Below are 127703 nucleotides of genomic sequence, written 5' to 3' on the forward strand. Positions count from 1 at the left end.
TTTCAGGAAGCTAAATATCTTCATAACTACTTGCAGAACATTTTCAATAACAATACTAATGAAGTTATAGCATTTTTATTAAAGTAACTTTTACCTGCAAGCCCTTAAACACCTTCCTTCTGCCAACAGCTACACTTGCTTGCTATGAAGTCAACTTGACAACTGGTATAAGAATCCTCCATTCAAGCTGCCACCAAGGAGGAAGACAAAAAGCAGATGGCATATTTCATAACCTTGCTAATCCCCTCATACATATCAGACATAGGATGACATTCATCTGCCCTATTTTTATGCAGCCAAACTTTAGACATCTGAATCTGAACTAGTCAACCTCAGCCAATGTAATAGTTGGTGTGGAGTAATTGCGGCATGAAGCTGGTTTCAAATTTTGTGTGACTCACCCTTCAAGGCTCCAAATTTCTCTCCATTGGTTGTTCAGGTTTAGTGTGGATAAATCCCAGTATGGAGAGATATGAAAAAAAAAAAAAAAAAAAAAAAAACACAAAAACAACACAAAAAATAAAAGAAAGTGAAAAGCCAAATACAGGATGTTTAGCATCTTCTGTTCCTCCATACCAAAACCCCCAATAAAAGCAAAGATTCCAGCTTCACCTCTATTCTTGTAACAGAACAAAGGGGAGCTGATATCACAATTTAATTGAACCTCATATACAAGAGCAGTACATGCATAACACATAACCCTCACCCCAATGAAGAGATTCCCCCTGAGTGGGTCAGGTCTTTTTGATACATACATTGAAAGCTACCATAGTAAAACTTATTGTCCAGATGCTGCCATCCTCCTTTCTGACACAGAAGTCGCACCGTGGTCCATCTGATGCCTGCAAGATACAAACCCCTTGGAGGACTTGGTCCAAAGGAAGTGCTCATACTTTGATAAATATCTATGACGTTTAGCAGAAAAGACTGCTGCCTTCTAGAGGGTGACAAGTGGTCATAATATATCAAACTGTAGTCTTTGGGTTTGTCAATGGAAAAGCAAGAGAGCTGGTTTCAGTTCCCAACCCGACTCAGAAGATTAAGTGCAGTCCAAGCATGAAGATAAAAAGAAAGAAAAGAAATAATTTCTCTGTCCCTTCACATCAGGTGTAGCTGTGCAGGAAAAAGAAGGGAAGGTTTACCTGGAGCAGGAAAAATGAGGCAGAGGCTGCAGCCTAATATTTAGAGGATTCGCCTTAAAATCTGCAATAGGGATTTGTCTTCCTTTGGCTTCTGTGGCAAGCAGTTCATCAGAGTAAGCTCATCAGGTTTGTATCATATGACCAAAAATAGATTTAGGACACAGAAAAGTTCTGACAGATAGCAACCAAAGCTGATATGTCTTCTTTCAACCATGTTTTCGGTCTCTCTGACTGTCCATCCACCTGTTAGATGTTGAATCATTCGTTTTTCATGGAAAGTAACTTCTTCTTCTCTTTCAAAACTCTCAAATCAGATGAGACCAACCAGATGCCCCATAGAATCATAGCTTCCCATGGCCAATGTCTTACTGTCAATTGGTGGCACCACTATTTATATGGAAGTCTGCATTATTATTGTTCTTCTTGTTGTTATTTTTGAAGGCTTTGGCTTTTTTTCCATGAGCCTTTGCCAGGTTGCTCAATACAGTCACTGGCATCAGACTGAAGGTATTAAGCTTTTCCCACTACGAACACTGAATTAGAAATTAGAAAGCTCTACACTTCAGACCTGCCATTTTTCTGCCTTTTGCTTCATAATGAAATATTTAATCTTCTGGAGTTTGGTAGGAGTGGAATTTGGGGTAGGAGGGGCAAGAAAGGAGACTATGGAATTGTATTGCTTTCCCTATTGTGGCTCCTTTCTTATTTTTAACCTGTGTTGTTGTTGCAGTTCTGAAAGAGAAAGGAAGACACAGTGAGCAAGCAGTGAGAGAGAAAGGAAGGGAAAGAAGAGAAATATTTCTATTTTGATGTTGATCAACTGACATGCAGATGAAAGGGAGACAAAGAGAGAGGAACGCATTAACAATCCTCTATTTAAACCCTCACTTACAAGTGAAAATGTGTTGGCTCCTTCTAAATCCCTACGGAGATTTTGAGACGTTGAAGCCAGCAGACACTTCGTGATAATCTAACCTGACCTTTCTTAACTCAGTCTAGAAACTGTACCCAGTGATTCCTGGAATGGAAGGAATTATCCCCACTATGTGAGTACATTTCTAAGATGAAGCTTAATAAACTGATTATAGGTATCATATTGCTGTGATAGCAGAGCACTGGATGTCATGGACCAGTTCCTGTGTTCCTCTGGAGGAATGTTACCAATGACTTGTGGTTGAGCTAATGCACATTTATCCCTTCTTCCTGCAACTGCTACTAATTCTGACATTGCTGACAGAGCTGCTTCGTCCTAGCATGCATAAGGAGATTCATAGTTGTATGAATCATAGCACAGAGGGAGAACTATATTGCAAAAATGTTTCAGTTCATTCCTGAACTGATTGGGTCAAGATGGACTGGTTTTTCTGCTGTCAGAGTTAAAGCTGAAACCACAGAGTGCTAGCACTTCGTGTTGCAGACCCTTCAGACACTGTGCTGCCATGCCTTGCCTAGCAGAGGATTTGCATTGCTGGCAGTTCTGGTGCATTTTTGCCTCATGATCCAAATATATGGGTAATCTGACATATCCTGAAAGGACATCGACTTGCAAGCCACCAGGGTGTGTCAGAAGATGTATAACCCTCATCCCACATAGCAGCTTTACAGTTGGAGAAGAGGAAATCATCGGTCTTGTTTATTCCACCCCTTGATCCCTGACAACCAAGACAATTCTGTAACACTACGACAGCTCCACTTTCCATGAAGACGTTGTCTTCTGATGTTCTGAGGTTTCATTCAGAGGGGTAGGGGGAATTTCAGACTTTCCACCAGAACAGCTTCAGAATGTCAAATCCTAGGTCAAATACCAGCTCTGCTGCATTAGAAAGGGAAGGGTAATGCAGCCTGGATGTGGTGGTTTCATGGTACATATGTTCTACAGATGACTTGCGTATGTACAGAATCTGACTCATCGTGCATGGGTTGAACTGGAATTAAAAGGACGGGTTCTGGTTCTTTCACATTGAGGTGAAGTCTGCACATCTTGTCATCCACATTTTCTTTTTCTTCCCTTGCTGGAAGTTGAAAGATAGAACATAGTTAGATGGTCCTACAAAGATTGGATGCAGTTAGAAAATGTAGCTCTTAATACCTGGGCAACAAAAGCAACAAATATATTTAACTTGGGACTGCCTGAGGAAACTGTCCCAAATGTTGGAATTAGGACACTTGCTGGTTGAGAAATGCCACTAGCATCATACTTCTGGCAACAATGGTCCACCATGGGAAAACAAAGGCTGCTATTCGTGTTCTCATCTTCAGAGAATTTAGTGGTCCAAAGATAACTCATAGATTTGCAAAATGGAATGGAATGGAATACCATGAAAATACAATTATCTGGAAATGATCTAAGAATCTTCCGTGGTGGCTATGGTCACCAACTGAAGAACTTAGGAAGATAAGTTTCTCTTTCACAGGATGCAGGAAGCATTTTTGGGATGGCCTTTCCCAAGGTATTTTTGCTTCTGCATTTCCTTTCACAGTCTATATAACAAGGCCACATCCTGCAAACAATGGACATGGAGCAGGAAGGTGGAATCTGACACTGGGACTTCTGAACTCAACACTAAAATTGTTCGTGTCCCACCCCTGTGCTAATAGAAACTCACTGCAACTGCTGCCAGTGAGAACATTCAGACATTTGAGAACAGGAATAACATGGAGGTTGGGACTGGAACAGATGATGCCTGGGAGTGAGGAACCTGTAACCAAGTCCTCCATGGGGGCACAGACACTTCCTAGGACAAGAAGAGTTTCTACACTATTCATTTTGGCTTTGAATGAAGTATGAAGTTCTGCAACAGTGCCTGTTCTTGAGGGAGGGAGAAATAAGCTTCGGTGGATTCCAGAGGATTCCTTTGGATTTCAGAGCTGAGGGCTTGAACTGAATGTTTCTGAACATCAGCAAGAAAAAGCAACTCATAGCAGAGCTATGGGAGGAATGAGATCTCACCATTACCTAAAGTTCATTCCCTGACAACACAAACCAGGTGTGCCATGGGTTGGTTGCCATATACAAGTCTTGCCTTAGCGATGCAGCAGACACATCTGGAAGGCTTATAATTACATCTGGTTCTTAAGGGTGCACTGTAAGGCCTCTCCGAGGTCTCACTTCACGCCTAGCAAAATGTGGCTGTTACAATTGGGTGGTCTCTGGCCACAGGTGCACTTCTAATTAAAATGTGATGTGAAAAATTAGGGGAAAGAATGGTAACAGGGAGCAAGGGGCTTGATAAAGAGTCATTTTTTACAGCAGACTTGCAGAATTAAGGCAAGTTAAGAGTTTGGAGCAGGTGGTGTTCATAGAAATTGAGTTATTTGGGCTCCTTGCTAAAGTACAATATCGTATTATCATAGCATCACAAGGTTGGAAAGGACCTACAAGATCATCTAGTCCATTTCTAGTTCCATTTTCATCTAGATGAAAAACTTCCTTTAGTAGTTTTCTTGGTTACTTCTCACTCAACTGATTCTGTTAGTCCTATTACAAAGCACAGGATACAAGATAATTAATAACAGTTACATCAGAGAGATCACTTCAAATTTACCCCCTTAATTAAATGTGTTTCCTGATCATTTTGTTTGGTATGCTCAGGGATCTTCTTCAGCATGTGTCTCCACATCTCAATGCATGGTACAGACTATCCCCAGTAATTTTACAGAAAAAAAGGTCTTGGAATATACCTTACACATCTCACTGCAGGAGGCTGATTTAGTTGGCACAACATAGACACTTCATGTTGTTCTGGCTATGGCATATCATCCCAACCAACACATAATCTTCACTCCAGATGCTGTAGATCTCCTAGTGATCCTATGCCATATCTAATACACTTCAGGACAGCTCAGTAGATGTGAAACACCTGTATGTGAGCTGCTGAACAGAGAGACATGACTACACAATTTTTTTTTGATACTTTAGTTAAGATGTAACATGTATCACCATTAACCACTAATATTTTGTCTTCATCACGTCCTGGAAATGTGAATACTGTTGGTACAAGCATCGATTTCCTTTGCTACTATATCTCAATTATTTGCAATTGCATGCCAGACACTCATTTTTCTGCATACCACGTTGCCTCCACTGTTTGAGCAGAGAAATACTACTGCACTGCCATTTCTAATACTGGATATTAATGGATATTAATCTGTAATCATTTACATCTTAGCTAGTCATTCTTGGCTTTTTTTCTTAATCTTTGGAAAGAAATAAGCATCTCCAGAAAGGAGGAAACGCCCTTTAGAGATGTGTCCTCCAATCCATAGACTATCAAATGAACCTACAGCACAGCTAAAATGAATCACAAAGTCAGAAAAGATGAATCTCACACTGAATCTCATTGATTTGCTTTCCTACCACTTAAAAGTTTCTTTCCAGGATTGAAAGCTGCCAGTCTCACCTTGGATAGAGAAGAAAAAATATGTAGAAATTAATGGCATTTTTTGAGTAAAAAGAAGAATTTCAAATACAGACAAAAGGTAATGTGATTTTTGTGTTACTTTTGAGAAGTGCTATTGTATGTTTGCTATTACATGCTGGGCCTCAAATTGCAACAGGGGAGATTCAGGTTGGATGTTAGGAAAAATTTCTTCTCCAAAAGAGTGGTCAGGAGCTGGAATGGGCTGCCAGGGAGGTGTTGGAGTTACCATCCCTTGAGGTGGTTAAGGTACATTTAGATGTTGTACTGAGGGACATAGTTCAGTCCCTTAGGGAGGAAAAGACAGTTAAATGTATTGCATTTATTATTATTAGAACAGGATATACCATATGTTTAAATAATTGCAATGTTTTATCATCCTCTCTAAATATACTCATCCCCTAAGCCAAAAGTAATCCCTCGTGATGCTACCTGTCCAGCTATTGTTCGAGCAAAGACTGGATCCTCTCCTGAGCTTCAGGTCACTCTTGGGAGTAAAGATGGAGAGGGATTTATCTGGGAAAGGTAAGAGGGAAGAGCAGTACCTTAAGCATTTCCCTGACTGATGTGCAGTATAGAGTCTGAGGTGTTCACTGGTCTGTCCATCTAGGCTCATGTAAGCTTGTGTAAGTCACTTAATAAATGCAGTTTGTCAGCGGATCTACGATTTGAATGGGGTTGACCCTCCACAAGTGCATCAATGTGTGGACATACTGCTGTAGAGAATTCATTCAGGTGTCAAGGGGTTGTGATCAATCAATCACTCTTTTGGCCACCACCTCTCTTCTCTGTCCCTCAGGGGGAAACGTTCTCGGCCTTATTCTTTCCAGTCGTCATTTATTTCTTTTGAAAGAACAAGCCTTCTTTGTTTGGAGCTCCTATGAGTTGCACTGGATGGGAGGGGTGAGGGGATTCTCTCACAGGGTCTCTGAGGCAAACCCACAGCTGATTCCTGAGTACACCACGTACCACGGTGTCACAAAGATACCACAAACAGAGAAAAGTCATGCAGCCATGTGTTATGGGAGCTGGCCCCATATTCATGCCAAGATTCTGGATTTCCTGGCGCTCTAAAGATCTTTGGACCATGGGGATTATACATTGCACAAGGTATCAGATGCCAAACACTGACTTTTAAAAAAGCACATGGGAAACAAGTCAAAATGACCTCTTCAAAAAGAAGAAGAAAAAAAAAAAAAAAAAAGGATTATATAATTATATAGATAAGTTTTAAACAATAACAGAGCAGGAAACTATGCCTTATTAGACATTTACCCAGCTTATCTGCCTGCTGGCATTCCTCAAGTGCACTTGAACACATGCTGGGCCACCTAGGTCTGAGATCCTCTCTGATTTCACAAACCAAGCAAGGTCAGCCCAGAGCAGAGGTTGGATAAGATTCCTCTTAGTGAAACCCCCACCGTCCATCAAAAAATGTTTCTATTCCTTCAATTGGCAATGAACTTCTTTTTCCGCCAAAGATTACTGTGGTGCTGGGAGCAGCTGGAGGTGTTCCTCTGGGCAATGGGTCAAATCCATGGCCTTCTGACTGCCTGTCTGTTAAAGACTCAGTACATTTTGGACAATACTGGAAGTATTCAAAACAAATGGCTTGGCCAGAGTTATTTTCAACTTACCTACCACCACTCTACAATGCCCTTAATAAACTGCATGCTACACCTTGTATCCATCTCACTGTTCCCTCTGCCAGGGATGAGACACAGCATCAAGATTATGTCCTGGCCATCAGAAGCCTTGCACTCCTTCAGCACAATAGTAATGCTATCAAACTCCACAGCAGATCTTCAACATGACACTTGTGGAAACTTCCACACAGGCATTATAGAACTTAAGTAGCATTCAGTTGGCTTAAATTCACCTAGGTATAAGCGTCTATGCTGTAGAAATCTCTCTGATGTTGCAACATCCAGCTCTCTACAGATCCCAATGGAAAAAAAAGTCTTGTTAAGACATGTTCCATATAACTGAATAATTATATTCACTTTAAGATGAATAAAATGTCTGAAAGTGTTTGAAAGAATTCAATAAACGCATTGGTTTTGGGGGTCAGTAAATCATATCACTTTTTGCGTACTGCAAGGAGCCCTGAAAATAGTTTTATTTTCTCTTCAGCAATGGCATTAGGCTTTGGTTGATTAATGCTTTTAATCAGCACAAAGGAATCCATCTTATTCACCCTATTCCATGCTATTCTTTGTCTCCAAGTTCACAAGAAGGACTCACCATCCCCAAAATACGTTTTTTCCAGAACATGAAAAAGAAATTAACTACTCATTTTAGTTTCATGCAAGGAAAATTCAGGCTTGGTGAGATCAGAAATAAAAATAACTGTAAACAAGTCACCTGCCCTTTCTGGCTCCATTTGCCTAATGAGTTCCTACACACGGGCTTTCTTTTGCTCTCAGAGGAATCCTGAATGGCAAACATGTCTATAGTGTCCCCTTTGACACTCTCAGGAATTTGTATTCATCAAGCTGGAAAGCTGCACTGCTCACAGCTTTTCTCAGCCAGTTCTCAGCTCTTTCTGCAATCTCCTATGCTGTCCCCATCTGGATTTCACCCTCTCCCAGCCATTCATAAATGTCTTTATCATAGGGGTGCCTTGCCACTGTCAGAAGGGTTAAAATCTCCACTCTGCTTGTCCCAAAGAATAGCATCTGATGCTGGAAGCAGAAGTAATCTTGTCTCCTGCTTCTCAGCTGCAGTTTTTGTAAAGACCATAAATTATAGAGTATCTATAGTTTGATTTCCCTTTTATTTCCCCCCTAGTTTTGTTGTTTGTTTGTTTGGGTTTTTTCTAAGTTATTTCTAAGTAAGTTAATTCTCCACCTAATCAGTTTTCTGAAATGTTCTTATCTTTACTCTGTTGTCTGCAATTAGCAGCATAATATGAAGAGAATCTTTAGTTGAAAAAAGATACATTTGCAGGTACCTTGATACGGTTCAGCCCATCCTGTAGTTGATTTGTATTCCAGGCTATGGATTTGTTATTTTGTTCAAGGCAGAATCTACACTAAATTCAAACAGAACTTGGAGAGCTGAAAACATTTTGCAAACAAGATCCAAAATACTTTTTGAAGAAGGTGATCTCCTCAGCTAGGCGCTCTTTAATATCTCATGCTTGACATCTTGTTTTTATGTCTTCCTTGGAATAACTCTGGCTGTGAAGTTTAGAGTTTAATTGGAGCATCACTACCAGGAACTGTCAAGTTTATGAAGTCAGCTCAAACTATCCTATTATGTGCATAACTCATACTGAACTACTACATAGTGCTGTAGACTTAAGAAACACAAAATCAAGGTCCAGATTCTACTTTACTCATGGACACAACCAGGAATCCCATTAAATTGGTGCAGAGAAATTCAATAAGGCATAGCATGAATGACATCTTTGGCTGCAGTTGGATTAGAAAAACAATGATGATGTTTGCAAAGACCTGAATTGTTACAACAGCAGCAAATGAATGAAGAGCTGCTATAGCAGTACTGTATTATTTTATGCAAGACCCTGCATCCTTGATAGTCTTCAGGGAAGGGCAGGGATTTGGGACAGGGAGGGGATGTGGGAAGCCAGATGAAAAATTTTATTAGGTGATTATTAAACTATTCAGCAGAGCCAAGCACAGCTCAAAGCTGCCAGATTGTCTTATTCAAAACCAAAATTGGAATAATGAGAGGGGCTGCAATCATGGGGTATCTAATGGCTGGTTTGCTATCTGTGCTGGCTTTACCAGCCTTGTGACAAGCTTTACCACCTTCATCAGCAGTGGCAGAGAAACCTACTCCAAGGGCAATACTCTGTCAGCTCACTTCAGTGCCCTTCATAGATTCCTATAAAGGCTACCTGAGACTGCATCCTCTTCTACTGAATGAAGAGAAGATGGCACAATTTTTTAATCACCTATCTATGGAGCCTAATTCTTTTGTTTTAACTTCTTAATTCCATAGGTCTACCTGGTAGTCTTGAGAGTGTGAGGTCTGAATTTTTCATCACTGTCATCACCTGGAACATCACCATCAACTATAATAGATAATACAATAGATGAGGAGGATATAATCCGTTCTTTAGGCATGGTGTACAGAAGACTGCCATGGAAGTTTTCTCCTAGAGAGCTGAAGTGAATGCTTCCACTGTCCTTCAGTCCTTAGGAGAGGTAGTCAGGATGTTGTTTGAGGCATCATTTATAAACAAGAGTTCACAATGTCTGCACTTAGACCCATCAGCAATGGCAAATAGTGTATGGATATTGAGTAGGAGATTCAGATCTTGATTCAGCAGAGTGTTTTATCACAGATTTTGAATCTAACTGACCGAGACATAAACTTGTCCTTTGCAGTGGTTTGTCAAAAACAGTCTTGGGACAGGAAGGTGTGTTGTGACTTAGCAGTAGCTCAGTTCAGCAAAAATATACTAAGGCACAAATAGGTTTGATGGTCCTGCACCATCCACTTCTGCGCACCATATGAATTTGATTGAGATATTCATCAACAGGAACAGATCTCTCTTCTCAAAAATTTTGGCACAGTGTTCTCTTTCTTTGCCACCACCAATCTTATTGTCCTGCACATTGCAAACTGTCTTTTTTTTTTTTTTTCTCTTTTAAATAAGCCAGTCAATATATTTCTGCATACAACCCATCTCTTCCATTTTAGCTGAGCCTTTTCTTTCTTGCAGGATGCTTTGTTGACTCCTAGTTTTCATTTGCCTCCACCTCCATGTCTTCCCATTAATGTGCTTTATACTGAGAAGGTTGCTGTCACCATTCTAGGCTGGCACAGGGGAGGCAGTTCTGGACTTCCATGACCTATGATGTTGTCCCATCTGAACACAAGTGTTCTGTGGGATGTATTAGCTGGCCTTAGGATCTGGAAGCAGATTTCCATGCCTAGAACTAGCGGTTCTGGTAATTCTCCAAGAGACGAAAGGGAGGAATATATAGCGCTGAGCGGAAAGGCAGTGCTGTTCTTAAAGAACAGTGTGAGGCTGACATAATGTTCTGTGCTATGATATTCCCAGTAGGAACATATGACTTTGGGTCACAGGTTTGCGGGTAGCCATCTTGTTAACGTAATGGCAGCTTGGAGCAATCCAGCGTCCGTTTTTCCACTGCGTGTGCATATATGTGCATCCATGTGGTTTCGGCTGCAAGTACAGCATCAATAGGGCTGGTGTTGCCTTTTATAAAATCCATGCTCCGTCTTGGTCCTTTCCCAGTAAACTATTGGCTCACCATTAGCAGATCTGGTAAGCTCTCCTGCACAATTTATAGCTGGACAACTGTGTGGGGTGGATGGAGAAAGAGACCTCAGGGCGTCAGCACTTGCAAATCCCACAGCAAGTTCCTATCTACTCCCACTCCTGCAAGAACACCATGGCAACTAGCTCAAACTGTGCAAGTTGGCTGCAAAGTATTTTTCTGCCGTCAGTAACACAATACTTTTCCTTTCTTCAGACACCCAATATACACTCGTACCCCTCAAACACGCAATACCAGCTCCCAATGTGATAAGCAACTAATTTGGCTAAAGTTCCTTTAGAAGCTAAAGCTGTTGTTGGTCTTGGATGAGATGTAAAATGTGGCTCTACCCTAACAGACCATTCATGCAAAACATCACTACCTCGCTTCTTGTATGTTAAGATCCAAGTGATGTAAGATCAGCTTGAGCCCACAAGGCCTGTTGACCTGCCTACTATGCCCAATAAATGTTTTCTGCATTGAAGGCAATTCCTCTGTCGATCTTTAGAGCAGGAAAAGGTTGGTGTAGGCAAGTGGTTTGACTATACCCTCTGAGCCCTTTTTCTAAAACAACATAATGCTGCAGACCCAATTCCATTGCCATTCCAATCCCCTTTCTCACCACAGGCTAAAAAGAAAGTGCCAAGTATGCTGTGACTCAGTAAAATACATCAGGAGTTGCTAATTTCTTTTCCAGTGCTCTTACTCCATATTCTTCATGCAAATGCTGGGTTCCTATTCATTTTAGAATTTAAGGTGTTTGGTCTCAAACAAATATTCACACACCAGTGTAGATTCAGAGCCTGCTAATGCTCAGGCCATCTGTTTTCTCCACCAAGAGGCCATTGTGGTCTTGGTGGTTGGCATGCCCTCCTTCAGACATATTCTTTCTAATCTTTTGCATTCCCTCAGTTCGCGTCATAACTTGTAGTAATGAAGGACAGACAGCTGATAAAATAGTCTCAAAAATGAGATGTTTCTAAAGACAACAGAAGTAGACAGATTATGAAAAAAGTGAATAAATGAGGCATGGCAGAGTAGAATGATTTCTTTAAGGACACCTAGTCTCTGTTGTTTCTTCTTACTCTTGATGATTTGCTATTCCTGATGTTTTTTGGGGAATTAAAGGGGAAAAAATAAACAACATCAGAGCAAATACTAAGTGCCTGGTGCAGAGATGTTCAGGGATTGAACAGGGAAGGGATGATGTTGATGAATTTAGGAGGCTGAAAGTCTTTGATTTAGGGTAATGGAAAGGAAGAAGAGATGGACAATGTCAGTTACAGAGAGTAAGCTATAAAGTCAAGGGGAACAGCAAGGAATCAGAGAATCATGAAATGGCTTGAGTTGGAAAGGATCTAAAAGATCATTTAGTTCCAACCCCCTGCCATGGGCATAGCTGCCAACAACTAAATCAAGTGCAAGACTGGGTCGCCCAGGACTCCATCCAAGGACATAGGAAAGAAAAGGGATAAACAGGACAAATCAGCACCACAGGTGGAGAAGTTATGGTCCCTGAGTAGCAATGGGGTGTATCCAGATTAAACAAAAACAAAATCATAAATGATAAAAGTTGTGTCAGCTGCAAAAAGTTGGCAATAACGAGTGCCTGCATGGTGTGGTGCTTGCTTGCACAAGAAAAGCTGCTTATCACACTGCTTATCACTGACTCAGCCCTCAGATTTGAGTCCCTCAGTCCTAGCAGCCTTTCTGCTGTAGGGATGACATTCCCAGGATATTCTTTTCCCCACTCCAGATCATTGATTCACCATTTTGAAAGTAAAATTGGTGCACCTGGCCCAGATTAGGAAGTTCCTGCATGAGTAGACTCAGTTAGTTCTTCACCACCAAAGTCTTAAAAGAATCAAGACAAACAGGAGAAGGAAATACAAGAGGCTGGAGTGCAACATTCCTGAACTAGGTGTCCTGGTATAATATTGGAAGGTCTATACCACACAGAATGATTTTCTCAGCGTCCCACTCCCTGACTTATACATGAAAGACACCTGCATTTCTGTTTGCTTAGAATAAGTAAGCTGAGTTCCTGTCTTGGACATAACTTCTGCAGTTCCAAGGGGCAGCATCTGATTGACTGTGCTCAGAGACAGCACCCTGTTTTCTGCTCACAACAGGCACCCAGCAAAGGCATCTCACTGCTCTCCTCCTTGTGCTTTCGCTCATTCTTGTTCATTCCTCTCAGATAAAGTAACATTTATTTAAGACTGGAAAATCTTACTTTATGAACCTTTTACTTCATGGCTTGGGCTTGGCTCAGCTGAAAAATTATAGGCCATATCCTCACGTAGTATAAAATGGGAATGGGGCCATTTTCCACCAGAGGAGAATCCAGGCTCTCCTGGCGAGAACGATGCCTCTCAGATAGACCAGAGAGGGTTAACAGGTTGTCATGCTTCACTTTTAACATCATCTCCAACAAAAGGAGAACACAGGACACAAGAAAGGGAGCAAGAGAATTTCTGAGGGAGCATAAATATAATTGCAGTCACAAGCTGATATTTTCCATGGTTTGCAGCAGAGACATTCACAAGCCTCAGACATCAATAAATGAACCTTTAACTTGCCTCCTAGCTCTGTTATCCGTTCCACACAGTGCTTTAATTACTTGGTGCCTAAGAAGCATTTTGGACATTGAAGTCTGTCACCCCTTAAGCTGTCTGCCCGACTCTTCATTTCATGAACAAGATATACACAACCTCTCTCAGCCAATGGCAGGCCGGTCACACAAGTATTATGTTTTTCCTCTCGCTGTCTACTGTTTCACCACTGTAGGAATTACACAGCCAAGAGCACAGTAGGAATAATGGCTCTATTCATTTCCCCCTGGGACTAATTCTTACAGATGGCAAGCACTGCAATGGGGCAAATTAGCTTCTTATTTCATTTGGAGGCTTAAAGTTATAAGCTCATTTTGTTGTAGTTTATGGAGCAGGAGGATGGTGCAACCCTGTACGTTGCTACTAGGAAGAAAGGAGGCAAATCCTGTACCAGTGGAGGCCTAGGGATAGGAAGGGGGATGCTTGGAGGACCCTGTCACTGCTGAATCCATCCCCATCATGAGCTCAAGTCTGCAGCCAGAAAAAAGCTCCTGGCTGCCTGGGCTCCTGGTCAGGTGCTGTTATGAACAGGGGGCTTAGTGCTGCAAGTCAGGATCACGGCTGCAGTAGTTTGGGAAATCAGGATTGGGGCTTTTGTGAGTGCTTCTGGGGAGAAGTTTTAGGGGGGGTAAAAAAAGAAAAAGAATGAAAAAAAAAAGCATAATTCCAATAAACAGACTTGACTGCTGTGAAATTACTTGGAAAAAGTGCTACAGATGAAAAATTTGGAGATCCTTGTTTACCTGAAAAGAAAGACAGACATACACATGAATGTCTTCTTTCACAGTCATTTTCCTCTTGAGACACATAAGAGAAGAGCAGTTTCAAACCCAACAGAAGATCCTTGCAAAGGGAAGGACACCTTTTTTCCTTTGGTAATCACCGTGTGGTTGTGATTATCCACTCAACTATTGCCAGGTGCACGACTGTGCCTTCACCAAATGGCATTTCCAGACAAGGCCGAGCCTTCGTGTATATAACCATTGGTCTAATTTTCCAAGTTAAAAAAAAAATAAATAGAGGGATATATCCTCAACTTGAGTGAATCAGCATCTCTAGAGATTTCGGTTTATTCCAGTCACTAATCTGTCCCATAATGTACCTTTTTTATGGGAACTTCCATGGTCAAAGTCTCTTCTCGTAAGTTGTTATGGATCACAAGCATGAATAGAGCATGTTGGATGAGATTCTATTTGCTTGCAAAACCTCTTTATTTGTGTCTTGGACAGAAATTGCCAGTAAAAGGAGTATTGTTCATCTGAGTTGTTACTGAGGAGTTCTCCTGTAAATTCTAGCTAAAATCAGAATCATAGAATGGCCTGGGTTGAAAAGGCCCACAATGTTCATTTAGTTTCAAACTCCTGCTATGTGCAGGGTCACCAACCACCAGACCAGGCTGCCCAGAGCCACATCCAGCTTGAATATAAAATGCTGAGATTCTATAGTGTCTTTGGAGATCATATTGGATGTTTAAACTCTCCTTAAGGAGATTTGAGTTTAGCCTTACATCAGGCAGTTTGTAAGCAGTGACTTGAATGTTATCAAATACATGGCAGACTTGAGCTGCAACTTACATCTCCTTTTTAGTCTTTATCAGAACTGAAAGGAGCTCCGTGAATTTTCAGTCATTCAGCTGAAGTTTCACTTCATCAATTGCTGAAGCTGGAATACATGTGGTTACATTAATTCCTTTACTTCTAGAGGCCTATCAACAACTTTATTCTGATATCTTGGTTTCTTATCTATCTTATCTCTTTACCTTTCCAAAGAGTCACCTCTGCTCTCACTTATTTTGTATTCATTTTTCCTTTGTCTATCGCTACTTAATTATCTTCCCTTTTCTATTTTTATCCTCTCCTTAAGTAGTATAAGAACCAAAGATCGTCTCCCCCAACCTTCAGCCTTTACTTCTCCATCTGAACTATCTCCCTCAACTGTTTTCAAAGTGTTGGAGAGAAGAAAGTGCTTCCAGGTCATTATTCAGATGATGATGTATTTTTAGGGCTGAATTGCACTCTAGGTGCTACTTGCTATATTGACTGTTCATTATAAGATACCTATATCTTATAAGGTATAAGATACCTTGGCATATCTGCCTCAGACATGCCCATCTACATTATAAATTATAAATCTTCACTTCCTCACAGGCATCCTTATGTGCCGTTCTCAATCTTTTTCTCACTGTCATTCTCACTGTCCTTCATTGAGCTCAAATCCTTATTTGATTTTCCTCAGCATGAAAACAGGGATATGCCTTCATTAAACAATGCAGAAGAAGTCCATCTAGGCAGAAAGCCATGTTTAGTTAAACATCTTGCTTCTAGGCCCTTAAGTAGACGAGGACTTCTATATGACCCAAACCTGTATGATTCTGATCCTTCTCCATACCCTTTGAACTTGCTCTGTAGATTCTCTCTGGGTAATGTTGTAGCATTAAGTAAAATCTTATTTCCTGTTGCACATTGTATGTGTAGAATAATTGCTAGCCCTTTTCTCTACTACTTCTTGCTGCTGAGAGTTAGAACTCAGCTCACAGGTTTGATATCAGTGGTATTTACATAAGACTTTTATTATGCACACATGGCAGAAGTGCACATTCTTCAGTCATGCAGTGTAATTCCCACTCAGCTGTTAATGAGGCCTTGATGGTCACCGTAAGCAGGAAAGCAGCATCTGCATCTAGATTGTTTATAGGCCTGCATGAAAATATGACCTTTTGTTTCCTAAAGTAGTTCATAATAGTTAAAGAGAAAAAAAAAATAAAAATCAATGACAATAATATCAAAATAACCTGAAAGGTATTTCTTTGGGAAAGAGGATATAACTACTTGGATTAAAATCAGAACTTTTCAGAAGTAAGAAATCAACTTAATATAATCATTTAAAATGTTATTACTTTTACAACACATCAAAAACCTTCAAGATAAAAAGTCACGGCAGTGTGAAAAAATGTTAGTTCTCTTTTCTGAGAAGATTAAGACAGAACAACACTTCCAACCTACTAAATGCTACATTTGCATATGCACAGATTCACACATATGTTTGCATACTGCAGCCTGTTAAAAGCCATAGTTTGGGGTGGGTTTTTTTGGTGTTTTTTGTTTTGTTTTGTTTTTTTGGAGGATTTTTTCTCTTTTTTGCCAAAAGTTTTATTTATGAGGGAGGGAAAAAAAAAAAAAGTGGTATTTTCAACACAGAAACAATCTGTTCATAAAGCTTCCAGACACAAGTGGGTGCACTGATGGAGCAGCAAATCTGATAGCTCTGTAAAGCCACTACACCATAAGGTAATGTTCTCAATGGCTTAAACTATCCCCAGAACTAAAGTTGCTGTTGAGTAACTATGGAGGATTAAAGCAATGTGTCAGACAACTGCTTCACCATAGCTTTTCTGTGCAGATCCATCACCAGCACCTTGGCTTTATAGAAAAGGGATCCCACCTGTTCCCTGGGCACATGTTTTTCTTGGCTCTGTCATAAACATGGGACACATTTTTTGAGCAATACTGAGCTGTAAGTCTTTGAATTGCTTCTTTCCCTGCTGTGGCAGGTTTGGAGCCGCAGTGCACAGCAACGTCCCTCTCCAATGCCTCTCTCCATTGCAGGAGAATCACATTCAATTTCTTTCTAGACAGGAAAAAAAAAAAAGAATTAAGAAAAAAAAAAACAAAAAAATCCTACTCGATTGTATTGAATCACAAAACCAACATCATGCCGCGGTGGAAATTCCTTCTTCACCCGCGTGCCTCCCCCCTGGCTCCCTGTCTTCAGTTGGAGCCAGTGGTTACTGGAACCACAAAGCCCTCCGTTTTGGCGGGCCAAGTCTTCGCCTGGGTCCACCACCACTCATTCCCGAGCCCTTAAGGGGAAAGCCCAGACTAGCAAAGCCGTGCAAATACACTGATGAAAGCCCATGTCAGCAATGTATGCACACAGACCTCCCTCCCGTGCTGGATTAATGATTTCTGTGGCAGACTCACTGCTGGTTTTACAAGCGTAGACTCAAGGCAGGAAAGCGAGGAGGAAGGGAGGGCTGAGCGAGGAGGCATCGAAGTTTAACAACAAAATCGCAGTTGGCTTTGCCACGGTATTTCATTATATAAGTTGAGTGGTAAGACCGTTTCCTACGCCCCTGTGACCAAAAGAATGCAGGGAGCACGCGGCTCGAACCAGCCAGTGAAATGGATAGCCTAGAGAGTCAAGGAGCAAGAGCAGGCTGTCCCAGCCAGGGCAATGCAGAAGTGCAGCCTCACCAGTGAGTAAAAGAGTTGCTCTGGGGTTTTTCTAACTCCAGTCCAGCAAAGTGAACGATTCACTCCAGAGTTTACAAGGGAAAGCCTCAGTAAGGCAGCCAAAAGCAGAGTGCAGTAAGCATGTAAGGAGTTCAATTCAGGATTCCTTATTAAAGGAGTAGAAATGAACAACAATAAAGTAGAAGTCAAGCAGTTGAGAAGCAAAAGGTTCTACATTCCTATAAGCTCCAGACTGAAGGTCTTGTAACGCCATACTGTAGCTACTTCTATTTTCCATATGCATTCCTCTATCACACAGAGGCATACAGACATACCTTTCCTGCCTTTAGAAACTGAGGTCTCTGAATCTAAATTAGCTTCACTATCTATACCTGCCCTGTCTGATATTCCTAAGTTCACCACATTTGCAAATAGCAAGTAATAACAGCACATACTGACAAAGTGATCTACACCTATTTTCCTCCTAATGGCAAGAAAAGAGATATATTGGCAATAACATCTGCAGTAGTATGCACAGCACACATACAGATAACATCCAGCACACTTAGATCAAACTGATTTCAATGACCACCACTGTCACAGAATCATAGAACCCCCAAGGTTGGAAAAGACCTCCAAGATCATCCAGTCCAACCATTCACCGACCACCAACATTTTCCCACTAAACCACGTCCCTCAGTACATCTACATGGTTCTTGAACACTTCCACCTGAACAGCCCATTCCAGCACCTTACTGCTCTTTAGGAGAAGACATTTTTCCTAATGTAAAACCTGAAACTTGTCATCAAACTCCACAGAGGTGCATCTCACTTATAATAGTTGCGGATTGACTTCCAGATATTTCAACATGGGGAATTACAACACCTGTGCCTATTTGTGGACATGCAACCTCACTGAAACAGGACAATCAGCAAAGACAGTAGAGCAAGTCAGTGTTTTTTATTACACTGGAGATACAGAGCTTGTGAAAAAGACAAGTACCGGGAACAAATAAGACAAGCTCCTTGGAAGGTAAGCCCTTCTTTGAGCAAAAGCAGGACCAGTAATTTTGTTTTTGAGTATGAACTTGTATTTCACTCGAGTAGCTGGTTGGCATCTAAAAGGTTGAAAAGAAGTGATTGGAATTATGTCATGAGCCATTAGTGGTTCATGGGTGATGGGGCAGGAGAAAGAGAACAGGGCTTTTGCTCTTAGGGTTAAGTTAGAAGTAACTAAACTGACACATATTTAACTAATTATACTTCTATTGCCATTCTCTTTTATTTGTAAATGCCTCATTTTAAAAAAGAAATTAAAAATGAAAATAGTTCTTACCTAGGATGTAAAAAGTCATTTCTGAAACTTGATGAGGTTTAGATCTTAATATAAACTCTACCTCCATCTCTTGTATCTCAGAGTCACAACAGTATCAATATTCCTTTAGGGAAGTCTAGGTATGTTAACTGAATAAGTGGTAGCCCGGAGTCATGGCTTACAGGTTTCTGAAAATGTTAATATAAATTGAGGCCATATCATTTTATTTTCCTATATATGCTCGTTATCTACAAAAGTGCTTACCTATGCTGGGTTGTTAGGCTTTCTCTTTGCTTTTGTTGCTTTGTTTACAAATGTTCCTAAATGTTTTCATTTGGAACATAGCTGCCATTGCAAACAAAGATAGCTGTGCAGAAAAGATATCACCTGAAACCCAGGACTGTTGAGTATTCACCTTGTTTAGGCATAGAAGACAGAATCTATTTAGACTCCACAGTCCTCTGAACGTGTGGCCCCACCTTTGTTGGGTAAGGAACTATTGACCTGAATGTGTAATGAGGAGCAGTTCTTTTCAAAGTGTTCTCTGGGTTTTATATCCCTCCTAAGCTGACATCAGCTGTTTCCAGCAGAATGTTCTCTCTGAGGCCAAGCAGCATTCCTGACACCATAAACTCACTCTGGCCTACTGAACTCTACCTTTCATCCTGCTTCAGTGTAGCAGATATTACTATGACTGCTTATTCATAGCTAAACCAATAGTATCTTCTGTGCTGGTATTATGAATACCTTTTGCTGAACTCCCTTTAATCTCAAAAGATTTTGAATTCAAAAGAACAGTTGCAATAAGGAAAATGTCTCGAGTGTTTGAGGAGCTCCCAGGAAGGAATGATAATGCACAGATCATGGAAAGACCCTTCAAAGATGGTACTGAGTCCCCAGAAACCCAGTGATATACAATCTTCTGTTGCTACAGAATCTGCACTGTAGGAGCTGCACTACACAGCATCAAATGCAAACAGCCATGCACAGAAAGAAAGGGGGGAGGGGAGGGAAGACAGTTTGTGTGGTCTTCTTCCATTTAAATATGGATAATTGGTTTTTTTGTGATTTTATGTTCTAAAAATTGCTTCACATTCCAGCATATTTCATCCCTCCCAGGAAAGCACACTCAGCCTAGAGTACTTCAGAAGCCTTTATTTTATATTACTGCTACAATTTCATGGAAAATCCCAGCCAACATTAAAGTCATGCTTTGTCAGCTGTCATATGAATGTTAGAGTTAAGTGCACTGCAGTATTTCTGTCCTTCAAGACAGTCCTGGCTTTCCTACAGTTGCTGTCATCCCAAACTGAAATAGGGGACATTACAAACCTTTTCACAGAACATTAATTCTAAAACACTTGCTTGCTTTTACTGGAAACAAAATATTTCATTACTACTGAAAATGCAATATTGCATTTCAGTTCAACAAAGCTAGCTGCAACGCCAGCTTTTAGATCAAGCAAGATTCAACCTTTTCCTTTGTTGGTGCATTCTGAAAATCCTAATCCCTCTCTCTCTCACCTCTGAGTCAAGTTCATGCCCCAGTGATTCATGCACTCACCTGTTTTATTTGGTTTTCAGGTAGAGAAAAGCATTTTGCTTTCAAAAGAAGTGGAATGGGCCAATGGGGAGACCAGTTCCAAGCTGAGGCAGAAGTGTGGCTTAACTTGCTGTCAGAAATGATTTGAAACAGAACTCTTTGTGCCAGCTGATCAAATTGAAATGTTCTGCTTTGGGGTGAGCCACTTCTGGTTGGAAGTTGACATTTTAACCTATTTCCATTAAAATAAATAAATAAATAAATAAATAAAATGCAATTCTTGGAGTAAAGGAAAAAGAAAAAGAAAAAAAAGGGGAGAAGGAGAGAAGAGGAGAGGGAAGGAGAGGAGAGGAGAGGAGAGGAGAGGAGAGGAGAGGAGAGGAGAGGAGAGGAGAGGAGAGGAGAGGAGAGGAGAGGAGAGGAGAGGAGAGGAGAGGAGAGGAGAGGAGAGGAGAGGAGAGGAGAGGAGAGGAGAGGAGAGGAGAGGAGAGGTCACAGTGTTTAAGCCCTGTCTTGAAGCACTTCTAAAACTACTGATAAGTGATGACACAGTGGTGTGGGTAATGCTGGTATCAAAATCAAGAGGACAAAACCAGGTTCCTGGGTCTGACTTTGCTGATGCCACCTGGTTTGGGTTCAGTGCCTGAGCTACTGCAGCACACTGCCAGGCATCTCAGTCACAGTTTGCAGAAATTCAACCAAGCGCATCGTGGTGTGTGCCAGTACACAAGAGCAACCCATGGCCACAGCAGCGCGGTTGTACACTCATCTTCTTGGTCTGCCCTTTGTTCTGAATGACAAAAATCTGAGCTGCACAGTAAGCAGATTTCCTCATTTGATTTATCTTAAGCTGATAACTTATGCCACTTATGCTACAGCATGAAAGTTTAAAAAAGAGATGACCCGGCTGACCTCCGCAGACATGCACCCAACCTCGCTCCCAGTTGGCTCATGTCAAAGTCCTGCCCGTCAAGCACTTGCAGACTTTCAGCCTCCACAATCTCAGTATCGCGGGCAGCAAGAGTTTGTATACAAAGCTGTCACCACCCTCATGAGTGGGTGGATTTTCCAGCTCATCTGTAACCTGAGTGGCACTTCAGCCCTGGGATCTTTCTTCCTAGTGTCAACAGCACGCAGCGCCACGCTATCCCGTTACACATTATCTTCGATCAAGTTGATGGGCAGGAGGGAACAGGGCCAGGAGTAATTGTGACAGGCTGGGTGTTTTTACAGGCACAATGGTTAATGGGCTGGTTAATGTAAAGGATTAGCCTCTTCATCCCCAGGACATATGAGAGGGGAGGCAGGGGGCGACGCTACTCAGTAAACCCCAGTAGGAAACACTGCAATCAGCTTGTAATCAGAGAGAAGCAAATCAGAAAAATCCTCATTAATATCTTCTTGTTGGCACAAGGGCTGGTATTTTGGGGTCCGGATGTTCACAGAGAATACACAGTGCCTGACATGAATGCCAGAACCTTAATACGAAGCATGCTTCAGGAAAAGGATAAGATGACTCAATAGATGCTCTCTGTCTTCAAGGGATGGAAGGGGAAAGCAAGGGAAAGCAAGAAAATTAGGGCTTTTCTCCCAGAAACTGCTCTGAGCGCTCACTCTGTTGGGGAGTTCAGTAATCAGTTGCCCAGAGGTATTGCTGCATTCTGAAGCTGTCTGTGTGTACAGTGGACATTTGCCACATTGCCTATGAGAGCAAAGCTTGTGGAGCTGACCCTAAGGCTCCAGTCTCTCCCTGCTACATTCACCTTACATTACAGCAGCATTATCCAGAGAGTCCATCAACTGCTATCATATCACCACTAAGTGCTTGAGCTTATAGGATTTACGACCATATGCTCGCATGGTTTATGCATTGAGAAGTTGAGAAACCCTTCTTCCAAATTCTTCAGGCAGGCTCAACCCTCCAACCTGACGGCTGGATCAGCTTACAGAGCAAAGACTGTCCTACTGAGACTCTCTCCAGATAAACTGCTAAGCACAAGAAGAAAAGGGATCACAATCAGCAGGAATCTGGGAGGAGTTAGAGCTGGCTTGGGAACATCCCAGTGAGGAAGGTAAATCACAAAGAGTTAGTTAGAAAGCCTGAGCAACAGACAAGACTGTTCCCTGGAGTCATTAACCCAGGGAGATATAAATTTGTCTGGGGTCAAATAGTTTTGAGTCTGCTTTAGCAGACTCGTTTGGGTTTTGCATCAGGCTACTAGAATTCTAATCATGCCCACAAGCCAAACTTCTATCATCTACACCACAAAGTGATGTTTAGCATCTTCCTTGCCACCATGACTTTCAGGTCAAGCTTTTAAAATAAGCTTGTGATTTTTTCCAGCCTCGGGTGACCAATTCCCATTCATTTCAGTTGCACTGCGATGCTTTCACTGTTCCCAGCACTGAACCAACTCCAGAATCCAGTCACTGTGCTCTACACCTTCTGTATGACACTGTCTTTCCTTGAATCTGCAGTTGAGACATACACAAAGATGGGGGTCCCTGCAAAGATCTTCACCTAATAATGATGCAGAGGAAGACGCAAGTTGGCTGGTGAACCAACCCCTCAAAATTAAGTGAGGATTGGGTAATGGAGAATAAAACCTGGTTTAGAAAACATGTGAGGTCCTTAGAGGCCCAGATGACTCTGAGGATGGCAGATATCTGGTCATTACAGAGGTACCTCAGGGAATTACAAAGTAGAGGAGAATTTAATTCATCAAATTCTATTCGTGATCAAAATGCACTGATGTATCCCTGAACTGAGCCACTCCCAGCAGCATCACTGAAAGGGGAAGGCATCTGGAATCACACAAGGCATCAGGTCTTCTCCTTTCTAAAGAGAGATGAGATCTATCCTATTAATCATATTTACAAAAGTTAAAGGTGTAACGTTTTAATTACTATTATTTTTACTCTTATTTTAATCCAATAGAATGACAACCTCTAAGAACCAACCCTTTGTGTCTCCATTGGGGATTCCTTCTCCTGTAAATTCTGTAGAAAATCAGATGATGCGTGGCCACAAAGAAACCCAAATTATCAGAGAGAAATTTTCAGCTCAGGGTATATTTCAGCATTAAAAATTTCTCACTATGTTCACAAATGAGAAAGAGTTGAAAGGAACTGCTTTGCTGTTGTGAAATATGAGTGTCACAGAAAAGTCAAAGGCAATGACTATTGTTCTACTGTCAGATCAGGGGCTGAACAGCTTTCAGAAAGTTAGCCAGGGGCAAAAACCCAAACTTCACCAATAATATATAGTACTGAATAGCCAGTTTCTAAGAGGAACTCATTCATTTTTGGACACTGAATGGGACAGCAGTTGTTTTAGCCCTACCTAAAAGGCAAGTGCATCGTTTTGCAGCATCACTTACAGTTTCAGCATATGCTGCGTTTAAGTCAATAGTGGAAGTAGGTCCCACAAAAAACAAGGTCCTCTCTCAGCAAAGCCCTCCCCAAAACAATGGATTTGGAACCAGTCTGCATCAAAGAGCTGAGAGACAAAGCAAGCATTATCGTGGTCCTCACAGATCAAGGCATTGAGAGATTAAAGGCTTGATTATTATACACACATATATAAATGTATAACTACTCTGGCATTTTAAAGGGACCCTTAAATTCCACTCAATTACAGATAGTTATTGTGCATTGTAATTTAAATCTGTTATGCAGAATGGCCAGCATTGAGAAATAAGACAAAGGGAGTGGTTTAATGCTCTGCACCATTTCACAAGTAAACTGAGGAAATCTGTGGCAAAGCTGTTAGCGGAGACCAAACAACCAAGTTCTGATTGAAGACTTGTATTTTCAGAGATTGTTTTTGGTATTTTTCTTCTGTATGAGTCCCTTAAACAAATATATATGCTAGTAAAGACTAGAGCTGTTTCAGCTGGAAATAGACTTTTTAAATGGCCTCTCTATTGAAGAATAATGTCCCAACTCTCAGTATAAGTGGGGAAAAGAAAACAAATATCTTCAGGAAATAGTTACAGCAAATCTATCACCAATAAAGCACTCAGTAGTTCAAATTAGACACACCTCATTTACAGATCTATGTTGATTTCATCAATGAGGGTAAGAAACAAAAGAGGGAAAAAATCACGTAGCAATTACACACAGTTTTCAGCAACCTTAGCAGTGCTCTGCTTTGCCAAGCAAAACCCACTTCAGTTCTGTGTCAGACCAAAAGCAAAGCTATACTGCATGAATCAAGATTGTGTTTTCATTTACCAAAGAAGCTGGGGGTGAGGGAGGTGAACAGAAAAGAAGGAGAACAGTTAAGAAGTACAGTTAATTAATGTAAGAAGTTGACTGGATCAATCCACATGTTTGTTTCAAGCCACTAAGCTTCGAGCTTCTGCACCTGGACCATTCAGGTTGCTTTCCATGCTAACAAAACAGTAAACCTGATTCAACATAAACAGTGTTCCATACCACAGACAAATGACGTCAATTTAGGATTTATTTATACAAGGCAAAACTAGATTTGAAGTAGCAGATGAGAAAAGGGATGAGAAAGGGTGAAAGAAAAAAAAAAAGGAAAGAAAAAAAAAAAAAGCTGAAATTGAAGCCTTTGTTGAGCACAGAAACTGAAAATGTACTGTATGTTAAGCATATGATTAAGTCAAAACTGTACCTGTTATCTATGAATCAGCTGAGACGTCTGTGTCTAAAAAACCAAAGGCAGTTTACTGTAGAGTATGTAATAAGCAATGTGGCGACTGGAGCATTATCCAACCTTAGGTCTTTAAAGGTGGGTTAGAAATGAGAAATCAATTTTAAATCAGTCCTTCTAGTTAAACGCAGATGGATGCTCAGGTAGAGTTCCCTAAAGGTGCAGGAAGGAGGTAGAGTTCCCTAAAGGTGCAGGAAGGAAAGGAAGTTCATGAGGGCCACATCACTCACCCTCCTAACATACTTCCAAGACTACTTACTGAATATACCCTTTGTGCGTAATTTTTATCTCTTTTGCTTCTAACTTTTATTGCCTCCTTTGCCTTTTGCCTAAGTTACCTAAGGTAATGAGACCAGATTCCAAACAAATTTGTCTTCAGGAACCAGATGGATAAAGAGGTTCAACAAAATAAAAGCAGAAACTCAAAAATTACCCTATACTGGTCAAAATATGAGTCCATGAGGTCTCTTCCTCTCTAAGAGTTGCAGACTCAGAATATTCCAGGGCAAATTGTGGATATACATATACGCATTTGTATGTACTTACCCAGGCTGTATCCACTGAGACACACTCGGAATTATAGATACTGATGGACAGGGGACATTTCTTTCTGAAAACACAGAGTGAGATCTTACAAGGTTCTGGCCTGATTTGCATTTCATGTTGAAATGAAATGGCATATCCTGCAGCGGATGTTCTCTATTTATAAAATAATTGACTTCCTGGGGGGGGGAAGATATTTCATGGTTAAACATAGTAAATTAAAACAAAATAGAATAGAATGAAGATTGTTAAGTGGTTAATTCCCAACCCTTTGTTAGTAATCACCTGAAAATCCACTTCTTTCCAGCTATCCCACGTAGTTGTCTAGACAACCAACACCTGCTCTTAATTAATGACTAATATCCCAGACCAGAAACAGTACTCCCTCCTAACACAGACATGACCTCTGAACATCTCTTTCTAGTAGCAAATGTTCAAAACAGCTGAAGACAGCCAAGCCCCGCTAACGCTGCCCACCTGCTGCTGCAGCTACTGAAGCCTGGACTGCTCCATCGTGATGAATTCCCCAGGGTTTTTGTTCTGTTTCTTTTCTGTGCTGCTGTGTGCAGTGACCTGAACTGGCATGGATTTGGCACTGGCAAACTGACAGAGTTGGAAGGAAAGAGGAAAAAAAACACATATCCAGGGTGTTTGCTATATGTTTTCTTTCCAGAGAAAGGCATCACTCCTGTATTCCAATAGCATGGCGGACAGTAGCTCATCTACTAATCTCCTAGGAGTGATGGGTCTCCCTCCAAAATGCCAGCATAGTCCTTATTTGTAATTCAACCAGACTTCAGCTGCTGCCCAACCATCCAGGAGAATCTTGATAGCCAAAGCCTGGGTGAATCATGCTGTCATACTGGCGGGCAATGCACCACTAATATAAAACACAAAGAGCCTCCAGTTCAGGTTGTTCTTTTATCCCGGTATGGCAAAAAAAGTCCATCTCTGCCTACCAGTTAAACAGAGGAATACAGACCATTGATGTGCATTTACTGAACCACACTTTAAACTGTTGGTACTGATGTCTGAGTGATGTTTATTTCCTAAAGAAAAAGACAGTGGATCTAATGGTGACCTTGCTTCTTGAAAAGAAAAAACAAAAATGGGCCAAATGTTAGACTTCATTGTCACTTGGACATGTTTTGTTTAATGAACTGACCATTTGTTCTCAGTCTAAAACCTTAAATTCAGTTCTGTTTAGTTAGGACTGAATGTTAAGCAGGCACAGCCTTCATGGGGGGAGCTGCCAGTTCCACAAAGCTTTACTTTCATCTACAAATACCTCAAGATTCCACTACAAACAAAATAAAGATTCATAGGGCTGTCATTAGATACTGATATTTGATTGTCCATGCTACTTATTTGTCAATGTTGTCCAGTGTATATGGACCAGTATCAGAAGTGCAGAATAAGAGAGAGAAGATGGGAAGGCAAAAAGAGGGAAGAAGAGAAATTGTGGGATTCTTCCAAGTTCATTCTCGTATTAGAGAAGGGCAAGTGAGGAGTGATGAGGAAATAACACTGAGCAGGCCTCCACCATTTTGCAAAACGTTGCCTGTGATTTCAGGGGAAGGAACTGACAGATTTTTGGAGCCAGCCACGGTGCTGTCATGGGGGTGGGGAGAGAAGCAAGAGGGGGTGAGTGGGAAAGAGCAGAGCTTGTGGAAAGGAGAGAGGCGAGCAACGCTGAGGTCACTGGTGAGGTGTCAGCAGCAGCTCAAGTTCTGCGGTCTCTGGTCGCAGGCACAGCATCAGTTTGGATGCATTCAGAGGAGGAGCACTTCATAAACTCTGCTCTGAACCAGAGAGCAGAAGAGCTGGGAAAATCCAACCATCTCGTCTCCTCCAGGGTGGCTGTAACACTGCGATACCTGACATTTTCCCCCAAACCAGCTTTATGTTACTCAAGTGCCAGAGGTTGCATTAAGGAGGTGTGAACATCATGAGCCTGGAGAGGAGCCAAAGCTCATGAGGGTCAAGAGAGGATTATTTCCATTGACTTCAACTGGACTTTCAGTCTGCTCCATAGGCAGACTGAGACTCTCCCTGCATATGATATGACATGACACGATGAGAGGGACCACCACATGGGCTCACCTGGGGTTCCTCTTTAATGGCAAAGTCACCTGGGAAAATTCCTGTAGGGCACAAAGAAAATGTGTATCCAAGAAGGTTTTCACTGTTGTCTCAGAAGAAAAAGTAGCCGAGAGAATCTCACTGGTAGGAAGATCATGCAAAATTAGAGCTGGAAAGAAAATATGGTGCTTAGAAAAACCTGAGATTGGTTCCATGCTTTGGAGACGTGTTCAGCCATCAAGGACAAAATGCTCAAACCTCTGAGCCATTGCTCCTTAACTTATGAATGCAACAATCCCAACAAGCTTCTAACCCTACAGCGAGGAGAAAGACATTGAAATCAGTGAGGCAGTTCAGTATTGTGATTGAGAAGGAGTTGCCCTGTTAGCTTGGTAGGTCCTCATATGGCTTAACTGCCTCTGCAGATCTCGCCCAACTTGCTGAAATGCATCTTCAGCTTTGCCATCAACCCTCAAATAAATTACCATGGAGAGGTGTTTAGAGACCCCATAGTTAGCGACGTGTTTTGAGAAAAGCACTAAAGAATGATGAAGAGTTGGTTAAATTTTATGTTACAAATATTTTTACAGCTTTAGCCCTATTTTTAGTTAACAAATCATCTATGGACCAATTATAATTTCCTTCACACGTATTAAGTACACATAAGAATTTGCCAAACACACTGGTGCTAACCCCGAGCATTTAAAAAACATGAGTCAGCCCTCTCTCTGCCTTCTACCTCCCATCCCAAGTATATTATCGACTTAAAATTCATCAGACTTTTACAAAAATAAATGTAGGCTCGTTTGCCTTCTCGTACTGGAAATTTTTCCATTTTGACTTGTTAAGGTTTCTTCTGAGGATTATTACTTTATTTTCTTTTTAAAAACAAACCTGAGATTTCCTCGTAATTACTGGCCTTTCAGTGAGTGGGATACATTAAAAAAGATAAATAAATAAACCCTTCACATACAATAAAGTGTGAGACAAAATCTCACACATTGTTTGGATTTGCACATTTTGGTTGTACCCACTTGGTCTTGGTTCATGTATTTGGAATATGCAAATAAGTAAATGCAGCGATTACTGCTTCCTTTTCCCAGATGGGATGACAGTTGGATTAAGGGCATGATCATACCCTCATGAGTGTATGCTGGAGCAATTTGAAGGTTTTCAGCCTTTCCAGATGGAGAGTCATCCCCTTTCCATCTAAGCTGGACAAGGTGATTATAGGCCTTTGTTCATTTGCTTAAATACAGGCATTCAATGCTATTTGAGATGTTTTCAGGTATTCCAGCTGGTCTCCTACATTGGGAGGACCGTGAATCTTATACTAGACCTTTCTGTTATCCACCAGCCTCATGAGGATGTCTCAGCCCCCTGAAAGCTTGGAAGGTACTTAACAACCCTGCTCAGGGAACTGTCTGCTCTTTCTCCATTGTAATGATGTCTAAATATGGGCTATGTCTAAATGAGCTTTTGGTCAAGTCACCACTGTTTAGCTGACTGCAAGGCAACTCAGTAAACCATTCACAGTCCTCTGTCCAGTGTCCCCAGGAAAATGAGGTCACTTGAATGGGGATTTTGCCAAACAATGAACTCTTATTTAAATCTGTGAAACTTCTGCAGCAGAACTACCTTTTCTCTCTTCCATATATTGAAACAGAAGAGATGTGTCTCTTATTTTGTGAAAACATTTCCAAGCCCCTTCAGGCAGATCTGGGAGATTTCCTCTGCTGCTGCCAACACAGTGTTAGAGAATTCTCTCTTGTGTTAGAGAATTACATAAGCTATAACATTCTCAGCAGAAGAACTATGGTGGGGAAAAGTCATATTCTCATGCTTGCAGGACTCATGACTGTTTTGGTTTTGCTCTTTCCATACAATCTTCTTCTCAGAGAAGATTGTAAATGTTTCTGTTCATCTTAACTAATTTAGGAAGATTGCATATTAACATATTAAAATTACGTAACAAATCAGTGTAAGAAGTGATGTAAGAGAATGTGAATGAAAATAATAGACATGCATGCCTATATTTACTTTAGGTATGATGGCAGGAAACATTAGATAAAACTGTTAAATAAAACAAAACAGATAAAATTTGAATTAAATAAACTGAATAATTTCCCCAAAAGTACATATCTCTGGTGAAAACATGGAGTATTTCAGAAATCAGGAAGCCAGGTTGTTCAAAGCAACAAAGATGTGTATGTCTTGTTTTATATTAAACAAGAGAATGTTATTTCAGCAGCAGATATGCCTGCTTATCTAATACAAATTAGATAAGTTAGTAATCTTATCTGAGCATTCTGTGCAGGTAATGAGAAAGTGAGTCTCCATTCCACTGCAGTGTTCCTAAACCTATGCCCATGCTGGACTTTCATTTACAGGCTCCCCAGGGCTTTATTTGCAACTTACTACTGAACTAAATAATTCACAGCCCTAAGAGATTGCTCACTCCTAACATTTTCTTAAAGCAATCTTCAGTTTTGAACATCAGCATTTACTTATTTATTCATTATCAAATATCCATAAAAGACTTACCCACTAGTTTCCATTTTGATGATGGAAGGAAACAAAGCTCTGAGAAATCCTTGTTCCCTTTGCTTTCACCTACTCCAGAAAATCACAGTTTGCAGCTGCACGTACCAGAGGAAATATCCCAGCAACAGCATCCAGCATGGAGAAAAGGAGAGCTAAAGCTTTGCTCGTTTACACCCAACCATGATCCCAGCCTTCTTTACTAGTTTACTAGATCCTTTGGGAAACAGGAGAAGAGAATGGAATAAGTGCTCTTGGATAGCCAGGACCAGTAGGGACTGTTTCTTCTCAGCAGTGGTGATGCAGTGGCACAGGCTGCCCAGGGAGGTGATGGGGTGACCATCCCTGGATGTGTCCCAGAACCGTGGAAATGTTGCATTTGGAGACATGGTCAGTGGGCACAGTGGGGTTGGGTTGGGATTGGACTTGGTGATCTTAGAGATCCAAGGTTTCCAACCTTAATGACTTTATGATTCTATGACTAAGGCCATGCATGAGGTCCAAATATATTGTAGGAAGAGAAGAACCTGAGAGGCAGAGGCAGGTGGGAGTGGGGGTCCCACATCCCAGTCACTCAGAGCTGTTCCAATCTGATTCAATTTACAAGGGTTATGCAGAGGCTTGACGCCAATTTTCAGGTCATAGCAGAGAGATGCATGGATCTGCAGTCTAGCTTTCTGCAAGGCTGATCCTTCAGAAAAGCATGTCTTGTGCTCCTTGCACTTCAGGACTCATTTAATTGAAGAAGGCCACAGAAATGCTCAGCATATATAAGATTGTCTGCAAAGAGCTTCTTCTTGGACCAGGATTCACTTCTGTGCACTGTGGCAGGCACTGAAGTAAATCCCTCCCGGCCTCTGTGGTTTTGTGTGAATCCAGGAAAAAATATAATGCAAGAGAGAGAAGGGGAAAAAAAAAGAAAGTAAAATTTGTCAGATCAGCTTTCTAAACAGCAACTTTCCTTGTGCTTTCCTAGAAACCCTGCACTGCTCTTCCCATCTCTTGCCAAGACGTATAGAATTGGATCAGCATAATTTTCCTTTTTCTCCTACGTGAGCTAATGCCAGTGCTAGTAAGTTGGTTACTGTAACTTAACCCTCTCTTTCAGAGTGCATTTAAAGCACCTGGCTTTGCATTTTGACTTGCAGGGTCTGTAAATCAGCTGCAAAGGGTTGAGGTTAAGAGAGTTTCTGGTGAGAAGAGTGAGGTAAAATGGGTTTAGAAAATACCTGACATTCTCAGAGACAGTAACAGCTGGGAGCCTTCAAATTCTACCTGTCCTGATGCTCAGTTCACAGAAGGACCCATTTGTCTGTTTTTTATTTGTTTTGTCCTTTTTTATTCCTTTTTTTTTTTTTTTTTAAAATTTAATGAAATTGATCCTGGAGGCCAAGGAATGAATGAGAGTCTGGAGGCTCCCTTCACTACAAAGGGAAAACTAGCACAGACTTAAATAATTTTCAGACATCTGCTATGAAGATGAGAGAAATCCCACCCCCATGTCTACTGACTGGGAACAGTGCCCTGCAGACACTTTTAATGGATAACGTGGCTCCTTGCACCCTAACATTCCAGAAATGCTATTTGCTGGGATATTTATCAATTTTCCACATCTAAACAATATCAGAGTGGAAAAAAATAATAATAATAACAAAAAAAAGCTAGGCCAGATGTGAAACATCTTAAAATCCAAAGATTAATAAAATAATTCATCCAGCTTTGACAACATATCAGATTTTAGATTGCCAGTATTGGATGAAATGAGCCCTACGCTTTCATATAATAAAGGAATCATAGAATTGTGAAGGCTGGAAAATACCTCTGAGATCCCCAAGTCAAACCCCACCTCACCCCACCATATTCACTGACCACATCCCTCAGTGCCACATCTCCATGGTTCTGGAACACCTCCAGGGACCACCACCCTGGGCAGCCCATTCCAATACATCACCACTCTCCCACTGAAGAAACTGTTCCCAATATCCAATCTTTCATTTCTTTCCCATCCAATTCCAGCATCTTCAAAATGAGGATCCTAGTACATGGTGTACTGAAAGGATATAAGCCATAAAAATACTGCAGTGCCAATGGAGACCTTGAGAATACAGAAGAGGAATGTTGTCAGGTTGATGCCACCAGTTGTCACAGGGTTAGGGAAGGAAGCCAAAATGTCATCCTTCTTGATTTATGACAAGTTGTCATAAATCCTAAGTCCTTCATATATGATGCTACAGAAGGTTCATTGTCCCTTCTCAACTATGGAGATTGAGGTGAGAGCTCTTCTCAGCCTTCTTGGTAGCAGAGAGTTGTCCTCATCTCTGACCATACTTTCACCATAAGGATAAACAAGATGATCTGCAGTCCTGACCTGAATTTTCCTACAGTCTGTTTTGGCTTTCAGGGAAAATGTTGCCTTGGAAATAGGGTCCCACACATGCAACGATTTGGTCAAGAAGCCTAACAAATTGAGCAGGACCCCATGATCACTCCAGTAAAACTCAACTTGGCTAGAGTGAACCCCAGTAGGACAAACCCCATCTCAGTTCTTGCAAGGAACAACTGTGCATGGATGAGTCACTCCACTCACTGTGCTAGAGTTATGCTGCTGCAATTGTCTAATCTCATTTCTACCTTCATATCCTTAGTTCAGCCTCGAAACCTTCCAACTATGTCTGCATCACAATTTCTGACCTTTGCTGCTCCAAATTTTTCTCCTACTCTATCACAACATATCTGAAATGCAAACCCCAACCACAGCATGATCCTCTCCTTAAAATTTATAAGAACATATGGTAGACCATTTATTTTAAATATTTGGCCACCAGCAATAACCTCAAAACTTTACCACATGCTAACATGAGACAGCATTCATTTTCTGAAGCCATCTTTCCTCTCCTTATTTAGAGGGAGCTCTATTTTACCATTGGCTTTTTGCTCTCTTGGTCAGTGCTTGAGTGATCAGGTCACTTACATTGTCAGGCTCATGCTGCAGGCCCATGCATTTCTCCTGACTGCAAAATTTACTTGTACATTGAGGTTCTTGGGCTCTTTACAGAACCAAAGTTGCAGTGAACATTGCTGTCAAGGTCTCATTATTCACTGACCCTTGAAAACCCAAAGCAAACAGGAAGAGACTTTTCCTAAAGACTCAAAGTATGTATGGAGGTTGCGGCTACCTGGAGATCCTTTAGAAGATCTTGGACTGAGAATAAGTAAAAGGAGAAAAACATTTCCTGCAAGGGCACAGTGGACAGGAGGGCTCTCTGTGTTTCCCCATTTGTCTATGTAGAAAATTCTTTATCAAGCAGATCTGAAAGATCTAAAACAATCTCATAGTTCCAGTTTAAAGCCCAACAAGCTCTGGAAATCAAAACCCTATCTAATCAAATCTCTGGCCATTTGAGGGTCCCACAAAAACTTCCACGAAAGGCTCATTTCTGCCATATACAGCGGCTTCAGCAGCTTCTCAGCTCTTCACAGGAGATGCAGAAACCAAACATACCTTCTCAAAGCAGTAGTTTTCGTTAAATATTGTTTCTTCACTCTGTTTTACTCTGTCCAAAGCTTCATTGCCTCACCCATGAATGGTTCACTTAAGAGAACTTCTTTGTCCCCAACATTTTCAGCATGTTTCTTGGGGTTTCCTTGGCAGAAAACTCCATTAATTGTCATTTCTACAAATGTGGTACGGTTTTGCAGATAGTTTCCCTTTGTCACCAATAAAGAATTCTCTGGATTCACTGTTATGGCTAAGCAGTTATCTTGCTTAAGGGTTCAAACTACCAGAGAACAGACAGATAGACATTTTATTCACAGAAAGGATAACAGCACTGTCACTCTCTGCCAGAAATTCACTAGGCCAACAATGCTGAGCAAACCCCTACAAAATATAAAGTAAAAATGACCACAAATATGTCTGTGTTTTAAATTCTAGATGGGTTGGCAATGCCTGTTTTTCTACTGGTTGGAAGAGAGCTGCCAAATTTATACAATACAGTGAGGCACCATTGTGCTCTCAGTAAAGGGGTGGGTTTGGTAATCACTGCTCAGCATCTATGGCAGTACTACAGAAAATCATGTGTAAATGTGATCTGCCTGGTAGAAAGTCACTTTCAGATGGTGGGCATGTCACTTCAAAGAGTATAGGCTGCTGCTGTCTGACCCAGGCACCCAACCAAAGCAGCTCTCCTGCCAAGATTGCTGAACCCGATATAACCAACCACTTGTTAATGTGTTCATGTGTTCAGTGATTACTAAGAATCACACAGAGCATCAATTGAAGACGATCATATCCCAGGAAGAGGGAAAGCGATGAAAGACAGACTGTGGCATAGACAGATCCACTGTGATTAAGTGCACCTTCAGCAAGTTTGCTGATGACACCAGGCTGAGTGGTGCAGTTGTTATAACAGAGGAACAGGATGCCATCCAGAGGGGCCTGGACATCGAAACCAGAAGTTCATATACCAGCCCCTGGCTACAGGATATAGGGTAGATGTAGACATCATAAACCTGGTAGCATGACTTCCTGCTCTTTTTGTCCTCCGTCATTACTTAGAGTTTGGATACAGAATTGATTACCTAAAAGAATGTCAAAAGCTTTGATTAGGTGTCTATTAGGAGAGACCATGATCAGGTGACCATGTGGTCTTTCTTCAACCATTATCAGGCTGTAAGAAGCACCTACCTCTCTATTTTCTTTCTAGGGAGTGAGAGGACCCACCAATACCTTTTGACTCCAAGCTAAGAAGTCCACAATGAATATCTACAGTGAGTGGGCCAAATTCAGAGTATATTCTGAGAATACTCTCAGAAATAGTCTTTCTACATGAACCTCCACAGTGATATGATACGGTAGCAATGGTCAGGCTGGGCTTAAATCTCTGCTTCCACTGGCCCTGAAACACATGAAGAGACAGCAGGAATTTGGTGAACACAGACATTTAACATGGGTGTTCGTCTGTGTATTTCCATGATGGCTGAGTAGAACTCAGACTTCACCATGGTGGATAGACTGCACATGACTTTTACTCAATTTGGGAAACAGGCATTTTAGATGTAACTAATATTTTTTTTCTTTTCTTTCTTCCTGTCTCTTAACCTCAAGAGTATCAACCTTTTTACTCACGACTTGCCTATGCAAAGAGCTGAAAACTCATTTGTGCTAGATAACATACTTTGGATTGTTTGACACTACATTACTGTGTTTCCAATTAGGTTTCCTTGCTTTTATCTTCTTTGTGTAATCTTTTCAGTCCCTCCCACTAATTAGAACCTTACTTGCCTTTTTTTCCCTTTTAAACACTGTTTATCCTTCACACTGTTCCTTGCATCTCTGCTTAACAAGATTGACTTCTGTTATCTTTGTTTTTTAAATATATGTTTAGATTTTCTTGGCACAGGAACTTGTTAAAGCGATCCAACAATTCATTACAGTCCTCATGATTTTCCATAGTAAATTTTCTAGACAATCAACTCTGATCAACATTACTTTCTGTCTCGTTCTACATTCTTTCAGAGAGTTATGTTTTATGAAAAGCCCAATACTTCAGATTATTACCTTTCATACATAACATTCATTCCCTTAGAACCAGTGGATATCTGATGATATTCTGATGCCTAGACCTCCAGATGTTTTATTTTATTTATCATACTTGGCCTGTTTTCTAGGACCAAGTCCAGAACAGCCTCTAATCTCAAGGGTTGCTCAACAAATTCTTTGAGGGGCTGTGGAAAGATATTAAGGGAAAAAAAAAACCAACACATATTTCCACAACAAATAATTCTGCAAAGCCTAATGTCATCCTTATGTAATTAAAACATATGCTGATCAATAATGATCTTGTAATGGGTTTAATAAGGAATTTTAAAATGCACTATTGGGAGAGCATGGAAACTTCTCATGCTTTAGAGAATAAACTGAATTCTTACTAATGTAAGTCAAGAGGAAACTTTTCAATGACAGCTTTTCTTAATTGTCCATTAAGTTTTTTGTGCTTTTTTTTCTGGAGCAGAAGGCACTTGCCACTGCCTGAGATTCAGGACAATTCTGGATCTGGTTGAAACTAGATGATCTTTGAGGTCTTTTTCAACCCAGACCATTCTATGATCATTAGTCAGAGCTAGAAGAGCAGTCTCTGTAACCAGAATTCAAACAGAATAGAGAGGAGGGAAACAAAACGAGAAACATTTTGTCTGGGGAGGATCTGGTCGATGTATAGAAGTATCTGAAGGGAGGGTGTAGAGAGGATGGGGTCAGTGATGCCCAGTGATAGGATGAGAAGCAAGCAGCACAAACTGAAACATAGGAAGATCTGACTGAACACGAGGAAAAAATACTGTGAGGGTGATGGAGCACTGGAACTGGCTGCCCAAAGAGACTGTGGACTCTCCTTCCCTGGAGATATTCAAAAGCTTCTTTGACACAATCCAGGATAATGAGCTCTATGGAAGCTGCTTGAGCAGGTTAGACCAGATGATCTCCAGAGGTCTCTTCCAAGCTCTACCAGTCTGTGATTCTGTGATGCTGAAGTGAAAATTACAAGTTTAGTGTTACAGGCTTATCTCTGGTCACCTGCAGGTACACAGGTTTTCAGCTCAAGTCCTAAAGCAAGAAAATATGCTGAGTGTCAGAGCACCTGTCAGATTGCTCTGAAATTCCTCTCATCAGCTTTCGCATCCATGATTTCTTGCAGCCAGGAGCTCTAAACTCAGTAGCGCTCTTGGGAAAGGCAGCAACTGGACAGGCTAGATGGAATCAATCCCAGCTTTTTAGAGCTTTTCAAGCTTTTTCTCCTAAGGCTTCTCTCCACCCCCCCACCTCTCCACCCCCCCCCCCCCCCCCCAAAAAAAAAGAACCCAAAAAAAACCCAAAACCATGTAAATCTCTTTCATTTCTTTCAAATCAGTTTCCAAAATGACATGCTGAGATTTAGGAAAAAAAAAAAAAAAAAAAAGAGGAGGAAATTTGAGGATTTTCCCACCCCACCCCACTTTCAACGGTTTCCAAACCTTTTTACTACGACGGCCTGAGAGGGCTTTTTATTTTTACAGCTGCTGCATACCTAGTTCTCCTCGCTGGACGACGCACACGCAGCTCCAGTGATCCTAATCTTTTCATTCCAGGAAAGGAACCAGCTGTAAATCTATTGAAGCAAGATCAGGATACAGCTCCAGACCTGTTGTTCTGCCCTCCCGCTGGTTAAGACTTCCCTTGAACCTCTCCCACACTCAGTCATTCTGCCAGGGGTTCTTGAACCTCTCTTTTAAGAATCCCTTCCCACTCTGAGACCCAACCTCAGTAGACCCCTAAAGGCAGCAATGTGATGATTTTCATCACTTGGTGAGATACCCCTGCAAAGAAATGGTTGACTCAGGTTTCAGGAGGGCTCAGTCTCTCTCACCTTGAAAGCACCCTTTCAAGAGAGGTGCCACTTTTGCATCCTCTCCTGATTTTGACACAAATAACAGGAATAAGTTAAACCCATGCTCACACCCTGTTCCTAGGTGATGTAGTGAATGCAATCATTAGGTTGATGCAGAACTTGATGGCAGGGCTCCTTCACTCCAAGCAAAGGTGCCACTTGCTGCCATCACATCAGCTTTCCACTGTATGATAGGCTATAAGAACAACAAAAATCTCAACACTACTTAAAAATATCAGATGAGTGATTGCAAAGAGAGACAATTTCTACCCATGGAAAAATGCCTGAGGAGTCATTGTGTGTTGGTGAGAACTTCACCTCCAGGATGGGTCTTTCCAAAATCTTCCTGGTAATACAGTGCCAAGTGTACACAAACACTCACAATGAATGCCTAGCAACATCTCCTGCCAATCTGGGCAGTGATAGAGCAAATAAAAATGTGCTGCACTCTCCAGCAATACTTGCAATGAAAATGGATCATCAAGGAACAGGAACAGTTGTGCTGGGTTGATGAGGATGAGGCCTCCTACCCCTCTTTCCACTGCATTAACACAACTCTGACTTTGCCTCCTTGGCTTTGGCAAATCACTTAGGGCTCCAACAAACTTTATGTCCCTGGTGAAAGCTGGTGCACATGAAAGCTATATGTGTTGTATGAGAGGGTAAGGGAGGAAGAGGCAGTTCTGCAGCAGAAGGCAGCAGCCGTTTTCACAGGTGAAGAGACTTGCTGGATTATTCAGGCTGTATGCTGTCCCCTTGTATTCTATCTCAACCAGGGTCTAGACCAGCAAATAGGACTGTTGGCATGTGGCGTGGAAGGAGGCTCTTGCTCTAAGGGATGTGGAATGAATAGGTCCTGAAAGCAGAAACCCCATTAGTAGTACCCAACCTAAGGAAGGGTGAGCTGCCCCGAGGACTGACTGTGGCTTAGCCCAGGCTTTATTCCATTAAGGCACTCAGTCATGGTTGGTTTTGGCAGTTTTGAAGGTGGCAATGCCTTTGCCATCTGGGGGAGAACAGTCCAGAAGGGCATTAGCCATCACAGGGTCAGTGCATCCATCCAATCCTTCCCTTTTAGTTTAGCTGACAGCAGGTTATAGGTCTGTTCTTCCTTAGTCTATCTTCAATGTGTTAGAGTGACTTAAAATCCAGGTCTTAGTATGAGAAACCTTACTGAGTGGGTGTTAATATTTCCTAGTAAATACTCAAAGATGAGGCACCTTGCAGCTTCCTAACAAGTATATAGCAAGCATGGAAAGCCTTGTAAGTTATATTTGGAAAAATACATATATTTGACACTTGCAAATAATTCTGAAATGACTGCTATTGGCTAGCTCCTACTACAGACATGCTTCTTTCTATTGCTTGGGAGGATACAACACTGGCAAGACACCCTCAAAGAGTAAAACTGTCAGATATTCACCTGCTGAAAGATGGAAACCTGCATCACAGGCCCTTGTATGGGACAGTTTAGCTAAAAACACTTCATTCTGCTCCCATCCTCAACAGCATTTCAGCCCTGGGATTAATACCCACCTCAACACCTAGAGGATAAAATGACATAAATCTGTAAGCAGGAGACCTGGACCACACAACACAGATTTCCTGGTCCTGCATCCACCAGCCCTTTATCTGTAATTTGTATTTCCTGCTCCTGTCTGTGCTATAAGCATTTCAGTTGTACAAATGTAAACTGAAAGAGACACTGCTCCACAAGCTTAAGAGGTAGTTTTTAAGCACAGCTCATAAATACCATTTCATACATTTGGCTGTGTCTGGGCCTTTCTATGTCTTTGATCCTTTTGTCTCAAATGAAGAAAGCCATGCTGATATATAAAGCATGTGCGATACATCAGCCTGGTGGAAAGCTCCTTCGTGCATTAGCCATCTTCTGGAGGAGTGAGATTTTTGTGGTATGACCCACAGAGCCAAACCTGCCAGCATTCCCTGGAAAGCAGGAATAAGGGGGAAAAAATCTGAGCTCATTATTTGAGACCTGATCATATTATTATATAGATGTAAATTATTCAATAAAACATGGCACCCGGTTCATCTTCCTACTGCTGCTACCCTGGAAAAGGGGCACTGGGGGCTGAATGCTGTCATAGGGGCATACCAATACATTTGTAGGGCATGGAGTGGGTTTGTTTGTGCTGGTGAGCAGGAACATCTGGAGGGGAAGGAGGGTGCATTCGCAAGCAGAGCAACAGCTGGCTGCCCTGAGCGTCCACCCCAGGCACAGCTGGCACACAGACAGCATCACTGCAGCAGCATTTCTCCCTCCGTCCCTCCATCGGCACTGCTTCCAAGGGCTGTTGCTCTCACAGCACATCATCAGCTGCTCTGCAAGCTGCTTGTCACTTAGACCATCCCCACATGGCAATGGCATGACCCTGGCCTATGGCCCTACGCAGTGTAAGTACAGGGGATGAGGGGGAGCTGGAAGCATGAGTAAGTTCATTTCCAAACACAGCAACACGTTGCCATCAGTGATTGCAGGACCATTCATACCAGCAGCAGATAATTTGTGCATACTGTCATGTGACATTACTAATGCTATTGGGTTCCCTCCCAAGTGGAATACCACCCCCTCTGAGGCAAAGCCCAGCTGGTATTTAACCACACAAAGGATCCCTATCAACTATTCCTTCCCCTAAAGCTCTGATAAACCGCTGTCCTGTTCCCATGCAAGTCACAACAGCCTTGACAACCTCCCTCCTCCAACATCATCACAGAAACCATTTTCCCCCAGTAACCACTGGTGTTCAAAGCCAGGCTGTAAGACCAGCTCCCCCAGGACACGCAGATGACTACCCTCCAAAAGAATCCCCATCACCACCACACCAGAGAGCTGGGGGTCAGGTCTCCGACCCATTAATCAAGAGCCTCCTGTGCTTGCCACAAAGCCACAAGGCCATTTGATGCTCCAAAGACTTCCTTAATTAAAACTAGAAATCAAATTCTCAAAATAGATATGATTCTATATTGGACCAAGTCCCAGATTTGGTTTTGATCTTTCGAGTCAAGCCGTCTCCTTGCCTTCCACTGGAAATCACTAACTGGAAGCTTTTGGCACCCAGTGCAGCAGGCTCATAGTAAAAGTGCAAGCAGCAGACTAATAATTCCTGAAATCTGAAATGCTGGGAAAAGAGTCAATGAAACTTCTGGCATTTTAGTGCTCTTACCCAAGTTGCTAGATGTGTTTGCTACCATGAAGTGCAGAGAACTGATGTGCTGCAGAGCTGTCAGAGCGCTCTCTGCCACAACACGCAAGCTGATTGCATTTAATGAAGACCTTTATTATCATAGACAGTGTTTCTGGGGGAGGGAGGGAGCTGAGGCAAAACAACTGATTTATCAGATAAGCACAATGCCAGCTGAGAAACTAAAAATCTCTCCAGCACATTCTCCATCTTTATTATAGATCAAACGATCAAACGCATGAGAAGGAATATTACTAACGTTTACCTCTTTTGATTTCATCATTGGAACAGCCGCTGGGAAAATCTGAGCCAAAGAAAAGATATTGTCAATTTCTGCCTTTACAAGGCAGTAAGTTAATCAGAAAGCCTTCCAAGATCACAGATTCATAGAATCATTAAGGAGAAGACCATTACGGTCACCTTGTCCAGCCAACCTACCCCCCACCAAACCACGTCCCTCAGAGTCACATCAACCCTTTTCTTGAAAACCTCAGGGACGGTGATTCCACCACCTCCCTGGGCAGCATCTGCCAATGCATTGCCACTCTTTCTGAGAAGTAGTTTTTCCTAACACCCAACCTGAGCCTCCCTTGTTCCACTTAAGGCTCTTACAATGCAGGGCGATGTAGACAGGTCATCTAAGTCTTATAGTTGTCCTAAAAATCAACCACAACCTGAGAGCATCCTGAGCTCATTCTCTGTTCCAGGTGGATAGAATGGAGCAGGAAGTTCGTTGTCTGAGAATTTATTTCAGCCCATGGCACTTATATCAGATCTACCTTTGGCCCCTGGACAAGATGGGCATTTGGACGCATTTTATCAAGGGCAGATGTTGGTCTCTCTTGCTCCAGTCAAAGCTGTGAAAAAATACCAGATGTTGGGAAGGAGGTATGAGGGAAAGTGAAAGGAAAGGTAGTTAGACATTGACATAGGTATAAAAAAGACAGCACAAGACAGTACAAACCTTTTTCCATTCTCTCTATGCTGACCACTCAAGTCTCAGAGCTTTACAAAAGAGGTTTCTAGCACAGAGATCCTAAGTAGATCCAACTGTCTGTGTCTGTGGCTTTTGGAGTCACAGAACTGTTCATGGACTTCAGTGAGCTTCACCTAACACTGAAAATACTGAGTGTACTTCAGTTTCAATGAACATAACACACAGGCTGTGCTAAGGTGTAACAGGCAAACAGAAGTTCCATTTCTAATGATTCTGCGTTAACAACTGATTTATCGTGGAATGCATCTTCAAACTGATGGTAAATCATACATTCTACACACTATTTATTTATTTATTTATTTGAGCAGTGGCTTTCTCCAAGGCTTTTCTTTGCTTTGGTTTTATTTGGTTTGCTTTGGTTTTCCTAGAGGTTCAGAAATGGAGATGGCTTTATCCACAAACCAACACTTAATCAGGGTCAGAGCATCTTATTTCTTCCCGCTTCCCAACCACTGCATCTTTCTTTACAGAGACCATTAATTAACCCCTTACCCAGACCAGAGTTGGCCTTCTCTGCTGAATATCCTGACAATCAGTGCCAGCTGTTAAGGATGACACAGCCCCTGTATGTACTGAGAAACACGAGACCACAAATCCATTTCACATCACTCACCACTAGCACACTAAAGCCTTTGACCATCACAGCCAAAATAGACTACTCAAAATATCCACCCAGAAGAAACAGAATCACAGAGATAGAATCATAAGGGAAATATATTCTATATTATATTTTCTGTAGGCCAAGTGGATTGACTTAAATTTTCTTAGATTGGAGAGCCTGTATGTCAATACTGGGACATAAAATGTTGACCTTTGTTCAATTGCTTTGTGCTCATTGTGCAGATAGACTCAGCTGTATTTTGAAACTGCAGTCACACCAAAGATACCCTGATCAGGAGAAGGTAGAAACAGAAGAGTTCTTGATGGAAGGTGTACATGATGGGCCATTTCTACTTACATTTTTGGATACTTTATTTTGATCCTCCTTTCCATCTTGATTTAAAATCTTTTCACTCCTAAAAACATCCCAGACAATTCCCACACATTTAACATTCCTACAGTTAAATCCAAAAACGAGTGGAACAACATATACAGATCAAACTTCTGCTCCCAATAGATAAGTAGTAACTTTTTATTTATTACTAGCTCAGTTAGTAGCAACTCTGAAAGGATTTTTCCAGGGAATCCAAGTTGATAGGCAATGGTAGAAGAAACTAAGAATAACAATATATATAAACCCACAGAATCACCCACAACCTGAAAATAAAAGAGGCTTCTTATGGTTAATGCTATGGTTAATTAGCCTTGTGGCTAATCAGAGGGTTTAAATTCCTCAGGTCTTCAATCCAGGACTATAATCTCACATTACAAATAGTATCAAACTCAAAAAATATAAAAAAATATCCACTGTACATGACATTCATGGAAATAAGTAGTTCTCCCAGACTAATAGCTGTTCTCTCGTTCCTTTGGGTCTTGACACGCTGTGGCTTCAAACTCAAGTTATTTCACGTTCATTTGCCTTCTTTGTGGCCCTGTGTGAGGTCTTTCTGGAGTTTAAGCTGGAGGACAGCCAAGGTGTCAAAGGGACACCTTTCCTCCAAGCTGTTGAGTGGAATGTCCTAAGTTTATGAACACTGGAGTAATTCTAGGTATATGACCCTCGTGAGCACCATCAATCACAGACTTTCATTTCAAACTCTCCCTACTTTTTATGGCACTTCCCATGGCTGGGTAAAAGGAATGCCGTCTCCCCTCCCACCCCCAAAACCAGATCACTGAAGTTTACTGAAGTTGGTGAGGTGGGTGCTAAGTTGTTTCTAATACCCAGCACGGCACCCCCAGCAGATTCCTGATGAGGATTGTGGAAATCTGAGAATTAAAATCAATAAGCAAATAAATAAATAAACCACTAAAAATAACTAAAACAACAACAACAAACAATTAAGTATTCCAACCCAATCCAAGGTTACTGTAAAACTGTCTCAGTGTCCACTGGGACAAAACATGGGTAACTAAATGTGGACCATTCTCATGGAGAAATATACTCTCCACATTAACTCACAGTACTGAGAGGTGAGAGTCGGTAGGACATGGTGCTATCATCACAGGCACTTTTAAATGTACTGACTTACTTACTTACTGATTTATTTACCTGTCACTTACAAAGCTCTGGAAATTTTGGACATGGTTTAGTGGGCAATATTGGTGGTAGGTGTACAGTTAGACTGGGTGATCTTGGAGGTCTTGTCCAGACTTAACTATTCTAAATCAGTGTTGAATTTAGTGATGTTCTCAGGGAATATTATCTAAGTTAAAACACCGTAAACAAGAAAAGAAATAAGCAAAGAGACTGAAGTATCATTTTAAGGTTTTTCCAAACACTAAAATTACTCAGTCTTACAGACTATTGGAGCTATTCAGACAGATGTTGACCACTTACATCTATTTTTCCTAGCATACTACGGAAATTCAAGTATCCAAACAGGCATGAAGGATATCAGAATAGGAGGAAAGACCCATTTTACAAAGCTGTTCATTAAATAACCAGATCAGACATAGTTATGATTATGTGTTATTTATACCACTTATTGGAGATTTCCTCTGCAATCAATCAGATTACAGGCAGTTACTCTCTAAGTATCACCAGGTTAGGAGTAAAATATCCCATGGAAGTTTGAAAATGTTTCCCAAAAAAGTTTGCTATGGATTGGTGCCTGGGGAAACAGGTTGAATAAGAAAGCAAGAGTCAGCGGCCAGACTGTGATACTGCCCATGGAGCAGAACTATATTCAATAGCCTTCTCTCCTTCTTACCTTCTGTGCCGTGCAGCTCTTTGGCTTCCTGCAAGGCTCAGCTGACTGCTCCCTAGACAACGTAATTTATTGATAGTACAGGAAGGACACAAAACTACTCTGAAGCATCTACATGGGCTTTAAGGGAAGAAAAAGAAAATAAAGTAAAAAGAAAGAAAGAAAAAAGAACTTGAGGCTGTATTTCCTGCGGTTTAGACCAGCACACTAACTCCAAACTCAGCCTGTTTCATTTCAACATATGGCTCAGACCTGTGTATGAAACATACCTTCCAAAGAGCACATGTAACTGTAGTCCTCAGTCCTAAGATAGGACTCCTTTCCTGGATGAAGCAGCAGAGCAGTGTAAAGGAGCAATGGAGACAACTCCTGAGGGCAATGAGCCACAGCAGTATTAAACAGCCTGATCCTACAGATTGCTCCTGGGTGCCCCAGAGACCCTAAGCCTTCCCAGTATTCCCAGGGAACAGTAAAAATGGATATCAGCAATGTAGGCTCATCTTCCCACGTTAGATCTGTTTTTGCCAGTTCAGAGCCCTCTAGAATCAAGTCTGTGAGATACCCCTCGCTTCTGCAGGGTACCCTTTCAGGCTTTCCCACCTTCCTCCTCTATAACACAGCTCCTTTTCTTACTTAGCCTTCTGCTTCAGCCTGCTGTCAGCTGTGTCCAACAGTGGTTGAAATGGTGGAGGATTGCCATCGCCTGACACAGAGTTGGCCAACACAGGACTAAGGTGCACACAGGCATTCTCCCCAGCAGCACTGCTCCTCCTCCAGCCTTCCCAGGCATCCATCTCCCAAGGCTACAGTCACTGGCTTTGTCCAGCTATTTTGCTGTCTTGAAGGAAACAAGGAAGGTATTTTCTTTGCTAGTCCTTTAATTCCATCAGCAAACATTTCCCCCCATACACACACACAAAAAAAAACAAAAACCCATGAGCTGGGAAGAATTGTTCTATGCACCATCTTGCATTTGCCAAATGGATTAGCTAATAATTGCTGGGTGTCTCAAATGCAAAAGGGCTCCTGAGCAAGACAGGTCTTGGCCTGTATTGACTTTATTTATCATTATTATTTCCCTCCTCCTTTCTCACCCTTGACAAAACCCTGACCTGTTTCCTAAATCCTTTCTTTTGGGAACAAGGCTGAGACATGGGGTCTTTTATTAGCAAAGCCTGAGAGCCTAAAAGTGAGTTTGGGAGGCAGGATATTGACCTTTGAGGCACCTAATGCTGTATTACAAGGTCTAATCCTACATTCCAGTGCAGCCTGAAAAATGAGGAAAGGAGTAGTAGAAAAGAAGATATGCATTCACTCCAAATGAAACAGAAGTAATTGCAAGGGAGGTGAGGAGACGGGGGGCAAAAAGGAACCAAAATAGATTTGGGTGCATTTATATTTTTTTTTCTGAGGATATACAGAAAATTCTGAAGTGCAGAGGGTCTCTGGAATGATTTATTGGATGGATAATTTCAGTCTCCCTCCTTCATACCACTCACCATGCTCTCCCAAGAGTTATCTACTCATGGCCATAAAGCATTTATCATACAAGCAGCAGGATCGGGGCAATTATGGTCCCCACCAGAGACAGGGAGGACATAGCAGTGTGGTGGTAGGGACATGGTTGAGTGTTGGGCTTGGAGGGAGCAATGGGGCTTTGTAACAGCAGCACTGTCTAGACTAAGAGTGGAATGACCAAAACTTCTGCATCCTGTCACCCAGGGGATGATGGATAACGCCATGAGACAGATAAAGCTCTCTCTTTGTCCACATTACAGGGCCCAGCAGGCTCCAACACCAAGTCTATCTCAACAGGTGACAGTGCCCGTTGTAGCCCTAGGACAAGCCAGGTGCAGTGATCTCACTGCTCAGAGCTTTCATTTTTCTGTGTTGTAAGGATGTAGGGATCTGACATCATGCAACAACAGATATCTGAGACACAGTGTCATCAATATAGGTCGTCTTCATAGCACTGCTGTGCATTCACACAGTAAAGTGAAAGCAAAAGGAGTTTCAACATGACAAGGTTAAAAAAGAACCCCAATCAATCCATAAAAGAATGGGAGAAAAAAAAAAGAAAAGAAAAAAAAAGAGGGAAAAAGAAGTGCCAGAATTTGAAAATAAAATACCTTTATATGGATGTTAATTTCATTAGTGGGGAAGAGAGGGTAAGGAATGAAATTAGCTCCTTGATAAAGTTTAGAGTGCCTTTTAATTACGGAATTCTCTCAAAGCCAAAGTCAGGTCCCACATACTTTGTGCTCCTCCCTGCCTCTCTGCAGATGAATTCGCTGATATTTACTCACCTCTAAACCCAGAAAACTAATAATTAGATTTCACTGATGAAGTCTCATGAAAACTCCAAGCATCTCAGAGTCCTGACTCCCCCTGAAGTCTAAGGACAAGTGAGAAAACTGAGGTTTTGGCTTGGGATTTGAGAGCTGGGTGCAATCACCTACATAGCAATCACCACTGACTGCTGTAAAATTGCTTTGAGTTAACATTCCTTGATCACATTCTTGCCTCTTTGCACAGAAAACTCACTTATAAACTGTTATTCTCTTGGTTTACATTCATGTGAATTAAAGAAAATAAACCAAAGCAAATTAGCCCTGACTAGCTTTGAGTTCACTCCCTTTTGCAAGACACACACCAAGGCTTTGCTGACGGCATCGCCAAAACCAAAAGACAATTAAACTCCCAGTTCCCTTTAAAACTAAGCATTCCTCTCCAGATTGCGGGTTATGCTTTAAACCAGACAGTGAATCCATCAAGGGATAGATAGAAGAGTTCAGCATCATGCGACTCAGTTTTGCAGCTCTTTAAATGGTGCAAATCATCATTACTGTATGAACTTTCAGGGATCCTGACCTGATGGACTTCTGGTTCATTATCTGAACATTCTAGTTCTTAGCTTAGGCAGGAAAAGTATGTTTGTTATTCCAAAGAAAAGCCTGTTCTCTCTTTTTTCTTTTTTTTCTATTTTTTTCTCCTTCCTGGATTCATGGCAGCCAGCAAAGAGAAAAAGAAGGGTTGGAGAAGCTCATTGCCTTGCTAATCTGTGGTTTGCAACAAGAGCTGTGGAAAGGCTTCTTGAAGGAAAACCAAACTGACTTCAGGAGAAAGCCAAACCCAAGTGTTTGGGATGGATACAGGAGAGAGGATGAAACGTGGGGAGGGGGAGAGGTAAAGGAAGGTAATAAGAGCTGTGTGTGGTACTTCCATGTAGAGAAAAACATCTTGAGGAATGGGTTTGGGATTCCTTCCTTTGGAAACACTTGAATAAAAGGAGCTGAAAACGTCATTTAAGAAGAGGTTAGCAATGTTGAAAACTGAAATACACCCCCAAAAAACCTTGTGTCCTTGAGGGTTTCTCTCTCATCAGCATTCCCTTTTCCAGGAGAGCACACTGAGTTACGTGACCAACGAACGCGTCCTGACCCCAAACACACCACAAGAAAAACAGATCTTACATCGCACTTTCCTTCCATAGAATTCAGAACACTTTATGGGAGAAGTTATGTTTTCCACAAAAAATAAAAGAAATGAATGTTTTCCAACAGGAACTAGAACCAGAGGAAAACAAAACACAACAACAACAACAAAAAACTTTTAGAATTTTTCCCTTTGAAAACATAAAATCTAGAGGGAAAAACCATGCAGGGAAAATAGAGTTTTGTTTAGAACCAAAACATTTCACTTCTGAGAGGAAAGCTGAGGCGTGGGTAGGTTAACGTGGCTTGTCCAGAAACCCACTCGAGACTTGCACCTAGATCGCCTCAGCCACAAGCCAGTTTGCCTTGAGTTAAATTGCAATGTCAACAGAGATTTCAGACAAACATCAAAAAATGAGTGGAGTATTAGCAGCAAAGACGCCGGGTTATAAACCAGCCTCTTTGGAGATCCTCATGCCCACACACATACTATTCATCACTGGCATATGTAGCTGAAAAGAAAAGCAGGCTGTTCCCAGAGAGGCCATTCACCTCTTTTATCCCCCTGGAATAACCAGCCCACTTACAGTGTGTCCGGCACTCTTTGTGCAATCTGCTCATCTGCTGTAATACCACAAGTACTACATATGGAAGGTCAAGCTGAACACACAAAAGCCATTGCCAGGGCTCTGAAATTTCACTGTGCAACTTCTGTGAGTGAATTGCCCTGAATGACGGTGAGTTTCAGTATCTCCAAGACCAAAAGATTTCCTCTGAAGCAAACAGCATGTTAATCCTGCGCGGAGCTTTTATGGAGCACACGGATCATGTCACGTATGGAGACTCTCAAGATGTCATCTGCCACTTAAGAGGTACTAAGAGAGCCAAGAATAGCAGAAACCCAGAGCAGCACATACCCTTGGGTACTCTACAGCTGTGCTCAAGTCTGGAAGACATGTAATTTTCACACAATTTCTCACCAACCTACATTCAGTCAACTCCATTTTCCCAGCTCTGTGGTCTAAACACACCAACATCCAATTTTCACTCTGTCTTCTTGTTCAAGTGAGCTTGCAGTACCACTGCATAAAGCACTTTGAGTCCACTGTGCTTTGGTGCTTTGATTTATAGTGGCTTCAGGAATTGGCTCCCCTATTAATAACTAATTCTGTAAGCAGAGAGAGGGAAACAAATAAATAAATTGGGAAAAAGAAACATAGCTGGGTGAAGGACAGCGGAGCAGTAGATGTGTCACTCCACTTGGTTTCTGCCTCCTCATTTTGTGGGTGAAGAAGTTTTTGCAACCCTCAGCACTAGCTTTAGCTATTTCTCCAAGTTAACCATGTGCACTCATATAGACAATAAAAGTAGGCAGGTTTCCAAGGGGAGCGTTCATCCCAAGGAAAAAAGGAGGAATTGATTATTTAGGAGGGAAAAAATATAATTTGTCAGTCATCAGCCACCATCTGTACAGTGAACAGCATAACAGATTCCTATCTCAGCTGGAATCAGTCACATAACATTGATACCCTCTCAACAAATAAAGCAAATCTGTTCCAGATGAACAGAGTGATTGTCACGGATTTCACACCTAAAAACAGCATTAGGTGTAACCAATCTAAACTGTCACCAAACCTGAGAGAAGAGGATGCAGAAAGTACCTTGTAAGGTATTTTTATGGCATTTTGGAAATTGAAACAGAAATGCTGGACTTGCAATAAGACCTAGAAATAAACCCAAGACTTGGTCTCAACATATGTTGATATGCTGTGTTACAGCAGCATTGCACAACCATGCCCCTATTGTGCAACCCTGCTCACTAGATCTACTCTCTAGGGCTTTCAAAACAAACTGGGATTAGGTCTTTAAGCCTGACTTTTCTCCTTTCTAACAGAGCTGGGCACTCAGCTTTTACTGAATGGCCTTGCTACATTTCTTCTGGGCCTCTTTTTATTACTGCTGTGCTCTTCAGCTGATTAGACTCCAGTTCTACATGGAGAGCCAGAACACACTGTGGCAACAGAAGGGTTAACACAATACCCAAGGCATGCTTTCAGCATTCAAAGCAATTAAAAGCTGGACTTCTGCATGATTTACTGTCAGATGTAGCGCTCAGAAATATCACCCTTTCTCATTCCAATGTCCAATAACTCACCGAATTCATATCCCCTCAGGTCTAAGAAATTCAGATATCATGTTCTCAGTGTATTTATCTACAGGCTTTTTTGTTAAGCTTTGTTTAGATGGCTTTAAAGGCCTACAGTATAAGCCTTAAAAGAAGCTCCCCACAAACAAAGAATCCATCAGCAACTGACAGCGAAGAGATAAACTGTAGATTAGTCCTTGACAGTCACCATATCTTCCAGACATGCCTTCTCCAGCCACCAGGTGATCAAGGTCAAGAGAATCTCCATCTCCCATGATGAAATGAGCTCATTACAGAGAAGCCAATGTAATTTTTGTCTCTGGCTAACAGCCCCTGTGGAGCATGAGAGATGAGGGTTGATGCCAAGGAGAAGCATATAACCTATTCCATCAAAATGAGAACCCATTTCTACCTGAAAGGAGGTTGTGGTGACACGGGGGTCTACCTTTTCTCTCATGTAAGAAGTGGTAGGACTACAGAGAATGGCTGGAATGGGCTGCCCAGGGTGTTGGTGGAGTCACTGGCAGACATGGGGAAATACAGGTGATTCAACTAGAATTCTCTTAAAATATGTAATCATTTAAAATAATAATATTAATAATAATAATAATAATAATAATAATAATAATAATAATAATAATAATAATAATAATAATAATAATAATAAAGAAAAAGAAAAAGAGCCTACAGGAATGTGTCAAAGGCATAGGAAAACTGAAGAAACAACAAAATCAATCTACCCACACGTGTACTTTTCTCTAAACCATGAGAAAAAAAAATTGGCTTGGACTGAACTGAGTTGAATACGAAGTCCAAAACCAGTCACTAATTAATGGTGTCTGGTTTTCTGGTATTTACGTGCTATAAAAATTAATAAGGGACTTCTCTGGGAAAATAAATGGTTAGCTGGAAAGCCAGTTTTAGCCTTTGTTTATTTCAGTTAGTCACAGCCACTCCATGAGATCTCTTGAAACTTCAAGCTGGTTAATTCCCAGGAACTTTCAGTGATCCACCAAAGCCAACTCTTCAGATGAGGAGTTGATACGTTCTCCCTGATACCCACATGCAGAGACCGAATCTGAACCTTTAACTGCATAGAATTAATTGTCTCTAGCTATATCTCTAGCTATATGTAAGCAGGAAGAACAGGCTCTGCGCTAACATTAATTTCCATCAGACCCTATATACTGCATTTTGGCACTAGGTCTAGATACTGGGTTAATCCTCAAATTAAAAATGGACATGGTATTAAATACTGTACCTAAACTGGAAAACACTGCCTTTGAGCACTTTTAACTGGTGCAGAGCTGAGGAAGCAATAAAAGAAGGCTATACAGACAACAAACAGCAGATATAGAGCACAAACACACTGCGCTTGGCCTCACTAAGGGCACAGATATCTGAAGTTCCCTGCTTTCCTGGTGAAGTTCCCATGCTCCTTATCAGACTCCCAAGAGTAAAATCCTTCACACCACCACTCCACTAGGGGAAGCAGCATATAGCAGCTTGGGTGTCCTGGCAGAAATGAGCACGCTGCATCCTGCTGAGCAGACCACAGTGCAGAACAGCAGAACTCACCAAAATAACCTGCTAGGCATGGAGAAAATGAACCCAGGAGTGTACATATACTCATACTACCCGCACTCATATCACATATTTATGTAGCAACTGAGAGGCTCAGCTGGAAACTCTCAGCCAAATCTTCAGCTGCAGTAAGTCAGGATAGATTCTGACACTGACAGCACTCTGCTAATTGACATCATCTGGGGATCTGGTCTTCCTCTTCTTCTTTTAAGTTTTTTGGTTTTAACTTTTTTATTTTTAAACTTTTTTTTAATTTATTTATTTTTATTTTTTTTAACTGGAATCTGTGACTTGAGCTTTTCCTGCTAATGAATCCACTTCCTTCACTGGCACGACACAGGAGAAGGAACCAGTGGGCACTTCTAGGCAGCGAGGTCTTCTTTGAGGCCTGTGGAGAGCTGCAGGTGTTTGGCTTTGGATGAAAGGAGGAACTAACAATGCTGGTTTATTCCTGACATTAGCTCTGATATTTTGATGAAGTATTTCAGTGATGTCAGAGCCAAACCTTAGGAAAATATATATATGTATACGTAGTACACACAGTTTGGACCAGTGAATGCCTTAGAAGTACATGATTATTTTGATTATTTTGATTTAGAGCACCAGCGGTGCTGAATCATGTTCAGCCAAAGAAACATCACGCAAACAAAATTTACTTTTCTCTTTGCAGAAAGAGGGAAGAAGAATTAAGCTGAATCAAAAGATGAAAATATGCACCCGTTCAAACATTTCTTATTTTAATGATACTCTTTCTTAAGAAGGCAACCACAAAACACGGAGATGTTGAATGCATTAAGAAAACAGTCTCCTGGACAGAATAATAGGAGTTTAGTCAACCCACCAGCCTGCTTCTCAATGGGTGGGCTCTGGCTTGGGAAGCAATAGGTTTTCACTTGATTTCATCAGATTAGACCAATGTGCCACAGCCTCTATAGAACCATAGAATCACAAAGGTTAGAAAAGACCTTTAAGATCATCAGGTCCAACCATCAGCCCATCACCACCAGGCCCACTAACCATGTCCATAATTAGAGATGGTATATAATAAACTTTTCTAGTAGATTGTCAACATGAACATTATGGGAAAACAGATTTTTATCAGAGAGCAGAACATACCTGAATGACATCCCGTACACATGCACTCAATGCATTCAGTCCTCAGCAAGTTTGCAGACTAAGCTGGGTGGCGTGGTTGACAGAAGGAAGGGATGTCATCCAGAAGGACCCTGACAAAGACAGAAGGTGGGCCCAAGAGAACTTAATGAGTTTCAACAAGGCCAAGTGCATGGTGTTGCACCTGGGTTGTGGCAATACTAGGTATGCATTCATACTGGGAGAAGAACTTGATGGCACAGAGCTAGAAGGTTGTGATTATGGCCCCATTTTTGCTGAGCATTACGTGCATAGATCAGAGCTCTGTCTGTATCAGAGTAGTTTATTTCTTAAATGTTTTTGTTTTAATGTCAAGAATGGGTTATGCAGTCGAAAGACAAATACACACATTCTCTTTTCTGGTCTTTCAATTCAACAAAAGATGGAACTATGTTTCCACAAGAGCAAAAGAGGAGATTTTGCACTCTGGTATCAACTATTTACCTGTGGTTAAAGTTTCAGTAAAAGATGATTTCCCCATCAGAAATATTTTGTTTGGGACAAAAAGTTCATTTGTATTCAAACAAACAGCAGCACTCAAGCACAGCAAGTCCTGAACACAGTGGATAGGTGCAGAAATGGGGGCCATACAGCAGCACTACATCTATATGTCCCAAGGCCTGGTCTCCATACTGAATCAAGTCCTGACACCTCCATGCAGCAGTGTGGAGGCTTTGCAATGACACTCAGCAAAGCCCCCACACTGCTGCACCTCGACTCTGGCAGAGGTGATGAAATAAGGGGGAAAGTGGAAAGTATAAATCAATAAATGGAATTACATGAAACTCACAAAAACCCCCTCACCTGGAGATCACTCTTGTCCCAGGCATCTGGCTGTGGCTTCTTCCTTGCTGAAGTCATCCTGACTCTCTGTCCTTCATTTCCATCCATCTTTTGGAATGGGAGAGACCAAGCTCATCCCACCTTGAATTGAGCACAGGAAAACATTCAGCATCTCCTGTTTTCAAGAGGAATTCCAGATCCAGCATTACCCCTTAGATCCAGTACTGTTCCAAATGATTGGACACCTTCTGGGTCTCTGTACTGATGGGTAGAATATCTGTAGGCTGAGGACTGCCATGTACAGCCACAAACCTTGTGAGATGGTCCTAAAACCACATGTGGACATGGTGCTCTTTGGAGATGAAGCATAACTTGCAGTGGCCATTGACTACCCTGGGAAAGAGGTCTGTTTCCCTAAGGATTTTCCCAGAAAGGCTACAACTGCTCTAAAGGCCCTGTGTGTTACCCAGGCACTAAACCACCCACAAACTGAGCCCCAGAGGATATGGAATTAACTGCTCGTTTCCCAGAACCCTCAGGCAGTTTGTCACAGGCTAATAAAAAGACTAACTGATCGTGGGGGAAAACCATAATTAGGCTTACAAAATGTACCTTCGCCTTCTTGTTTTGTTTCAAATATCAGCCTCGCCAAAGAAGAAGTATTTTGTGTTTCTATGATTTCCTGAGTGAAATTGAGAGGAAATCATAAAATGTGAAAGAAAAAAGGAATAAATAAATAAATAATAGAAGGAAAGAAAGAAAGAAAGAAAAAAAAACTTTACAAATGAAAAGTCCTTATCTTGACATGAAAATATTATTCAGAATCTCTGTGGATTGTTTTGCTAATTTCCAAAATGGATGATCAAATACAGACTGATCCTTCTTTGACTGCCAATATTTTTAATAGGCATCTTAGTCAATGTTAGTACAGCTGTCCCTTCAAATCAACTCTTCTGATGACTCACACTTGGATTCAGAGATTTCCCGAGGTTTTATCTGCTCTCTTAATGCTCTTGGTGGACCCGTCCTTGAATCCCGTCACATGAGAGCAGGAGGTGCCTCCACATCCAAAACATACAACCCACTGGGCAATGAAAAGGACACATACAATTAAAAGAGTCAAGAAAGGAAGTAAAATAAATAAATAAATGAAGAGGAGGGTGGAAGAAAAATATAGAGCAACAGAGTCATTTCATGTTCCAACAGATCCACTTTTATATATAAAGCACTTGGAACACCGTATTTCTGCAGCTACCCTTCAGCCTTACTCATGGCGAGTTCACATCACCTGTTTCCTCCTTGAGTCGACGTTTCCAAGGACTTTGGCTTCCTGACATGCAGTTGGAAAATTAAAAGGCAAGAAAGTCTTCACATTCTGAAAATACTCGACTGCTGCCTGCAAAGCTCCAGGGAGATGGCAACTGCCAATGGAAATGAAGAAGAGGAAGCCATGAGACACTATCCCTACTATAGAAAACAACAAACAAATTAATGCCAATTTGAGAAATCCAGTTCCTCACCGATTAAACTTGCTTTATTCATGTCAGTTCTGCTGAAGATTGGAGGTGATTCGATAACAAGTTTGTGGAGGGGAAAAAAACATCTCCTTATAATTGCTCAGTCATCAGGTGGAAAAGTGCTTTCTGGCCAAAAGTCAACATGTAACATGAGAAAGGTTTTGTGTAGATAAGTGCAGTTTTGTTACTGCTTGGATCGGTCTTGGTCCCCAGTAACACAAATAAATAAATAAATAAATGGAAATAAATGCAGAAGTCTCTGGGCTGAATAGTTTGATTTTGAAGCCTCCAGTAGCTTGAAATATCTCCAAACCTATTAAACCCTGAAACCAAAATAAACATTTTGTCCTCCTTTCATGGAAGCATAAAGAATGTCTTAAGTCAACTCGTCCACTTGCCTGCCAGTACCAAATTGCACTCAAGAACATATTCTCTAGGGCTTTGTCAAATCAGCTTCAGCATTCCTCAAGCAACAGGGGGTTCTACCATGTTCCTAGAAAGTCTGTCCCATACTCTGCTCCCTTATCCTTTTTAAAAAGCACCACAAAGTGCCTGTTACCTGCTAGCACCATAGCTGGAGAAGACTTGGATTTTCCACTGCGAATCCAAACTGCTCAACTATTCCTTTCTCAGGAGATAAATTTCATAGAAGGTGATTATAATGTATCTGAAGGATTCCTTTTAAAATGAAGGAAATTCAATTATTTCCATTGGTGTAACAAGAGGCAGATCAAGACCAAAGGCTGGATTCAAAAAGATGATTCTTTTTCTTTTCTCAGAACTTTAATTATTGTATCATTGGATTTTCTAAACTTTTTTATCCACTGAAGGATCTGAGGTGCTGGAATGGGCTGCCCAGGGAGATAGTGGAGTCACCATCCTTGTTGAAGTGTTGAAGAAACATGTAGCTGTTGTACCGAGGGACACGGTTTAGTGGGGAAATGTCAGTGGTAGGTGGATTGTTGGACTGGGTGATCTTGGAGGTCTTTTCCAACCTCAGTGATCCTTTGATTCTGTGATTTCCTGTGGAACACTGACAGAAATGGAATCAGGTCCTGGATGCTATCCCTCTACTCTTGAGGTCATGTGGGCCATGTACCCTATACACACACTACTCAACTAGAACCCAAGCCATGCCACTCTGAAAGGCTTACTGCACATCCCTCAGTACCAAAGCTACCAGCATTGATTATTAACTGTTTGCAGAGGGAAGCTGTTTGTACCATCAGCTGTTTGTTATTGATTCAGAAGGACTCTAACAGGTAAGATGAGGAGTCTCCAGCTCTGGGAAGTGCCAGTGAAAGTAAGGCAACATTCATGGTTCTCAGTGTCTTTGCTGGGGCTAAGAAAAAGGCAGTGTTGTGGGTGAGACTGCTCACCAAGATGTTGATCTCTGCCCGTTACCTAACAACAGTAATAAGCAGTGGATAAATAGGTGGGATACTCAAAAGAGGGAAATAAAAATGAGTAAAAGAAGAGGGAGGGGGAGGCAGGCGTTAGACTTTCCAGTGTTCTGAGAGAACAAGGTATTATCCTCAGCTAGGGGAAAGGCAGATTTACTAAACACGGTGACCTAACTTGTTTGCATAGCATTTGGTAACGTATGTTTTATTACCTATGCTACCTCCATGCTAGCTTGCAAAGCCTTTCCAGCAGCACTGTGAAGGATGCTGAGTGTATGGAAAAGAAATAAACCAGGCTGAGGGAGGAATGGCACAGCTGGGTGAAACAAAAATTTGGGGTGAGTCCATTGCACCAATCTGAAAATGTGAGGCAGAGGTCTTGCTGCCAGCTCACATAAAATCATACTGGTTATTTTTGGTGAAGGCAGCACCACCTTCCATGCAACCAGAGGAGACATTCCCCCCAAAAAGTTTAGTTGGAATCGAAGGTGAGCTCTTTTATAATGGCAAAACTGGTAACCTTGATTGTGGCCATGAGATAAGACCATGATGCATGAAACAGGAAAACTCTTTGCATCCCAGAGATAAAGCCCTTAGTGCCCCAGAAGCCATTCCTTAGAGCCTGTCTATGCCTCAGAGGTTCCTTTTTTCAGCTCTTTGCACTGTGAGCTGGAAGGAAGTGAATGAGCCTGTGAACTGAGCGCAAAAGTTCAACAGCACTTAAAAATATCACAAAAGGGAAAGTAAATCCTGCTGGAATAAAAATGGCAATAGAGGACACAGGGAGGGAAACATTCTCTCTAGGGTGACGGCAAGAGTACTTACAATCAGTCCAGTCTGAAAAATAAAGAGCCACCAAGCCACTTGTCTCATCCCACGTATTACAAAAGCAAAGTCTGCCTGCTCGAGGAGCAGACATCACACAGGAACCAGCTCAGCCAAGAAATCACCTACGCTGTTATCCCGTACTGAGCCCAAAGTAAACACAGGAGAGGCAAATGAGTAGCAGGTGGGCTGCTGGACCCTGCTGGAAGACACAGATGGCGTTTGGCCAGAGTGAGGTAACCCCTATTTGAAAACAGGTCACTGCGTGACCCAGGACGTGCATAGCTCACACCCAAGCAATTGATTGTGCATCATTTCTCCATCAGCTGGTGAAAACATACCGCTTTACACAGACAGGAGTGGAGGTCTGGCTGAGCAGAATGTGGATACCAGAAGAGTGGCTGCTTGTACGTTCTCCAATATCTGACCTTGCTTCAGCAATGCTAGCTTTGTTCCCCTTTTCCAACCCCAAATAATATATTCCCTGGCCTCTACCCTGTTCCAGGACCACACTTATTCTTTATTTTTCCATTTGCTATCTTGTTTCCCAAATTTCATGAATTTTAGTTTAAAAAGACAGACATCTTCCTGCCCTGAACCCTTGTTAGGTTTCAGCCTCAGCTCCTCCAGCTCCTGACTATGAAAAACCATGATCATATTCCTGAATGCAAATTGTGCTCAAGCCTTGTCTTCACCTACCCAGTGAACCCCTAAAGGGACATACAAAACAGTGGACACTCTGACCTGCTTCAGGTGAATCAGGTTCTTTCTCTGCTGCAAACTACCATGCTACAGCAGACCTAGCTCATCTGATGAGCCTTGTTCAGGGCAGTACTCACATAGATTCAGTTTTGTGTTCATCCAACCATGGAGCTTGGAGTTCACAGTCTGTTTCCATTTGACCTCTCTGGTGTGTTGCTGGGGCAGAGAGATGTGAGTTGGCTTCATCCAGAGACCTGGAAAACCTGGTGATGCAGATATCCAGTGCTGTTAATTAACACAAGTCTTATTAAGGTTCCTCAACACCAAGGAGCAAGGCACAGCGCAGCAGTTTACAACAGTGAGTGAGGAAATGAGGCACTGAGGATGTCCACAGCTCATTTTTCTCATGTCAATTAGGTCTGTGTTTGACCACGGGTCTGAACTCAGATCCCAGTGCTGTTGCAGGGAAAGGAGAGAGTGAAGAAAAGGGAGGCACAGCAGGGAGCTTTGAGTGGCTCCTATAAAAGCTGGTAAGTGGGAGAAACTGTCTCAGTGTCTACTGCACTTAAGAGCCTCTTGTAGATGGGAGAAATGCGTCAGCAGAGCACTTCCATGCACTGCAGCTCAGGGCAGAAATAACAGAACTAGCCAGCATTGCTGCAGCTGTCACCCAAGCAGCTACAAGGAAAGCAGGTAGACATTTCATAAGGCCAACTTGGACCCAACTTTGCTACCAGCAAACCTGGCTGGGCCGTCTAAGCCAGCAAGGTGACCGAGGGCAGAAGCACAGAGCTGAATTAACAGTTGTGTACAATATAAACAGCAAGAACTGCATTGCATCAACCATTCCTTCCAGCCAATGGTCAGCCATCACGAGGTCTGGCCAGATTTTCCATCGCAGTGGGAGCTCATTTTTTGAAAATGAAATGCCAGCCCATCCCTCCTTTTTTTTTTTTTTTTTTTTTGACTTTTAGGAGGAAATTTCAAGAGACATGAATTTCCGGGGCAGGGAGTTGGGTAGAATAACATGCAAACAACCAAACAACAAAAAAAAACATATCCACTTTTTTGGTTAGCCACAAGGATTGAGCAATCATCATAGGGTGTTGTCAGCGGGCTGTTCCAAGGAGCTCTCTCCCAGCTCCACCTGGTGGCAAAAAGGACTCAGGCTTGGTGCTGTGGGCACCTGGCTGGATTTATGGGATAGCACGCTCAGGTTGTGGGGATGCCAGTTTGCGTGAGTGCCCCCTGTTTTTCATGGCATTGGCTTGCCTCCTTCCACCAAGTGAGAAGTATCTTGTAGATGCTTTCTTATAGAAAGACAAGATACTGATAGGGGCATCCCCAGGTAGCATGAAGTAGTCTAAGAACCTTCAAAGCCATTAAATGAGTTGAATGCCAATCTCAATCAAGATAGCTCCAGGATTTGGTCACCCTAGGATCCAAAATACAGTTCATTTCCACAGATTTCATAGAATCATTGGATGGGTTGGGTTAGAAGGGACATCAAGGTTCAACCTTCCTGCCATGGGCAGGGTTGCCAACCACTAAATCAGGTACCAGATCATCCTGACCAGTGCCCCATCCAACCCAGCCTTAAACACTTCCAGGAATGGGGAGTTTTTCTGGGCAGCCCATGCCAATACCTCAGTATGCTCTCAGTGAAAATTTTCCCCCTTACATCTAATCTAAATCTCTCATTTTTGACTGTAAAAGTCAGTTTCCCTCCTTATAAGCTCCCTTTAAGTCTGCAATGACATCTCCTCTGAACTTTCTCTCTGTCAGCTACAATAATAATAACAGTGATTGCTGTATCACTGGGTTGATACTTAGCTATGTTATCTTCTGAGAGAAGGATAGAAAAAGAGAATGAGAGAGAAGGGGTGTGAGAAGAAAGAAGAAAAGATCTCAGTAGCACCAGATCAAGTGCACAGCATGAGTCATCTTGGTGCAGGAATTAATTACAGCTCTTCTCCAAATGCTGGAATCTTCATCTTTTAAGATGTACAAAACAAACAAAAAGAGCATTTGATTTTTCATAATTTCAAACATCTGATTTCTAAACATAAAAAAAAAAATGTCAATGGGCAACAAGTTCAGAGATTGGCTGACAGCTCATTAAGAGACAGAAGTCCCAAGCAGGTAATACTTTGATTCTTAACATTAAGCTTTCTGAAAACACTCTGTGGAAGGCTCCTTGTGTCCTTCATGGATCTTTCTCTAGTTTACAAGTACCAGGCCTGGCTTATACATGCCAGGAGCTGAGGTCACTGGTATGAGAAACATGAGGGTGTGAGAAGCTGAGTCTTCATAGGAAATTATAGAAGCTATAGAGTGCTAACACTGACTTCAGAAACACTATCATGAAACCATTTAGAGAAAATACAGTGTAAAAAAAGGGAGGAAAAATGGAGGTGGCAAAGCCATGCTACCAACCCTTCTGAAAAAGGCTGTGTCCAGCTGGAATCCCACTGGTTCCATAAACTGCCCAAGTATATATTAAGCTAAAGGTGGATAGAGGCCAGCAAAGCAGATGTCCTAATCTAACCTCCACCCAACAGGATCCCCAGGCATTTTGCTGAGGCTCGGTGTCCTCCACCCACTTGAGCACTTTGGGAAGGGAGAGGAGAAAAGTGAGCAGCAACAAGGTCCCAAGGATGCAACACAAAATACGCATCTCATCCTCTCATAGGGCAGAGGACAGCATAGATGCCATTTCCAACCAAAAGCGTCAGTGCAAGAGCCATGCTCTTTCCCTTGACTCAAGAATCAGTCAGTATGCTTGGAAATGAGTGGTGATGCATCGGCACAGGGAGGTGGTGGGGTCACTGTCCCTGAAGGTGTTCAAGAAGAGAACTCTCTTGAACATGAAAGGCTTCATAGAAGACCAGCCTAAGGCTGTGGTTACTTTGCCAGTCAGAGCCAGACACCACAGCAGGTAAAGACCTCCCACTAGTGTTTCAAATGTCTTCATTATGCATTTTTTTCCCATGTAAATGTTTCCCTGTAAGAAGTAACTAAGCTCATTTTTACATCTTTAATAAGAAAGATAGATAGAAAGATAGATTAGAAAGATGGATGGAAGGAAGGAAAGAAGGAAGGAAAGAAGGAAAGAAGGAAGGAAGGAAGGAAGGAAGGAAGGAAGGAAGGAAGGAAGGAAGGAAGGAAGGAAGGAAGGAAGGAAGGAAGGAAGGAAGGAAGGAAGGAAGGAAGGAAGGAAGGAAGGAAGGAAGGAAGGAAGGAAGGAAGGAAGGAAGGAAGGAAGGAAGGAAGGAAGGAAGGAAGGAAGGAAGGAAGGAAGGAAGGAAGGAAGGAAGGAAGGAAGGAAGGAAGGAAGGAAGGAAGGAAGGAAGGAAGGAAGGAAGGAAGGAAGGAAGGAAGGAAGGAAGGAAGGAAGGAAGGAAGGAAGGAAGGAAGGAAGGAAGGAAGGAAGGAAGGAAGGAAGGAAGGAAGGAAGGAAGGAAGGAAAAGAAATCTCAGACAATTAGATTCTTTTGGCCTTCCAAGTCAATCAAGTAGTGTTAGCTACCAGATTTTCCTAACAGATGTTGGAGGATTCCCTAGGGTTGGAGCTCCCTCATATTTACACTTCAGTGCCCAAGCACCTCTGTTTTCTTTTTATTCCCCCTCCCAGAAGGCTGCCCAGTCATCCAGGGGCATTGCTCACATAGAACTTGTTCCTGCTTTAATGAGCATAATCCCTTGAGGGATACTTCCATTCACGTGAGGGGGAGAAATGGGCGATAATTTATGATGAGTGCCCTTGCAATTAGCACCTTGTATCCAGTGCTGCCTGGGGAAGATGAGAAGGCCATAAATGAAGCATTGCTGAGACAGGCTCTTCATTCAGGAGCCGCTCAGTATAGAGGCTTCTATCCAAGATTCTCTATCAGTGGTTTATTATCAAAGAAAAGACTGAAAACGACCCAAAATACAGATTCTGGACTGCAGTTCTGATATTGCTTACCCCACCAAGATGTTAGTTACATGGATGAGGGATTTCAAACTCTGATCAGAGCTCATCACAATTTTCCTATTAACTTGGGAAAGTTTTATATCAGTCCTGCTGACAGCCGTGAAATGTAGACAGTATGTGAATATGCACACATATACAGATAACACAAGATGTGAACAGTCAGTAGAGAAAGAGAACAGTAAGAAACATTCCTGGGTGCTGGAACTTGGTTGGGTATATTGTTAAAATATGAGACATTCCCCAGCCTGCTTTTAGTTAAGTTAAAAGCACACACCCAAGCAATTTATGGGCATGGATCAAATGTTAGTGAAGGCCAATGACTGTTCCCAAGAGGCATTTTGAACAGAGCCACCTTGTTCTGGAAGGCCAGATCATTTAATAGGTTAGATGGAGACTGTTTTTTGCCAGGTGGCATCAGCTTCAGGGCTATGTTGAATTAACTCATGAAGGTGTAGCCAGAAAGCCTAATGCGCTCACTGCACTGACAATGTGATTCCTAGAAGCAGCAGCATAGATAACCTGGGAGAGCATATAGAAAGTGAAATGGCTCCTCTGCTTTTCTGAGCACCTTCATAACTCAGGTCCTAAGGGAAGTGATCTATTTTGCATCTGACAGGTATCCCCTCTATTACCCTGGCTGCAGCACACCAGTTCTATAACCAGCAGCACAGGAGCGAGTCATATGTTTAACATCATCTCCAGAAAGCCTTGATTTCTCCTGCAAGACTGGCAATTGGCAGGAGTGGAGGATACAGCTTCTATTATAAGCCAGGCTTGAAGTACTTCCATGAGGAAGAATAAAATGATGGAATCATTTGAGTTGGAAGGGACCATTAAAGGTCATCTAGTCCAACTACCAATGAACAGGGACATGTACAGCTTGATGAAGCATTCTGTTGTCCCCTGCCTGCTTCCCATCACACAAAGGCTGCCCAGGGATATGGTGGAGTCACCACCCCTGGAGGTATTCCAGAAAGTGGAGAGGTAGCACAGAGGGACACAGTTGTTGAGCGTGGTGTGATATTGGACTTAATGATCTTAGTGGTCTTTTCCAGCCTTTATGATTATATCATTTCATTATTCTAAATAACTCTATCAGGACCTTTAGGATTCAAAAGTCCCTGTGGACCTTGAATTATATCAATGATGATGGTGTGTCGACACATAAGACCTGACTATGCCATCTCTGCTCTTGGTGATTAGATTTATTTTCTTACTGTCCATGTAAGACAGATTTTCATCATACATGCCTGTTTTATGGGAAGCTCTGTTTAAAATTTGTCTCCTCGTTCTTATTTTTTTCTTTTTCTCCACATACTGTTTTTTTGCTCACAAATATAAATGCTCTTCTCTATTCATCTCTGTTCAGTACAGCAGTTTCCTAGCTTAACAGCACATAGAATTCCACAGAAAGCACATCCCCCTGTGCATATCCCTCAGATGTGCACCTAGAGTCATCATAGAATCACATAATACCTTGAGTTGGAAGGGACACCTTCCACCAGCCCAGCTTGTCTAATCCCCATCCAGCTCGGCCTTGAGCATTTCCAGCACTTCCAGCTTCTCTGGTCAGCCTGTACCATTGCCTCACCACCCTCATCATGAAGAATTTCAGTCTAAGCTGAAGACGTTTCTGCTCTTTGCTGGATTTTCCTTAGTTCTCATGATTTCCTGCTGCTCAGCACATTCATGGATGCTGAAACCACCTTCTTGTGAAAACCTAGCAATGGCCTTAAGGAAAGTAATGGGAGAGAAGGGGAAAGGAAACCCATTTTATTTTTCTGGAGGTGTAGTTTCTCATTTGATACTTCTTTTTTTTTTTTTTAATTTTTAATACCGTATTCTTACAATATGCATTCTAGCTTCACCCACTTCCTCTGTGGGAACAGCTGTCAAAACGCTGCTACATCCTAGGCTACTGCGGCTTTACGACTCATATTAGCAGCTCTTTAAGGGTCTGGCGGAGGCTGGCTGTGAGGTTTCAAGCCTGAGATTTCTCACTACCCAACTGGCAGGAAGTGTAATGCAAGGTCAGACAGGAAGCCCAAGGAGACAGGGAGGTCGACTGTAGGGTCCAATGGGCCGTACACCAAAAGTAGTTTCATGGATCTCCCATCTCCAGTCCTATAGCTTCCAATCACTCACTCTTCTTGCTTACAATTACCTGGGCCAAATGTCAGGCCAAATATCAGGTTCCTCATGGCTTGATGGTGGTCATTCTCATCCTGATTTGGTGCAGCACCAGCTGAGGAGCACCCACAATGCCATCTTCTTATCAAGCAGGTTATCTGCAGTTCACTGGACCATCCTATGGAATGTTGGCTGCTCTAGAATGGTGGTGCATGCAAAAACACCCAGATTTCACAGTGCCTTTCTCAACAAGGAGAACATCACCATTACATTTCATAGAATCATAGAATGATTGGTTTGGAAGCAACCTAAAAGCCCATCCAGTTCCAAACCCCTACCATGGTCTGGTTACGTGCACCAGATCAGGCTGCCCAGGGCCCCATCCAGCTTGGCCTTGAGCAGCTTCAGGGATGGGACATCCACAGCTCTCTGGGCAACCTGCAGGATTTGGTTATTACAAATGCTGCTTCAGTGAAAGCTTTCAGATGAAGCTTTAAACAGGCAAAGAAACACATAACAACAAAAAAAATGGAAGGTTATAAAGGGTTATCTCACTGATTTAATTAACCTCTCCTTTGGTGGATGCTGTAGCTAGTAAGCTGTGAGAAAGAGTGCAATAAAGTGCATTGTATGCCAACATGAGTGAAGTGCTGGATTGAAGAAGTCATCATCTCTGAGGACAGACAGTACTGAGTGTAAGAAGTACTGAGGAGCCATTTTGTAGAACTTTGGTTAAGGGCCTGTATGTGAGTGCTGAACCATCATAGCACTCCTCTGAAAGCCCTAAGGCTTTTGAGGAGGGGCAGACAACAATGAGCCCAAATCAGTGAGAATGTTCACTACTCAACCAATTAACAGTGACCATTTGATTTTTTTCCAAAGCATACTGGGACCTCATGCTGGAAATACACCATCCTATCCCCTAGGGCATCACTCTTAACTCTCTGCTTGGCTTCCCAACATTTCAAGGCTTGCATTAGCCACAGCTATGGGTTGATTCCAAGACAAGAGGTTAGGAATAATGCTGAAAGAGGCACAGGTGCTCCCACAACCACAGAAATTAGATTGTTTTCAACAAGTGTGAAGAAAGAGGAGCACACTTCAAGTATAATTTAAAATACATTTATTGTTTCATTTGTTCTGGCTTTTTTGTTATACAAAGATGTTAAATAACTTAAATACATTCTTAACAGTCACTCAGAATCAGATTTATACCTACAAGCTGTACATATGAGGTAGAGAAAAATAACTTAGGCTCCCATAAGACAATGGAAAAAAAAAAAAAAAAAGAAAAAAAAAAGAAAAAAAAAATACTAATCCTTCATGTTAGTATTCCCACCTCCCTTTAAAAGGAAATACCATCACAAGTGTGCAAAACAAATCCTAGACTTTACATTCAAGTCTCAGAGGTTGGAGACTGGGGTGGAGTGGAACAAGGCAAAATTCCTGTCTGATCTGACAACTGCTTCTTCAAATGGGTTCATGCCTAAGGGGAGCTTAGCAGGGTTTTCCAAGAATGACCTTTCTTAGTCCTGAGTTCACCTCCACATCCCTACATTTTATCCTTGCTTATCCTGTTGTCAGCTGGGAGAAAATGGCACCTTCACATTGGCCAAAACACCTTCTAGAGTTGCCTGCACTGACTGCAGACAAAGCCAGAGCAAGCGCGCTTTTAACTATTTCCTTCACTAATGTGGGATGATTCCAGGCTGGCTGCAAACATCCCACTACACCAAGAGTGTCAACACCTGTCCTGACTTTCCTGAACAAGCCCAAGATGAATGGGAAGACTTGGTGAGGGTGTCCCATCGGGTCCCCTTGTCACACACTGATGAGCAGGAGTTAGTCCATTTCTGAAAGTACTCAACAGCAACTGACAAGATGTCTTGTTCAGATACATCCCTTTTTCATGTGTCTGAATCATTTATGGTCTTCGCTTACACTCTCCTCACTCACTGGCCATGAAGAAACAGTTACAGGAAACCTACCATGATGCCACAGCTAAAACGTGTTTGCAGTATCCATTTTCTTTTCCTTCCCTCCCACAAACTCTAGAGATTCACTGCTTTTTGTTTAGACATATTCTCTTCCCTGGGATCTGGAAATAGCTTGGTCAAATCCAGCCTTCGTTAGTAGCAATGGAATTGAAAAGACTATCATTAATAGTATTTATGGAACTAAGCTAGATTGCTTTAGCAACAACCAGACTTCTACCGCCCTGATCCTGTGCCATATTGAGCCTCCTTTCAGTTACACAGACAGCAATGGTCATAAAACGCATTATTCGTTTTGCAGGAAAATACCGCTCTCCAAAAGTCATCACCTAGTTAGCATCCTCAAAAGTGACGGCCAAGACAAGCCGACCCTGGAAGCCAGACTCTGCCTACCAGATGTGCATGCAGAACCAAAAAGACTGGGAACACAGAGCTTTGCTGCACCTGTTATAGCAAGTACAGCATAGATCTAATTTTACTGCTACAGTGACCGAGGAATTTTTCACAGGCACTATAATCTGCCAGAAAATTACCTTAAGGAGCATCTAAAGTACCCTTGAGAAATCTGTCCCTTCATCTGGATTCTCACCCAACCCTACTATGGCCAAACCAACCTAATTTCTTCTCATACGTTGGCTAAAGTAGGGCAGCTGAAAAACGATTAACAAAGAAATTCAAGACCTGGGCTGAAGGAAGGCAGACGTGGCCAACAATAAATAATCCTCAGAAATTGTTTCTCCAGTGCCCGGATCTGCAAACCAGCTCTGAAAAACAGATGCTCCATAGCTCTTCTCTTCCTTCTAAAGTTGAACAACAGGCTTCCTGAACTGCTCCCCAATTTTCATTCAAATTGATGCAAATCGCTTCTGTTAGATCAAGCCTTGAGTTTGGTCCTCCTTTTAACCTTCCCACTCACTCAGGTGCTTTCTTTCCAGCTACCTTTGTAGAATACATTCTACCCAGCCCAACTGAGATCAATGGCAAATATTCAATTATTGCAAATAGGATTTCCTTCCTCCAAAGCTATGCCAAGACCAGTAAGCACAACTAAAAATCAAAAGCTTGAGGTTTCAGGGTAAGGTTTGTTTGGGTTTTTGTGTGTGTGTGTGTTTTAATTGCAAGCTATCAATTCTGTTCATCTCCATAATCCATTTTCAGTGTTCATAAAGAAAAATCCCCTTCAGATTAAACACATCCCACCAAATGGAATCTTTTGGGAGTGGGAAGACAACTAGAACGTAATGTTGAGGATTCGTTTTGCACATCTCCACATCCGGTATATATGAGTCAGTCACACAGAATAGAAGCTTGTTAAAAAACAGATGACGGGTGCAACAATTATTTGTGTGGGGTTGGTTTTTTTTGTTTGTTTGTTTTGTTTTTTATTTATTTTAATAGAAAATTCTAATATAAAACAGCAAACGTTTTCAGTTTGCCTTGTTTACAAAAATATTATATATATATATTTTTATATTTCTGACATAACTAAATGCACTATTCAATAAAAATATTCTTCCATCAGCTAACTTCTCTTTAAAAAAAAAAAATAATAATAATAATAAAAAAGTTATATAAATAATGGTTGCACCCCACCCCCCACCCCAAAACCAATCTTGCAAGTCTTGCTGGATCAGCTCAGGAGAACCAACACTTTGACACTTTTGGGGGACAGGAGGTGAAAGGAGATCAGAAGCCACAGACCTCCCGTACACCCATCTATCCTTCTCCAGTTATATCTGCTGCAAAAATCTGTTTCTTGGGGGCAGAGCAGATGGGAAGGAGAGAAAAAGTTGCTTTGCACTCGTTTTTTGTTTTGTTTCATTTATATGAAGTGATGCCATGAAAGATTCCGGGCCCAAATTCACTCCTAAAATAGTTTTGCAAATATGAGCAATTTCAATGAATTGCACTGAAGATCTGATGGTGTGGGGATGGAATCAGACTATCTGGAAAAATCCAATTTGAAGCAGCAGTAACCCAAAGGACAGCAGTCAGTGTCTGACAGAGACCTCCAGGCTTTCTTGCAGAAAACTCAGACTAAGATCTCAAGAGAATTTTAAGCAGGTTTACCAATATTCCTTCCACCTACTACATGCTTCAGTGCCACTCGAGCTCCATTGGATTCTTCCAAAACAAGGTTTTTTCCCCAAATTCTTTCTTCAAAGGTAAGGCAAACATTGGAAAATGCTGGAGTTAAACATCCCCCCGTGCCACCCAAGAAACACACACAACAAGGTGAGGGGAGAAGAGGAATAACCCACATATGTTTTACCACCCTAGGTCAAAAGGCCAAGAAGACGAGTTCTCCTGATTTCAGAGTGTTAGTACATTTTATACACTGCCTATACATTTAACACATGTGCCTCGCTACTATTTAGTCATTTATAATTATTATTATTATTTTTTTTTAACCACAGGAGAATAAACCTTGCTATTTACAATATAGAACAGGCAAGTAATATATCCACATTAACATAAATACAATTAGTTTTTTTGTGTGTGTGTGTTTGGGTTTTTTTATGCTTTTTTTTTTCTTTTTTTCTTTTTTTTTTCTCCATTTGTTTGATTGTTTGCTTTATTTTTAGGTTGGTTTTTTGTTGTTTTTTAAATACTTACAGAAAGCATCCAGGCTTCAGTGCGTGAATTATAATACACAGAAGAGCTCTTTCACTCAGTAGTTCATTCACTCTTTGCCTCGTTCTTCTAGTCTAGCTTTGGCAGCCTGCTCATTGCCCACCCATCTCTCTCTCCCCAAACACACCAAGCTACCCTACTCCACAGACACAGATATTTTCTCTACAATGATATCCATGCCAACTCTGCCCTCTCTTCTGCATCTAGGGACTCATTCTCCTCTCACACCAGTGCAATGTGGAGTTACTCCAGCGAGGTCAATGGAGACAGAGACACCAGTGAAAAGAAGAAAAATGAGGCCCACGGTTTAAATATAACAATAATAATAATTATTAATAACAATAATAATAATAATGCACATAAATTGCGGCCCATTCTTTAACAAAGAACAAATACCTAAAAAAAGAAATGGGCCAGAAATAGTAATCCTGATCCAAAAACCCTCATGTTTTGAGTAGGTTTGGATACAGACTTGCTTTGGAGGGGAAGAGCTATTCTAGCACACACACACACGTAAGAATGAGCCAAAGAACTTGCACATATGCACATGTGTGTGTGAGAGAGAGAGAGAGGGAGAAAGAATTTAACATAATACCACATTGAAACCAAAAGAAGGTCCTTCTGAAGGGCTTTAAAATAAATAAACGTTCATTCAATATTTATATATATATATTTATGTGTCTGCATACGCGTAGCTACATACTCGCATGCCGACACTGAATAATAATAGGTTTCTAGTCAGTTTACTGTTTAAACCATTAGATAAACTGCTTGTGAGTGACTTTCAAAGAGGTGCATCCCTCAGAAGCCATGAGACCTTCCTGCAAAACCTCTGTGTCGGATGCTTCACCAGGCATCTGTCATGGTGCAAGGGACAAATACTGTGTGCGCACCACTCCTTGTGTGGATTACTTCTTCTACAGCACTACCTCAGTCTCCAGATTTGTACAGCAAATAAACAAATATCAAAAAAGAGCCAGTTTGCTTTACTTTGTAGGAATCTGTCCCTCCTGAGTCCCCTACCTCTATATTTGATGCCAATAAGTCAGGTTGGGCTGCAGTTATCTGTTACCAAGAAAAAAAAATAATCTTTTTTCCTCCCAGTAGATGCACATAAACAGCTTAAATATTAGTGGCTATTGTTTGGGGAAAGAAAAAAAAGAAAGAAAATAACACAATGCCTTGAATAATAATGGTCCTTCTTGAAAAACTGCTCTTTTTGCTTGGTTGACCTCTACTACTACTTGAAAAACTCCAGCCAGCTTTCCTCTTTTGAGAACCAGATCAATGGTCAGTACAAAATGGGTGGAAATTGCTACTACTGGACAATCAAAAGCTGATATAAAAATAGAATACAATGCCCTCTGCTCTCCAGTGTTTCCTCAGAAAGCTTTGTTGAGGCATTCACCGGCCACTGCCAATCCCAGAAGCACTTTTATATGACTAATGGTTATTACTGCATCAAGTCCTCGATTGAGAATATCCTCTTCAGAGGGAAAAAGAAATGCTGAAGATTGTCATCTATTTCACAGCGTCAGAGCTATCTACCTCTGCAGTTGACTTCTGGCTTCTCTGGCCACTTGCTAGGTTGTCTTTGCGTTGATAAGAAGTTCCAAATCCAACAGTTGGTTACCATTTAGCAACTGTACTTTTAAAACACAGTTCTCAATCTAGTGGTTAAAACAAATCTTAAGGTCGTAGGGTTTACTACATACAGCTTGTGTCATGTACCACTGCTGTAGTTAATAGTAAATGGAATGATGACCTAGTAAAAGAAAAGTCGAATCCTCCAAAGGTCCGATCCAGTCCAAAACAGCTGCTATACAATGCAAGACATTGCTGCGTTCCAAGATGCACTGGAATTTCTCCTGTCTTCCTCAAAAACACGTCCAAATTCAGCTAACATAAGACCGAAAAGTTCCAGTTTAGATTTCTGAAGCAATTTCCACAGGGTGAATTCAATCATTAAGAGGCAGGAAGAGGAGAGAAAATAGTCACGCACAAAGGGAAAATAAAATTATCTAGTGGTTTGTTTGTTTGTTTGTTAAATAAAAATTAAGACAGTGATAGTGCTGAAGGAACTGCATTTGAAGTAATTGTATGGGGAAAAAAAAAAAACATGACTGAAGGGAACAGGCACATCTGGTTTCATAACGACTTCCCAACCTCTTTCTTGGATATACTGCCATCTGCAACATGGTGGACCCAACTGTACTTAGTGATCAAAGCACGTGGATATGGAGCTGTCATTAAAAAGCTTACCATCCAAGTGGGTCACTTTGTCAGAGCCTTGTTTGCTGGAAGTGCAGAAGTGTCATTAGAAGAACAACTGCTATAAGGACTGTTTTTGCTTACCCTACCCTTCTCCTCAGCTTTAGAAGAGGAAGAAATGACCACTTCTCATATCTCTGCACTCAAAGCAGAAAGATCTTTTTTTTCTTTTCTTTTTTAATTTTTTCTTTTTTTTTTTTTCCTTTTTTTTTTTTTTTTTTAAATCTGTCCAGCTCTCTAAGCTGCTGGGTAAGCTTCAGGAAGAAAGTAATATAGGTTAACTATTCCAGAGAGAATCTATCAGCCCAGAAGTTCATGGAGGATTGATGAAATGATCATGATGTTCCAAGGAGAAATGATCCATCAAATTGCGTGGACGATGAAGGTAAAGGTCAACTGGTATCTAGCCCCAGTGTGACAGGCACTTATTTCCACATGGTTGGACCTCATTAGAATTCAGTCTACAGGAAAAACAAAACAAAACAACAACAAAACAGCAACACAGCTGGGTCACCTGTACCCTACAAAGTGCTTATGTCTCAACATAGCTTTCAGATCCCAGAAGGTCAATCAAACCCTGTTTGTCTCCATATGTAGTTCTCATAGACCATGATCGCCTGCCGCTGAGGGTTGCTATCAGGCAGAAGATGCGTCAGTCTTTACAGGTGTAAACCTCCTCTCTCTGGGTGCATTGCTTGCATTCCACGTAGCAGCACCAACGAACTTGGCACTGGCATGGCCGAGTGACCACCCGGCTCTGCGTGTTGTGCCCTCGCCCACAGCAGATGCTGTCACAGTTCTTGTCTTTATAACATTTCCTTCCCGAAGTCCCGGGTGAGTATCTGCTCATCAGACAAAAGCTTGGGGAATCGTCAATGTAGACAAGATCCGTAGTCCTTGGGATTTGATCACTGTGACCAGGGATGGATTTCTTGGGTGGGGAAATATCTCCTTCCCCCGTGGCCTCGTTGGTAGTGCTGCCCACTTTGAGTGACGTCTCGTACTTCTGCTTCAGCTGCTTCCCTATTTCATGGAATGGAGAGAGCTGCCTCCAGCACGTTCGGACGGTGCAGGACCCAGACACACCATGGCACTTACAGGTTGTCTCCACACCAGCTTTGATGACCTGCAGACACACAAATACCCAAAAGAAAATCAGTTATGGGGAAAGAAATCAAAGCACAGAGAAAAAAAAAAAAAAAGTCAACAAAAAAATCCACATTTGTTAGAAGAAGACTTCTGGAACATAGAGCTGATGGCAATACAAAAACCGTCTGTTGGAAGAAGACAGAAAACACTCAACACACTTGAGAAGGGTCTCAGTTTCCAGAAATGACACCTGCCAGAATACTGCTTTACATGGATAGTTAATGATGCTACTAGAGCATTCAAAGACTGTTCACTACTGACATTTATCTTACACAGTCAGAGATTAGCATGTATTTTAATGCCTATTTATACATTTTAATAAGAACAATGAGTTGAACTGCAGGAAAAGTGAGTTGGTTTCATGTAGGAAAGGATGAGAATGCTGCTGGAATCCCAACAGAGAGGCAACCTTGCAGAACACACAACACCACCACCTTAAACACACGTAGCTCTGAATTAGCATCACAGGCTCAATGGAAATGCACTTAAACCATGCTGTTTCCCGCAACAGCAAGGCATATTATCCCACCCAGTTCACTTCATCACCAAGGAAAACCTTCACGTAGCTCCTTGGAAGAGGAATTTGGCTTCTCACACAGCCCGTTTCAAAAGCAACACATAAAATCTAGGTTGCAGCGAGGAGTCCCCATCATATAATCCCAGCAGGGACTATGAAAGGGCTTGTGGGAGGCCTCAGGGAGGGCCTGGGGGATCGGAGTCTTCAATTCTGTACAATTTCTGCAAAGAATGAGGGGCAGCCACCCTGCAGAGAGGTAAGGGGGTGTTAAATTTTCCATCCTGGCTATGAGAACAGACCTCATGCACTAAAGGTTGTACCATCTACCTGATCCTGAATAAACAGAAGCTGTCGCACATCAAGCATTAAAAAAATAATAATAATAATAATAAAATATTAATAATAAAAGAATGGAAGCACTTAGGACTGAGGTCTTGAAACTCACAGTGGAGAAAAGAAAAGCATTAAATCTCTGAAAAATGAAGTGGACCCACCACATCAGTATTGCTACATTGAACTCTGCTCATACCTCTTATCTGCAGCTACTAGGGGTAAGGCTGTGTTTCGAATTCTTTCTTAATATATTTGCACAGGTTTTTGTGTTTTTTTTTTCTTTTTAAACAATATATCCAAATATATCCAAATAAGGCTTATCTCACAGATCTCTATAGGAGGGAAATAATGTGTTCAAGATATCAGGAACTAAACAGGTGTGATTTGCTTCCAAAGCATAAGTCATTCTACATATAGGAAGATGTCTAGACCTTGCTTGGGGACACCAAGCAGAGCCAGCAAAAAGCATAAACACAAAAGGAAGAACATTTGGAACTATGGTATGTGGAGGGGAGAGGAGGGAAATAGGTTATTTTCACCAGAAGCAGCAGCATGGGAAGTAGGCACAGTATCAGGAAGGGAAGAGATGAATGAAAAGAGTCATTACTCAGCTCAGAAAGAGATGGCACCAGCTCCCTAGATGCTTTATGTTCATAAACCAAATGATGCTACAGAAGTACCCTTTTTCAATTAGGCTGCAATAAAGACACTTCTTGGCACAACAGCATATCCATCTTCATCTAAATGGCATTAGGATGGTGTTGGGCTCAACAATTCTTATTGGTCCCTTTCAACTTGGGTTATTCCGTGAATAACCCCAGAAAAGTGTTTACTCCTGGGACTAGTCCATGAGCAACATGAGAGCGGGCACATTTGGACTGTCACAGATAACCTGCATTTTGCCCACAGATTATAAACAGATATTTATAGCTTTCTCTCCTCCCAAAATCATTTACACTTTGACTTTAAATGGCTGAAGTATAACCACCCCTTAAAATAAGCAGCTAGAACAGAGTCTGTTTTACAGATCTGCCTCCTGTCGAGGTACTGCTGAGAAATGCCCTTCACTGGGGCATCTATGGTTTCTAAAAAAATAAAAATCTCTCCCTCAGCCCATTATGGCATCTGCCTACATTATGGCCTCATGACAGCAGAGGACTGGCTCCAAGCCATTTCCTGACCATCCGGTTCTTAATTATTTGGCTACATGAGTCCTGCTGAGCACCATGTACAAATGTGCAATAGGTCATGGACTCAGAGTTGGGGTCTGGCCCAATCCTGATATTACAGAGACATTTTTAGAAAGACGCTATGCATAATACGGCCTTCAGCAAAGCCTGGCCAGTGGTCACACTTCATTCCTGTGACAGCCAAGACCTTTTCAAATGCAATCCAATAATACACAGTAGCATTCAAACAAGTGGTGGGTTACAGAGAGAGATGTGTTACTGCTTATAGTGCTCAGCTGGGCTGGCTTGGTTAGGGGCTTGTCACGCTTTGCGTGCCAAAGCGTCTAGCCAACTCTGTAAGAAATCCCACAATGTTAGACAAGAGCGTACAGAACACATTTCAACACCAAGAAAAAAAAAAAAAGAAAAAAAACCAACAAAACAGCAATCCTCACCCATGTTTTCCCTCATATAAAGTCACGTTGCACTGGTTGTCCAGAAGTGAGAGCTGAGCTCATGTGAAACAAAGCTCCTATACCTGATTTCACGCCCAGGCCATCAGCAAAATGGGCAACATTGCTGAGATAGTTACAGAAGGGTTACACACTGCATTCATTCATCTTGGTCAGGCTTTTCTCAGCCCTCTCACCACTCCCAGCACTCATGTGCATCTGCTCCACCTGGAAGTGTAGAGATGGGAAAGCAAGCAACCAGCAAGACTTGGCTCAACTGGTACCCGCAGCCCTTGGCTGGACTTAGAGCTGGTTGAACAAGGCACAAACATGAAATGAAGGGTGGGAACTCAAACACAGGGTTATTCTTGTCCAAAGGCACCTCTCCAAAGCTTACAAGGAGAGCTGGCACTCAAGGCACGAGTACCAATAGGTACCCAAGGCACTCAATTAGGGCTGGCAAACATGGCACAATATGTGTTGGAAATCCACATTTCAATGGATGAGCAGCTAGCAGTTGGCTTGAGATCCTCAAGTAGGAATAGGCATGTAGGTTTAGGCACATTGGTTTAGACATCTGAATCACAAAATCCAGACAGGGTTGACCTCACCAAGGCAGACATCTGGCCTACATGTGAGAAACATCCCTCAACTCCCACCTGATCCACTGGAGCCAAGGTTGCCTAAAAGGCAGCAGAGACCTTCTTGTGCTCAGCTGAACATCCCTCCAGGTTCCCATGGCTGTGCTGAGCACATCTCCGCTCACTAACATGAGCTTTGGAACGTTGCTCTCAGGGAAGCACATAAACTTAGATATGAGAATGTGTGAGCAGAATCTCATCCTCAGAGTATAATTCAGGTGTCTTAAAATTTGCATCTAAGGTTACTTTAGGCACTGTAAAACATTGTACTTTGCTACCAGCTGCCTCTCCAGATAAATCTGCCAGGGCATCTCAAATTTTACTAGGTGCATATATTTAGGAAAGTCTTTGGACTTAAATAGCAATGAACAAATCCCTTATTGAATCAGTCCATTGTTTTGTTTTTCCTGACCCACTCCTAGCTCTTTGTTGACTAGTGGCTGGAAGAACTTGGGTGTCATGCACCGATGGACCCAAGTATAAAAAGTTTTCATTGTCTCTATTCTCATGAACACACCAGCTCACAAAATCCAGCATGTGGATTTTCATATGGCCACTGTGCAAGCGTGGTGCATCCCAACCATCCCATAAAGCTTCTCCATGAAGGGCAGGGAAGGGCTCAAGAATGTTACGAGGCAGTTATAGTGAAAATCCTTGAAAAGTATCTTCCCCAGACTGCCTCCTCTGCTGCTGTCAGTCACAATGCAGCTCCTCAAGGCGACGTGTGATGGAGAACTGCTGCCTACAGGCCCCTCGCCACCCACCAGACAAGATGAATCTTGGCAAAGCCTTTCTATGTCCTATCTCATTCCCCAGCTTCCAAAGACTCTTCACTTCTTGTTGAGCAGTCCCATCAGAGACACTTATATCCAGCTTCTACTTACAGGACACTTGGACCTTGTGAAATGCCATCACTTTGCTCACAGCAACACTGAAAAAGCTGTTCCCATCTGGGCACTGGGACAGGTGGGTAAATGTTTACATCATGCTTTCAAAGGGATTTCCAGGCTAGAATAACTTCACAGAATCACAGAAAGGTCTGGGTTGAAAGGGACCACAATGACCATCCAGTTCCAACCTCCTGCTGTGTGCAGGGCCATCAACCACCAGACCAGGCTGCCCAGAGCCACATCCAACCTGGCCTTGAATGCCTCCAGGGATGGGGCACCCACAGCCTCCTTGGGCAACCTGTTCCAGTGCGTCACCACCCTCTGGGTGAAAAACTTCCTCCTAAGATCCAACCTAAACCTCCCATTTCTCAGTTAATTCACCTTTGCTACCAAAAAAATCTAGGATGCAGAAGGGAGAAAAAGACTAACACAAGCTTTGTGACACAGCTGAGTGGGCCTGGTGGTGATGGGTTGATGGTTAGATGAGATTATCATAGTGGTGTTTTCCAACTGTGATGATTCTATGAATCAAGGTAGCTCCTCTTCTCTGTTTGAGGCAGTCACACAGTTCAAGGCCTGATCTGCCTCCATCCTACAGAGACGTGAGCCTCTCCTACAGCACACATGGCATCTCCACTTATTAAATAACCATGTTTCATCTATACAATGCTGAGCAGCCGTGCCCATGCTTCTATCTTGTCACATGCATGTATTAGTTTAATTCCAAAGTGCCAAACATTTCATGCTATGTCTTAAACACCACGGCAACCGCACATTAGCAGAGTCACAGTAGCTCAGAAAGGAGGAACAACACCCTGGGACATTTAAATCCTTATCGTATTATAAGCTCTAGAAATATTCCACTATAAAAATGAACTCAAATAAATACAACCAGTGGGACAGGATAGCATCACACATTGAAATTATGTCCTCCCACTCTGAGCAACCACCTGCTCTGACAGTCTCACAAATAGGATGCCAGTTTGCGAGGAAAATAAAGCTCTGTAAGCAAATCAGTTTGTTTGACTTGGGAACAAAAACCCCCATTGATCTCGTCGTGAGAATAGCAAATACCGACAAAAGCACAACGAGGAAAACAATTATGATACAGCAAGACTGGACTGTCTTTATTGGTGCTTGTTGCTCTGAGGAAATTAGATAGCACTGCAGGACCGCCTGCCCAAATGCCTTTATAAGAGCCATAGGGAAAAGGGATCACAGCAGAGCATTGCTATGCAACATGTAATCCTTCCTCACAACAATGGTTTGCTGCGAAGCTCAGACTAAGTGCCCCTGTAATGATCGGTCTCAGACATGCTGCAACACACAATTTCTCAGTGTTTTAGCTGAAACGCTGAGGACAGATTGCCATTCATTCCCAGCTGGGTCACGGGGCTCAGGCAGTGGTTTTCAGACAACTCTCGTCTGGGCAGCAGCAGCGCGAAGCCGGGACGTGGCCGTGGGAATTCCTGGGTTAGAGCCGCGTCATGGCTGGGCTGCGGCTGTGGGGCTCCAACCCATTCGCCATGGTTTGGGGGAGAGGAGGGAAATGATGAACCTCTGTGGGGTTACAGTGCGCCCAGGGAAAAGCCTGCCCTCCGACAGCACTTTGAGGTGCCTCCATCCTCGACATACGTATCCTCCTTCAATTTAAATAGGATTAGTTATTGTCTCGGCTCAAATATTGGTGTTTGTTTTGGACCACAGCCACCATCCCCATTTCTTCACAGTGCCCAGACCACTCAAAGACTTGTCGCTTTGCACTGGTGTTACCAGTACAAGAGTTTCACAGATTACTAGCATACTTTCTTTCTTTTCCTTTCCTCTTTTTTTTCTTCCTTCCTCTTCTTTCTCCTTTTATCTTCTTTTTGAGCCTGTCCTCAAGCTGCTTTTCCAGAATTTGTGTCCCTTACCACTACTCTTCTGACTCCAGTGTTAGTGAAATACCATTTAAAACACAAACGCATAAGAAACATACAATAACATATAACTCTACTTCAACTTTAGCATTTTAATTCTCTCCCCTACTGTATTCTTATCTCACCTACTGAGAAAGTTCTGCATAAACAACCAACTACTATTGCTTATGGAATACAGCAAATACTTTCCTCCAGTGTGTTGGTCCTGAAGCCTCAGGAAGACTTTGGCTGAGCCAATCTCTACCTGAAAGAATCATAGAATCATAGAATGGCCTGGGTTGAATAGCACTGAACCACAATGCTCATCCAGTCTCAGCCCCCTGCTGTGTGCAGGGTCACCAACCAGCAGCCCAGGCTGCCCAGAGCCACATCCAGCCTGGCCTTGAATGCCTGCAGGGATGGGGCATCCACAGCCATACTGGTGCCATCCCTCCAAACTGCACCATCTGTATAAAACAGGAGTTGGTCTCAGAGAGATTATTTGCTAGCTTTGGTTTGTACCTCACTTAAAGCATAATGCAAAATTCTGCTCTGCAAATGCATCCCTGAAAAAACTATATAAAGGATGCATTTTATGTCCTTTTGTTGTTGTTATTTTGTTGTTGTTGTTTTAATGTACCAGCTGTGTTAGTATGTTCAGATGGATTTGCCTCATCAAAAAGAGCAATTATAACAGTATTTTTGAGGGTACTGGAAAACTGTGAGATTACAATTGAAAGTACCTGCTCAGCAAACTCCAGAAGCTGACTGGAATCATGCTTTCCAGTGGGAACCGTACAAGATAGAGTTGGAGGTGCATGCAAACACTTTCTCTGCAATAGGAGACCAGGGTGCCAGGCTACACTTGTGTGTGACCTTTAGTGAGTCACTTAATCTTTCTGGGTCTCACTTTCCCCTCTGTAAAATGGACATATAGCAATGAAGAGGGTGGTGCTCTCTGATAACACGTTATGTAATACTTCATGAAGTTCCTCAGACAGATGATAGCAGAGCAAACATCTACCTGATATAGAGAGTCTATCTCCACAGCAGGAGGCACGCTCAGCCCTTGATGCCCCTGCCAGCACTAAAGGGGAAAAGCCATTCCTTGCATGGACTTCCAAAACAAGCAAGCCAACAGCAAAGAAAAGTCCATGCACCCCCCCACCAACCTCTGCAGAAAATCCTACGTGGTTTTGGAGTTGCAGGCATAACAAGTCTCAGGACAGGTCTGAAGCCCTGCAGCAACAAAGGCGACAAGGATGCTTCCAAAACACACAGACTGAAACATGCAGGTCAGTATTATGTGAAAACAATTAAGGAAACTTCATGAAGGGAAAGAAATTTAAAGGGAGATATTGCCCAAAGTGAGACTTTTAGGGAGGAATTTTCTTGTTCCCCTTTTCCATCCTCGCATAGTTTTGCACTGAACACTCTCAGATCCCAAGAAGCCTTCGGTTAAACCCCTGACTTCAGGGTTCTGAGGGCAAAGGCTTGCTTGTGTCCCTCCTTCTGAAAGGATAAAGGAAAAAGGGAATGAGAACATGACAATTTCCCTGCCCCCCCCCCCCCCCCAACACTCAGATAATAGCAGCCGCCTTTAATAGCGCCCCTTGGATCTGCAAGACATGCTTGACCAGACATACCTCTGGAAGAGGTCAGCACTCCTGGGATTAAGAAACTTAGCAACGCTCCAGAGAGGGAGTTGGAAAGTCATGTTTAATGATACTTTGCTGAGAAACTGGGCAAATTTAATTAAAACATCACTTACTCAAGCCCAGTGGAACTAATTGAGTGCTCTAATATTCCAACTTTTCATTAATGGGTTACAAAAGAGGGCTGCACTTGTGTGTACAAGGGGGAGAAGAAGGGGAGGATATAGAGATGAAGAGAGAGCCTCAGCTTCGTTTAATATAACCAAGAGACTTCACTGCTGGCAGCGGAGAATTAATGCAGTTGACTTCTCTCCCCTCCATCACCCCCAACCCCTTTACACATACACTCCGCTCCCCCCAGCACACATCCTCTCCACCCAAGACCTCTCGGAAAGAATAGCTGAATGAGTGAGAGTAGATTTTGCAAAGGAAGGGAAATTGCTTTTTTAATAAGTGGTCTATTCAGTGCTCCTACTTTTCAATAAAGAGAAGGCTGGAGAAGTCTCGGTCTAATTACCTCATCCTTGCGCTAGACAAGCTCGCCCTTTCATTAGCATTTGAGGTCATATCATATAACTTTGTAAGCCATCATGGGCACAACATGTTCAGTGATTATTTCATTGGTGGTGGCAAAATTATGGCTGGCCCATCAAGGTTGTTAAAAACAGAAGTAAAATAATAATTAAATGAGAACTTCTACCAAGAGACACTAAAACTAGGCGGGATAGGATAATGTCACCCTTCCAGAAAGATGCAAATTGTTTGCTAGTGTGACACCATGGAGAAACTGCCGTCTCAACCAGGAGGGAATAGTGTTGGTTGCCAAATAAATCTATTAAGCACAAGTCTCTCTCTCTTTTTTTTTTTGCTGGGTCTCAAGGGACTATTTATACAATTTGTCATAGTTGGGAGTAATTAGATGGGAAGGATTGTATGTTGCTACGAATCACTAAGAGACCACCAAGCTTGTGCTATATCTTTGATAGATATTCCTCCACCACCATCAAACACACATAGCCCCATACATATGCTGTACCTACAACAGCGTGGGCAGGCACTGCAGCAAGCCCTGTAGATAAATACTGGAAAAGAAAGTTTCCTTATCCATGCCCAACACAAGCCCAAACAGTCTAGAGCACAGCAAAGGTTTCAGTTCATGCCTGCATGGTTTCACTAGCAGACATAAAATCTGAGGTTTGGTTTAAGGAAGAACAGTGGGTGCTGAGCTGAAACTCACAAGTGCTTGTCTCTATCTTGTGCTCCAACATCAGCTTCCTAAATAACCTGGGAAAAGGCACTCTGTGCTTCAGCTCCTGCTCAAAACAACCAAAATCATCCTTTCATTTCTCATGGAGACGCTTAACACATTAGAGGCTGGATGGCCATCTTTCTTATTAAACTGGCACTCTGTTCCAAAAGGGCTCAAAGCAAAGTTATCTACACTTCTATATGGCTCTGGATTCATATAAAATCAAAAGAATATGATGTATCACCCAAATGAACAAACTAGATTACTTCAAAGTATTTTAGACTTATTTTAGTCACTAGATTAGTATCTCCAGATATGCAAGAGTTGGAAAGTCTGTAAGAACGAAGTCAGCTGATGGGCAGCTTCATTGGAGAAAGAAGAGTTGAGGACAGATGTTGAGTTTCATATTTAACTCAATGTCTTCATCAAGGAAAATGCCAATAATTCAGCCTAGTACTGCATGCTGGACAACTCTCAACTCCCATCCCAACTCCAAACATCTCTGATTGTCATCTCAATGACACCACATTGAGCCAATGCTTTAGATCCACATATCTTGACTACGTAGACATATGTTCTCCTGATCACTAGCCACCACCATCATAAAAACTTCTTCCTGAAATTCCCTAGTTCTTTGCCTGGCTTCTCAGTGCTGCTGTGGGTTGCTTGGCTTGCCTCTCAACCACACTAAGGTACAACTACCCTAGAAATGTAAGCAGAAATCATTTCAATCATTTCAAGTGCCACTGCAAATAGGCAAAGCAAAGCCGTCAGACAGCAATACCAGCTCAACAGCACGGCGTGGGTGGACAAAAATAGGAATGCTGGATCACTGACCTGCAGCAAAGGTCTTCGACTTGGATCACCATGAGGGCTCTCAGTGTCTGGACAACCGTCACAACTGTTACTCAGCTGTTTAGTTGCAGATATTACACTAGTGCTTAGAAGCCACTGCCAAAGACCAGGGCCTGACTGTGCCAAGTAAAGTGGAGGCAGAGGATGCAAGAGACTCCCTGACATCTCCCATTGCCCTGGGACCTAACTACCGGTGGGATCAGGAAGAAAGCTCAGGCATCATGGGGAGATTCCCTCCCTTCAGTTCATCCCTGGAGTTTTAAAACCACATGGAGAGCGGAGAGCAGAACTGACAACCAGGTATGCCTAAACCAAAATCCAAGACTGAGTCTCGGCTCCACATGGGCATCCCACCTACAGTACTGGGATGGAGAACACTGGGAGTTAGGTCAAATCCCTTGGGCAAGTTCATCAGTCCCAGCAGTGCTGGAGGGGAGATGTATATGGACTTACAAAAGCATTCCAATGGCACCTAAACCTGCAGTTGTCTGGTTTCTGATGAGACTGTATTATGTGAATCTGGAAAAGAAGTAGAGCATAGACATCTCACAGCTCTCTACAGTGTGAAATCACAGCCCTTGTGGACCACTTTCCCCATATTCTGTTCCAGTTGCTACACAGCCAAGTCCAAAGTGTCTGTCCTATAGGATATGCCCTCAGAAACAACTGAACGCAAGGATTAAAACAGATTTCATCATTCCTCAGAGCCTGTTTCACACGCCAAAGAACTTCAACAGGAGTTCAGAGGCACTGAGCCTCTTAATCCAGAGGCAGAAAAGCTGTCAGCCAAAGCCAGACACCAAGTAAATCCAGGATATTTCTAACCCTGATCTCAGCGCTGTCTGGGAGCATCTGGTGGTGGGGACAGGGGGAGACTTTTAGCTGGCCAGCACGTACTGATAGCATTCTCCAGTGCCCCAACTCCATTGAGAGGAATGGCATTTTATGCATACACACAGGAACAACTGAGCTGGGGTGGTGATTCCTAGAATGCACAACTGGCTGGGCAGCATTTGCCTGGGAAACTGGAGACCTAGGTCCCCATCCCAGCCTCAGCCCTCCATCCAATCACACGGACAATAACAAGGCTTGAAGACTATTTATAGCCTTACAGTATGTTCCTCTATGAGGTCGACGCAATGAAACACTGATCCTAAGCACCTGTGCTGGCCAATCTGAGCGATTTTCATGTGCAAGCAGCTCTAGGCTAGGTACGTCCGAGTAACTGATGGGAGAAGATGGAAAGCCCCTTCCTTTTCCACCTATTGGGATGAGACAGAACACAGTTTGTCCTTTCCATCACTCAGGGCAAAGCATCATGGGGATGAGTGTGGGTTAAAAGAGCAGAAAGCCCTTCAGCATAAAGACAGGAGGAAAGAAACAAAACAAACCAGACTGCACACCTGGGTTTTCTCAGCTGCAAACACAGCATCTCTGGGTGGGAGGCCAAAGGGATTTTTAGGACTGAAATCACTCAAGAGAGGAAGAGCTCTGCCCTGGGCCCCACCAAATACTTGCCTACCCAGTTTTAAAGAAACTTGGCTATGGAGATGCTATGCCATCCATGATCTACAGCACAGCTTCAAAGAAAGCATCTCTCCATCTCCCTCGGCAGTGCTGCACAGTAAATCCTTTCCTGTCCATCATAACTTGTACAAGTCTAGATGACCTGTCTTGCCATCCCCTTCTAAGATCCACCTCTCCCTATGGAAAGCCAGCAGTCTTTCCCTTCATCTCATGTTTTCCAGACCTGGAAAGTTCCTTTTCTTTTCCTGTGGTCTCTCTCCAATCACTTGGCACAACTCTAGAAGCACAGCGATCAAAATAGGGCATAGACCTAATCAGACTTCATACCTCCTGGAGTAGGAAGTCTCCATGCATTTTGCATCCAACATATCTCCCCACAAACCCTACAGCACCCTAAATCCTGTCACCATGACAACCTCACACCCATCCACGGGTGCAGGCCTTGCACCTCTACGACTCACCTTCATGCCCACAAGGTTATTGTGGAAATCCACCCTGGCTCGCAGGTCCTTGTTGGGCTTCCTCCCCAAGAACTCCTTGACGAACTTGTTGCTGTATTTCAGGTTGTCACCACAGCCACCCCATTGCCAGGCCTCACGATTCTCCAGGTCCGGGGCCTCGTCGCAGGTACAGCGCTCCATCCGGCCTGCACTGCATGCTTTGGCCATAGCATGTGTCAGCCCTGCAGAGGAAATGGCGTAGAGGAAGGCTGTCTCCTTGAAACCTGGAAGGAGAAAGGAAGCTGCTATAATTGTGGCTGGGGCAAGAAAAGATTCAAGAAACTAAGGCAATTGAAGTGAAAATTACAAAGAGAAGGTTTGAGCAATACCATGCTCTACACGTATCATCGGTGGTAGACCAGTGTCTTGTGTGATAGACCAACACCTTGTTCTATCACTATTAAACCATGTAAAATTTCATTTCCCCTCCTGCTTATAAGTTCCCTCCGAGTTTGGGAAAGCCTCGTTGAGGTCTCCCCAGAGTCTTCTCGTCTTCAAGCTAAACAAGCCCAATTTCCTCAATCTTTCCTCATAGCAAAGGTTCTCCAGCCCTCTGAGCATCTTCCTAGCCCTCCTTTGGACCTGCTCCAATAGCTCCGCATCCTTCCTGTGCTGGGAGCCCTGTGCCTGGACACAGTACTCCAGATGGGGCCTCATAAGGGCAAAGAGTGGGACAAATGAGGTGGCAGAAACCAGGATTACGAACCAAACCACACCAAACACGCAGTTATATGGTTGTCACTCCACAGTCTCTGCTTGAAAACAGGAAGAGGTGAGAAAGATACAGACAGGCAATGATGGTGTCATCATCATGGTATGGCAGTACTGCTACTAAGAGGTCACCAAATGGTAGGAACCTAGCACAGATTTCCAGTTTGATGGCCAGGGTAGAAATCATGAAGGTTTTCCTCTCCCCCCAGAAAAAAAAAAATCACCAGGATATAATCAGGTCCAACAAAATTGTAAACAAAGGCACATAAGGGCTGGAAAGCACTTAGTTATCAGCCTGTCACTCAAGGTAGCACCTCACAGACTTGAAGAAGCAATTGGACCTCAAACTTTTCACTTACAACCCTTTTCCTACACCTCCATGCTCACTTGCAACAGCATCTGCCTCCCCCCAGTGGGTAAACTGAGGCCAAAAGAGACCCATGATTTCAATACAAATGATAAAAGACAGAAATAAAAGAGCAAACATGCCAGTATTTATAGATCCTCATTCTCCGTCTATGGAAGCAGTAAACAACTGCATATTTGAGATGCAATTCCAGAACAGCTTTGGATCCAACTCAAGAAATCCCCCACTCAAAAATAACACAAGTGGATGGTGACAGTAGTGGATATATCTGTAAACTAGTGTGTCAACCAAGGACAAGCAGAGACACTGCCAGGTCATTTTTGGAACTGGTCCTTAGGAGGATCACGATAGTCCAAGTGGGCTCATGGGGCACTATCCTGACCCACCCCCAGAGCCTGCCTTCCCATAGCACACAGCTGGGTGCACAGAGTAGACCTTCAGCAGAAGAAAGAAGAAAAGCCCGTCTTGGAGAAAAAGGTTTGGTCCTGTTTTGGCTCAAAACACACTGTGTTAGGAATTGTCCAACCCTTCTACTGTTCACCAGGAAAGAAAGAGCAGAAACCCTTTCCTCTCAGGGAGGAGTGAAATAAAGAAGACTGAAATAGAACAGGATTGACTCCAGACTTGCTGAGGACACAGAAAAGAGTAGTTAGCATTGGAAAAGCGAATGTGTTTTTTTCTCCCATTCGTTTTCCCCCTTGAAGTTACACCACGTCCTTCAGCACACCAGAAACATCTTCAGCATCATAAACTGTGTCAAGTGAGGGTGGCTAAGGAATTCTTTATTTAATTCAAACCACAAAAACCTGTGTATTTGAGGACCACCAAACTCTGGGCAGGAGACACTATCTCAGCAGCTCCTGTGTTGTATTGGCTGATTCAGCTTTTCCTCAGCTAGATGCTAGGAATGCTAAAGAGTGATGCTACCGAGCCTCCAAGTTGTAGAACTGCCCTCTTTCCACTACTACTACTCCTCATGCTGCAAAACGGAGAGGTATCAGCTTGCTAACAGAAAGTCCTTGATGGAACAGTGCAAAGAGCCAGGCGTTGAGAGCCTGAGCTGCTGTAATTAGCAGCAAAGAGCCAAGCGTTGGCCTGGGTTAGCAGCTAACACAGACCCACAATCCGCACCAAGGCCTCCCCAGTTGGGAGCATTGACCGTGCAACCTGCCACCACACTGCATACTGGGTTTGACACAGAGCCAGGCTTCCCTCTGCCAATCCCCTCATCAGCCTCAGCTCTCCTCCTCCCCTTCTCCATCACCAAAAGCCCACAGATGCCCAGTGCCCATCAGCGCGGGTATCATCTCGCCCACAGGCAGCTCAGGCAGCTCCCAAGCGAGTCCATGTGACATTTGGCTCTGGCCAGATTTAAAGCCATCTCCGCCGTGCACTATTTGATTGCACCGAGATATGCTGTAACAAGATAATGAGCTTTAAATCAATGCAGGCATTCTGGTGTATCGACAGCCTGCCATCCGCAGCTATCCCCTTTCAGCCATTTCCAAAATCGTTTGCGAGTATCCAAACAGGATAACGAGTCCCTTGAACAATCTCCTGTTATTTTAAGAAACAGGCCGCATCAGCCCAAACTGCAAACCAGCAGCTGGGCTGTGCTGGGGACCAAGAGGAACAATGGAGGGAGAAAGTTTTCTTAAGTGAAATATTTGTGGTTGTGTTGTTTTTTTCCTTTATTTTTCTCTCTACAAAGTTCTGGAGGAGAAAAAAAATACACACACAAAAAACATTCCCCCGCTGATATATTGGAATAGTTGTGTCATAGTGGGTTATAGCCATACCCCTTTGCCCTGGGGGTATCGCTCGTTGTAATGCTGAACCAGGAACCAGCAGCTCCTGGAGAGGAGGAGAAAGATTTACAGGGCTGAGAGCTGTGCTGTGGGAGCAACACCTGAAGGATTTACAGCATCGGTGGTGGGCTGAGATGCTGCAGGGGCATAAAGCATGGAAGAATGAGACAGCAGGCAGAGCTTTGCAACTCTCAGTGCCAGTATTAATTAAATGGGGTCCTGACAAGGGGCTGGGATAGTTCTCAGCAGTGTTTTCCAGCAGCAAGATTTCAGGCTGCTCTGGAATACCCCTTCCCCTCGCTCGGGGCATGTCTGAAGGAGCAAGCTGTGGCCTCCAGGTGTCAGCATGAGAAAGTGCTTGAGTTTCCCAAGGCGCCACTAATCCAGGGACTCCTCTGGCATGCAGAGATATTTTTAAATGTCTTGCAGCTCTGGCTGCACCTCTTGGGTTTCATAAGGACGCTCCTTGTTTCCACCGCAGTCGGTGACAGTGCATTAGTTGAACCCCAGTGCTTCTGGATGGCTCTTTTCCATTCCTTAGGGAACGAGGGAGCACTGCAGAGCTCCAAATTCATCTTTGAGCATGTCAGACTCTGGGTCTCTAGGTCCAGTCACTGAGGGTGAGACTTTCTGGGAGTCACCAAAGCCCTTGAGTTCCAGGGAAGCCACCTATGAAGTGGGTCTTCTGCATCGTTAGCTTCAGTCCAGTAATAAGAACTAGATTTTGGCAGAAGAATTGGAACTTGATGATCTTCGAGGCTCCTTCCAATCCAAGCTATTCTATGATTCCGTTTTATGATTTCATTGAGAGGCTGCAGGAGGGCTAGGCTACACAAGGCAGTGCAAAGGAAACAGACAGAGCACACCACTTGCTAATACTCCTCCTCAGCTTCTGGTCATCTCCACCTGAGCTGGAAGCAATGTGGGCATCACTCTCTGCTCACAGCCAGGGAGCTTTTGCCCAGGTAGAGCAGAGCAGAAGCACTGAGTTTTTGCCTTGCATCATGACCCCACCGCCACCATTTTGTCTCTTTTCCCTTACCAAAGGGAATTTCTTGCTTGAAAGACTGCCACAATAAATTAGAAAAAAAAAAAATTAAATAGTTTTAAAAAAAAATAATTAAAAACAAAACAAAAGACGACACAGCTTTGGGAACTTCAATCTCTTCTCCTACAGCAATGGCTCAGCTTCCAGCAGCAGTGAGGAGCATGCAGAGCTTCTGGCTGCAGACATATGGACAAACATCTCCAGCCTCCACACAGAGGAGCTGTAGACAGTGATCACAGCCACCGAATGCACACTGTGCATCTCCACAGATGAGCTAAGCCTGGCTTTGTCTTTACCTTCCACAAGGGTTGGGCTTGTTTAGTTTGGAGAAGAGAAGGCTCCAGGGGGATCTCATTGCAGCCTTCTAGAACTTGAAGGGAGCTTATAAGCAGGAGGAGAACTGAAATTTTACATGGTTTAATAGTGATAGCACAAGGGGGAATGAACTTAAACTAAAAGGGGAGAGATTTAGGCTACATGTTCAGAAGAAACTGTTTACTCAGAGGTGGGGAGGCCCTGGCACTGCTGCCTAGAGAGGGTGTGGGTGCCCCATCCCTGGAGGTGCTCAAGGCCAGGTTGGACAGGTGCTGGACAGCCTGAGCATGAGGGACATGCCTGACCCATGGCAGAGGGTTTGCAACTGGGTGATCTTTCAGGTCCCTTCCAACTCAATCCATCATATGATTTTATGAAGCTCTTTTTAGAGCCCTGAGGTGACCACCTTCCAATGGCACAGGGATGATCGTTGTGCAAAATGGCATGGAAGCCCAGCACAGGAGGTACCAGCAGCCCCAAGCAAATTCTCATCCCACTCACCTCTCTTTAGCAAGCTGGCCCGGTAGCGGCCCTCCAGGGTGCAATTCCAACGCTCAAAGCGAAACTGGTACTGGCACTCCAGTGCACTCATGCTGATGGCCTCCATCAGGGTCTCTGCCACACCGGGGTCCCGCCGGCACATCCTGCGCTGCTTCTTCTCCAGCTTCAGGCGGTCACAGACTTTGTAGTGGGCTTTGACAGCGGCTTCCTCCATTTCTGAAGTCAGAGGGAGGATGGTCAGGGGTTCGTTGCCCGTCAGCCTGCAGAGGAACAGAGGGTAAGAATGAGCTGAGCACCCGCTGGGATGCACTGGGAGAGAAGAGACTGTACAGCAAGGCTCTCTGCAGTGTGTGCGCAACTGGGAAGTAAGAAGCAATACTTGGATTTATTTTCTCCACGGAGCTTGTTTGGATGGAAGACCTTGGCAATCGCCACGTCTGTCAAACTCAAAATTGCCAAAGGACAGTTCATTTAAAACTGAAATAGGGAAAAAATTACAGAAGGTACATAAGTGCATGAATTCAGGAAACTAGCAAGAAGGCAAGAACACTGCAGCTACTCTCCTGTGCTCTAAAAAAGAAAATAGTCATTTCAGGGCATCAGGCAGAGCCAGAACCAGCTTGGGAAGGTGACTTGTGCCACCAGACCCCAGGAGACACGCCAAGAGAGCAAGTACAGCCACTCCACCCTAAGCAGAAGAACAGGAGAGATCTCTACACAAAATCCAGCCACAGACTGAGACTTGCAAGCAGAACACACTTTGAGAGATGACGATGCCAAAAGGTTTTAACAAGGAAGAATGAGCTCAACACCTACAAAATGACCTGAAGAAATCAAGAAAGACGTGTCCTTCTCTTCTCCCCTGCACAAGGTCCTTGACTGCAAATGCGGAACAAAAGAAGCTAGCGTACTGTTCCCGGTGTCAAGTGACGAGCTGCTGGAAAAGGACCAGGCTGGCATCAACCCCGGGGAGCAGCAAGGCTGCAGGAACATCTGCTGGGCTCAGCAGTGGGCTGCTGGCTGGGCTGTCTGCCCCCCACTCTCCTGGCTCTGCCCTATTCCGGCCAGGTGCCAGTGCATGCAGTCAACAGGGAAAGCTACAAAAGGTTTCTGAAGAACCTTAAAGACACATTTCCCCAGCCAAAATGGAAGGAAGAATTACTTAAAGCCAGAATTAAAACTTGCTTGAATGCACTGCAGCCCTGTGCAGATGGGCATGCACAGTGAGCACAGGTCAAGACCTACCAGGAGAAACAAGGTGGCAGGCATGAGAGTGGGGCACATACTCATCACCTTCACCAAACACTGAGTGACTGTGAAAGGGCTTAAAAACCCTCAGGAACAGCAGCTCGATGTTCCTTTTCCAATGAGGAATCATCTGTAATTAATGGGATGCATCCTGCCGGTAAGGTGATCCCATAAGGCACGCGCCTACGGCATCTTAATTCCCAAACCTCCCATACACAACTGGCACAAAAGCCTGACCTGAGCCGCAGCCAAGCAACATGTAGTAGAGCTGACAATTGTTCCTGATCATTTAACGAGGTGATTTAACATCAAATCAAGATAGAAGCAAAAAAAATGAAGAGTTAAAGTCATTTTTGGGAAAGATGACAAGGGAGTGTGACCTATGCAAGTTTCACCCAAAAAAGGGTTTTTTTCCCCCAAAAAAACCTGTTCCTAAAAAGATGAAGACACTGACAAATATTAACCCTCACATTTTTGCTCTGCACTGTAGGGACTTGGGCTTGACTACTGCCCAAAGACTTGGTACATCACCCGGCCCTGATGGCCTCATTAACCACTTATGTTTATGGGAAAGGTGGGTCAATCCAAGCTTTGCAGTAGTAAATATCTGTAACAAAATCTCCAGAACATTCATTCCTGGCCCTCATTAATATTTTTTCCCTCAAAGGTTCAACTCTACAAGCTTTCCTAGTTGGTGCAAGGGATATACTTAGCTGGCAAAGAGAAGAGAGGAAGGCATAACCCATTTTCCACCTCTCTTTCACCTTTCCTAATGAGCTGGTACTGGTCAGCAAAATGTCCTGCAAAAGCAACAGATATCATGTAGAAGTCAGGGGGAGTGATACAGGAACTGATCCAAGGTTTCTACAGAGCAACCAGCTATTTGGTGCCCCTGCACATCCCTCCCATTCAATATTTGCCTTTGAGATACTTAAAGTCATGGATTTCTTACAGACAATCATATGATGGCTGGGGTTGGAAGAGACCTGATAGATCATCCAAGTTCCAACTCCCCTGCCATGGGCAGGGTTGCTCCCCATCAGATCATGCTGCCAACCTGGCCTTGGGCACCTCCAGGGATGGGGCAGCTACAGCTCTCTGAGCAGCACTGTCAGGGGTCCCAACAAGGGTCAGCCAAATAACAAAACAAAATAGAAAACCTGGGACAAGGAGAAGGTAGAAAACAGGATCCATCGTGCTGCACAAAACTAGAGGACAGGCCACTGGCTCCTGCTCTTGATGTGCAGGTGGAAAGCCATGGAAAACAATAGGAAATGGAAACATTAAATGGGACATTGCTGACAATATGCCATTTTCACTGCCATGTGCAGAGGTTTAGACAAAAGTTCATCAGCTTTCATAACCAGGACATGCAGGTAACACCATATAAGCTGCAAACACTGGATCAGCATCTCCACTTCCAGATTCCTACTTCTCCCTTGCCTGGGAAAACAATACAGAGACACCACACCAACATGATGAAAAGCACAGCACTTTTCCCACCTCCTCAGACCGCTTCCTGACCCAGCTCTGCACTGAGAAGCATGTTATCTTCAGTCCATCACAGAAAAGGGACATCAAGAACCAAATGGGTGAGAAACAAGCCACGCATCAGTAATAAACAAGCACAGGCAGAGCTGGTGGCCCCACCTGAAACACTGCCTCAGAGCTGCCACTGCATACAAAGGTTCTCCTTTGTAATCCCATAAAGCCCTTTTATGCAACCTAGGCTGAGTGAGGTCCCGTAAGGCAACGGTGTCAGAGTTGGATGCTATCTCAGCTCCTCACAAAGGCCAGGCTGTTCCTTCCAGGAAAATCTTTCAGGATGGGGGGAAAAAGGGGCTATTTATCTATTTAATATATTTTTTTATTGCTCATCTTCTAACAACTTATAACAACTTCTGTTGTTAGAAAGATAGACAGCACTCTGCGCTATTACACTGTTTTGGATCGAGAAGGCTGAGCATCAGACGAAGGTGTGTTTGTCCCCCAGGAACATAGACAGAGACCAAACAGCTTGTTGCTCACAGCTCAGGAAGCTTTAACTCTGTGCAAGTTAACTGTGGTCTCCATGAGGGCTGCAGGGCCAAGGGACGCAGTCTATGCCTCAGATTTTATCCTCTTTTTCTGTACACCTCACCTGCCTTCTGCTCTGAGCATGCCTGCACCATCCATCCATACCTCAGGAAGGACCTCATTGCCCAGTCCCACCTCACTCAGCTCAGGGTAACCCTCCCGACATCTCTCCTTCCAAATTCCTTCCAGTTCAATCCCTCACTGGTTTGAAGTCGGGAAAGTTTATTACCCCCAGCAGTAAGCAGCAAGAACTACTGGGTTTGCACTAATACAACTGGTGGCATCGATATGCTTTGGTCATACATTCTATGTAGCAATCCGGACTCACTGCCCTTCCACAGGCATCCTATTTTCAGTTCATTTTGGAAGGCTTTTTGTTGCACCAGCTTATTCTTTTATACGTATCCCTGTATTTTATCTTACGTTATGGGGTCTTTCCTGGTGAGAATTGAGGGAGACAAGTCAGAGACATGGAGCCTGCACAGATCTGCGAGATCACTCATATTTTTGACACACTCAAGAGTTTCCTCTGCAATTGCCGCCAGCAACATGAGCCAAGGTGAGCTGCGAGGAAACGCCTCTGCTATACCCGCCTGGAATGACAGCCCTGCTGAAATATTACATTCCTTCCCTGCAGCTTCTTTCTCTGCCAGGAGATTTATCTTCAGTACATCTGTACAAGACCCCGGTTGATTTTAATTTCAGTTCTTCCTTGAATGCTTTTCCTGCGGTAATGCATCTCTTCCGATCCTTGTTCTACTCTTTCTATCACCTCTTTCTTTCCTTCTAACAATAAAGGAGTAGGTTTTGAGAAGCTGAGAAGTCGCATGCACTAACCCTCTTCACTTGCAATACCAAAAATAATGACTCTAAAACACAAGGAGCCAGACTGAGTCATGCAGGAATCCAAGCACATACTATTGCTTCTTCTACCCACCAGCCTACAAACCCCCATTTCCTCTCCCATTATCATTATTCCAAGCTACAACAAAGCTTTCCTGAATTGGCCTACCATACTCCCCTGCATCCCACAAAAGCCAATGGTTACTTGAAGTGCAACAGGTCAGAAGTCCAGGCAAACTGGAAATAGTTGACGATCGGAGGATCAACTCTTTAGTCAAATATCTCATTCTAGCCTGTGGGCATCTGTTGCTTTTTTTGCAGTTCCACAGGTGCCACCATCATGCCCACACCATAACTCAACATTTTCCTATGCACTGAAGTCAGAGCTAAGCATTTCTGATGCAACATACAGCGCTCACCTGTGTTCAGACATTCACATCTACTGCCACCTTGCCTTTAGATTACAGAATCCAAAGCCGTACACGTTAGTTTCAGAATCCACTGCAATTCTCCAAGCTACAGCACCAAAGATTTCCTACACTGGTTGAAGTACACACACACAGAAATCCCATATCCAAGGGAACCCCTCCAAAAAAAAGAACTGCACAAGGCATCCTTCTTGGATCTAAGGATTTTTCAGCTGCTACACCTCAGAATGAATTAAATTCCATCACAGCTGGAAGTGTGTAATGTTGGTAATTGTCTGTGTGTGTAATAAGCAGCAACACATGGCATCAGCAACAGAGCTCTGCAGCCTCTCTGTGTGGAGATGGAAGCAGCCAGCCCCTATGCTTGAGGTCCTGGCTAGTAAAGCACAGGAGAAAACACCTCCAGGTGCCTGGTTCTCCTTCTGAACACAGGAATTCAGACAATAAAGAGGAGACAAACTACAGAACAAAGAGAATTTCCAATCCAATAAATCCTGCTTTCTAGAGAAGGAGGCATAAGTCTCCACACATAAAGTGTGCTTAGATTGTCTGGACCAATCTACACAGTGAGAATGTTCTCTCTGGGCTCTCTTGCCTTCCTGGATAAGGGGATGGAGGTGCAGACCTATAAGCATCCTACTACACACACCTGCCAGGCTCTCAGGGCCTATCAAGAGTCATTCCCAGCATCCAGGCAAATGACTGAACAGCTGCTTCTCCAATAAAGCATTTGCTGCTGTAAATCTCCAGCTCTTCCTGCCCAGCACAGCCCTCCTGAATACTTCTAGCACTTGCAGCAACCACTCTTTGATCCCAAAAATCATTAAGCTCTTTTCAGACCCAGCTGTTACCACAGAAATTATTTACGTCTGAGTTTCCCATTTTTGCTTCAGCTGAAGTTCACGCAGAAGTCAGAGGACTTCACCCAGGCTTCTGAACGCAGCAGTCCAAGCAAGAGGAAACCTCAACAGAGTAGACGTCCTAGCTGAGGAAAGAGCTGGACCCTAACCCTAAGTTCTCGTTGAGATTCTTCTGTGAATGAGGTAAAACAGGGGTGATTGCTTCCCAGACACAGAATGCTTTGCTATGCATATAAATAATTTTTTACATGTAACTTCATGCCAAATCATGCCTTGCAGCTTCTCCTGCACAAATGAGCCTCCCCCCAGAATAAATAAATTTGATGCGTGGCATATGAAGGTCTAGCTAATGAAGGCAATGTTCAATGAATACGTGACTCCATTCAGAAACGAAGCTGTGGAGGGCTGGGGATGCTATGGCACATTCCTTCAACAGCCCATGGGACCAAGGTGCCATGAGGAATAGCTATTTTTCCACTGTGGTGACCAGAAACACCACAAGCAAATACTTCAGCTGCAGCATTTCCCACTCATGCGAGGCAGAAAGGCCATACAAGTTCTGAATTACAGCATACCCCTGAAGGAAGGAAGAGCTGCCTTCCCTTCTCCCTCCCTTTCCCCAGCAAAGAGGGCACAGGCAATCACACAGAAACCCAAGAGCAGAGGAAAGAACCAAGCTTTGCTCTTCCAACCCACAGTGGTGTGCCTGAACCACAAGGCCGCAATACCCCAACCCTTCTTCCCCCTCCCTACAACAAACCTCATTCAGGAAGTTTCCAGTCCTTGCAATTTTATTTTTGGCAAGTAGCAGAGCTGAGATTCACCAGGACAGAGACGATAGAGAGAGAAGGCTCAGTCCAGGACCAGCCCTAAGAGCCTCTGCAATATTTGGGTCTTTATTGATGATCTGGACCAGGAGAACTGAGTGCACCCTCAGTAAGTCTGCAGATGACACCAAGGTGGGAGGAAGCGTTGATCTGCCCGAGAGAAGGCCCTTCAGAGTGATCTGGACAGGCTAAAGCCAATTGTATGAGCTTCAGCATGACCGAGTGTCAGATCCTGCACTTTGGTCCCAACAGCCTCATGCAATGCTGCAGGCTTGGGGCAGAACAGCTGGAAAGCTGTGCAGAGAAAAAGGATCTGACGGCACTGGCTGACAGACAGCTGGCTGAACGTGAGCCAGCAGCATGCCCAGGTGGCCAAGAAGGTCAGCAGCATCCTGGCTTGTGTCAGCAATAGCAGAGCCAGCAGGAGCAGGTGATCATCCCTCTGTTCTAGCACTGGTGAGACTGAGCATCAAGTGCTGTGTTCAGTATTCAGCCTCTTATTGCAAGACACTGAAGGCCTGGAGTGTGTCCATAGAAGGGCAACAGAGCTGTGAGGGTCTGGAGCACAAGTTTGACAGGAAGCAGCTGAGGTTGTTCAGTCAGAAGATAAAGCTCAGGGGAGACCTTACTGCTCCCTGCAGTGACCTGAAAGGAGGGTGCAGCAAGATGGGGGTAGGTATTGTATCACTAATAGCTGAGAAAAGACAAGAGGTGATGGCCTCAAGTTGCACGAGGGAAAATTCAGGTTGAACACTGAGAATAATTCCTTCTCAGAAAGAGCAATAAAGCAGAGTGGAAGAGTCACCATCCCTGGAGGTGTTCCAGAGCCACAGAGATGTGGCACTGAGGAACACGGTCATTGGGCATGGGTTGGGGTTGGACTTTGGGATCTTAGAGGTCTTTTCCAATCTTTATAATTCTGTGATTCCTTTGCAGTATACACAGTTCATGACATGAAGGACCCAATAGTTCCCAAATAACCTCTAGAAAACATCACTGTTTTTTTTTTAAGGGGGAAGGACTTGTTTTTTTTATAATTCAATAGCAGCTGGGAGCTCCCAGGTAGTTCGATGCCAAGAGCTTCCTACAACCAAATTCCACTGCAAATAGCCTATTTTGCCTGCAAGTAGGCAAAGGCAGGGAGAGGAGAGGAGGGGAAGGTTGTTTCTTCTCCCCTTCATCCTCTGAAGAATGAAACAGCAATCAGCCAGATTTATGGAGGATTTTTAACCCAACTTAAAACCAGCCGGTGAACTGCGGTGCCAGTGGAATTCATGGGCCAGGCAGCAACAGGAGCTTTCGCTGCCGATTTAAGACGGCATTAAGCTTCACCCTTCCCAGCTGGTGCCAGGAATTACCCACCCGCTGTCCCCGGCTGCTCGCTATTCTGCCTACTGATGGCTTTTATTTTGTCTTTAAGCTTTGTTTCTTGCTTAATGTCCTTATATTTATTGCCATGCTTCTTATCAGATCATGCACAGCCTGTAGCTGGGAGTTTCAGTGCAGAGAAGCAGTGAGTGTGGAGCAACGCAATGGAAGACAATGAAGGAATGGGGCTGGAGAAGAAAATAAAAGGCTTGTTTTACCCCATTAGGATCTCAGGTGCTTGTTGCAGTATATAGGCAACTTCACTCCCTCCCTGATAAGAGGGATTGGAGCAGTTCATTTGAATCCAAAATCGGGCCAAACCCCCTCTCCATAACTTAAAACACTGATCACATTCACAAGAAGATACACAAGCATCCATCCTCTTGCCCCCCTTTTGAATCAGTTCTGGTGGGGTTGAAGACCAGAAAGCCACATAATACACCACACAAAGCAATGCAGCAGTTGCACAATATTCTTGCAACAAAGAGTTAAACTACAAGCAAACCATTTCATCCGCTCCTACCATAGAGATCAAATTCCTAAGAGGCAGAAATTCATCTGCGATATAAAACTTAAGCAGCAGTTCTGCTCTCTCATTCTAAGCAAAGAAATCCAAAGTTCACAGACTTCCCTGGTATCTTCCCTTGCTTGGAGAGAGTTGCCCTTAGCAAACAATATTTAGTACTCAAAATGTAAAGAGTGAAGAATAGAAAGAAAACCTCGCAGACATTTTCCATGTGTGCTTTTTGCACTGGAGCTCATTTAAGTTCATTCCAGCAGCTTTACAAAGATAACTTCAAAAAACATCACACAGGGTAAGGGACACTTCTTCACCCAGGCAGTTCCAGTAACCGGAACAATTCCTGTCTGTACTTCTGGCTCTCCAACACTCAATCTTCTGCATGAAGCCTACCGACACCCTGAAGACCTGACCAGGGCTGGGGAACACTCATTTATAGGGATCTAATGCATTGACTCAGGCCAGAACATTAAAATATTAAGTATAGGATGTTGAGATCCTAATATCACCCCTCCTTCCCTTCCCCAACAGTATATTATTAAACTTGAAGACTCTCTATCACCAGCTACTGTGAAACCCAAAAATTTAAATAGATAGATTCCAAAAGGGATTAATCACCCAGGTGGGCGATTAAACATGAGGACTCGAATGCAGCCTCCTGCTTCAGGAAGCCTTTATACCACTGACTGCCCAAACCACACACAGGCTATGCCAGAAGATACCACTTGTCCCAATTCTCCTTATCTTCTCCAGACATCCACATCTGGATGAAGAAATCTTCATTTCAGCCCACAGCATCAGGGAACAGTTTGGACTGGAAGGGACTATAAAGCCCATCTAGTTCCAGCAGCCCACCAGCTCAGTCTGCCCAGGGTCCCATACAGCCCTGCCTTGAGCTCCTCCAATGATGGGGTATCCATAGCTCTCTGGGCAGCAGTGCCAATGCCTCACCATCCTCTGAGTAACAAACATCCTCCTCATATCTAAACTAAAAGAGAGATTTAGATTAAAACCATTCTCCCTTCTCCTATCACCATCTGTCCGAGCAAGAAGTTGCTCTCCCCTTGATTGTAAGCTTCCCTTGAGTACTAAAGGCCACAATTAGGTCTCCTCAGAGTCTGCTCTTCTCCAGGCTCAACAAACCCAACCCGCTCAGTCTGACTTCATAAAGAGAGGTGCCCCAGCCCTCTGAGCATCCTCACAGCCCTACTCTGGACTCCCTCCAACATCTCAGCATCTTTCTTACGCTGGGGGCCCCAAGAGGGCAGAGCAGAGAGGGAAGACCACATCACTCACTCTGCTCTTGCTGCCATGCTCACTTTCTCCACCCCACCATCCCCATGCAGCCCTCCACCCACGGGCACCCCCAGCACTCTGGGACATGGGCATGCCTCATAGGGCTCCAGCGCCAGCACGGCCAGCATGTGTTAGTGTCAGTCTCTTCCACCCACTCCTGCCAGGGAACGCATCTGACTTTGTAATGAATTGCCCATTTGTCTCCCTAACACTTCAGCCAGCCTGTTGTTAAACCTTATCTCCCAAATTTAACAGCTCCCCGGTGCACATCACGCTACAGGACTTGGCTTCTTCATTTCCCCCTCCCCATCTCCTCCTCCTCCCCAGTCCGTCTGTCATATAAATCGCACTGTCCATCCCAAACACTGCCCTCTCTGTTCTCAGCAGATGCTGCAGTTATGGAGCTGTCCTTGCCCAGACCACAGAGATTGGCAGCAGGGGAAGAAGCTCCTCATAGCCAATGCAGCAGCTTCCCTTGCCTACATGCACACACCCAGCAGCAAGAAAATAAAGATCATTCACACAACACCAAAATCTCAAAAGCTGGGGGCTGAAAGGCTGAAGAAGCCTTTGAGGAAAGCAGAGTGAATGCAGAGTTCCTTGGCACAGGTCATATTCCTATTGTCTCACTTTCTCCTCCCTCCCCAACCCATTTTCATGCTCAAGACCTGGAAGTCCCAGCTGCAGCCTTGACATTTTCCTAAGCAACATATGAATAAATGGCAGCTTCTAGCAGCAAGCACAGGTTAAGGCTGAAGGGGTTTTGCACCTCTCCCTCCCCTCAAAACATTTCACCCAGCCCCTATTTTATAACGCGTGGAGGTCAGCTCATGGAGTATTTAGATGGTTGGGCGGTTTGACACATCATCTGCTCTATTTTGGGAGCAGTTTACGGCTCTGCAATTCCTCCCCTGCACAGCAGTGATAGCTTTTCCACTCTAATGTCACATTATCCTCGTGGAAGGTTTAAAAACTAAACAGGTGAAAAAACAAACTTTCTGGGCACTGGAGATGGCAGGAGGCATGAGAGCCCTGCCGTGCTGATGAGATGGTACGCTCCTATCCTCACTGTAAGCCCCAGCAGGGATTGTGGGGATGAACTGGGAGCACAGAGCATGGTTCCTTACAGACCTAGACAGGAAGACACTCAAAGGCTCTCACAAGAAGGTCATCACATTACAAAAGTTGTCTTATGAAGAAGCTTTGCAGCCCTGAGGTTTAACAAGCTCCATATGAGACTTTAAGGGTCAGGTCTCCAGCTAAGCAAACTGGCTCCAGCCAAGGTGTCAGACTACTCTGACAGGGATGAATGACCAGCACAGGAGACAGCGTTCTTGCTGAGGTAATCCACATACAGAATGAGTTCCAATGAAGCCAACCGATGTCACATCCTTTGTCTTACACTCCACCTGTAAGGGCACTGCTAATCACATACGATGAATACGTTGATATAGATAGCCAAGATATCTTTAACAGACCCATACTATGGGAGAATCTTCACATGCTTTGTCATAGAATCGTGAAGGTTGGAGAAGACCGCTAAGATCCCCATGTCCAACCCCATCCCATTCCACCACATCCAATGACCACATTCCTCACGCCACATCTCCACAGTTCCTAAACACCCCCAGGGACAGTGACCCCACAACCACCCTGGGCAACCTATGCCACTGCACTGCCACCCCTGAGAAGAAATTTCTCTTAAGTTTTATGAGTTAATAGGATTACAGAACATCAACACGAACCTCACCCAGACCTACCTCAGCCAGCACTTCAAGAAAAACCATCAGGATACTCATCGTAGAATCACAACTCTTAGGTTTCAATAGGATTTTGAGATCATCTCTACTTCCAATCTCCAAACTTTGTGACTACAGCATATACATCCTCTTATTACTCTATGAAGAGCCAAATCAACTAGAATACTAAAACCCAGGGTGGCCCAAAGTTTTCTTCTCTGCTTCTTTCTCATCCATCTTCAAAGCAATGCATTTGTGCTCAAGAATGGGGGAAAAAAATAATCTTTTATGCATTGTATTAGAAAAGGTATGTGGGTCACATTCAACGAACCAGTATTATGGAAAGCATTTCCTTCCTGTATTGATCATCCATCCACCCAACTAAGTTGTATTAAAAAGGCGGGGAGGAGGACAACAAGCCAAGTGTTATACATAGCGAATTCTGATTAGATTATGAAACTTTAAGAAGATCTTAACAAGTGGACAGTGTACATTTTACATAATTAGCTTGTTACTTATAAATGCCTTTCATAGTGCCAATGGCAGATTTTCACCACCTAAAATAGCCCAAAGCTGTTGGATTCAGGAACTGCTGCCATCCCAATTTAGATCAACCCAAATACAGAAACCACGAGGTGGTTTTGTTACACTAAGATTAAGAATTGAATCGGCTCTTGTGTTCCTGGATATTATGTCACCTCGCAAGCCCAATCCTCACCAAATGTGAAAGCTGTTCTTCACAGCCTTTTGATAGATTTCAAGCTTCTTTTTGGAGGAAAAGAAACTCACCAAGACTGGACATAAAGATGCAGCACTGTGGGACGCCACAGTTGCATCCGTATTTATTTTGCAAGGATCTGTTCCCCAGCCCCATGAGATGTATGCTTCATGAAACTTGGATAGGTGTTCAGCAGGCTTTGAAGTACAAGCACTGCTTGTGAAGCAGGACCTCAGAAACAGCAAGCCAAAAGAGGAAGTCTTTTGATTTGCAAGTTGGGCGTGCTTGACATCAATGTCCCAACAAACGCAAAGCTACACAATGTTATTCCTACCCACCTCCTTCCCATTGACTGAGGACATCTGAAGGGAGAAACACTGTGAATGACGTAAGATTCTCATTAGTTGTGAGAAACCATGCCTAGTTCAGCAGCTCTGAGATGTGCCCCATAAACCTACATATCTGGAAATTAACTACCAGGGAAAAACAAAACCTAAGCAGTACATCTCTTGCAGTCACCTCTACAAAATGACCCAAGTTGATAGTCCATCAATGAATTATTTGTGTAGCCTGAAAATACAAGATATATCTCCCAGTCCAGAACTAGACAATCAGTTTTGCCCAGATTCACAAAGACATGTAGATAGCATCTAATTTAAATTAATTACAATCTATAACCCTAAATGCCTCAAGTTCAGAATGCTTTTGAGTCTGCCAGTGAAACAGAGATGGAGATTTGAAAGTCCTGGATTTAAATTATTCCTTGGAAACTACCTTGAGAACTGGAAGGGAAAGTGATGAAAATCTTCATATGCGCACACAATCACAAAAAAAGTTCTGTTAGTCTGCATGTACAAAGGCCATGACCAAGATTACTCAGTTTTCACATGCATTTGTCAGCACTGCAAGGGACAAGCAAAGCCAGAGACCCCTTCCTATACCTTTGGGAGACATGTGGCATGTACACGAAATCAATTTTGAGGCATTCGTGACAATGTTTTAGTGCCCGTGGAATTTGTCTAATATGGAAGCACCACAAATAGGCAAAGATAAATTAAGAAACCTTAAGTAACATAGTCTTGCTCCAAGAACAGCCTGTATCTTCCTTTTTAGATTAGCCCTTTGTGTCCCAATGTTACTGCAGCACCAAACAGTGCGACAGTGAGATCCCTCTCTGTAGTCTGTTCTATCAACAGACGCTCATTAGAGCTACTTTCAACCAGAGAAGCAGCTTCAGCCTGATATGGAGCTCCCATCTGTCTTTAAAATGCATGTAGGTTCACTTCACAACTCCCACAGCCCATCTCTTACGGTGGGTTTAGAGACTGAGTCATCCTCCCCAGGATGATACAGGACTTCAGTAAACAAAATCTACCAGAATTGAAGTCAATGGGTCAAAGGAAAAAAAGAATCAGATTGGTAGAATCTGATTTTGAAGTGTTGTAAAGACAGACATACCACCAAATCCCATAAGTTTAGCAGTGATGTTGAAGTAAGAGCAAAGACTGATATTCCAAGCAAAGAAGCAACTTGCCTATGAAGAAGTCTCCCCACCAGACTTCCTTGGAGCACAAGGGAAGTAGGACATAAGGTATCTGCTCAGTACTATACAGCATGTAGAACACAAAATTCCAAAGCAGGCTGAACCACTGATTCTGCTTTCCTTGCACTCCAATTTAGTAAGTTATGCTTAGAGGGAAATAATTAGGAGATTTTACATTGAAAGTTAAAAAGATGCACGCACCGAGATAAGATTCCTTTGTTGCTTTTCTGCAAACATAAGAATTCCCAGCAAATTAAAGCAAATCACTGAAAAACAGTGTGGCTATTTAAATTGCAAGCTGAAACCCAATAGCACTGCGACGAAACTTGGCTGCGTTCTTCTTTCAGATTGTACGTCCTTCCCTGGGAGGCAGTATCAGGTTCCCTTTCCCCTTTCTTCATCTGCACTTGAGACTTTCCAATTGGCCTGGGGTCAAGAAAACCATCCTGCTCCCAGCTATCACCCCTGCAAGAGCACGACTTCTGCCAAGCCCTCCGCCAGGTTATAGGGACATCAGTAGGATCACATTGGATTCACCAGCTTTCTCTCCACCACAATCCCCAGAGTGACACTGATTTTCTCAGTGGTAGAGGAAGAATTCCCTCTAGCTTGCCCCTCTCCAGCCCTGAAATAGCAGTGGTTGCAGTGCCCTGACAGCATATAACTGGGGTAGGCAGCTGAAGCAACAAGTAATACTAAGACTAAAAATCAAGAGTAGATTGACCAGGAGACATTCAGCAGAATGAACCTGTCACAGCAAAAGAAGCCCTCAAGAAGACTTGTTTTTTTGTTTGTTTGTTTGTTTTTTGTGGAAGCTTATACCTATTCAACTAATCTCTGAGCATTTAAGCAATTCACAGTTTCCAACACTCATGATTTCCAACACAGCTTTTAGGAAAAGATATTTGGAGCATATAAACAAGAGAGGGAACAGCTGTTTACAAGGATGGATACTGATAGGATAAGGGGGAATGGTTTTAAACAGAGACAGGGGAGGTTTAGGCTGGATCTTAGGAGGAAGTTTTTCACCCAAAGGATGGTGACGCACTGGAACAGGTTGCCCAAGGAGGCTGTGGATGCCCCATCCCTGCAGGCATTCAAGGCCAGGCTGGATGTGGCTCTGGGCAGCCTGGGCTGCTGGTCGGTGACCCTGCACATAGCAGGGTGTTGGAGCTGGATGAGCATTGTGGGCCTTTTCAAACCAGGCCATTCTGTGATTCTATGACATCAGTAACAAGCTCTCATCTACTAGCAAGAAGCAAAGTCAACTTCATCAATGGAAATGGCGCCTTAGGAAGGAAAGTTAAGCTCAAATAACACAAAGATGAGAGGAAGCCTTTCTACCTGCGCTCTCTGCAACATAATTTCTTTGTGAATCAAAAGCATTCTTCACATTGGAATTTTCCTCCAAGTTACAGAGGGTTTGTAACTAATTAAAAAACCCCTCCAAGTTTCCAAAGTATTTCAAGCAATAAAACCCAGGTTACAGCCTGAAAATAAATCATAACAGTAATATGCGCACACTTGGGGGGGGGGGGGGAAGAGGGGAGGGTAAGATATAAACCAACACTGGAAAAATCTTACACATAGTGCAGCCAAAATGCCAGTTGATACATGTCACATTCGGGCGCTCCAGGCAACGCTATCACAATGGCTAATAGAGGCAGGCAGAGCTCCAAGAGGAATGCCCAAAGGCAGATGCTCCCTGGAGCCTCAGATAATGGCAATGGCATCCCAGGCCTTTGCTGAAGCTTTCACACACGTTCAGCTCCTCGAGCAGCATGGCAAGCAGAAGGAAGGCTGCGACCTTTCAGACGTTGTTACCGGCTAATCCTCCTGGAAGGAGGGCCTCAGAAAACATTTAGATTGAAGCATCCGTGAGATTAAGATGTTTATCCGTCTTGCATTTTGCACATTTAGGATGTCAGAGTCTCCTGGCTGCAAGAACTCAGGAGGACCAGAGGCCAAGAAAGAACCAGCGACTCAGGCAAAGGGGAAGGTTAGCAACGCTAACGAGTGCTTTGTGTTTGCTAGAAACCTGTCATCAGTCTGCAAATAACAGAGTAAAACACAATCAGGAGAGATTTTTCCCCAGATGGAAATACCTTTAGCAGCTGAGTTGACAGATCTATGGGGCGTAACAAGAACCAAGCATAACGTGAGGGTTGCTCCCCGCTAAAACTTTCCAGGTGTTTACATCTGGCTGCAGCCAAAAGTGCCGTGAACCCCGTGAGATCACTCCAGCCTAGCAAAAGCTCAAAGCCACCTCAGCACAAACGGTAGGAAGGAGGTCAAACAGCCCCTGCTGTGGTGGGAGATACTGTGTTAGCGACCACACAGAGACAGAGGTCTCCTCTCAACCCTAGACTGGAAGGGAATCTGGCACCAGAATCACAGAATCATTTGAGTTGGAAGGGACCAGTAAAAGTCATCCAAGCCCAACTCCCCTGCAATGAGCAGGGACAGCCACAGCTCCATCAGGTGCTCAGAGCCCCATCTCCTGACACTGAACTTCTCCAGGGATGTGACTCAATTACAATGTTGGAGAGCCAGTCCCAGAAGAAGGATGGTTCCCTATACGTTCCTACATATGTCTGGATACATCAAATGGGCAAACATATGGATGGAGGGAGATAATTTCAGGACATCATTGGACATGCCCCAGCAGGGCTTTGCAGCCTCCCCAAAATAGTCCTTCATTGGTTTCACACTGAAGGCCCCAGAGCTTGCAAGGCAGGTTTAATTTTAGAGCGCACTCATCGGATTTGCTTACATAATTTTCTTGATTTGGAAGGCTTTCTATTTTCCTGAGTAAGAAAAGCTGTCCAAATTTATCACGTTAAGCCAGGGGCAGCTCACCCATAAGAATATTAAAATATATCGGCTGCAATTCTCTTTTAAAATTTGCATATCGCGATTAGGACTCAGAACAGCTTTAAAGAGTGAGATGGGAAAGAAGCCATTAGAATGGACAAATCCTTACCAAATTACACAGGCATCTACATGCAGGGGCCCACAGGCAGCTTAAAACAGGGCAGGAAGGGCTCAGAAATGTACCAGTCTGTGTCCGTTAAGCAGGACATATAAAGAGAACACCATCTTTCTGTTAAATGTGTATTTCTAAGTACCTGAACAGACTACGGATGACACACCCAAGGTCAGGTTGGATGAGCACCTAATTGATCTGTGGGTGTCCCTTTTTACTGCAGGGAGTTAGACCAAATGACCCTTGAGGATACCTTCCACCTCAAACGATTAGGTGCTGCCCGTGCTGTCATTTAGCAGAAGAGCTCAGCCAGCAAATAAGTCTGTTGGATAACCCAGTCTTCATAGGCAGAAATTCAGTCCTGTTCAGATCCTTCATTCACTCCTCCACCTCTTCAGATGGTTATAGCAAGAATCCAAGTTCAGTGGTGCATAATAAACAATATAAAATCACAAAAAGCCACAATACCCTCTCAGCAATAATTCACCGCTTGACTTTTGCTCCCAATTTTGATATTGTTAAGCTCATTTCTAAAGCTGAACATTTTCTGAGCAAATATGTTCTAGTCCTCTGGTCAAGTCATAGGATCAGAAAGACATGGTCAACTCTCACAGCCGGCAGCCAAACCAAGGAAACCCCATAGACCCCATGGATACCTCAACACAGCATCTCCTACACCACAGGATCACGGGAAAGAGACTTTAGATGTAATTATATTTCCCTCCCTACTGAAAACCCTCTAGAAGAGCCAGCTCCAGCTTCCATTCATTCCTTTACAATTCTGCCCAATGACAACATAATGCACAATGGAAGAAGCTGCAATCTCAAGCAGGACTTAGTTTATTAAATCACTTAATGCTGCCCCAGAGGCATTGAAGAAGAGAGTAGATGCTGCTCTGACATGTGGTGGGGATGGGTTGGGGTTGGACTTGGTGATCTTAGAGGTCTTCTCCACTTTGAATGATTCTACAAAGGCAGCATCACCTCCAAGTGAAGACTGGCACCTTGGTGACACATCTCCTTTCAGCAAGGCCTCGGTATTCTCAGAGTCAGAAACTAAATGTAATGCAGGACTACGTCAGCAAATATCCATGTTCTCATTGCATGCACCCCACAGCCAAGATTGAAGATGACTGGAGTCTAAAAGCAGCACAGGGACATAGTAGCACTGACAGCAAAGCAGCAACATCCAAAATGTTATATGCTTCAGTGGGGACAGCAGTATCACTCCATCCTTCCCTTTGGGAAGAAGAGCTAAGGGGTCAGGATGATGGAAATAAATTGTTGATGTTTGCCTCTGTTATTCAATAGCCTTATCCCTAATCAATATTGGGAGGATTCCCCTCTGCCTCCTAGCACACACATCATCCAATGGGTAAACCCTGTGAGAAAACTCCTGTCCAGCTCAACTCTCTCCAAAGCCAGAATTACCTTCCATAGTTATAAAGGCAATTCTTCATTCAAATTTCAGGGAAATGGAGATTGAGCACTTTTTGCCACCACAGCTCATCTTCAAGAGGAAATGCGCTGCTGGTTAAGCAATGCCATTCTACCCAGCAGAGGAAAACCCATGCAACCCACTGCCCTACATTTAAAGAAAAAAAGGAAAAAGGCAAAAAAAAACCACAGAGGAAAGGACAAACATCTCTACAGCACTCTGTCCAGGTACTTTGAGTCACTGACACAGCACAGGAGCTGGTTCACACATTAGCCTGGCAATGCACATGTAGTTCTGACTCTGAGAGGCTGACTGTATTCACCATCTGTAAGGGGACACTCCAGCAAGGCTAATAGGAATGAATTCAGCACAGGAATGCAAAGTGGGGTGGTTAAACCACATCAGCTCTGAAGGACAACCTCTGCACTGGGCTCTGAAGTGCTCTTAATTCAGTTTAGCCTGATTTGCACTGAAATCAAGTGTGTTAAAGTGAATTAAGGCTCTTTAATCCCTAAGGAGAGCGTTTCCACCGGGGCTAGTTAAGAGTAATTGAACTAATCCACTTTAAAAGTCAGTTCGGATTAGTTGTGCTAAGTGGCTGTGCAGATGAGGCCGGGGAGCACGGACTGTCTGGAGCATGCAATAACCACATCAATCTGCCTCTGGGAGGACAGCTAGAGCCACGCTATTTTGCTTTGCAAAGGCTGGGAGTGCTCCAAGACACTCAAACAAGGCTACTGTAATAGAAATGTCTACTTGTGCTTGACAGGTGCCATCTGGTTGCAAGCAGAGGCATTTTCCACATGTATTTTCTCTGCGTGCCACATATGCAGGGTATGGCCAAAGGGATGCTGTTTTTATGGGCAGCTAAGGGAAACTGGGCTGGTGCTCCAAGATGTTTTGGCACCTCTTATCCAGGCCACGCTCAGAGCTCACTAGCAGTGGCCATCCCACCCCTTGTCCCATCAGAAGACACACACAATGGGCTCAGCAGAGGGCAGAACCTGTCTCCACCCCATATTAACAACTATAGCCTGCTGCTATCTGATGCTATCACATCTACCTCACTCCTACGAGGAGATACACTTCACACTGCAGATTATCAACAGCTTGGAGCAAAATGACTTCAGCCCCCTAATAGAACCAGGGAAGGTAAGAAGGGGCAGCTGCCCCCCATTACCTCTTTGCTGCTGCAGGCAGAAGCACCAGCCCAGTCTCCATGCAAATTTTGCCTTTCTAGGAAAGCAATGAGCCCCTGCTTGATCCCAACCCCTTCTTCCCCCAGCTAAGAATAATCCCCCCAGCTGCTGTTTGATTTACACATTGCCATGGACGCAGTGTTTTTATCGGGTAGATACACAGGGGGAGAGGGAGCAAGCCTGCGTGTGTTCGTTCTAGTTAATGTTTCCTGTGTGGTTCAAGCTGTTATGCCTCCAGGTATGTTTATTTCACTACTTCAGCAAACCAGCAGACTTTTTAATGGAACTGTTGATATTTTTCCTGGCTGCTGCTCCTCCTGGAGAGGCGAGGCAGTGTACGAACAGAGTTCATTCCTCACCCCAGCCTGGAGCTGCTCCGCTCCTCCTGGGACTGCGGGGAATTGAAGGTTTCCATTGCACTGGTCAGATTTCTTCCTTTGCCAGCCTTCAAGTTTTAGATACACAGAGGCGCTCAGGCAGCTGACAGTAGTAAGAGCATTGACAGTGCTCTACGCAAGGGCAGCAGCTGCACAAAATCCATCCATGCATCCCCCAGAGCCATGCAGGGAGAAGAGAGAGGGGGCAACTTCCCCCTAAAACAAAGCCTCGGCTACAAGATTTGTTTCAGAGACAGATCTTTTCAGGCTGAAGCCGGGGGTTTTCCTGCTCCTTCGAAATTCAGAGGTCACCAAGTAAACAGTGGATTCCCAATACATTTTTTCACGGCACCTCCTTTTAAAGCTGCAATAGAAGGAGTAACCTCAGCCTCATCAGAAGGTTCTGCTTCATCAGGCACTTAAACACCAGCATTCTTTAGAATCATTAAGGTAGGAAAGACCTCTAATGTCATCTTACCCAATCAAACCATGTCGGTGACCACCCCAGACCATGTCCCTCAGTGCTATATCTCCATGGTTCTTTAACACCTCCAGGGATGGTGACCCCACCACCTCCCAGGGCAACATGATCCAATGCCTGACCACTCTCTGAAAATAATTTGTTCCTAATAGCCAACCTGAACCACATCCCCAACACAGAGCAACTTAAGGCCATTAGCTCATGGTCCATAGCCCAACCCAAGAGACACGCACCAAGTCCCTGACTCTGAACAGAGACTCTTCCCTCAGTAGCAGTCCTGATGTAAAAAGCTGGAATACCCTGAGCTTTAGGCACGTACCCCAAACCATGCAGGTAATGGGAGCACAGGTATCACGCACGTAGTACTAAGTCACCCAAAGTCTCTGAATATGTTCAGATGGATGAGAAACCAGTTGGAAATGTTTAATTTGGGTAACTTGGAAGATAACAGCATAAGCAGACCCACACAAGCACCTGTTTGGATAAGGCTACCATCTACCCCATGTTGAGTTCTGTCTAGCAGAAAATGAAGCACAACACCTTGCAGAGCAACCCAGCAGCCTCACAGCATCCATCACTGGAGCAGGTGGGGTCAGCCCCCCAAACTCATGCTAAGCCTCTGGATTTTCCTGAGTCAACATGAGACAAGCCAGAAGACAGATACAGCCACCATGGATGCAACACAGCTATACTAATAAGTCATAGGAATCCATTGGACCTTTGGTTAGACCCTCAGGTTATTCAGCTCAAGCACCTGCCTCACCTCTGGCCTGTCAGATGAGCTTACTAACCACAGACAGGGAAATAGCTCCTTGCTTGCTCCCAGCAGAAGATCTATCTCCAGCAGGGGCTGAAAACACCCCTACCCCCTCCCACTTTTGCTTACAGGAAGGCCCAGAGATCCAGAAAGAGCTGTGCTATTAGTTTGCCAGGTATTTCAAGATCTCACCTTACACTGGGAAAGGATTAGGGCAAGGAAGGAATTTTGTCAAGATTAAGCAAAACAAGTCAGTTCTGTTAAATAAAGTATCACTTTTGGTCAACTGTCCCCAGAGGGGTTTGGGCTTCAAGATTGGGTTTCTTGGAGGAGGAGATGGGCAGCCCCCAATGGCTGTGAGGCAGCAGGGCTTACAGCAGCCTGAAAGCTGAACTCTGAGCTGTGCTCAGCACATTTGGCTGCTCTAAGATGCAGGGGCACTCAGAGCTGCAGTCAAACAGATGCCCATGTATCTTAGGAGGGATGCTAGAAGTCACTGCTGAGGAAACTGAATGAGGCACCCCAGATTCCTCTTACCTGGTTGGCTTGAGGTACTCATGTCTGAGAACTGAACTAAGAACTATCAACACTGCGACCTCCAAGCTTAACCAAGCTCACAAGTGAAGTGGAAGCACGTTTTACTTGTCTGTTGTTTTTTTGTCTGCCAAGTACTTTGCAGTGCCCTCACCCAAGCTTCCCATTGCTTAGGGTCCCATACAAAACACGACTTGCGCCCACGCAATCAGAAGACTATGAAATTCAAGCTGGATTTCATAAAACCATTAACTTCTATTGCAATACCAAGCACAAGTGTACCAATTTAAAATGTATATTTAATAAAAGCAATCTACAGAGAGAGAAGCTACAATGAGTATATTTAAAGGAGAGGAGGCTAGGGCAGGTATATTTCCAAAGATGTAGGAGAGCCCACAAAAGCTGATGCTTTTGGAGAAGAGTTGGGACCAGTTCATTGACAAGAACTCAGGTTGCTCAAGAAACGGAAGCTGGAAATCCAGTGCCAACTATAGACACCAAGCATAAAGGTAATTCAGCTCATTTGGGAAACGCATCTCACTTAATCACACATTATATATAAAGGCCTCATCCAGAGGATGTTCAAGAAATACCATCGTTTGTATCTGAATGTTTTATTTCTTCCATCCTTATAGTCCAGCAGAGTTAAGCAAAGAGGAGATGGTTCTTTAATTCATGAGCTGACCTTCCCCAGAGGACATGGTCTTGGAAACAGAAGGTCTTGACCCTACCTGTTCTGGGAAGCTGCCCTACACTTTGGTCTCAGAGGTTTCCCAACCTCAAAGACCCTGGATCAAAGCCTTGGCTCAACACCTGCCCATTCCCCCCAACACCTTCTCAGCCAGAGAACAGGGCCACTTGACATGGTTTTAAGCTAAGCTCAGAGATCCCTATGTGCATCTCAGCTCATCATTCACTTATAGAGGAAATCACGTTGCCATGCAACACAAGAAACTACCCCCTGCTATGCACATCATGCAGCCCATTATGTTACTTGAGTCTCTGGAGCACTCCGAGCAGTTCTTCCAAGAAAGGAAACTTTTACTGCCATTGTGAAAACTGTCTGGCTATCCAATTAATGCTATTTTAATGAGCTAGGCCAAATGAATCTGCTCATAAAACTCATGCCAGCTCCCATACTTCATGACATCTCATCAACATGAGCCACACACTCCATGCTACCTTCCAGCCAGCACAGACTCAGCATTAACGTGGAACACTGTTGAGTTTGCATGTTCTACAGAGTGTGTATCAAAGTACTGTTTTGCTCTATGTCTTCCCAAAGGATGAGTTTAAGGTTCTTTTTTAACCCATCACCCACCTTCAGCAGCTCAACCAGCAAATATTCCCCCCCACCCAATAGAAGAAGTTTTTAAGGTCACAAACAGACTGAAGATCACACAGCACATTCAGGAGCTGTTTGATCCATTAGAAACACACACACAAACACACAAAAGAAAACCTACTCTGATATTTTGTTCTGTTGCAAAGAACTCTATCAGCTAAAGCAAATCCCCTACCTGCTGTGTTTGACCATGTAGTCACAAAATACTCCCTGTTCCACTTAGCACACTGCAAACACACATTACAATAAAATGTAAAGCTTGCCGAGCTGATAAACTTCATGAGTGTATTTTATGACAGTATCTGAAGAGATAAGGCTCATTAGCACTTTACAGCCACGATGTGAGGAAACCTTAAAATCCACTGTTAAACAGGGAGAAAGAAGGGTTGAAAACTTGAAACCAGGTGTCAAAAAAAGTCCTAAGGGTTGTTAACCCTTTCCATCCAGCACCATCATTTCTAGCTCCTCCCAAGCTCAGCGAGCATTGATCCAGGTCCTGCAGCAAGGACAGCAGACCCCCATCAACATTTCCCAACACAAGCTGCTGCTCACTTCTGCTTAAGAGCTGCTCAGATGGAGAAAACAATGGCATCAATATGCCACAAGCCCCTGGAGAGCTTTTCTGGCTGCACAATTAAGGCTGTTTCTTACACTGGGGAGCTGGGGGCCTGGCACAGAGCACCCAGAAGCCAGGAACATCAGAGCTCTTGGATTGCTTCTATACCACACACCCTTGGGAAAACACTGAGAATCTGGCAGGTTGCTGCCTGTAAGGGGCTGGGAATAAGGTTTAGTTTTAACACAAACTCCCCAAGTGCCATTCTACCTATAGTGCTGGCTTCAGGAGATAGCTGCAGCTGTATGGTAGGGCATGAAGAGCCTTCACATTCAACAGTTGAAAGACATTTTAGAGCTTCAAGTCCTCTCCTATCAAACACACCAACCACTGGGGTGGAGCAGTCCTATTAGTACTCTACAGACCTCAAGTGACCTGAGATCTAACCCACATGCTGAAGTGATGCCCCATGTAATCAGAGCAGAGGATCCATATAGACCTTCTCATAGGAGAAGTCCTCACCCCTCTGGTAGTCTGACCTACTGATTGACACTCAAGATGCTTCTTCAATGAGGATACTCCAAATGAGAACTCTTCAAACACTCCTCAAGATACAAAGCTTCTTTCCAACTTAAAACTCCTATTAAGAAGAGGGATTGGCAGGGATGTAAGTGGGAGACTGCACAGTCAGAAGATGCTCACATCTGACCTCTCCACACATACCAATACCTTAGTTCAGCATGGCTTCTGCTTTGGCTTTTCTGACATAAATAATAATCAAGGAGCCATTAATTATCAGCATTTCACTAAGAAAAACACCATTAAGACAATACCACCATCCACTTAAATGGGAGGAGCATCCCCAGGTAGGGTCATCTTCTCTAAGAGAAAAGAATATCAACAAGCAAAGAGGATTAAACAGACCAAAAAACGCAAAACCTGACAAAGCCGAGCCCAAAGATTGAAACCAAGAGTCAAGCCAAGGAGCATCCCATTGGATTCCCCACACCTTCACTTAACCCTCCCCCTTGCCAATCCCACAACCTAATTCAATTACCTACCACTGAATAAGCCTTAAGGCAATTCTCATTACCCTGCGATAAAGCACAAGGCCTTTAATTATTAAACACTCATGGGCTTTTCATGTTGGGGTTGTGAGGCTGGACTCCCTTTTATTGTTGTTAGCAGCTTCCAGAAAGCAAGTTAATCATTGACCAGGCCTTTCACCAAGGGACCAGAGTCCTATAGATCCCTGGTCTCCAGTTCTGCATCAGCAGGCACACTAGGGGAAGTCAACAGCTGCCTCCTGCTTTGCCAGGTATACATTTAATCCTTAACAAGCCATCTTCCACCCCAGGAGTCATCTGTAGCATTGGAGTCCCAACCAAAACATGCTGTATTCAAGTTATGTACAACACTTATCCTTATGCTCAGTTCAGAAAATGGCAGTACATCCTTCCAGAGAAGGTCACATCTCAAACAGGGTGAATCCAATGCATAAGTCCAATACCTACTAAACTGGTGTGGCAAAAGTTCTGCTCCACCCTCTGCTTGCAATGAAGGGAGCTTCCAGGTTCCCTCCTATAATGCAGAGCCATTTTGCATGCTCCTGGGCTTGTTATCACACCTACAGCCCTTTCCAATAGTCCCAGTGCCACTTTCAAGTATCTACAAAGCAAATCCTTCTTCTGAGCATGAGGTTTCCATCCTCAAAGAAACAAGTTTCAGGTTGGATAGTTGGAACAACTTCTCTTCTGAAAGAGCAGTGATGCATCAGCACAGGCTGCCCTGGGAGTGGTGGAATCACCACTGAGGGACACGGCCATTGGGCACAATGGGGGTGGACGGGGGCTGGACTTGGAGATCTTAGAAGTCTTTCCCAACCTTCATGATTCTACAACAACTCACACAGCGCTAAAGAATAAGGGAAAGCACCAAGCCCACCTTCTCTACAACAAGCAAAACCAGCAATTCAGCACTTCAAATCCAACACCACCATCTCAAAAAAAAAAAAGCAGACTAACTCCTTGCATTGCAGTGGGATGGCCCTCCAGCCTCCCCATGCTCCAGCTGTGCCTGACAGCTGCATTCCTCTCTCCCTGCTCCAACCCAGGTTTTGTTGTTGGGCTGTGCTGTGAACCAGCTGCTCCGTCTCAGCCACGTCAGGGACAGCCAGCATGTCTGGAAAGCACAGCAAGGCGGTCTGGCTCCGGGTGGCTTCCCAGGAATTCACAGCACTCAGAGCTGCAGGGTGGGTGCATGGCCCCACACTACCATCAAGTGACAGGTAGAGAAATTCTTGGCATGCGACAGCCATGTGAGTACCTCCTCCCCTGGAGATATTTAAGGCCCATCTGGACGCTTTCCTGTGCAACCTACAGCAGTGAGCTGCTTTAGCAGGGGGTTGGACTGGGGAGCTCCAGAGGTCCCTTCCAACACCTACAATTCTGCATCAGCAGGCTGAGGCAGCACCCACAGGCTTCACCTCATTGGAGGTGGCATTCCAGCTGATGCCATGTACTTGCAGTGACCCTATTGAGGATCCATTCTATCAGGATAGCCACCAGCTCATGGACATCCATCCAGTTCACTATTCATGAGTTCTGGCTGTGAACTGAAGAGCACATCCCACTTCATCAAATCATTAAGGTTGGAATAGGCTACTAAGATCACCAAGTTCAACTGCCCACCTACACCAATGTTATCCACTAACCACTGTCTCATCTCTATGGTTCTCCAACACATCCAGGGATGGTGACCCCACCACCACCCTATGCCAATGCATCACCATTCTAAGTTCTCAATATCAATCAACTTCAGCCTCCCCAGTGCAACTTAAGGCTACTGCCTCTCATCCTGTTGCTGTTACCTGGGAGCAGAGGCCAATCCCCACCTCACTACAGCCACCTTTCAGGGATCTGCAGAGAGCAATGAGGACCCCCCCTAAGGAGCTTCCTCTTTTCCAGATCAAACAATCCCAGCTCCATTAACCGTGCTTCAGAAGACACCCCCTGTCCCCAACAGCACCCATAGCTCAGGCATCAGTCCTGCACCCACCATAGGCAGTGCACACTTCCTGCACCAAAAACCCCACTGTGCACTACTGTACCACTCTCAGTAGCAATGCATTGGTAAATTAGGGCAAGCTATGCTCCCCTCCCTCCCTCTCCCCCACGCAAGCATTTCAGGGTTCCTGTTGCCTGCGTGCAGGGTACGGATCAGTTACATTTATGAAGAACATTGCAATCTGTCAATATAAACACTATGTAAGCATGAGCCACTGGTAACATTACTACCGTCTTGACAAGTGTTTGCAGAGGGGGCAGAGCTGCCCAGCTCATTTTGGGGCCAGAGGAAAGCAGAGCAAACCCCGAGCTGCAGAAAGCAACACTTCCAGCTAAAAATGAAGGGGCAAAAAAAAAAGAAAAAGGGTATAACAAAATGGAGCCAGGCTGTAAATCAGAACACCCAGAAAGAAATAGAAGGGATTTGATTTATGGCCCCAACAGGTTGCAAGCTCAGAGCCATGGAGCAGACAGCTCAGGAAGGCAGCGAGCTCCTTTCCAGCTCCCCATCCTGCACACACACCGGGATGAAGTCAATCAACCCTCCTGTCACCCCAGCACAGCTGATCTTGTCATCTGCCACCTCCAAAGCCCACCACCTCCAGCCCATAAAGGGAGAGACCCACACCCAGCACAGGAGAAGCAGAAAGGGGAGGAAAGTGAAATGCAATGCTTTCCCAGGGATCCCAGCAGTCTGGGGCTGCTCCAAGCAATCCCCATCAGCATGCTGTACTGTGGTGGAAATTAGCTTTAAGGCAGCCCAGCTGCAGAGGAGAAGGCTGAACACTGAAGCAGGCAGTGCACTGAAACAAGCAGATCTCAGGTGGTCTCCTCTCCAGGCAGTGCTTCCCCTACAGGATCAGCATAGACAGCACATCCCATACACGCTCCCACCCTGAAATGCATCCCTATCACCAGGCATCTCAATGGGCAACTTTAAACCTACACAAGGCAGCTCCTGTATAGCTTTCCAGGCATGCTTTCTCCTCTATAGGATCAGACAGGACTTCAGAGATGCTACATCACATGCCCAAAGCCAGTCCACACCTGCTGCTTTCCCATAGTTTGGGCTAATGGGTCCCTTCTGAATAGGTACCTACAGGGACTCGCTCTGCAGTTTGAGCATCAGTGATTGTGTCCTATCTGCACTATAGCTTTGCTGTACTTGAGGTCTGAGTAATCCTTCAGCACACCCCGACCAGGCAGCCTCCAGCTACAGCACATCTGCCCCCAACATCATAGCCAGGCATAACTACACACCGATACAACCTCCTTATCATGTAGCCATGCCCAATTTCTGCCCCCATGCACCAATTCCCTGGAGACACTGAGATCCTTCCCTGAAATTAGACATTGGGGATTGGGAAGGGATCACCTCCAGTTGTCCCTGTGCCCCATCAGACTGCCAAACCAAGCAGCCACAGTGTGACATCTGCCCACTGCCAGGGATGCTGACACCCAGAGCAGGGAGTCAGGCAGGTCGCTAAAGCATCGTGGTGGCTCTATTGACACTCTGGAGCATCTCACCCTATGCCTGGAAAGGGGGGCTGGGATTATGAAGACCACTTCAGTATTCCAGTCCCTGCACAAACAAGGGGGGTGGTGGGGGTGGGGGGGGCGTATGCAATTTTCATATCATTTTTTAAGGAAAATGTGAGATGATTCACATTGGAATAAACACCTGGAGTAGATTCTCTCTGCACATGTCCACCTTCTCTCTAAGCAGCAGCACAGCCAGAAGGGTTGAATGCCAACGACTACACAGCACCTGCAGAAGCACCAAACCCCACCAGGGGTATTTCCTTGCATCCTCAACAAGAGGGATCTCTTGGAAGGACAAAGATGAGCAGCAGATGCTGCTTAGAGCCACAGCAGAGGAGCAGAAAGCAGCACAATTTGCATAAGCAAACCTCCCTACACCGCAGCAGCCTCAGAGCTCATCTGGCCAAGCACACATCTGGCAGCATCCCCTCTCCCCTCCTTATTGCCAGCGAGGGAGTCTCAAAGCAGAAACCAGCAGCTATCCTGGGACCCAGGGAATTACCCGGCACAGTCAGAGCATCAGACCCTACAACACACCACGCTCTGAAGTTCAAACCTACACCAGCCCCCATGAGGCCAAATCCTAGAAGCCAAATGACTGGAAGGAGTTACCTGCTGCACTACAGCAGATACCGGCGCTGCTTGGATTAATGGGAAACTTACAGTCTTATGAGCCCCATCAGTCCCTGAGGCACAGCACAACTGTGCAGTGCTGGTGGTCTCCAGCAGATACACGAGCTGTGGTGGTGGAGGGGGGGAAAAAAAAGGGGGCTTTTCCCAAAAACCTGCATGCACAGAACAGACGGTTTCCTTGCAGCAAATGCAGCCCCAAGCAGCAGGAAGTTAAACAGTCCTCGAGTTGGAAAGAGAAGATGTGAAGTAGCCCTGTTTGGAAAAGCCTGCCAGACCACAAGGCAACGGACAGGCTTCGACACCGGGATTTGTTTTACTGGAAAGAAGTGGGGGGAAAACCTCAAGACATTCCCTGGGGCCGGTCCAGTGGCTCCTACCAGCGGTCACAATGCAACATCCTAAAGAGAAGCGAGCAACACCGTTCTACCAGGGAAAACGGAGTTAATGAGCTATTCACACCCCGCACCCCAACCATTATGGAGTACCACTACTTATTTAGGGTAAGATCTTTAAGACACACCCTACAGACACCCCCAAAAAAAGCACAGAGGAGCAGACAACACGCTCAAAACCACTAGACCCTACGCTAAGAGACGGAGATGGGGAGGTCAATCTCTACAAGGCAATAAAACGAAAGGATTAGAGGGTTTTTATAGGGGTTTTATAGGGGTTTACGGACTCCCCCCTGCACAGCCCCGGCCCGGAGCGCGGATCCACCTGCGCAGCGCTCAGCGGGAGCGGAGTTATAGCGCCCCCTGCTGGCCGCCCGGCAGCGCACAGGTGAGCGTTATGGACAGCGGGATGCGGCGGCTCCGAACCCAACGCAGGGAAACCCACCCCTACCCCCGACTATATGGGACATAAGGATGGAGACAGCAGGACGAAGACAGCAGCGTGAGTCCCCCGGTAAGAAAGAAATAAGTTATTATCCCCATCGGAGAGATGGTGGGACCAACGGGTCTGCCAGCACCTGTGCTTAAAGCATTAGGAAAGAAGTTTAAAGCTAGTGGGGAAAAATAAGTTTTTTCGGGTGTTTTCTCTGCTTCAATAGCGTAACAGCATAGGAAAAGAGCCGCCTGACCCGCTGCAAAGCTGGTGCTGCCTCCAGACCGTCCGGGTCTGGTTGGAACGAGGTGCGTCCCGGGGGCTGCAAAAGGGGATAGGGGGAATAAAGCGGTAGGGCTCAAAGCCCAGGGACCCTATGCAAGAACGCTGTCAGAGCGGGTGGAGAGGATGCTCGGAGATGCAAGATACCCTTATCGCAATAGCCATAACCATTTATAAAAAAGAGCGAAATGTCGCAGACTTCGGCCGCCGGGCACCTACCCGAAATAAGCGGCGGATGGCCGCGGGGTGCAGGCGAGCAGCCCTAGAAGCGCGCAGGAGGAGAGCCATCCCAGCAGGACGTGTCCATCCAGCATCTTGCAGCGGCTCCGGCGCTGCTCATCTCGTTCCCCCGCCGCGCCCGCTGCAGCCCCGCCGCCCGCTCCGCTTCTTATAGCGCTGCCCGAGGAGCCCGGCCGGCCGGCGGCGGGGCGGGGAGGGGAGGGACTGAGATGAAGGGGAGGGGTCATTGGGATGGAGGGATTGGGCCAAGGGGGGGTGGGGGGCGTAGCTTGGGGGTGGGGGGTGTGGCTTGGGGCTGGGGGGCGGAGGGGGAGGCGGGTGTTCGCTTCTAGGGGCGGGGAAGGGACACCCTGAGCTGAGTGGGGTTGGGGGGGCTGTGAGTGGGGTGTTGTGCAAAGGGGTGAGTGTGCAAGTGGGTGGGTGTGCCACGAGTGGGGTGTTGTGCAAGGGGGGTGGGTGTGCAAGGGCTGAGTGTGCTGTGGGCAGGTGTGCAAGGTGTGAGTGGGTGTGCAAGGGCTGAGTGTGCCATGTGTGGAGTGTTGTGCAAGGGAGTGGGTGTGCAAGGGGTGGGTGTGCCACGAGTGGGGTGTTGTGCAAAGAGGTGGGCGTGAAAGGGCTGAGTGTGCCACAAGTGGGATGTTGTGCAAGGGAGTGGGTGTGGAAAGGCTGAGTGTGCCACGAGTGGGGTGTTGTGCAAGGGGGGTGGGTGTGCAAGGGCTGAGTGTGCCAATAGTGGAGTGTTGTGCAAGGACGATGGGTGTGCAAGGGCTGAGTGTGCTATATCTGGGTAGGTGTGCAAGGGGGGAGTGGTTGTGCAAGGGCTGGGTGTGCCACGAGTGGGGTGTTGTGCAAAGGGGTGAGTGTGCAAGTGGGTGGGTATGCTACGAGTGGAGTGTTGTGCAAAGAGGTGGATGTGCAAGGTCTGAGTGTGCCACGAGTGGAGTGTTGTGCAAGGAGGATGGGTGTGCAAGGGCTGAGTGTGCTGTATCTGGGCAGGTGTGCAAGAGGTGAGTGGTTGTGCAAGGGGGATGGCTGTGCCACGAGTGGGGTGTTGTGCAAAGAGGTAGGTGTGCAAGGGCTGAGTGTGCCAATAGTGGAGTGTTGTGCAAGGGGGGTGGGTATGCAAGGGCCGAGTGTGCTGTATCTGGGCAGGTGTGCAAGGGGTGAGTGGTTGTGCAAGGGGGATGGGTGTGCCACGAGTGGGGTGTTGTGCAAAGAGGTAGGTGTTCAAGGGCTGAGTGTGCCACGAGTGGAGTGTTGTGCAAGGGGGGTGGTTGTGCAAGGGCCGAGTGTGCTGTATCTGGGCAGGAGTGCAAGGGGTGAGTGGTTGTGCAAGGGATGGGTGTGCCATGAGTGGGATGTTGTGCAAAGGGGAATGAGTGTGCAAGAGGCTGAGTGTGCCATGAGTGGGGTGTTGTGCAAGGGAGTGGGTGTGCAAGGGCTGGGTGTGCCACGAGTGGAGTGTTGTGCAAGGGGGGTGGGTGTGCAAGGGCTGAGTGTGCTGTGGGCAGGTGTGCAAGGTGTGAGTGGGTGTGCAAGGGCTGAGTGTGCCATGAGTGGGGTGTTGTGCGAGGGAGTGGGTGTGCAAGGGGTGGATGTGCCACGAGTGGGGTGTTGTGCAAAGAGGTGGGCGTGAAAGGGCTGAGTGTGCCACAAGTGGGATGTTGTGCAAGGGAGTGGGTGTGGAAAGGCTGAGTGTGCCACGAGTGGGGTGTTGTGCAAGGGGGGTGGGTGTGCAAGGGCTGGGTGTGCCACGAGTGGGGTGTTGTGCAAGGACGATGGGTGTGCGAGGGCTGAGTGTGCTATATCTGGGCAGGTGTGCAAGGGGTGAGTGGTTGTGCAAGGGCTGGGTGTGCCACGAGTGGGGTGTTGTGCAAAGGGGTGGGTGTGAAAGGGCTGAGTGTGCCATGAATGTGGTGTTGTGCAAGGGTGATGGGTGTGCAAGGGCTGAATGTGCTGTGTCTGGGCAGGTGTGCAAGGGGTGAGTGGTTGTGCAAGGGATGGGTGTGCCACGAGTGGGGTGTTGTGCAAGGGCGGTGGGTGTGCGAGGTCTGAGTGTGCCACGAGTGGGTTGTTGCACAAGGGGGGTGGGTGTGGAAGGTCTGAGTAGGTGCTGTATCTGGGCAGGTGTGCAAGGCTGAGTGGTTGTGCAAGGGATGGGTGTGCCACAAGTGGGGTGTTGTGCAAGGGGGGGGGGTGGGTGTGCAAGGGGCAAGTGTGCAAGAGGTGAGAGGTTGTGCAAAGGTTGGGTTTGCAAAGGGTGGGTGGGACAGGGCAGAGCAGGTGTGCAAGTTCCAGTTGTGCAAGGGGTGGGCAGTTGGTATGTTTACAAGGAGCAGGTGTGCCAACACTGGGCTGCTATGGCAGAGCCTTGTGCAAGGGCCATAAATACAAGGGCAAAGCAAACCTGCGAGGTTATCCATGCACGAGGGGTGTGCAAAGGGTGAGCAGTGTGGCTGGGAAGCAGTTAATGCCCCAAATGTCAGCTCTTGGAACCACATATGGTGGCAGTGCTGCTCTCAACGTCACTCTCACCGTCACGCTCAGCTCACACACAGAGCAGCTCCGGCACCTGACAGCAGCTGAGAACAAAAAGGGTTTCCTCCCTAACGCGTGTGTGTGTGTGTCACACTGCTGAGCCACCCCATGTCCCTGCAGTGATGGGCATAGGGCCATGAAGCCCTGAGCAGAGCTGTGCCCAGCAGGTAACACTCAGATGCTGGACAGACCCTCAGATCACCTCCATGAGCAGCCTGTAATGCACCACGCCAAACACTGCATATCCATACGCTGGGTTTGAGGCATCTTTGTGCAGGTTCTGGATGGGAAACAGCTTTCAGGCTCAGCAGACAGCAATACTGCATTAAAGCCCCATCTAGAGGCCTTTCTTCAAGGAGAGTTTGGGAGACAGCGACCAGGTATGGGGTCACAATGGGTATCCCCATGCTCCTAACTTAGCTTCTCCAGCATAAGGACGTAGCAACAGCAGTATAGGAGGGAATGATGAGCATGGATATATATATAGCATCAGAAGGCTTTGCCTGAGTGTTTCCCTGCTGGAAAAGTGTAAGAGTCACCCTTCATGCACATCCCTGGGGTGCCCGCATGGGGAGAGGGGAAGGAAACTCCAGTTCCTCCAGGCAGAGATGTATAGGGATGGTTCCTGGAATGGCAGAGCAGCCCTTGGCCTTACTCATTTCCTCTACCCACAGCAGGTCGGGGAGATGCACCGGGACGTGAGTGACACTTTCCAAAGTGAGACAGCACTGAAAATAGTCCACGCTTCTGCTTTCAGCAGAAAGGGGAAGGCTAAGGATGCTGAAGTCGCCGCGGATGCATTGCTGGAGGACCACGGACTGATGCTGGGTGCATCACCCTTCCAGGACTGTGTGATGGTTTTCCAGGACCTGCAGTGGTTAATAAAGCCCGGTGCTTCTGCTCAGCGTGGTGGCTTTGGTGGGTGTCCATAGAGCCACCGACAGCAGAGGGCAGTGCCACATCAGCGCAGCTGGGATGCATTCGGCATTAGGCTGTTGTATTTCAAGGATGGAGGGATGCAGCCAAATCTGATGGTTTTAGTGACAGTTTCACAGAAGAAAACAGTGCTGTTGGCAACGTGGTAAGGTCTTCTTTAGGATCGAAACAAGATATTGGGCACAGTGAGAATGCTGTGCGAGGAGGTGGTCACTGTTGCTGTTTATGTGCTCGTATCAGCAGCAGAGGGAGACTGAGTTCTTACAGGATCTGGTAGCAATGGGACAAGGGGGAATGGTTTTAAGTTAAAAGAGGGGAGATTTCTGTTAGATGTTAGGGGGAAATTCATTACTCAGGGGGCAGTGAGGCACTGACACTGCTGCCCAGAGAGCTGTGGGTGCCCTGGCATCCCTGTGCTCAGGGCCAAGTTGGATGGGTGCTGGTCACCCTGATCTGGTGGGGGGAAACCAGCCCATGGCAGGGGGTTGGAACTGGATGATCTCTGAGGTCCCCTCCAACCCAAGCCATTCAGATCCCAACACTGGGGCTTCAAGTCCCACCACTGGGGCCAGCCCTGCCTCCCATCCCATGGGTGACACTGCCCTGTGACAGCCACCAGGACTTCCTTTCCTCAGGCAGCCAAGGCAACCGTGGCCTCCCCACCAGGCTTCCCAGGCACATCAGAGCACAGGGCATCTGCAGGGTGACTTCAGGTTTTCCTGCTCCATGACTCAGCTCTTGAGTGGCTCAGACTGTGCCCGTTGCTCCAGTGGCTTCTTTACCCCAGAAGAGACCTTACCACCATCCTTGATAGGATTTCAGAGGGAAACTTGGCTTCCTTTATGGCTTGGCATTCCCCTCCCTATGGCTCTGCGTGCTTTTCCCCTGTCCATCCTCCCCACTGCAAAAGGAGAGGACATTTGAACAGCTCTCCCAGGTTTTGCTGCATGAATCGAAGCTCTCCAGTGTGGTGCCTCCAGCTCAGCGGGGTGGTTGAGTCATAGAGGGAAGGAAAATACCCATGAGGTCATCTCGTTCATCCCTCTCTGCCAGTTCTGCATGGGTTCCCCACCAGATAGTTGGCACCTGCTCCCAGCCCAGAGTAACTCAAGCAAGGCAGCAAAAGGTGGGGACCTCACTGGGCACTGTGAGAAGCCTTCAGCTGTGTTTCCTTCCTCAGTTTCCTTAATTAGAAGTAGGCCTGGCATTTATCTGCCATCCGGATATGATCTGAAATAACAGACAAGAGCCGGGCTCACCGCCTGCCCACGGGTTCTTGGTTATTCCACCATCCTTGGGACCACATCAGACAATTTCCAATTACACTTTTTTCACCATCACATGGATTTCCAGGGTGTTTCCTCACTCTGAGTGATCACAACGTGGGCTCAGAGCCAGGATCTCACTTCTTTTCCACTGGGCAGCTGGCATCACCCTGCGGACAGCCCTGAACTTCAGCAATGCAATGATTTGTGCTTGTTGTATTTGTTGCACTGTGTTGTGTGTTTGTTGCGTTGTGCCTTGTTGTGTTTGTTGTGTTGTGGGGTTTTGTGTTGTGTTTGTTGTGTTGTATTGTGTTGTGTTTGTTGCGTTGCTGTGTTGCTTTGTGCTTGTTGTGCTGCGTTGTATTGTGTTCATTGTGTTGTGTTGCCTTGTGTTTGTTCTGTTGTGTTGTATTGTCTCTGCTGTGTTGTTTTGCTTTGCTGTTTGTTGTGCTGTGTTGCATTGCTTTGCATTTGTTGTGTTGTGTTGCTTTGTGTTTTGAGCTGTGTTGTGTTGCTCTGTTGTATTTGTTGTGTTGTGTTGCATTGCTTTGTGCTTGTTTTGCTGTGTGCTGTGTTATGCTGTACCTGCCAGCATCCAGCTCTGAGGGCCAACATTTTGAGAGGGCAGAGATGTGGTTCAAATATGCCCATTGTTTCCATTGGCAGCCAGTCTGAGAGCATCCCCCTGGGCTCTGGGTAGTGCAAATCACTACGAACAAGGAGCAGCTGAACCTGGTAGCTCCTGACTGGTGCATCCCCAGCTCTCCAAGATGAAAAGGCTCTAAACCAACTGCAATCTGTTACTTTGGAGCTACTGAAGGCAAAAAGCAAAGAAGAGCCTGTCATGCCAGAGCTTCCCGTAGACGGCAGAGATGCTGGGACACAGCAATGCTGTAAGTCTCTGCATCCCCAAGTTACAGGAGGTGGGGCCACCAGCTTTGTCCCCTGAGATCCATCTGCCATGGGGTTCAGACAGACTGAGCTGTAGCCCACTGAGCTGTCCCTGCTGAGGTTTTGTTCATTCCTCTCTGATTCTACCCCAGAACGAGCTGATCTGATGGAAACATTCAGAATCAGATCATGGAGCAGACCCAAGCAGAACACCTTACCAAACCCCAACAAGCAATAGGATTCTCTAACCCTTACTCCTATCACAGATCCCTTCTCTTAACTGATTACAGGATCCATTTTAAAATACTTCAAATGAGGCTTAACCACCAGGTCCCCAGGCACCTGTTAGATGGGAGCTATAGTCCAGCCAAGCTGGATGGGGCTTTGAGCAACCTGATCTAGAGGGAGGTATCCCTGCCTATAGCAGGGGGTTGGAGCTAGACGAACTTAAAAGTCCCTTCCAACCCAATTCATTCTATGGTTCTATGATTCTAAGTGTGAGCACTTACTCCTGGCCCAAGGTGACAGGCTCACACAGTTCCTTTTTGAGCATTGCCAGCTCTCAATAGTCAGAAAATCTCATAAAATGCCCACAGATCCCTTCCCATTGAGGTTATGCTATGACTCTACAGTTATGTTGTCCTGGTGTGCCACCAGGAGGAGAAAATAAAGGAGAAAACTTCAATAAAAACACAACAGAACTGCCTCATGCAAGAAAGGAAGATCTTTGGGAACGTTCTCCTCTTTTTCCCCTAATCTGAAGCTACTGTTGGTGCGTTCAGCTAAAGGAAGATCCAAGCTCATCGCCCTTCCCTATGGAGGAAGCTCAGCTGCTGAGCACTTTCTCTTAGAGGTGTAGAGCATTGCACAAATTGAGTCATAGAATCATTAAGGTTGGAAGGAGGCCTCTAAGATCCCCAATTCCATCCAACCCCAACCCACATCCCTGTGCAGCCTGTGCCAATTGTGGTGATAACCTCAAGTATGTTTTCATGTATACTGCTCCTGAGTTATGCTACCATCTTGCAAAGGTTTTTGGTAATATCAGTGCTAATCCCTCTGAGTAAACCCAAACAGCTTGTCCTATACGTGGGCACCTTTCTAGTGTGATTTCATGGAGAATCGGGGACTTCATAGTCAGGGCCAGAGTGACTTTGAATGCAATTAGTCCCAGTGCAAAGTAAAGCCCTATTGTCTTTATGTCAAACAGACATGCTAGAAAAGAATGTTTTTGTTAGACAAAGCAGCAGGAGGTATCCTTTAGGTCTGAAGGAACAGTGTCAGGCGAGCAGGTATTCTTGTTCACAATACACTTGATCCTATGCTGTAAAACAGGGTGATTTACCAGCCAGTACTTGAGGGTGTTTACTGATAATTTGTTTCCTTTGGAAAATCAACAGCCAGATAGGAGAGACCTGAATCCATGCAGAGTGGAGGGAGAGTCCCCTGGCTGAGCTCAGCAGCTCTTTTTAGCTTGCTGATAATGCTGAGCATAGAATCATAGAAGCATAGAATGGTTTGGAAGGGACTTTACAGCCCATCCAGCCCCAATCCCGGCCATGAGAAGGGTTGCCACCCACTAGATTAGACTGTCCACAGCTCCATTCAACCTGGCCTTGATCACCTTCTGGGTGTTCCTAACATCCTATCCATCCCCAGTTTCACTTCTTTTACTTTAAAACCATTCCCCCTTGTCCTAGCACTATTGGACTGTGTGAAGAGTCATGTATGTAGTGCCATCCCTGATCAGCCCCTGGCCATGGGGGTGAGATGGTTGGGGAGATGCTATAGGTGGTAGGGGAGCAATAGCAAATGGGAAACTGGAAAACTTGAGGCTGTGATTGCACAGGGAGAGGCCTTAGGGAAAACTCATGGTTCAGTGGGGGTTACTGTGAGGGCAGAGTTCAGGAAACCACCTACAGATCCATAGGAGACCTCATTAGCTCTGCTCCTGTAAAACTTTCTGTTTACCTCATCCTTAGGGTGACAGTTGCCCTGGGATAACCTATTCCTCTATCTTTAAGGTCACACACCTTACCGCTGTATTGTAGGGATGGGTGGCAGTGACCAGGGACACACACAAGTCAGGGGTCTTTGACCTTGAACATACATTAACTGTGCAAGAGCCCTGAGAGGGAAGAGATACGATGATGTGGGTGTTAACAGGGAAAAGAGGAAGAAAAAAGGATGAGAGAGAGAGAAGGGTGAAGCAGCTGCATTTCTGGAGCCCAGCAGGACCTTGTTTGTGTGTCCTGGCAGTAGTAACCACTGTCCCACAGAGGGAGGTGTTGAGAAATGTGTACACCCTCCTGAGAGGAAATCCCATGGAATCCTGGAGCATTTTCAGCTGACATTTTGTAGTATGTGATGTCCACATTTTCTAACCATACTTCTCATGTTGCCATCCACAATGAGGTATTTCAAGTTCCTCTAAATAACTCCTGCCCTTGTTTTATCATCATCATCCTCGTCCTTTTATTTGTTCCTAGTTTCTTGTCACCATCTCATTTGTTTTCTTTTTCTTGATGGTAAAGGACAAGCTATAGCGTCTGCTTTTCCTGGGTTGTCCTTATGCATGGGGACAAATATGACTGGGATGGGATGGGATGGGATGTGTTGAGTGTCAGTGAGTGGTCATGGGAAGAAAGGAAAGAACAGTGCTTGTGTGGGTGGATGGGGTTGGAGAAGCTCGTTTGGATCCAGTTCACTCCACTGCCTTCGCGGTAAAGGGATACTGGATGCTAATCCATTTTTTAACACGACAAAGAATATAACAACAGCGGATGAAGAGTAGATCTGAATAGTGTGATAGTATCTGTTTCCTTTTTTTCTCTTTTTCCTTCCCTTCCCTTCCCTTCCCTTCCCTTCCCTTCCCTTCCTTTCCCTTTCCCTTCATTTCCTTTCCTTTTGTTTTCCCTTTCCTTTTTCACTTTCTTTTTCTTCTTTTTCTATTTTTTTTGGTAATGCATATTGAGTTTTTCGGAAATGGATATTTGGGAGGGACAGAAGATATTCACAAATTCATGTTGAAATAGTCTGTGCTGGAGAAAAGGCAGAAGGGAGAAGGAAGGAAGGAAGGAAGGAAGGAAGGAAGGAAGGAAGGAAGGAAGGAAGGAAGGAAGGAAGGAAGGAAGGAAGGAAGGAAGGAAGGAAGGAAGGAAGGAAGGAAGGAAGGAAGGAAGGAAGGAAGGAAGGAAGGAAGGAAGGAAGGAAGGAAGGAAGGAAGGAAGGAAGGAAGGAAGGAAGGAAGGAAGGAAGGAAGGAAGGAAGGAAGGAAGGAAGGAAGGAAGGAAGGAAGGAAGGAAGGAAGGAAGGAAGGGAGGGAGGGAGGGAGGGAGGGAGGGAGGGAGGGAGGGAGGGAGGGAGGGAGGGAGGGAGGGGGAAAAAAGAGAAAAAAAGAAAAA

General features: G+C 44.2%; 1 protein-coding gene across 1 annotated transcript; it reads right to left on the bottom strand.

The window, feature by feature from the left end:
• Positions 1–69010: 69010 nt before the first annotated feature.
• On the bottom strand, positions 69011–118792 carry WNT9A (Wnt family member 9A). Its single transcript, XM_015852987.2, has 4 exons — positions 118649–118792; positions 88944–89203; positions 84155–84417; positions 69011–72484 (listed from the first exon to the last, which is right to left on the bottom strand). The coding sequence occupies exons 1-4, from the start codon at positions 118741–118743 to the stop codon at positions 72011–72013; spliced, it is 1092 nt and encodes a 363-aa protein (XP_015708473.1). The 5' UTR covers positions 118744–118792; the 3' UTR covers positions 69011–72010.
• Between the last annotated feature and the right edge of the window lie 8911 nt (positions 118793–127703).

This window comes from Coturnix japonica, chromosome 2 (genome assembly GCF_054131305.1).
Source record: "Coturnix japonica strain WE chromosome 2, WE-NBRP24, whole genome shotgun sequence".
Lineage (NCBI taxonomy): Eukaryota > Metazoa > Chordata > Aves > Galliformes > Phasianidae > Coturnix > Coturnix japonica.

Excerpts from the sequence above, each read along its gene's own strand:
- WNT9A (XM_015852987.2), bottom strand. The coding sequence starts at position 118,743 with ATGCTGGATGGACACGTCCTGCTGGGATGGCTCTCCTCCTGCGCGCTT. Across the intron at positions 89,204-118,648 it reads CCATCCGCCGCTTATTTCGG|GCTGACGGGCAACGAACCCC; the intron begins GTAGGTGCCCGG and ends GTTCCTCTGCAG. Across the intron at positions 84,418-88,943 it reads GGCCAGCTTGCTAAAGAGAG|GTTTCAAGGAGACAGCCTTC; the intron begins GTGAGTGGGATG and ends TTCTCCTTCCAG.